This window comes from Salvelinus namaycush, chromosome 4 (assembly GCF_016432855.1).
Source record: "Salvelinus namaycush isolate Seneca chromosome 4, SaNama_1.0, whole genome shotgun sequence".
Lineage (NCBI taxonomy): Eukaryota > Metazoa > Chordata > Actinopteri > Salmoniformes > Salmonidae > Salvelinus > Salvelinus namaycush.
This window is the reverse complement of record NC_052310.1, coordinates 38,831,906-38,976,084: the sequence shown is the minus strand read 5'-3', so window position 1 is coordinate 38,976,084 and position 144,179 is coordinate 38,831,906. Positions and strand designations below refer to the sequence as shown.

General features: G+C 43.2%; 2 protein-coding genes across 2 annotated transcripts; one reads left to right on the top strand and one right to left on the bottom strand.

Moving 5' to 3' along the window:
- The first annotated feature begins 44,933 nt into the window (after nt 1-44,933).
- On the top strand, nt 44,934-83,125 carry LOC120045607 (extracellular tyrosine-protein kinase PKDCC-like). Its single transcript, XM_038990510.1, has 7 exons — nt 44,934-45,917; nt 55,915-56,037; nt 61,242-61,507; nt 70,508-70,587; nt 72,622-72,729; nt 81,052-81,225; nt 82,619-83,125. The coding sequence occupies exons 1-7, from the start codon at nt 45,117-45,119 to the stop codon at nt 82,702-82,704; spliced, it is 1,638 nt and encodes a 545-aa protein (XP_038846438.1). The 5' UTR covers nt 44,934-45,116; the 3' UTR covers nt 82,705-83,125.
- A 48,532-nt stretch (nt 83,126-131,657) lies between these two features.
- Nucleotides 131,658-134,639, bottom strand: LOC120046505 (serum amyloid P-component-like). The gene is made up of 3 exons (XM_038991791.1): nt 134,506-134,639; nt 134,281-134,351; nt 131,658-132,463 (listed from the first exon to the last, which is right to left on the bottom strand). The coding sequence occupies exons 1-3, from the start codon at nt 134,511-134,513 to the stop codon at nt 131,832-131,834; spliced, it is 711 nt and encodes a 236-aa protein (XP_038847719.1). The 5' UTR covers nt 134,514-134,639; the 3' UTR covers nt 131,658-131,831.
- Nucleotides 134,640-144,179: the final 9,540 nt, after the last annotated feature.

Sequence of the window (144,179 nt, the reverse complement as noted above, 5' to 3'; positions counted from 1 at the left end):
CCCTAAATGTGAGCAGTATGATTTTAAAAAATGGACACAATTGACATTTGGGTACAGGACTTGTGTCCTGACATTCTGGTTCTCTCGTAAACAATGTTTCTTTATCTGATAAAGACATTGAAGTAAATGATTAGAATCTAGATGTGACAGATTAGAAAAAGGGGGAGTAAAATCTAATTTCATGTCGTCCCAATCTTTAAATATTTCTGTTCCCAAGAAATTTGAGCTCCTGGTTGTAGATGTGTCCATAAACGTGAAATACACATTTATTTGTTGCTGGGATTTACCGTCCCTCTGCTACCATGGCGGATGCTATTGTTGCTATACCCGAGTGTTTAACACCTTTTATGTCCTCTGAGTTTGTCAGGTTAGGGGATTTGAATCTGGATTGGCTATCGCCGGCCTCAAATCAATTTAAGAGTACATGAATTGGTTTTAATTCTGAATCAATTGATCTCAAAACCACATGGCTAAATGTGAAAAACCCTGTTAACGCCTCATTTACTGATTTAATTCTTACTAATAACCCCCATAAATATTTGTCTTGTGGAGTATTTGCGTATGATCTCAGTGATCATTGTTCCATAGTATGTATTAGAGATACGAAACAACAAAATACTAATCCTTGTTTAATTAAGAAGATACATTTTAAAAAGGTTTCTCCTCAAGGGTTTTTACATGACATGTTCTACTCTGATTTAGCCACTGTCTCCTGTATTCCTGACCCTGAGTTGGTTCTAGAACATTTCTCCTCCATATTTATTCCTCTGGCAGATAAACATGCCGCTTTTAAACAATTCAGAGTCAAATATACAGTTGAAGTCGGATGTTTACATACACTTAGGTTGGAGTCATTAAAACTAGTTTTTCAACCACTCAACAAATGTATTGTTAACAAACTATAGTTTTGGCAAGTCGGTTAGGACATCTACTTTGTGCATGACACATTGTGCATGACACATTGTGCATGGCACAATATTGTAGACCTCTACAAGTCTGGTTCATCCTTGGGAGCAATTTCCAAACGCCTGAAGGTACCACGTTCATCTGTACAAACAATAGTACGCAAGTATAAACACCATGGGACCACGCAGCCGTTATACCGCTCAGGAAGGAGATGCGTTCTGTCTCCTAGAGATGAACGTACTTTGGTGCGAAAAGTGCAAATCAATCCCAGAACAACAGCAAAGGACCTTGTGAAGATGCTGGAGGAAACAGGTACAAAAGTATCTATATCTACAGTAAAATGAGTCCTATATCGACATAACCTGAAAGGCCGCTCAGCAAGGAAGAAGCCACTGCTCCAAAACCGCCATAAAAAAGCCAGACTACGGTATGTAACTGCACATGGGGACAAAGATCGTACTTTTTGGAGAAATGTCCTCTGGTCTGATGCAACAAAAATAGACCTGTTTGGCCATAATGACCATCATTATGTTTGGAGGAAAAAGGGTGAGTCTTGCAAGCCAAAGAACACCATCCCAACTGTGAAGCACGGGGGTGGCAGCATCATGTTGTGGGGGTGCTTTGCTGCAGGAGGGACTGGTGCACTTCACAAAATAGATGGCTCATGAGGAAGAAAAAGTATGTGTATATATTGAAGCAACATCTCAAGACATCAGTCAGGAAGTTAAAGCTTGGTCGCAAATGGGTCTTCCAAATGGACAATGACCTCAAGCGTACTTCCAAAGTTGTGGCAAAATGGCTTAAGGACAACAAAGTCAAGGTATTGGAGTGGCCATCACAAAGCCCTGACCTCAATCCTATAGAACATTTGTGGGCAGAACTGAAAAAGCGGTGCGAGCAAGGAGGCCTACAAACCTGACTCAGTTACACCAGCTCTGTCAGGAGGAATGGGCCAAAATTCACCCAACTTATTGTGGGAAGCTTGGGGATGGCTACCCAAAACGTTTGACCCGAGTTAACTAATTTAAAGGCAATCATACCAAATACTAATTGACTGTATGTAAACTTCTGACTCACTGGGAATGTGATGAACGAAATATAGTGGTGATCCTAACTGACCTTAAACAGGGATTTTTTTACTTGGATTAAAAGTTTTTGGCTAAGGTGTATGTAAACTTTCGACTTCAACTGTAGATCTTACCCTTGGTTTTCATCTGAGCTGTCTGACTCTGTGGTGGACTGGCATTCTTTAAGACAATTGAGAAACAGTACTATCTCGAATTTAGAAAGCTTAATCAAGCTTGGAAAACAGTAAATGCACTGAAGCGAACAAGCGTAAATGCGTAAATGCACTGAAGTGTACCAATTCCTCTTCTTCCCTGCCTAAGAAAGTTCTGTCTGACTCTGGCATCCTAACTGAGAAGAATGGAATAAGTGATGCTTTTAAGGATCATTTTATCTCAGCAGGCTTTTTATTTGAGAGAAATGGTGGTTTATTTGACCCTGGTCTGTCAATCAACTGCTCTTCCCTCTGCCAGCCTCTAGCTGACTCAATGGTTAACCCATCAACTTCTAGTGAATCTTTGTTTTGATTTAAACAATTTAATATCTGTGATGTGCAAGATGCCTTGCTTAAGGTTGACCTAAAGAAAATCCCCTGGGCATGATATGCTAGATCCATTATTGCTGCAGCTCTCTGACCCCCTGATTGCTGAATCATTAACCCATATTTTGAAACTGACGATTATATCTGATACTATCCCCAAGGGTTGGCAGGTGGCCATGTACTCCCCCTTCATAAAGGTGGTGACCCTTGTGAACTAAATGACTATCGCCCCGTAGCACTCCCTTCTGTCATCATGAAGTGCATTGAGAGACTAGTCAAGTATCATATCTCCTGTACCTTACCTGTCACCCTAGACCCACTTCAATTTGCTTACCGCCCCAATAGATCCACAGACGATGCAATCGCCATCACAATGCACACTGCCCTATCCCATCTGGACAAGAGGAATACCTATGGAAGAATGATGTTCATTGACTATAGCTCAGCATGCAACACCATAGTACCCTCCAAGATCATCATTAAGCTCGAAGCCCTGGGTCTGAACACCGCCCCGTGCAACTGGGTCCTAACCTTCCTGATGGGCCGCCCCCAGGTGGTGAAGGTAGGAAACAACACTGCCACTTCGCTGATCCTCAACACTGGGGCCCCACAAGAGTGCGTGCTCAGCCCCCTCCTGTACTCCCTGTTGTGTGACGGCGTGGCCAAGCACGCCTCCAAATCAATCATCAAGTTTACAGACGACACAACAGTAGTAGGCTTGATTACCAACAATGACAAGACAGCTTACAGGAAGGAGGTGAGGGCTCTGGGAGTGTGGTGCCAGGAAAATAGCCTCTCACTCAATGTCAACAAAACAAAGGAGATGATCGTGGACTTCAGGAAATTGCAGAGGGAGCCCCCCCATCCACAACGACAGGACCGCAGTGGAGAAGGTGGAAAGCTTCATGTTCCTCGGCGTACACATCGCTGACAAACTGAAATGGTCCACCCACACAGACAGTGTGGTGAAGAAGGCTCAACAGCGCCTCTTCAACCTCAGGAGGCTGAAGAAATGTGGCTTGGCCCCTGAAACCCTCACAAACTTTTACAGATGCACAATTGAGAGCATCCTGGCAGGCTGTATCGCCTGGTACGGCAACTGCACCGCCCACAACCGCAGGGGTCTACAGAGGGTGGTGCGGTCTGCCCAACTCATCACCGGGGGCCCTCCAGGACACAGCACTGGATGTCACAGTAATGCCAAAAAGATCATCAAGGACATCAACCATCCGAGCCACGGCCTGTTCACCCAGCTATCATCCAGAAGGCGAGGTCAGTACAGGTGCATCAAAGCTGGGACTGAGAGGATGAAAAACAGCTTCTATCTCAAGGCCATCAGACTGTTAAATAGCCATCACTAACCGGCTTCCACCCAGTTACGCAACCCTGCACCTTAGAGGCTGCTGCCCTATATACAAAGACGTGGAATCACTGGGCACTTTAATAATGGAACACTAGTCACTTTAATAATGTTTAAATAATGTTTACATACTGCTTTACTCAACTCATGTGTATATACTGTATTCTATTCTACTGTATTTTAGTCAATGCCACTCCGACATTGCTCAATCTAATATTTATATATTTGTTAATTCCATTCTTTTACATTTAGATGTGTGTATTGTTGTGAATTGTTTTTAGATACTACTGCACTGTTAGACATTACTGCACTGTTGGAGCTAGGAACACAAGTATTTCGCTACACCCGCAATAACATCTGCTAAATAAGTGTATGTGACCAATTAAATTTGGTTTGATTTGCTTAATGTTAATGTCATTATTTGGCAAAAGTTACAACACACCAATCTGATCAAATTAAAGTGAGTATCTTATTGAAAGATGGGAATCTGTAGGATTTCCCATTGAGCATGAATTATGACCACATTTCCACTACCTCATAAATGATCAGAGTAGGTTGACTCCCCGAGCAAGTCTGGAACCCAGGTGACAAACACCCTAACCACTGTCCCAATAAGGGATATTGCTAGGGTATGTGCTTATTGGGCCAGTATAGTTAGGCCCTGTCCAGAAGAAACCCTAACCCTTTCGAAATCAATAATGAGAATAGTCCAATTAACCAATACCTGCAATGGACATGGTGGCATCGCGGGAAGATCAGAGTTCTGTGAACCAAGAGATTGTGAGTTCAAATCCCAGGAGTGGATATGTTGTTAAGTTTATCGACAGGGCTCATGTGTCCCATAAAGCTGCCTATGTGTGTTACTTATAACCACACGGATAGAATTGACTGAAATAGCTAGCCATAAAATGTCTCTTTATCAACAGTTATGATAGCTTGGTAATAATAATTATACAATAAATGAACATGCACAACTTAATTATGTATGTAGTAAAACTGCATAGACCTAATGTCAAGTTAAAGTGTACTGTTAGCTAGCTAACGTTAGCTGGCTGTCTCGCTTGCTAACGTTATGTGTATGCTCTCCACTTTCTGGAGGACCGAGTTTTGAAATCAGTGGAATTAAAGTATGATAGCTAAGGAGATGGAGAAAACACCGGTCTGGATTACATCGTCAAACTAAGGCAACCATGCATGGCATCAGACAGGAGACGCGTCCAACCATGATGTATACTGGTAAGATTTTCAGATATTACACGTTTCTAATTTTGACAGAAAGTGGTTTCATTTCAAGTGTAACGTAAACTCACCCCATTCCGTACAAATGTGCGTAACCGCGGCATTCAAACGAGGCTGCAATGAAAACGAATGGGACTGTAGCGACTGTGTTGGCATCAAAATCCGGGGTGTGAAACTACGTTTCGATTCAGCGTTGATTGACATGGTAATGGGTTAACAGTATTGGAGAAAAGATGAAAAAACGAACCCCTCTGGTGCTGTACGTTACATCGTGACGTGTCACTACGTAACGTACAGCGTGCATTTGCAACTCATTTTGTGCCGTACAGCCTCTTTCCACCAGGGGTAGCCCTTCTGCAGCAGATTAAAATCATGCTTAACCATATACACTTGGAAGAAAACTTTATTATTTTTGTCTAAATTAATATAATTATTGCTAATATTAAACTAATATTTCATGACTAGGGTGCCAATTGCATTTTTTTGCGCGTCATTGCTGTGAGCCATCATGACACTCCGGAACAGCTACAGTTCACTTGTGAGGCTAACGTTAGCGCAGCCCTAAACCCCTCTTCAAATTCGACACAAACCTTCAAACAGGTATGTGATGAGACATTACATAAACTCTTTATGTTTTATTTACATTTTAAAGTTGATTAGTTGGACAAATCAGGTGAAAAAAACTGTTTTCTTCACACAACATATTTCCCCCTTTCAAGATCACTTCGTAGCCTTCGCTCCCCACCCGCCATTTTTAAAAAGACCCGACGGAGCTCATTGCCTTGTTGAATTATGCAGAGATGGGCATCATGAAGGTCTCGTCATTAATTTAGTTGGAAAGGGGAGAAATTGTGCTTTATATTAGTATTGATATTACAGTTGATCTGGAAGTATTACGTTTTTTGAGCGCAAAAATAAGGTAAATTGTACGGACCAAGGCGATGTACAAAAGTGAGTGAGTTTACGTTACTGTTGGCTAGCTAATGTTAGCTGGCTGCGGTCGCTAGCTAACATTATGTGTATGATCTTATTCTTTGTATCTCAGACACATTTGCTTGACTAGTTAGAGCCATAGAACCTGGTTGGTTAGATACCTGCAGATTCATGCAGGGTAGTAACGCCATGAGTTGGGATTATGGTCCATTGTTTATCTAGCTAGCTATCTAGCTACATTTCATAACAAAAGACTCATCTTAGTGTGCCAGAGCGCAGAATAACCGATGCATTTTTGAACGCTCAACACCCCTTGAATATGTCCTGTGTCAGTAAGTGTCAGCGACAAAACGTAATTCAATTGATGCCAGCAGCAGAGTTACAGTCACCAACGCTCTGGATAACATGAAAAAAGCCTAACCAGCTCTGCTAGGGGGAGTAAAATGGTCAGAGTGGGGTGTTCTCTCATTATGTGTCTGGAAGTAGCTAGCCAATGTTAGCCAGTTAGCTTGGGTGCTTGACTCTAGTTGTGAGGTCAGAGCTTTCGGAACAACCCTACTCATTGGCCAGAGCGTCCAGTGTGCGATCTGAACGCGAAACCACAGATAGAGCGAGTAATGTTACCCGACCTTGGGAAATGTTAGGAGTGGATTTGACGGGTCCATTTCACAGGAGCTTTTTATTCTGAGTTTGTGAATGAGACTGCTTTTACGCACGCGCCGATTTATGAATGAACACTGCGAGACTGAGGTCAAATGAGTTCACTTTGATTATTTACCAAGCTGGACAATTTGTTTATGCCCGAGGTAGGGGACTTTTCCTAAGTGAACCTATTTTGTGACTCTAAAATAACTATTTCAATGTGATGCAATTTGTGTTGTGACCTTATTATTTCCGTGATCATTTAATTTGGGGTTATCCAAAAAGGCAAAAGAAAGGAAGTTGTTTTGAAGTTATTTCTATCAAAGGGTTTATGAGAAGTTCTATTTCATGAGTCCTTTGTATTGGTCTAGAGACTATGACTTACAGATGAGACCGACTCACAAACAAAAATAAAAAATACAATTCTGGTAGTCACGACCTGCCTGACACCACCTAACTAAAAGTAAACTCAATAGTCAAGTCAAATGTTGATGTTGGAGTAGTTGTTATATGTCCTGGCAGAGGGAGAGGTGGAAACAGCCTGGGCTGATTGGGCTGACCTGGGCCAGTGTGTTTATAGAGGCCAGCTCAGACTGCCTCACACTGCCTCGCTGTGCTAAACTTCTCTCTTCTCCCTCTCCCGCCCTCTCTCTCATTATCTCTCTATCTCTTTGTCTCTCTTTCTATCTACAGTAGTTGTCTCTCTCTCTGTCTGTGTGTCACACTCTCTTTAGCCTGTCTTCTCGCAAGAGTCTGCCTACGGCATCCTCTCTCAATAGCAAGGCTAAGTCTGGTTTCATTAATGTTGCCGGTCACAGTGGTCAGGTATTCTGCCACTGTGTACTCTCTGTTTAGTGCCAGATAGAATTACAGTTTTCTCTGTTTTTTCCAATGTGTCAAATAATTACGATTTGGTTGGGTCTAATTGTGTTGCTGTCCTGGGGCTCTGTGGGGTTTGTTTGTGTTTGTGAACAGAGACCCATTGCTAGCTTGCTAAGAGGACTCTTCTCTAGGCTCATCTCTCTACGTGATGGTTTTGTCATGGAAGGTTTGGGAATCACATCCTTTTAGGTGGTTGTCAAATGTAATGGCTGATTCTCTCTTACCCTTCTCCCAGGCCATTCACACATTACTAAGTAATCGCATCTCCAGTAGAGTCATAATGGGGAGCGCTGCTTGAGCAGAACCATAGCAAGGAACAACACTGATCTGTACTTCTTAAATCCTGCACTGTAAATCTCACACTGCAAAATAAAAATCCTGCGTTGGAGGAAAGGCGTGAGTGAATGTGTGTGTGTGTGTGTGTGTGTGTGTGTATCATCAGCATGTGTGAGTCATCAGTGAGTCTGGCCCTGCCTCCAGACCATTTAAACCTCCAGTCCAGAGAAAGACAACCATTTAACAAGGTCTACACCAGGCAGAACATCTCTTCCTGATGAACCACCTTCTAAGCACATTACCTTCTAGCTCAAACCCAGTGGCAGTCAGTGGGAACACAGAGAATTCCATACGATAGCGTTTAACCCAAGCGTGAAATCTAATATGGCATTGATTTTTAAGCATGCAAAACCGCTCTGGACTTCTACAGGGATATGGGAGAGAAACTTTTCTCGCATTAAACAGTTTGTTTGAAGAGTAAAACTGATGTCGCTAGTCTAGAGCGTGAAAGGAGAAGCGTATGAGCGAGCATAAGGGGTGTTAACGGTGTGGAGGTAGACCCCCTTGCTGTTTGTGGCTAGAAATAAAAAAAACTAATAGGGAGCAAAAAAAAATATCATTTGGCTTTAATTATAGGCCCATAGCGGTTTTTCTGCCTCTTAGGTGGTTCCTCCCTCTCTCTCTCTCTCTCTCTCTCTCTCTCTCTCTCTCCCCTACTCTATCTCTCTCTCTCTCTCTCTCTCTCTCTCTCTCTCTCTCTCTCTCTCTCTCTCACTCTCACTCTCTCTCTCTCTTACTCTCACTCTCACTCTCTCTCTCACTCTCTCACATATGCAAAAGCACATAGACTCATGCTGCCCATGAAACATACGCTAACGATACAGGCCCAAACCAGCGCTCATAGTGGGAGAAGAGGGCTGCAGATGTGGGTGTGTCCTCGGCAAGGCAGGCTTCACATCTGGCTGGTGGAGGGTTGTGTGTGTGTATTTGGGGGTTAGCCAGATGTGGCCCGGTGTTGACGGAGCCGGTGTCTCCGGTCTTCTTGATCTCTACTGCTGTGCGCCCTCCCCCATCCACTCACCTCCTACCTCCCCCCTAGAATAATCACCCTGCTGACTCCCTGTAGCCCTTTATGTTCCCCCACCCCCCTTTCCTCCCTCTATTCCCCGTCTAATACAAATATACCCCTCTATCTATAATCTGTGCTCTCATATAAGCACTCAACATAGTGGGGTCCGAAATGATTGACACCTTTGATGAAGGGCTCTATTTTATTTTATATATTGCTGTATGAAATAACATTTTGGGGGGGAAGTTATATTCTTTTATACTAATAGATTTTGTAATCATGTTTTTCTAAGAAAGGTAGGGGTAAAAAGGACTCACACCCCTGTTTTCAATACCTTTCAATTCCTCACCTTGTTGGATGATGGCACTGAGCCTTTTTGTAAAAGGTTGTATGAGTTGGAGAACACATTGGGAGGAATCTTAGACCATTCCTCCATACAGAATCCTTCCAGATACTTGTTATCCTTTGTCTGCGCTTATGGACTGCCCCTCTTCAATTCAAACCACAGAGTCTGTGGATTTTGATGTGTAAGTAGCCTCGCACGAGCCTTGGCTTGCGCGAGCCAGAATGGCACATAGGAGCAGGAGCCTCTCTCCTGTTTCTGTAGCCTGAGGCAGCTTGATGTACAAGTACACCCCCTGGACAGGGCGCTAGTCTATCGCAGGGCCTTACCCCATAATCTATATGCCAAGCAGAGATTTGGTCATTTCAATTTGAATTTCTAACCACAAGCTTAATGAGTTGGTTTTGGTGTGTGCTTGGGGTTCTTGTCTTGCTAGAAGACACTCACAGCCAAGTCTCAGCCTCCTGGGAGGGGCAACCAGGTTTTCAGCAAAAATGTCCTGGTAAAGTTCATGACCTTAGCAAGGGCCCCAGGGCCAGTGGAAGTAAAATAGCCCCAAAACATCAAAGATTCACCACCATATTTTACAGTAGTTATGAGGTTATTTTCTGCTCATGCATTCTCATGTCGATGCCAAACCCTCCACTGGTGTGCGTGGCCATAGAGCTCTATTTTCATGTCATCTGAACATAGTACCTGTTCCAACCCAAGTGCCAACGCCGTTTATCAAACTCCAGGCGTTGACATTTGTTGAATGACATGAAAATAGACGTATTTGGCCACGCACACCAGAGAATCCACAATGAAATGGCTAATTGGCCTCAAATCTACATCTCAGTTTCCGGACTTGATACCCATTAAAACCTGTGGTTTGAGTTGAAGAGGGCAGCCCGTAAGCACAGATGAAGGATATCAAGTATCTGGAAGGATTCTGTGTGTAGGAAGGGTCTAAGATCCCTCCTAACGTGTTCTCAAACTCATAAAGCATGTTCTGCCCATTTGAGAAAAACAAAATCGAATAATACTTATTAAACAAAATCTCTTTCTCTGAGCAATTGTATTAATATGAAATAATATAAGTTCCCCATGTTTTTGAGCATACAATATAGCTCTGTATTTGAATTATTTATTTTATACAGCCATTTTTGCTCATCTTTCTCAAGGGTGTCAATAATTTAGAACCCCACTGTATCTCAACAACTCTACACATTGACCCCCTTGTCTTACACCACAACCCCCCAACCCACCAGCTCGTGCACAATCCAGTCATAACTCTCGCATTTACCTCATCACCCTTTTACCCTCATAATGTCTACATACCATTCCTCTCATTATAATATTGATCAGTTTGTACTCTCTGATAGTTCCTCCTGGCAAGTCTTTTTGTTCTATTCGATTAATACATCACAACGTTTGGGCTCTGTATCAGTGCAATGCATATAATGCCGGTGACACTTTGCTTCTCGAATGTCCAATATCTTGAAAACTTGATTGCCGACTATGCAAAACATTTTGTGACTGTATCAACAGTGCACTAATTGATAAAATACCAAAAGAGAGTTTTTGAGTGGAGTTTTCCTTTAAGATGAATGCACTAATTGTAAATCGCACTGGATATGAGCTTCTGCTAAATTACTCAAATGTAAAATGTCTGACCCCTGACCCAGATGGCCACTATCCTCCTCCCTCTCCATCCCTCTCTCCCTCCATCTCTCCATCTCCCTTTCCTTATATCTACAGGCAGGGCCATAGAATCAATGGACCCCTGTCCGCCATAGGAACACAGACTCCTCTCAGTCTGGAATGATCCGACTGACCTGTGGATGGGGTCAAATGTCATGATCAGCCAGGTTGACTGAATCCTGGGGAGGCGTGGTCAGGTTCTTGGGGCCCACTCTGGCGGGGGGGGGGGGGGGGGGGCAGAGTACTGCAGACCTCCCTCTGGTCTGCGGGCCCCTCCACACTGTGGGCCCCTCCATAGGTGGATACCACATAATATAGTGTTTATGAAGCTGTAAAGCAGCGCAGCGTTTGATAATGCCTTGAGCTTTTAATGGCTGTAATTACATTCTCTCGGAGCCTGGGCCCAGCAGGACTGCCAGCCAAGCACAGAGCACCACGATCACGCACACACGACACAAAAAAAAATGCATGCGCGCGCGCGCACACACACACACTGGGCAGCGTTGGTCAAAGGAACATATGGAGGTCAGGTTACAGTGGAACTGGAGAGCAGCGGGTCTACATGGGCTGGCCACTGATCTGGAGAGTGACCCCAGCAGAATGCTGCTTACGGTGAGACCCCACAGGAGAGAGTTGGAAGAAGAAAAGAGAGAGCGAGAGAAAGAGCCCAAGTAATGTAGAGAAAGAAGAGAGTAAGGAGAGCAACAAAGAGGGAGGAAGAGAGGAAGAAGAGAAATGGAAAGATTGACAGATGAGGAGTGTGGAGCAGAGAGAGAGGAAGGGCAAAGTTTTATTTTTCACCGGCTGGAGGAGTGCACCCCCTACGGACCCATGCAATGTTGTCATCAGGTAGTGAACGCTGAACGGCGGAGTCTAAACTTTGGATCATAAAGTGAGCCTAAAATGCCTCTGATGAGAATCATTGGTGACCTTGGCAGTCATGTTGAAAGCACGAGGGTTAAAAAGACCACAAAAGAGGAGCAGAGAAACGCCAGATGACTTCAACAGATGGTGCCGCTGATGCGGGCGGAGACATGATGACTGGGAGGGTGCATGTGTGTGCGTGCGTGTGTGTGTGAAGCTTTAGGGGGAACATATCAAATGACAGTAAATTCTTCATTATCGTATATTATATTAGCACTTCGATATTTTTTCCCCCTATTGCATTTAAGGACTTTCATATTCCTTGGCCTACGAGTTCACAGTATTTCCAGATGATTTAAAGCGCCGCTACTTCAACTAATTCAACTGAAGCAGGAGTTTCATGGAGCCCTAAAAAACAAACACTGTTCCTCCGGGTCAAAGACATGATGTCTATGCCGGGTTTGAACCTACAGCCGGAAGGCATGGAATGTCTATGAGCTAATTCACATATCCCCCTATACACAGTCTTTCTTTCTCCCCTCGAGCTGAGCTGGCGGAGGATGTTAGCAGCAGCAGCAAGCCGGCCCCGGAGTTTGTAGTCGGAGCTTTAGTCATCTGAGGCCGGGACTCAGATTAGCCCGAGGTCTGATGTCCCGCTCACCTCCATGTTAGCAGTGTGGCGTTTAAACATTAGCTGGCTGACCTGGGCGCAGAATGAAAGCATCCGGGCAGATTAGTGGTGTGGAATCAGGCATTAGCAGGGTCACCTCTGGTACGGAGAGCGAGAGGCCCACTCAGGCAGCCGTTACACCTCTTTGCTTAACCTCCAAACACACGTAATCCAATCACAACGTGTTGTCTTTAAAGAGCCCTACAACGAGCACAGCAGCTGACCTGGCCTCTCTACCACACTCCCTCTGCCTCCTATCGATCTATGCCCTCTTTCCTGTTGCCTTTTCAGATCCATATTCTTCTCCCTTTCTTTTTGTCTCTCCAACCTGCCTCGCTTCACAACCATGGCAAATGTCCACTCTGCCCTCCAGACCTCTTCTGGGAGTACACTGACACGATGGAGGAACTAGCCTGGAATTTGAGTGTTAATAGGCTTAAAACAGGATTTGACTTTGTTACAGCAAGTATGGGTGGTACAGTTGCCAGCTACATTGTAGACCAACTTATTATCAAAAACAGATACAGTACATGCGTCATAATCAGAAAGATAGATCAACATGTCTGACATGCTCAATTGACTCCAAGATCATCTGCAATGCATCAGCTCAGCTGTTTTACAATGTCTACCATTGACCTATTGGCCGGATGATCTACTTGGATATCTTCCTGGACAAGGGTGCCTGCCAAGACCAAAATTATGGTAATTGTGCTAGAAAGAATGATAATATTTACTTCGTTGGCACACTCGTTTGAAACAGCCCAGCTTGACAAAGCAACGAATCCCTTTCACCTCTGTGTATTTCTCAAGCTCTCTCTCTTTCTGGTCAGCTCCCTCTTTCCCAGACACATGATTCCAGTTGTTGCCCGAGTGTGGAAACTATTTGTTCATTTGCTGTGAGAAGTAACTACAATTTAAGTGGACAGCTATTAGGGCATCAAGCAACTCAATTATTCTATTAGGAGTAAACCCACTTTTTTAAGGCCTGAGTGCACTTTGCAGAGTTGATTATAATCTTATCGCATGGCCATTTTTATTACTCAGATCACTGTTTCTCTATTGCATTGATTATTACCTTTAGTATCATCATGTTTACACGCATACGTGGAGGGAATAGTCAGTCACAGAGGGCTTGAAACAGAAAGATACTGTAAGTACATTAATAAGTAGGTAATAGCTTGATTTGTTTTTTTCTCGTCCTGGGGAACAGCAGTGTACAGACCGAGATGGAAGGATCCTTTACTTTCCATTATAACAGGCAGTAGTTGGACTTTGACCAATGTGTTAGAGAGTGCATGGGAAGAGTGAGTAAGCAGAGCTGTAAGCAGAGCTGTAAGTGGGAGCAGAGAGGGAACTTCTCAGAGGATCCGACAGTGTGACCTGCACAGAAGGTGTCCTGACTGGTTTCACCGGACGTGCTACCTTGTCCCGGACCTGCTGTTTTGACTCTCTCTCGCTCTCTCTCTGTCACTTGCTCTCTCTCTCTCACCCACCCTCTCTCACCCTGCTGGTCATCTATGAATGTTCCAACGTCTTGAATAACGATCTGGCCTTGATGCTTACTCACTCACTCACTCACTCACTCACTCACTCACTCACTCACTCACTCACTCACTCACTCACTCACTCACTCACTCACTCACTCACTCACTCACTCACCCTCTGTCTCTCACCTCTGTCTCTCACCCTCTGTCTCTCACCCTCTGTCTCTCACCCTCTGTCTCTCACCCTCTGTCTCTCACATTCTGCCTCTCACCCTCTGTCTCTCACATTCTGTCTCTCACCCACCCACTCTCACCCTACCGGTCACCTATGAACATTTGAACCTCTTGAATAACAATCTGGCCTTAACGGTCAAGTACTCTTAAAATCTCCACCAGGCACAGCCAGAGGGGGACTGGCCACCCCTTGGAGCCTTCTTCCTCATTAGGTCTCTTCCTAGGTTCCTGACTTTCTAGGAAGTTTCTCTTAGCCACCGGGCTGCCACATCTGCATCTGGGTTTTAGGCTGGGTATCTGTGTAGCACTTTGTGACATCGGCTGATGGAAAAAGGGCTTTATAAAATGCATTTGATTGATTGATTGATTGATTGACAAGGCTGTAAACCTCTGTTAGGGCTGTGGGTGTGGGCTGTATGACAGCACAGCACACACGCGTTGTAGCAAAACTCTTCATCCTCATCCTGTATATCATTGCCACAGTCCAAGTCGTCATTGCATTTCGGTACATCGTGATCCTATTGACTGAACCAAAGGAGGGCAACAAGTAGGTAATGAATGAATGAGCGTAAAGTGAGCAATGTCCTCCTAACTGTGTCCTGTTGACCTTGGCTGCTCTCTGCGTTGCCAGGGAGGAAGTTGACATGGGCTTCGAAGCAGGGTGAGGTCAACACAGCAGCCCAGGGGTCACCGGGTCAAAAGGTCAAGTAGCACAGTGACAGACAGGAGCCGGCTTTGTTTGTCCAAACATCAGGTCTCCGTGGTAACAGGCATGGCCTCTGATCTCCGTGTCTGCCAGGGTGGTGTATGAGAATACAACATTCAGGTGGGATGGCCACTATGCACATCACATGCCCAGCCACCACACATGGTTTGGTCTGTGGAGAGACAAGATAAACCTTGACAATTGAGGTGGTAGACATAGACATGTGGTGAAATGAGAACCAGAACCAGCGAGCAGGCCAGCAGCACATCTCGACCAGATGATGGGAGCATAAACAAGGCCTTTGTTTCAGATGACATAGAGTGGGCCAGTGGTAAATGCGCTATTGCTGTCAAACCCTTTCTCCATGACTCGGAGCCAGGGAAAGATAAGGTAAGTCCTAAAGACCAGGAAAATCCTAATTTGTTCCTGCCTGTCAGTTCTTTAAGGGCCCGATTCCGACTTAGGAAATTACACCTTTCTTATGCCCGCCTTTCCTACACACTTCTCACTAGTTGGTATTCAGACTGACCTTATGAAGGTGCATAATGGGCTTTTGCAGGCGTGGTTCCCTTGTGCGAGCTGAATAAATGTATGAATCATTTAAAAAAAACTGGGTTGGAGAGCATTTACGCACAAAATATATCAATGAATCAAATATACTGTGGTTTGATTATTTCTGAAAATGTCCATATTCAGATCTTTAACCCATGGTAATGTTGCAAGATTAGTCTACATACAATTACAATAGAGAGAATAGTGTACAATAGTAGGGTATACACGCGTCTATTGCCTGCACTAACCATGGAACTATGTGAAGACACAGCCAATGATTGCGCCATGCGTCAGGTTCAAACTGTTAAGGTTTGGTCTAATAATAATCTGTAGACACACCTCCGCCACACCTTAATGTATTTAATCTCCCCCAAAATGAATAGCAGGTGATTAGCATACTATTATCATAATTAACCCTTGTGTAGTCTTAACATTCTGTATACGCCCCTTGTCCTAAGGGTAAAAAAATGACCCGCCTTCACTAAACCCCTGTCACGCCCTGACCATAGAGCCATTGTTTCTCTATGGTGAAGTGGGTCAGGGTGTGACTGGGGGTGATCTAGTTTATTTATTTCTATGTGGGGTTCTAGTTCATTTTCTATGTTGATGATTTGTATGATTCTCAATTAGAGGCAGCTGTTAATCGTTGTCTCTAATTGGGGATCATATTTAAGTAGCTGATTTTCCCACCTGTGTTTATGGGATATTGTTTTGAGTTAGTGCACGTAGCACCTCTGTAGTCACGGTTCGTTGTTAGTTTATTGTTTATTGTTTTGCTAAGTTTCACTTTCTAATAAATTATGTGGAACTCAACATCCGCTGCGCCTTGGTCCGATAATTATTCCAGCGAATTGTTTTCTTTACTAAAGTATGTTTATTATTATTATTATTGCTAAAGGTACTGCATAGATGTAAACATATATTTCTTAGCAAGAGATAGCACTTGTATAGCCTAAGAAAGTAGCAGAAATGTGCAGAAAGTATTTTTGAATGCATTTTATTGAAGGGAAGCAATAACACTTTTTGGCAACATAGTGATATATTCTTATATACTGTACAATTGTAACGGTATTCATCGTCTGAAGAAGAGGAATCATCGGATCAAAGCGCAGCGTGGTAAGTGTTCATGCTTGTTTTATTAAAACTGAACACTAAAACAAAAAATAAACAAGCGAATAACCGAAACAGTCCTGTAAGGTGAAAACACTAAACAGAAATTAACTACCCACAAAAACCCTGTGGGGAAAAGCTACCTAAGTATGGTTCCCAATCAGAGACAACGATAGACAGCTGTCCCTGATTGAGAACCATACCTGGCCAAAATAAAGAAATACAAAGAACATAGAATGCCCACCCAAATCTTACCCTGACCAAACCAAAATAGAGACATAAAAAGCTCTCTGGTCAGGGCGTGACAACAATGAGGAATTCAACTACAAAATACTAGTATTCTCCCATTTTTTTAACCACTGCCCCCACCCACAAGGTGTATAAACAACAACAAATACATGAGAATAAAATAAGATAATAGATACAAAACAAAAACGTGAAGAACATACATCAATCAACTCTAATTAGCGCATGTAGGACAGTATGCAAGTGTGTGTGCATGGACTTTGCAGATGTATTTCTCACATGTGCAGCACATAGTATTTGTTTTACAGTCCTTCTTTGGGGGGCAGAATTGGCATCTCCTCCTCTTGCCTGCCCCAGCTGCAGCCTCAGGTGGATCAGGACAAGATTCAGCCCCCTGAACAGCTTACACAAGCGCTGCAGAGGCTGCTGTGCGGGGGAGGCGCTCCCTTCTTTGAATGTGTGGTGTTACAAGTGCCTTTCCCAGCTGCTCCAGGAACACCCTCCTCTTGTACCGCTTATCAGGCATCCAGGTAGAGTTGATCTTGTTCCATATCACGAAGGCATTGTATGAGAACACATCAATGATGTTATGGAAGATGACCAGGGGTCAGTGGGCAGTCATTCTCCTGCAGCTGTAAGTTCCAATCACCTTGTCCAGGTTGTCCACGCCTCCTTTGTTGTTGTAGTTCAGGATGATGGCTGGCTTCCTGTCCTCACGGATCACTGATCTCAGCCGTTTTGTGCAGTGTGCTCAGGAGGACCACATTCTTGTTCCTCTTTGGGAGGTAAGAAACTAGAGTGGTGGTGGGGATGAAGGTAAACTTTGATGAGAAGGCCTCTCTCCCCCTTGTTGCGAGGAGTGCAGGGGGGAGCTCAGGCTTGTTCTTTCTAACTGTGCCAACCATGGTGATCTTCCTCTTCAGGATCTGCTGCTGTCACGTGAAGAAATTGTCACACGTGACATTGTGCCCCCTCAGTCCATCTGTCACATCAAGCACAACCCGCATCCCCTGGTTCTTCTCCGGGCCTCCACTGGTCAGCTTCCCTGTGTAGACTTGCATCTTCCAACCGTAGCTTGATTGTGCGTCACAGGCCACCCATATCTTGATGCCATACTTTGCTGGCTTGCTGGGCATATACTGCTGGAAAGGACAGCAACATTTTGTAATTAGTATCAGTGTCACAGAAAACAGTCACATAAATGATATGATATTACAGCACAATGATATTACAGCAATACCTAATAAAATTAACAGTGAAAATACCTTACATTACAGATATGAAAATAAAAATGTACCTCTGAATGGAACCAGTTGCTCATCCACTGTTACTTCAGGCCCAGGGTTGTAGAGGTATGGCTGACGCTCCACCCACTTCTCCCAGACCTCTTTTATGGCCGCCAGTTTGTCTCTCACACGTCTTGCAGGTCTTGACTCACGGTTATGAAATCGTAGCATTATTGAGAAAGTGTGAAAGACTTTCAGTGGCATCGTGGCACAGAAAATCGCCCTTCCTCTCTGCATCCCAGAGACTACATGTAGCCTCACCTCGGGACCTATACAGATTAGCAGCCCTATGTAGGCACACAGGTCACTCTCATCCATTGTTTTCCAGTTGACTCCATATTTACAGAAACCCTACAAATTTGTCATCTCCAGGAGGATTTTTTCGATGGCTGGTGTGATGAACATGTAGAATGTTGAGGCGATGTCCTGGGCATGGGCAACTACATGTCTTGTGGGCCCTGGGGTCATCCTTATGACATTTTGTGCTGCCATCCTGTCCTGGTTGTCATATGGTCAAATGGACCATGTTATTTTGCTGTTCTTTGACAAAAATGTCTCTCTTTCAGCTTGGGGGTTTTCTTGCTCTGGGTTGTATTCTTTCCCATCTTCTTCTTCAGATACCTCCTCTTCTAAATCATTGTTCTCTTGTTCCTCCTGGACATCTGAAAAAATCTGATCTACGACCTGTTGGGCTCTGAAACGTGCACTCATGGCTTCAGCAAAGAGAACTGGGGGGACTGTCACCTGCAGCACCTTTATAGCCTCTAACTGCATTCCCCATTAGTAAACAACGCTTTCAAGAAATGTTTATTTCGTCTGAAATTGTGTTTATTTTGTCAAATGTTGTTTATTTTGTCTGTGAACTTGAGTCATGTGTGGGGTCGTGGAGGGGAGATGCTGCACATGAATCAAGAAAGTTTTATTTTTGTCCACGATCAATCTGTAGCACACACAATTTATTTTTCTCATTGTGTGTGTGTGTGTGTGTGTGTGTGTGTGTGTGTGTGTGTGTGTGTGTGTGTGTGTGTGTGTGTGTGTGTGTGTGTGTGTGTCTGTTTTTTGTGGTGTGTAAAGGATTTTATAACTGCTGGGTCAAAAATGACCCTAAGACAATCTTTCTACCCTGTTGGTGTACAGCTTTCATGGAAATGTGAACAAAAGCGATGTTTCACTTTTTCTAATGTTGGTGTCACTCTAGGAAAAGTCATCAAATTTCAAGTTGAAAAAAGATCATTTAGGGGATTTTCTCTGCTGTTAAACATAGTGGTGGATCATTTTTTACCTTTAAGACAAGGGTTGAGTTCAAGATCAGAATACACATAGAGAGAAAAGTACATAAAAAGGGAATTAACTTCCATTTACGCAGGCTTAACTCGGGTAGGAATTGGGGCCTATGTGAAGAGACCTGCTCAGTGCTGTTAGATGTAGTAATGGAGGATGGGGAGGAGGGGGCGCTGTGTTTTCTGTTCATAAGACTGGAACAGACTGAAAAAATCGAATTCAATAACCCTATGATTAGAGCCCTCACATGCCTGGCTTCTAGTCTCTCCCATAATCCTAGCGGATGCTCACTTTCAACATGATTTAGGACCACCCATAACTGGGAGGAGAGTTTTTTTTCCCTTTCTTTTTTTTTTTTTTACGAGAGAAGTTACTGGAAGATACTGGCGGGTTGCATGTCCCCAAGTGGAGGAGGTGATTCCCATCAAAAACATTACGTTTAGTGCCGATGAGCAAGAGTTGGGAAAGCTGCTCAAGGGGTATATCAGTTTGAAGCAACTAGTGTCACAAGATGCACGGCTGGAAGACAAGACTATAATGTTAAGTGATTTGCATCTGCACATCAGACTGAAGATAACAGCAGTGAAATGATCTGTTTGACTCACAGACACTGAGGCCGTTGAAGTCAATGATATTGATAGAGCCACAGACTATACATGTAAACACACTTAAAACCTGATTTATAGGGTTAAGTTCAAGAAAACCAGCTGGTCATCTTCCCCATGAATGTGATTTATACAGCACCATACATGAAACCCAAGCGTAAATAGAACATTAATATAATTTACGACCATTCCATTTCTTGGACATTATTTTCGAATCAATCCGATGCGCGAGAATAAAGCCTCCTTGTTTAGACCGTGTTTTGGGTTGTAACCATGCAGAGGCTAGCTACCCTTTACAGTCTGACTCAGTGTTGGGCTGCGTGTGGTGCCTCTGCATGCTGCCGTTCCAAAGAGCTGTTGGCTGCTCTGCAGTAACAGAGGGAGCCCAGGCGTGAAACCTTAATCAGAGCACATCCAGAGGGATTCAGCATGGCCAGTGGCTCATCACTCATCGAACATGCCTGCAAGTCTCTGAACACACACATGGCCATACAGTCAGTGCTGAGAGTCAAGTCCAGTCACACTGTATATGGATATCAACAAACTATCTGTTGATAAGCAACTGCTTGCTAAGGTTACAGTTAGGGTTAGGTTTAGAATAAGGGTTAGCGTAAGGGTTAGGATAAGGGTTAGGGCTAGGGTAAGGGCAAGGGTTAAGTTTAGGGTTTGGATAAGGGTTAAGGTTAGAGCTAGAGCTATAGTTAGTAGATAAGTAGATTACATGTTACAGATAGTCTGTAGAGCATCTACATCCAAATCTATATCCAAATATAGTGTTACCTATATAGACCTGCTGACTCCCTCCAGATCCGGCGTGAGAATCAACCTCCGCTAATCCTAGTTCGATGAGATGGGAGTCCAACACGGCTGAATGCATTTTTCAAACGTTCTTTGAACCGGTCCACCTGACATTCCAAAGGAACTATGTCATTGACAAGGACTCTTAGCACGCAGGGGAAAATCTTGATTTGTTTTCGAGAGTTGTGTCTAATGCTGCTCAGTGTTTTGGAGGCATATGTATCACTGCTGTGTTCTCCACATAGAGGCCGGGGTGTCGGGCCCAGACCAGACAGCCTCTAATTCAATAACGGTTTAATATCGGTGGGATTTTAAACAGGAAGGCTGACTCTGAAAAGGAAGAGAGGAGAGACAGAGGAATAACAGAACCAGCCCAGCCACTGACACTGGGAATTGTCTTCACTTAGAAAGCCAACTGAGAGATCCATACAGAAATGGTTTGTTGTGATTGGTGTGGAAGAACTTGACTGGCCTGCACAGAGCCCTGACATCAACCCCATCGAACACCTTTGGGATGAATTGGAACACCGACTGCGAGCCAGTCTTAATCACCCAACATCAGTGCCTGACGTCACTAATTCTCTTGTGGCTGAATGGAAGCAAGTCCCCGCAGCAATGTTCCAACATCTAGTGGAAAGCCTTCTCAGAAGAGTGGAGGCTGTTACAGCAGCAAAGGGGGGACCAACTCCATATTAATGCCCATGATTTTGGAATGAGTTGGTCGACGAGCAGGTGTCCACATACTTTTGGTCATGTAGGATATCTTTCCTGCTTTGTCTCTCTCACACACATAAAACAGACGCACATACGCATGCATGCACACGCACAAGCACACACACACATACAGTCATTTTTTATTTCAGCACCAACCAAAACAACATGGCATCAATTAAGCCACAAACCCAGTGTCCATTTGAACCCAAACAGGCTGATGAACTGTAATAGTGAATCACTGGTTGAAATGGCTATCACTAACACAGATTTTCAATCAAGTCCTTTTTTCTTAGGGTGTGAAAAAATGAATGTTTGGGCAGTCAGAAGAGAAAATAATATTCTGTTACCATTATCACCTCAACAACTGTAGTGATCCACCTCCAGCCGTTGACAGACAGCCATTACTGACAATTATAAACTGTGTGGTTCGAGCCCTGAATGCTGATTGGCTGACAGCCGTGGTATATCAGACCGTATACCACGGGTATGACAAAACATTTATGTGTACTGCTCTAATTAGGCTGGTAACCAGTTTATAATAGCAATAAGGCACCTCATGGGTTTGTACCTCAGAACCCCTTTACGTCGTGCCTAAGAACAGCCCTTAGCCGGGGTATGTTGGCCTAATTGCTTAAATAACCCCCTCCACCTAATGAGTAGCATGCAATTAGAAGGTCTGTTCGGGAGAGAAATGGAGACTGCTGTGTGTGTGTGTGTGTGTGTGTGAATATTTACCTGCGAGAGAGAGAGTGTGTGTAGATATTAATTTCTGAATGTGTTTGTTAAATCAGTGTTTTCTTAATAAGATAAAAGGGTTGTGAAGTCCCAATCAAATACACGGGGATACATACGTTTTAGGGACCCGCAATGACCCCAGTAGACTTTGAAGCTTGGTGCTTTGAAATGAGGAAGAGGCGAAGGGGTTATGAAGGAATATGTGGTTAACCAAATGACTAAAAGAGATTTGTGAAGACTTGTAAGTGTGTGTAAAAAGTACTAAAATAATCAAGGACATCAAGCGAATGTGTTACTGTACGTGTGTGTGTGTGTGCTGGTGACACAAACATTGCTCTGTGATCAAGCTACGCCCGCGTGATTACCCTGACAAGGACGTGAGTGTCGGTGCATCGTTGCGGTTGGGTTGGGGGGGTGGGGTGGTATCGGGTTACCCTCTGTCACTCTCATATTTACAACCGTCCACTTAGCAGGAGGATGCCAGGCCAGCACTGACGCTGATAGCTTTAGCAGGAGTTCCACGAGCCTCCAGACATCTAGTTAAAACGCTCTGCCGGCGAGTTCCACAGGAGCTATACAGTCATTAAAGAGCTGCCTGCCTCGAGAACACCAGGAGCTCCACAGCCCCTTTGCACCAGCCGGGAACGTTCAGGGAACGTAGAGAGAACGTGGTGGGGAACGTTTAGGGAATCAGAGACGCATTGTTCGGGGGAATAGGCTGCGAGTGTTTTTACTCATGTTCCCACTATGTGAGATGTGGAGACCAAACATTGCTAATAGGGTCAGAGTTATGAGCACTGTACGCCACCCATAAGTTCATAACAAGTGATCTCTTTTCAAACCAGACGGGCGTTCATCATTTGACCTGCAGCTCTTACAAACTCAGGCTAAGCAAACTGTAACCTGGTCTCCCCTGCTCCAGCAGAGCTCGGGGGTAAAGGTGACTCTTCCCAGAGGCAAACACCTGAAAGTCCAACATATAAAAAAAAAAAAATGTAGGCATTTTTGTTTTATGAGGCTAACGCAGTACATGTCCACACACTCAGAAACCCATTGACTGGCAATTCTATACACTCTCTTTTGTTCACACACACGCATGCATGCACTCACTCACACACAAAACCCACCACGTACACACACCCCCCAGTTTGTGAGTGTGGCTCTTAGAGCCACAAGGAAAGTAATTCAGTGCTGATAGATGCCTCCGGGTCAGGCCTGTTTGTGCGAGCTGTAAGAGACCCTTGATACCTATCAGTCAGTGCAGGAGGGCCCTTCCTGTTGTGCCAGCCATGACCTATGAACCCTCCAACCCAAACAGACAGCAGGGGACCCAGAGGCCCTGAGAGCCCAGCTTCCTGGAGGGCTGAACTGACCTCAGACTGATCCCCCCCCAGACCTGAACACCCTCCTGGGGGAATGGAGAGAAGGGTATACCCTCCAGACACGCTAAGGTGGGCGGAAAGGACGCTGTGAAAATAAGGCTTTGAGTTTAGACTGGCAGAAAAATGTAAGTTCAACCGTTACAGCTTTTAATAAGTAGTCAAATACAATGAGCAGTTCTACATTCCCAGCCTACTCGCCATATTCCCTTTGTTCACATATTCCTTGTCAGGTTCTTTGGACACAGTCTCATGACACCGACATGAGAGAGAGTGAAATGTGATGCATCCCTCCGAGTTTGTGTGTGTGTGTGTGTCTGATGAGTGTGTGTTGTTACAGACATGCTTGCATAAACACAGACAGGGCCTTGTGTCTGAGCTGCCAGATTGATGTGTGTTTGCTTTGGGTTGTCTTGTCTGTTCGCATGTCACTAGTCTTAGCAGCACTAATAAAAATGATGAACAGTCCGACAAATGCTCCTGGGCAGAAACAATAGAACGGTACAGTTTTTGGGCCATTGTGGAAACACTAACTGCCTGGGAGAATTTGTTTCAATGTAATGCACTTTTCACTATGTATTAATCTCTCGTGGACTGATCTACAGTACATAAACAGAACTGGTACCGAAGAATCTGTCGGGAAGGAATGGGATGTGTGGGATAACGAGCCGCAGTAGTTGGTGTTTGGGTTTTCGTCACTGGTTATTTGGACAAATCACGATTTCATGTGTTAGCATCTTTCGAATTTCGGAAAGGGGAGAAGAGATTCGGCCCATAGACCTGCCCGTAACTTGCAAAGAGAGAGGGTGGAGCACATCGTTCCGCTTCAGCTTCTCGTTCTAGCGTCTCTTAATCCCTTCTCTTAACACGTTTGGGCGCAGAACTCAATCTAGCAGCTGACCAATTATGAAAGACTTTAATTCTGGGCTAACTGAGATTAACTATGCATTGACATTCCAATAACAGACATCTTGGCTTACGACTTAAACTTCATATACTAATGATTCGCTTGTGTGGGAATAAATATCATACCATAATATATTATGTAAATTGGGAAATGTCTATGCTTTCTATGCCAGCTAAACCCTGTTGTATCTGATGGGCCTCTTAGGCACGGAAAGAGACACCTTTTGGCCCCTGGTCCTAGAGCAGCAGTAGACAGTAGAGTGATGGAGGTGGATGGAGATAGCGCAGAGATGAAAATGGGGCCAGAGCAGTGCAGGCAGGGAAGGAGGGAGAATCGCTGTGGTAGTAAATTACAGCAGCCTGCTTAAGTAAAGCACACTGCTCCCACCACCTCTGGAATTCTCCCTCTCAGCTACACACAGGAGCTATGGAAATGCTGTGGAGAATTACTTTGGTTTTTCCACTATTGATCTACCTTTTGCTCTCACATACATACATGCATACACACAGACAGACAGACAGACAGACAGACAGACAGACAGACAGACAGACAGACAGACAGACAGACAGACAGACAGACAGACAGACAGAGCACACAGAGCACACAGACAGACAGAGCACATTATGTTTGTAATTCTTGATTCATACAGTATTTGATGATCTGGTTGATGAGACAAAAGAGATGAGACTGCTTAAGTCAGCAGCTTTTGAAAATATCCAGTCCTTTAGGTATGTCAATAAATCCTCAGGGAATGCAGACTTTTCTCAGTGGTTCAGACATGAAACACAGCAGCTCCTTCATGTTGTGAATCAATTATATCCTGGGTGGTAATGCTTTAATTAAAGACACACATATTGTAAAAGCACTGTAACCACAACAAATGCCAAAGGCCCTCTCACTATGGGACATTAACCCACCTCATTGCAGCCCATTGATCCTTAGCGTGATGTATGTAATACTACATTGCAGGAGAGCCCTAATCAGTGTACCTTATTGACCTTTGACCCAACACATGGCTGACCCCTGTGTACCAGGCTCATTGTGACAGATGATCGAGCCCACTCTAAAACACAACAGGGCCATAACTCAGGACGGAGACTGTCAGACAACCTGTTTATTTAGATTTCTGTGTGTGCATGTGTGTGTTTGCTTGCACACGTGTGTGTGTGTGTGTGTGTGTGTGTGTGTGTGTGTGTGTGTGTGTGTGTGTGTGTGTGTGTGTGTGTGTGTGTGTGTGTGTGTGTGTGTGTGTGTGTCTGTAGCCTTTTTACATGATGAGAAAGAAATCTGAGGAAATTTTAATGGTGGATTTCAGACGGTAGACATTCATCAATATAAATTGATTTACAGCAGACACGTTCTCAATGATACACAGTTGATTAACACTTGTGATTCTTCACTACAAACGCTCATATGTTGTCAACAACCCTGTCAGATGAAGCCCCATACGGATGCCCTCATAGACCAGCATGCTACTCTTACATAAAGCACGTACGCACTCCGCACAGATTGGCTTAGCCACACTAGACACAACATTCTGAAGAGTCCGCATTCAGAAAATCCACCCACCCACAGTGCAAACACACACATGTATCCATGGCCTAAATGCCTAACACACACGCACGAACACACATACACATCCGGCCGCAAGATGTCGTCTTGGGAATGTTTTTGGTCGATGGAAGGCTTCGTGCACAATTCGGATCTTTAGTATAAGATTTTTTTTTGGCGGGGGATTTATCAGGGGGTGCAGCAGTCTTCAGCAACCATACTTCCCGCTGCCGTGCACACACACCCCATTTCCTTGGCCCGGTTTCAACCTGTCACTCTAAAATCCTGGGTAGTCGAAAGGCCTGTTGTTGGCCCTCTTACAGATAATTCATGCATCATTACATCCAAAGCTGTGGATTTAACCAGGGCTGAAAACACCAATCAAAGCTTCAATCCAGCCAGTGCTTTTTCAGGATGGGCAAGAATCCTTTTTCTATTACCTCTGGGAAGCTCTCAGTTTGACTTCACCTCCTGTCAATGTGGAGTCTGTCCCTTTGCATTAGGCTAGTCTGGGAGATAGCTAGGCTTTCATGTGGACCAGCAGCTCATGATTGGCCTGGATTCCTCCATACTAGAATCTGGCTTCAATCCACCACGAGAATGAGTCTACACATGTCCTTTTGTCTCCTATAGACCTACATGTTATGAATTCGTTCAATTTGAAAGAGGACATCTTTTAAATGGCTGAATTTGTCTATAGTGAGACTACAGTGGGTGAATTCGCAATTCACTATAATATCTTAAATTGGGTATGCGCGTACTTATGTATAAACAACATGCACTGTTAGAGAGTACGGGTGTTCGTCGGTGAGCGCCTGCTGCAGTGACCCGGCGGGGTGACTCCCTGTGGGATGTTGGTTATCCACCATGGCCCTCTTTTCCCTGGCAGCCCTGTGCTCAGACAACCCCCCCAGGACCCAGCCCGGAGGCGACAGTCACCCCGGGCCCTCACCCTTCTGCCCCAGCTGTGCCACATGCATCTTTGACCTCCGCACTGCTTCGACCCAAATCTGATTGACAAAGAAGTTGAGAGCCAGGAGAAAAACCTCCGCCTTGTCTGAGTCTGGTGAGGTCATCCTTTCTGATGTGTCACCCTGTCTGCGTACAGTAACAGTAGAGTGCAGTACATCTCTGCTCCTGCCGTGAGTGGTGGCGGTGTTGAGCCTGCAGCTAAGCCTATTTCGTCTCACTGCCCCTGCGCTCCCCAGCCCAGCACATCTAGTAAGGCAGGAGAGAAGAGAAGAGAGGAGGCGTCTCTCTCTGACCTGTAAACTCAGCCCAGCTCTGGCGTTAAGCATTTCAGCCCCTCCGCTGAGGAATGGCGAGATGGAGACAGGCTTCACCGGGCGTAGGGGGGGGGGGGGGGGGGGGGGCTTGGCGTCGCGCTGGGCACCTTGAGAGCTCACACTGCAGTGGCTTAGGCTGATTTGGGTGCCATGTTGTGGCCAGATGTGGAGCCCGCCAGTACTGGCGTCAGACTGGACGCTTGTTCACGCAGACATACAGGGCCTGGTGACTGGAGGTGTCAACCAAATGCAGGGTTTTTGTGGATAAGCTCAGCCATTGTTTTGCAGTGTCTTTAATGACCTGAATGTAGTGACAGTGGTGCAGTGTGGCAGAGATGGGGATGGAGGGAGGAGGAGTTATGGAGGTGAGAGATCAGACTCCCCCTTCAGCACGCCTCAATATTGGCTCTGAGCTAGAAGGGGCCCTCTGCCTGCCCTGATCACGCTCTCTTTCTCCTACTGACTCCCATAGAGACAGACAGACAGACAGACAGACAGACAGACAGACAGATTCATTCTCCTTGTTATCCCTCTTACTGACCAATCATACTTTACAGTATCTCTAACATTCTGTTACCTTCCTTCATGCTTATTCACAGTGTCCATCACAAGTACTCCCTGCGAACCTGTGATCATGCCCCTGCCCTTTCTCCTTCTTTTCTGTCCCATCTCTCTTTCCCCCCTCTCTCTTGGAGTGCCTGTGCGTTGGATGACAATGGCCCCCTCTCTCCCCGGGCCCTGGGCTGGAACATCCTCCCGTTCCCCTCCTGAACAGCTCCATTGTAAGGCATCTGCTCTACAGGCACCTGCAATCACACTCCACACTGGGAAGCATCCCGCCAGATCGGGTTCGCTCACCCTCTTCCCCCCCTCCCCCCCCAGGACCTTTCTGCCCTCCCATCAGCCACTGTCCCAGGAAAACGGGCTCTTGTATTGCCGACATGGCTCAGCGATCAGGGCCATCTGACAGTATAAAGTGCACCACGTCCGTCTCTCAGCACCCGGGCCAGATCACTTTCCACTGGGCCACTCGGGGTGGGGTCTACAGGGAGCTGAATGGGGCTGTCAGGGGGATAGACTAAGGCTAGCTACTGATGATACAGGGCCAGGTGCTAGAGAATCAGTTTAACCCTTTACACTCGTGGGAATTAGTCTATATGTATAGGGCTAAATTGAAATGTTTCTGAGACAAGAGATATGAAAATCATTAGCATAACCATGGTAGCAATTGAAAGGGAACAGTTTGGAGATCATGAGGAAATTATTAGACAAAAGGTGTGTACACAAGTTAACCTGACAAGACTAAATCCAAACATGATATAATGTGGGGGAAACACACATACAGTACATATCTAGTCCTGTAGCCGTACTACGACACAACAGTAGTAGTGGGCTTGATCACCAACAACGACGAGACAGCCTACAGGGAGGAGGTGAGGGCACTCGGAGTGTGGTGTCAGGAAAACAACCTCTCACTCAACGTCAACAAAACAAAGGTGATGATCGCGGACTTCAGGAAACAGTAGAGGGAGCACCCCCCTATCCACATCGACGGGACAGCAGTGGAGAAGGTGGAAAGTTTTAAGATCCTCGGCGTACACGTCACAGACACACTGAAAGGGTCCACCCACACAGACAATGTGGTGAAGAAGGTGTAACAGCGCCTCTTCAACCTCAGGAGGCTGAAGAAATTTGGCTTGTCACCCAAAACCCTGACAAACTTTTACAGATGCACAATTGAGAGCATCCTGTCGGGCTGTATCACAGCAAGGTTCTCCAGAGGGTGGTGCGGTCTGCACAACGAATCACCAGAGGCAAACTACCTGCCCTCCATGACACCTACAGCACCCGATGTCACAGGAAGGCCAAAAAGATCAGCCAGAACAACAACCTCCCGAGCCACTGCCTGTTCACACCGCTTTCATCCAGAAGGCAAGGTCAGTACAGGTACATTAAAGCTGGGACCGAGAGATTGAGAAACAGCTTCTATCTCAAGGCTATCAGACTGCTAAACCGCAATCACTAACTCAGAGAGGCTGCTGCCTACATTGAGACCCAATCACTGGACACTTGAATAAATGGATCACTAGTCACTTTAAACAATGCACTCTAAATAATGCCACTTTAATAATGTTTACATATCTTACATTACTCATATCACATGTATGTATTTTATACTATCTACTGCACCTTGCCTATGCCACTCGGCCATCGCTCATCCATATACTTATATGTACATTTTCTCATTTACCCCTTTAGATTTGTGGTTATTAGGTAGTTGTTGGGGAATTGTTAGATTACTTGTTAGATATTACTGCACTGATGGAACTAGAAGCACAAGCATTTCGCTACACTCGCATTAACATCTGCTAACCACGTGTACGTGACGACAGATACATTTAATTTGATTACTATGCCACCATTTTCTTTCTTTTTTTATACGAGACGTGGGGTCCTCAGGACTAAGCTAAACGTAACACAGGTTCTTTAACATTAAGGAGTGGAGCATTTTAATTTTCCGTGTCACAAGAGCGGCAGTCTCCATAGGCCGACATCATTTCCATATATGATCAGCTCCGTACAGCTGTCCTACAAGACAGACTTCAATAGATAGCAATATCAGATTATTCTAACAAATATCACTAGGTTGATACGTTTCATTCACATACACAAACAGACAAAAATAATGTTTTGCAATACTCATAGAGGGCGTGCCCAGGGAGACGGAAAGCAGGTCTAGGTGGAATATGGGAACCAACGCCTACATTTATAATAATTACTATTTCAAAAAATGTTTTACATTTTTTTAATTGAACCTTTATTTAACTAGGCAAGTCAATTAAGAACAAATTCTTAATTACAATGCCGGCCTAGGAACAGTGGGTTAACTGCCTTGTTCATGGGCAGAACGACAGATTTTTACCTTGTCAGCTCATGGATTTGATCTAGCAACCTATCAGTTACAGGCCCAACACTCTAACCACTAGGCTACCCGCCGCCCAAATAATAGGTTGACGGTTCTACCCCGTTACAGCATTACACTGTTGAGTGTATGTGCATTTGACATTTACTCAAATTTTCACTTCATTTGTTGATGATGAAACCCGAAAATACTCTGGATACATTCAGTAACATCATGAGACTATTCCGGGAAAAGGACAAAGGTTTGAGTGAGAGGACTAACTGGTGTCTCCAAGTGGATACACACCTCTCCAAAGTGTGCACAGTTCCTAAGCAATTTCAATGCACTTTCATGACTCAAAGAAGAGTCTTTTTTTGGAGCTCTCCTAGCTGCGCCATTGAGGAACTAAAGCATTCACAGTTGTAGTTGTTTTGAACACAACCCTGCATGACTGCCGTCGAATAATTACTGTCGTTGTTGACAACAGTAAACAAAAAATGGTCCATTTATAAATCGCAATCTGGGTCAGGTGGGCATGATTTGAAAGCTTGTTCCATTGCCAGCATGACTAGCTAAGTTATGAAATATGATATTAGAGTGTTAGGCTTTCACAGGCAATTCAGAGAAACAGATTGTAATTTTGGTTCTCAGAGAAAGGATTCCTGAGTGCATTCGGGTGCGTGTGCCGCGGCAAATTGTCTTCACAATAAACAAACAGACTCATTCTGTTCAAAAACAACCCAGGGTATGGCGGCGTGATCTTGTAACAGTGCATCAAACATAGTGATCAGAAATGTTGGCACTGTATATGACATGAGTTTTATGATTTGGAGATGTGACGTGTTTGCTTGTATGACGTCAGCGGTATTTATTATAATCCTCAACGTCTCATCTTTCAAAACGCATCAAGTCATCTTAATTTACAGCATTTTCGTCACTCGGACGACAAAGCGTTTGCAAAAGTTGCCCAGGTATGGGCACTTCTTGTCGCGTGTGGTGCTCAAGTTCAGAGCAGTTGTCAGTCAAAACCCATACAGCGCTGTGAAGCGCAGAGCCTGAGCTCTGAACGTCATGTATAGCACGTTATTGTACAGCCACTTAGACAGATAGCCATATCTACCATTTTCAACCCATTAACAAGGTAAAGGGTTAACCCATGGTCTCCTCACACATCAATCTCATCTACTGCTAAGGGCCAGATAACCAGTCAAGCCTTTCAACTCTTACAACCATTTATTAACCCTCCAAACACACGTTACTCACCCACTAATAACCATTTGTCCCGTGCTGTGCCTTTTTATATGCCAGTCAGCAGGACTATCAGTAGATGGCAAACATGGTTCTGTCAACACTGGTTTATAAACCGCGGTCGTGACTGGACCACGTCCCAGTCAGTGCACTAAGGGCCTGTTGGTTGATGTTAATTCCCATGTACTTACTGCTTAATGAAAGTCACATTTTAGAGTTGCTTTATCAGGCTGTTTTTCACAGTCATCAAAAGTGGGTTAAACACTAACTTAGAAACAAGCAGAGCATTGATGCCTAGGAATCAAATGACCCACTGCCACTGTGTATTGAGCAAGAAATGTGGAGGACAGATAGTCTGAGGAGACTAATGACAGGACAGAGACTTCTGAAGAAAGGAACAATAAAATGTGTGTGTAGGGGGGGCATTCATCCAATTTTCTGCCCCACTAGCAGTCTGAAATGATATGGTGTGCAGATACAGTGACCTGGACCGACCTGCGAGCCTTCTTTATTAGACCGCCATGATTGGAAGCAGCTGTGGCCCCGCCCCCACAGTCTGGAACTGACGGAAGAATTTAGACCTGTGGAGAGGAGAAAAGAGGACAGGAGGGGAGGTGAGGTGAGAGGAGAGGAGAAAGTCATTTACAGCTCATGAAATGCGAAGCACTGCTGCAACGTGTTATATTTTACAGCGAAGGTCGCAGCAGAAGCAAACTCCTTATTCAGTTACTCTTTGTCTGCCGCGCCCGTGTGGGCACGATTGGCTGGGGAATGACTGTTGGTTGGTGCCAGAATATTTATATATAATATTGTATAAAATACACATTTACAAATTCACTGTATTTGATTAGAAAGAATAAATAAAACAGGGTTGGGTGAATAACTTGAAACATTTTATCCATAAAACCTACTAATACATTAGAGGGGAAACTTGTTTAAAAATGTCTGAAGGCTCTCATATTGGTTCATTTATGCCCTAAAATAAAGAAGATACTGTACGCAGCGCTGTATCTTCCACAGAAAGTTTGCTCGACAACAGGACGTAAGCCATGCAATGCCACTACTGAAGCTAATGCTAGCTCAGGCCTTTCACTGATCTGATGTGACTGGACTCTAGGCTAATATAAATAAGACTATTCTAACAGGTAATTCAGGTAGATTGCATTCGGGTATAAAAGTAGATAGAATTGATAATTATGTGTATTGTACTTTTTTATTATTCTAAACTTCTTACTTTTGATACACAGAATCAGTGTCAATACCGACTCAAGACATGTGGCCTGCTTGTCTGCCATGTGACTCTGTCCAGGAAGCAGATATTTTGGTCTGAGGAGGAATCTCTAGGAGGAATGTGGTGGTGTGCTAGCAGGCTGATGTCAGAGGGGTGTGAAACACGGGAGGAGTGCAGCATACTAGCGTGTCCACTCCAAGGCATTGCTTGCATGCCGCTGCTCAGCTGCATGGAAAACATACACAGACATACACACACACAAATGTCAGTGCTCTCTCTCTCTCTGTTGGCCCCTGAGATCTCACAGTGGGACGCAGTCCAGGAATGTTGTTTTCTCTTTTGACCTGTATTTCACCTCTCTCAAGCTAATTAACCACATAGCACATTTGGTTCCTTGGAAGGTGTGGGAACATATGATTTTGGTTTCACATTGGTTGTGTGAACAAAAGCCATACGTTTACTGACTGGTAAAACAACACGGTCACTTCTACTGCCGGGCAATGTCAAACCACTGGTGTTGGTGAGTACATTAGCTAAGTATATATCTAGTTAGTAGCTAATTTTGGTTTTACAACATGATTTGATAATGTACCTAGCTATATACATCAAGCTAATGTGTAATGTGATGTATCATGTCAGAGGAAGATGAGCATATCTCACGTTAGTTGTTGTTAGCAAGGTAGCTAACTAACTGTAGCCCATTGGCATCTAGGGTCAATACAGTGCAGGCATTTAGATACTAGCTTGCTAGCTAATCATAGGATGGAGCCAGCTTGCTTTCAATAATGTTTCAACTCTAACTGGCATGTTAGCTAGCTAGCTAGCTAATGTTTGCTACCTACCTAACTCATTTCAACTCGGACAAAGATATGATAACTAACCTGGATTTACAAGTTAGGTAGCTGGCTAGAATTCGGGGGGCTTCGTCTGCTAACCCAAAACAACATGTCTATTCTCATAAATGTTTATTGTGGATTTTCTAGGGCAAAAATAAATGAATGATGGGCCTTGTCTACTACAAGTATAGCTATGGCCCTGGCAGCGGCAGCAAATAGCAAATGTATCAACAAGCATTCAACAACATACACGGTGTCAGCGTCACCGGCCTGAATCTATTTTGTTACAGTCCCTCTATTGGATATAAATTACTTCCAAACTAGAGAGAGTTATTTTTCTCACTATATGTTTATTGAGTGAAGACATTTTATTTCTGGTGGATTTGTTTTTCAGCATCATTGTGGAAGCCCCCTGACTATATCAGGAGGCTGAGGCAGTGGCCAGACACCAGTCCCACTTCAGAGTAATGGAGGACACTTGAATCAGGTTGGTCACATTTGATCTGGTCAATGGTCAAAATACTATCTGTCCTTTGTCTTGTATGTTGTAAGGCCAACCAGTCAGTGCCAAGCTGACACGTACGTGTCCCTTGTGAATTAGCTGTGAATCAGGATCTCTGATGGGCTATGTTCAACCATGTCTTTATTGTTTGCTTCCACGACCGTATGGTCAAAGTCTTTCTCTCTCTATCCCTCCCTCTGTGATATAGGAGCTGGGTCACATACAGTATAGGAGCTGAAGTCGGGCTCCTTCATGACCAGTATCTGTGACGAGAGGGGCCTGGAGCGGATCTACGTTGCCATGCCCAGCAGGCGTTGGCAAACACCTCAGAAGGGTCAAAAGAGTGATTACTAAGACAGTATATCACAAGTGTTTAGTAATATCAGCCTTTCAAGACATGCGCCACTCTTCCTTGTTTTTCTACAGATAGGCAGAAGAGATGCTTTTGAAATGGAATCCTCTGACTGAAAGACAGGTTGATACTGATTTCTGAATTTGGAGAGACCTTGCACTCATCATGGGGAGGGGGGTGGGGAAACCTGTATTTTTCAAACATGTCAGGGAACTCCTGTCTTATGCGGGAAACCATACAGGAAGGTGTAACATTTGCAAATTGTTATCAGAACACTGCCTCTACAGTATTAGGTGAAATATGGTTTAATCTACATTTACACTTAACTGTCACACTTGAAAGTTATCTAAGCACTTTGTCTAGAATATCTACATAAGTTCAGCACTCTTCTCATTCCACTGGGCGCACACTGGATGAACCAACATTGTTTCCACGTCATTTCAATGACATCACGTTGAACCAATGTGGAATAGATGTTGAATTGATGGGCGGGGGGTGGGGGGGGGGGGTGGTCCAAAATAGGGGAGGATTGTCAAACGTTATTTTTGATTCGGATTCCCTCGTTTACATTTGCTCTTCTGCTCGTATTTTATCGTAAAAACATATTGTATAGTGTAATCAATGGCTTGACTTACTTTTGATATTACCCTAATAAAGTTTAGAAACGTTTGTGAAGTTTTGGTATGGTGTGGCTATTATTAAGCTTTAGCTACTGCAGGCCTATGATATGAAGGCAGTGTGCCCTGGCGCTCCAACTGACTCTGACAGTTGAACTTGAGGGGAGGAAGACTGTTTCAGGCCTACCAGAGTTAATCCTATGATCTACAATATAATGCTTATCTTCAAACAAAAAACTTTTATCCAAAATTTACGAATTACCCTCCAGTACATCTTTATCGGTATAGCAGTCGCAGTAGCCATCTGACATAAAGAAATGCATGCTGGTGTCATAGCATGCCACAGCATTTTTCTATCTTGCTGGGGTATGATGAATGAGGACCGCCACAGCAAAGGAAGACCCAGAGTTACCTCTGCTGCAGAAGATAAGTTCATCAGAGTTAACTGCACCTCAGATTGCAGCCCAAATAAATGCTTCACAGAGTTCAAGTAACAGACACATCTCAACATCAACTGTTCAGAAGAGACTGCGTGAATCAGGCCTTCATGGTCGAAATTGCTGCAAAGAAACCACTACTAAAGGACACCAATAAGAAGAAGAGACTTGCTTGGGCCAAGAAACACGAGCAATGGACATTTGACCTGTGGAAATCTGTCCTTTGGTCTGATGAGTCCATATTTGAGATTTTTGGTTCCAACCGCCGTGTCTTTGTGAGACGCAGAGTAGGTGAACGGATGATATCCGCATTTGTGGTTCCCACCATGAAGCATGGAGGAGGAGGTGATTGTGTAGGGGTGCTTTGTTGGTGTCAGTGATTTATTAAGAATTCAAGGCCCACTCAACCAGCATGGCTACCACATCATTCTGCAGTGATACGCCATCCCACCTGGTTGGCGCTTAGTGGGACTATCATTTGTTTTTCAACAGGACAATGACCCAAAACACACCTCCAGGCTGTGTAAGGGCTATTTGACCAAGAAGGAGTGATGGAGTGCTGCATCAGATGATATGGCCTCCACAATCACCCGACCTCAACCCAATTGAGATTGTTTAGGATTAGTTGGACCGCAGAGTGAAGGAAAAGAAGCCAACAAGTGCTCAGTAGCGTTGAGATGTTTGTACAATGTCCACATGTAGCCTACACCTGTTGTAGGGATATTAGTAGTTCTGGGATTTGTCCCCTGGGAAAGATCTAACAGCGGACATAAGGAGAGACGAGACAAGAAATATTATATAAATGCTCATTGAGTAGATTGATGGGTGCCTCTTTTTGCTCAGGACAGCTAGTGTGCTGTGGGAACGTAGCTATTAACTTTTGTACTGCTCAAGAAGTTGTGAGTTGCGGGAATGTAGTGGTGCTTGAATGAATGCCAATCATATTGCTCAAATACAAATAGCACAACCTCTGTGTGTCGTCTTTTCAATGGTTTTCAATGGCAGAGCAGGTAAATGTTGAACTGGAACACAAAAATGCGCTGAGAAGCTTTTACCCCTTCTCCCCAATTGGTAGTTACAGTCTTGTTCCATAGCTGCAACTCCCCTACGGACTCGGGAGAGGCGAAGGTCGAGAGCCATGCGTCCTTGGAAACACGACCCTACCAAGCCGCACTGCTTCTTGACACACTGCTCGCTTAACCTGGAAGCCAGCTGCACCAATGTGTTGGAGGAGACACCGTCCAGCTGGCGACTGGGGTCAGCTTGCAGGCGTACAGCCCGCCACAAGGAGTCGCTAGAGTGCGATGGGACCAGGAAGTCCCAGCCGGCCAAACCCTCCCCTAACCCGGACGACGCTGGGCCAATTGTGCGCCTCCTTTCCCTGACACCCAAAAGTACTTGTTACATCTTGAATCCTTAGCAGTACAGGAAAATGGTCTAATTCACACATTTATCAAGAGAACATCCCTGGTTATCCCTACTGCCTCTGGTCTGGTGGAATCACTAAACACATGCTTCGTTTGTGAATTGTCTGAGTGTTGGAGCTTGCCACTCGCTATCCACAAATTAAAATGAAAAACAAGAAAATGGTGCCATCTGGTTTGCTTAATATAAGGAATTTGAAATGATTTTTACTTTTGATATAGTATATTTTAGCAATTACATTTCATTTTGATACTTAAGTATATTTAAAACCAAATACTTTTAGACGTTTACTCAAGTAGGATTTAACTGGGTGACTTTCACTTTTACTTGAGTCATTTTCTATTAAAGCATCTTTACTTTTACTCAAGTATGACAAATTGGGTACTTTTTCCACCACGGCTGAGAAGTTACGGTGATTGGTGTGTCGAGATTGAAAAGTAGTTGGGCAAATGCTGTCTCGCCACATGTTTTCTGGGGGCTCTGGCTAGACAGGAGAGCCAGCTGCAGCTATAACCAAGATATGCTAGCTAGCTGCTGTCAGCTTGGCCAAACACAGTGCAGGTTTTTGCCCACACTCAGAACTGAATTAGTTGACCATCTTGAGATGTAGAGTCAGTCAGGAGGGGATAAGTCCTCAACTTCAAAACTTTGTTCTCTCCATAGCAAAGCTAGCTTAGCTTACCTCGCTGTACTCACTACTGGTCTTTTTTGTTGGATTGAATGGCAACAACACACCCAAGAAACACCCACATCAAACCCCCAAGACAACCTCCAGTCATGGCCGCTAGCATTTGTTAATGAGCATTGATTAAAACATTTTTTTTTTAAAGGCAAAATCAGGAAGTGCAGTCACCCTTTAAACATTCTGAGAACAGAACTGAAAATGTTGCCTGTTCTGGGAACGTTTATTGTTAGGTTGCAGGGAGGTTCTGAGAATGTTTTAATCTGGTTCTTTGAAAGTTTTCCTGGGAAGTTTTATTAATGCTCTGAGAATGGAAATTATAGGTTTTTTAAAGGTAATAAAATAACATTCTGATAACATTCTCTAAATATTGTGAAAGTTTTATGGTTATTATTGAAACTTTTCTTCATTCCTAACTAGGAAAATGAAAGGTTGTTTGGAGGTTTTTGAATAACTTCCTTAACATTCACTGAATGTTTTAATAAGACTTTTAATAATACCGCTAGCTTATTTTGGGATCATTTAAAAAAAACTCCAAGCAGAGATAGGACACACGGAAATGAATTTGCTTAGACATTCATCACGCAAACGCATTTATTTTCTATTGTGACAGGGCATCAGGGAGATTTTTACCTATGATCTTCTGTTCTCTATCCATGGAATAAGTCCACTGTGCCACCAGGATGGAGCTAGCATGCAATGTTTTTTTACTCATACAAAGCTTTTCATTTTTGTCTATTCAAGCAGACCCCATGTCCAAGGAAACAAGCACTCATTAAGATCAAGTGTGGCCAATTAGTGGGCGCGGCAAACACGGCAGAACACACTTAACAAGATAAAGGACAGAGTTTTCTAGACGCTGAGAACGGAATGTGTATTTTTTTTTTTTAAATAACATTCTTAGAATGTTTTCTGAATGTTACTAGTTTTCTCGTGTTTTTTTCCTTCATGTTCTGAGAACAGAATGTATAGGTCGTTATCAAGAAACTATGTAGCTGCTGGGGAACAAAGAGACCTCCAGCTCTGCTAAAACCATTGACAACTACAGTGTGTGCTGTTTTCAAGGGATTGTTAAATAAATGTTATAATTAGTTGGTTTTAATATCATCACGTTAAAGAGCATAGTTAGAGTTACCCTTTCCCGATTATTCCACATTTAACTCTATCATCATTCCACATGTAGCTCTCTATCATTATACAGCAATCAGTAAACATCAATTGATCATGTATTTACAGATACATGAGGGTAGCCAAATTCATTTGGCATGTAGCTAACTTGCTAGCTAGCTAAAGAAATCGCAACATGTGTCTTTTAGCTTCATCAGAGGCTTTTGGCAAGAGCTTGACATCGTCCTGGTAAAGTTGTCAGTCAGACTAATGTCATCACCACTATAGATGGCAAGCAAATCAAATAATATTTGCATATAGCCATCTAGTTTATCCCCTGAAGGTTAGCTTGTTAACTAGCCATATTGACGTGATATGTTATTAGCTAGCTAGCCAATTTGACTTGGTCCAACACTATGTAGGCCTACGTTGGTTGGAGAAAAAAAGTATATTAGGTCTACTTTATTAACTATACAAAGTTTTTACTGGTAACTTGCAAATTAAACATTATCAGCCAACAGCAACGTTACATCGGCAAATGCGCCCTTCTGCTGCTTGACAGGCAGACCCCACAATAGTTTAGGAAATTAACCTAGAGCACTTGTCAGGTATAGTTCACTTTTATTTTATATCACTCAAATATCCAATTAATGGTGGTCAATATTGAGCGATATCGTGAGGCTACCCTCACGTTTCTGAAATTACCTGATCAATTGTTTACTGATCATGAAAAGTATGCAGTTAGGCCTTTTTGCTGTAGGCCTATAACTCTGATGATAGAGCTAAATGTACGCAATTATTTTGCATGGAATAACCTGAAATTTGTAATTCTGGCTATACTCTTCAAGGTGTGATGATATTACAACCAAGTAGTTCATATTTATTTAACAATCCCTTAAAAATGTCACAGATTTGTCAATGATTTTAACTGAGCTGCGGGCTCTCCATGCCCCCCAGAAAACAAATAGAACACTGTGCACCTTATTGTGATGTTTTATTGATGACAACCTATATGTTTTTAAATAACATTCTTAGAACATTATTAAAGTTGTCTTGTGATTTTACGCAAAGTTTTTGTTCATGTTCTGAGAACAGAATTTAGAGCTTGTTAATGTGTAGAATTTTTTGTTGTTGTTGAAAATTCCCAGAATATTGTCAAGAACTGACATAAAAGAGAACCATACGTTCTCAGAAAATTCTGAGAACATTGCTTAATGTCGCGTTCACGTGCTATCGCATCTCGGAACCTATGAGTTCAAATAAGCGTAAATTATTTGGTTGAGTCTGGTACTTTCAAGTTGGAAACTCGGAGTTCATGTTTTTACAATGACTTTCCAAGTCAGAGATTTCAGAGTTTCCTAATTCTGACTAGCACGTGAACGCAGCATCACTCACACCATTTTTGAGAACGTTCCCAGAATGTAGTACAAATATGACATTAAATAGAACCACATGGGAACTTCTGTGGAAGTACTGAAATTCCCACAGAACAACATTGTTTCTTAACGTTCTTGGAACTATTTGAGAACATTCCCAATGTCAAACCATTTGGATGAAATTAAATGTAACCATATTTGTACTTTCAGTAAATGTTTTGTTAAAGTAATGAAATACCAAGAAAATAACTTTTTTTTGGTCAAGTTCTTTAAATGTGATTTGAATGTTCCAAAAGCAAGCAAATATTCACCATTCCCAGAATGTTGTGGGAAAATAACCATATGCAAAATAACCATAGGACAACCACGCTCTCACCCAGGTCTAAGAAACAAATTGTTCTCAGAACGTTTTGTGCTAGCTGGATAGCATTGTATTGGCCAAATAAAGACAAGTGTCGCATTGTGCTCCAAGCCATGATCCACATTACAACTCATTAGATCTAATAATTTGCAATTAAATAGGAAGATTGGAGCGAAAACTGGAGAGCGCTGCATGCAGCTTTCAGTCAAAGCTAAATGGGATAAATGCAATGAAGTGTATCTGACCCCCATGGCAGGTAGTGGGGTAGCTCCTGTGGAGTAGCTGTGTTTATTAAACACATTCATTTGCACTGTCTTACTGAGATAAGTGTCTGCCATCACCTGCATTGCATTTATCATCTTACTGATACCCAGGGTTGTTGGTAAGGAGGGGCATGCATAAACACACACACACATGCGTGCACACGTACGCACGCCGTGGCCCGGGCTTAATCCACTGACACGTTTCCTAATGGCTCCTACCAAAGCGCATGCTTGTTTCAAGGTCACATTCACACATAGTCTGAGGCTCATAAACTCAGAGTGTGACTGAGTGTTGGTGGGCCGGCAGAGGCCTTCCTCCCGGTCTTTCTCTCTCTCCTCCTTTCTCTCTTTCTCGCCAACTTCCTCATTTCTCCACTAAACAGGACCAGAAGTTAATCTCTAAAAACATAACTCTTACGGAGTAAAGAAAGCTCTCTTGTCTCAGACACTGATATGGGTTTACTCCACTTTTCTACAGCAGCCAGCAAGAGGACAGGAAGAAGAAAACCATTCAAAACTCCTGACTAAAGGTCCAGATGGAAATGGAGTCAGTTTCAACTTAAACTGACCATAAAAAAGCTTGGCACCAAAGTGGGAAATTAAATACATGTACAGTGCATTTCTAAAATCAAAACCATGAATAAGACACACAGCAAATGTAATAGATACAACATCAAGACACTGTTCAGAAATTAATTATATTGACTAAAAACAGCTCCAGTTGACTTGACTCCACTGTACATTGAAGTTCTGATTCAGAAATGTCTCTGGCTAAAAAGGCTTATGCAAGAAACTAGCTCATTTCTTTTTGACCTTTGGGTCCTTTGCAACAAAATGTACAAGTTTACAGCTGATATATTTATACCTCTCACATTTGCAGGTTGCTGATCATTATTTTCGGCTCAAACTTGATTGATTGACACATGCCATTACTTCGGGTGACATATTAGGCCTTCTTAAGCACACAATGAATTTTCAACCTATGCCCCCCATAACCATTTTAATTAATGTGTGGCTTACAGTAACTGACGCATAGGCTATAATTATCACCCTCAGAAAATAGAACGTAAAAGGATTAGCTCAGTCACATGCAGCCGTAGGTTGCGCCAATCACAAAGGGACAGCAAAGGCTAAACATTCCTGCACTGCAGCAGGCTAATCCGTCACCCCCCGAGCCAGCCAACCACCACTCCCTCTGTGAGGATTCTCATGTAAACGGCCGGTTAAATGGAAACCTTAAAAGGTTAGGCCCCGCAGCACAGTGGTTATAAGAATAGTATGTTTGGCTATTGTCCCCAGAAATCCTCAAGAAAATGAAGTTATTTAAGTGGGATTAATGCATGATAGCTCCCCTGAGGGGCACTGGGCCTCCCCACCTGCAGAGCTGTAGGCCTACGCCCCAAACCAGGCCATACAAATAAATGACCTCTCCACCCTTGTAGTAAGGAATCGGAAATACTACAGTAACAACTGCACCACTCATGAGGAAAATACAATTTCCTTACACATCACTCCTGTTCCTCAAAAATCCAGTCAAAGAAAGAATTCTAGACGTTTTGTGTCAGTGCGTTATGGTGATTAGGCTATCTTGCACAAGTCAAAACTTGTTGACAGTTGGGCTGCAAAAATAGGCCTAAATATTAACTAATATGTATTTACTAGGGCACTGCATCTCAGTGCAAGAGGTGTCACTACAGTCTCTGGTTCGAATCCAGGATGTATCACATCCGCCCGTGATTGGGAGTCTCATGGCGGTGCACAATTGGCCCAGCGTCGTCGTCCAGGTCTGGTCGGGGTAGGCCGTCATTGTAAATAAGAATGACTTGCCTAGTTAAATAAAGGTTAAATTAAAAAATATATAATTTACATCACAATATAAGGATGACTTTGCTAAATAGGCCTAGATAAGTGTGACCAATCATTCTCTAATGAGCCATTTATATTACCAGATAACAATGATTGAATGCAATCACTGTGTGTAAAAGTAAAGAAATGCCAAATACACAAATTGTTAATGATTTGATTATTATTATTATTATTATTATAAATCACTATTATTGTCAGAATGTATAATTATCATCCTCCTAAGCAACTCTTCTCTACAGCCATGCCACTTTTGGAAATAAAACAGTCTTAAAGTGACAAGAACTGTTCCATACACTATACAATTTGGTGTGGGATACAGTGGTATAGGTATAGTTACTATAATGAGGTATAGTTACTATAATGAGGTATAGTTACTATAACGAGGTATAGTTACTATAATGAGGTATAGTTACTATAACGCTTCAGCTCCACTGCAGTTCCATCCAAAATTATCCTTACCAATCTGTCCAAAAACAAACAATGGTTCCTAATATATAATATAATGTAGGCTAATATAGTATAACATAATAGTATGTAATATAATAATTTGTACACTACTCTGACCTTTTTAAACCGAGACGAATATATATTAACCCAAGCTATAAGCCCCCTACCCCCTCCTCATGCGGCTGCGCCCCGCTGTCTCCGCTTTGTTTGTTCAGTTTCCAGGTTGATTGTATGTGTTAATTAGTTGCTAACAGCATGGTAATGTGGGTTTGATGGATAGACGTGTCACTAGCATTCAGGTCTACACTATCCGGAGCCCCAGCAGGGTTTAGATTGGTCTCGCCGTGTCATCCTGCTGATTTTTTTTTTTGGCCTAATGAAGCCATAGAGGCCGCTCGGTCTCGCCTCTGCAACACCAGAAATAACTAATTTGTCATTAAAGTAATCCAATAAAAAAACGAGGGCATTATTAATAACATTATTTTAAAGTGCATCATTGTTTACCACAATAGAGAGCGAGACCCCTGCGTGAACTCTCTGTTTGAGCCAACTAAAAATGGGTCGTGGCTCATTTTTTTAACGTCACTGGCACTGCTACAGTGTATTTACAGTAGACAAACATCACGGGATTTATTTAGGAGGACGGGGGTGCTGGCTAACATGAGATTCCATTCGAGGAATGCTTATCTCAGCCGAGTTTAACAAAGCCTCATTGGAGCCTATTATTTGATTATTTATAATGCTTTTTTTGTAATGTCTGCTTTTAATTTATTTTTACTTCTCCGACCCCAGAGACATAATTATACACATTTTTCTTTCCAAGTAACAGAGGGGCTCGCATAACTTCAGCCTGCAAGGAGTCTCAACTTCTCTATCAATTTAAAACCGAGGTTGTAGATTTAAAGCAATCCAAAAGTGTTAGCTAAATGCAATACTTGCTGAAAAGCATTGTGCTCAAATTTTTTGTTGTCTCTTCTAAGGGCAATGCTCATTATTCATTGAAAACATTTCAACTTACCTACTTGTCATGTTGTGTAACAATAGACCATCAGAAGAACATCTACTAGATAGATACCAATTGGCTTAAATTAAGGAGTGACCAGGTAGTCTGGCAGGTAGGAGCGTTGGTCCAGTAATCGAAAGGTTGCTGGATCGAATCCCGGAGTTTACAATGTAAAAACCTGTCGTTTTGCCCTGAGCAAGGCAGTTAACCCACTGTTCCCCGGGCGCCGATGACGTGAATGTCGATTAAGGAAACCCCCCTTTACCTCTCTGATTCAGAGGGTTTAGGTAAAATGCGTTAGACACATTTCAGTTGAATGCATTCAGTTATACAACTGACTAGGCATCCCCTTTTCTATTGCTGAGGCGTAGGCCCCTATTAGAAAGGATTTCGCAAACATTAAATTAAGTCTATATTTAAAACACATATAAGCCTAGCCATTCAAAATTGTGATTTAAAACAAGATTCATCCATCAAGAGCAATACTAGATATTATTATTAATGTCCATCAATCAACTAATGCGCTTTCATCACTCGCTTCAGTGGTCAGCTTTTGCGCGTGCCATTACTCGAAAAGGCATTTCGAAGAACCCTCAAACACCGCCCCACAGCTGCTGGTTTGTTGGAACTCAGTGTCCAGTGTCTGGATTTTTCACATTGCACCATGGGTAGTGTGGTTGTAAGATTTTCTATGTAAGACGTACCCTAATGAAAATGCACTGCCTGGAGAACTACAATGCTCACAGCTGCATGATATACGTATGCTGTCAATCACAGTGGCGTCACGGTTGTTTAGTCGCTCAGGGGGCTTCTAGTAGGCTACGAGAGAGGACCCCTGCCTGATGCGCGCATAGGCTACATAAGTGGTGGGCTTTGCAGTCTGTGAAGGCAAGTGTATCACCATGATCAACCTTATATGGGGAGGATCTTCTACTTGCTTGGCTGCATAAATCATAATCAAGATGAAGACGTGATCATAGCGCATTCGGCATCGTTCGAGGCATCGGTATACCATTAAGTTCTGACGCGCACGATAGAACCGTGGACTCCGGGCACGGCTACAGAGGTGGTAGACTGCTAGGCGGAGGCTGGAGGCGAAAACAGACATATTTTAATGTTATTAATCAAACTGATCACAATGAAGCGCAGAAGGATTGTGGTTGCGGCAGGCTTCTGTCTTGCCTTCTTCCTTGGTACACTGATGAATTTGCTGTATATACCAGGGTTTGAGCACCATCAGAACCACGACCATAGAGTACATCGGTACTACCACGAAAAACAGCAGCGGATTACAGGCGATTCACAGCTTCAAGTCGGCGAGTCAGTCACTGAAGCTGTGGCCGAGTCCAATAGTAAACCTGCCGTAGGAAGCAGGCATCATCAGGACCTTCTGCTGCAGATACGAGAAAGATTCGATGAGGTTGTGCGGTACCGTCAGCGCCAAGCACATGGGTCTGGCACCGGAGACCCAGTCCGCCAGCTGGAGAGACGGAGGCTCATGGATTCAGAGCCAGGGGACAATTGGGACCCTGTCAAAGTAATTGAGCGAACCGATAACCGACAGACGCGTTTTCAAAATCGACCTTCACCTTCCATATACATGCACACAGCATCACGGAAAGATTTCACTATGACTTTGAGCAGCGTTAACGGTACTCGGATGCTTGGCTGCAGCAGCATAGACAACGTGACCAATGTTCAGTACCTCGGCTCAGGCTACACAAAGGCTGTCTACAAGGCGTCTCTCAACAACAGCTTGTCCGTGGCTCTGAAATCGGTGGATTTCGGGGGACACGATATGGAAAATTGCGTAAAGAAATATGGTTCACCTGGAGACTGCTACAGACTGGCGTCATTCAAAATAGTGAAAGAAATGACGCTGATGGAAAGGCTACAGCACCCCAACATTCTAAAGGTAATCTATATCTAGGCTAGCTAACAAATTGATGCCTTACTGATCGGTGTCTTTTAGCCATTTCTGTTGCACAATTATTTATTTAGCCATAGGCCTAGTATCACACACAGACCTATTTAAGATGTACTATATCTTTGTTTCTGTTGCCTATTCCCTAAAGGATTTGATCTGAAATCCATGAATTTCATTATAACTTGTAGCAGTGGCCCTATAAATCATTTAAGTTTGACTTCAAATGTAACCCCATTTGTGCTCTTTACGCAGTATCGAAGTTAGTTAATTGCCGTTTTGTCTTATACCAACAGCCAAACCATGAATCATTCTTTCCCTAATGACTGAATAACCATAGGTGTGAAACTTTACGTTAAGCCTCTCGGCGTGTCAAAAGTGACACATAGGTTGAACACTTTGGACATTGGTGTGTATTCCATTTCCACGAGATTACTTGAGAAATCAGTCCAAGAGTGCAGTGAAAACAAAATGGGCAACATGAAATAAGTGCACGGTTAGCCTATTATTAATAGTGCTATTTGGATGATGTGTTATCCGTTTAGTGGCTGATTTAATAGTTTAGAGTTGAATGAGCGCCATCGCTTCATTGTTACCCTGTCGATTTTAAGCCGTTCAGCGGTTTGCTGGATCTGCATGGTACAAGAGCCGGTGAGCGGTGGGACGCCCGCGGCTTTCCCGCATTCTACCTTGTATTTTATTTGCATTTACACAAGATCTGTGGCGTAGCCTACCGATACGCGGGTAAATCATAATACATTTGTGTAAAAAAAAGTAAGAAGGCCTTTTTATTACGTTATATTAACAGCGCGTCTTTAAGTAGCTTGTCTATAACACCACCAAAATAAGTGCATGCATGCGTAAAGGACGATTTTACAATTCAGACGGAGATAAGTAGCCTAGGCCAAATAGCCTTATCAATATCCACACTAATAAAGCATGTATAATCCATATAGGCCTACAATGTAGGTCTACAAATAGTAATGCCTGTACACGTTCCCCTAGATTTATGCGCAAGAACAGTTGCACGCCTATCCTCACGCATCTCACATTTTCCGATATAGGGCCTATATTTGAAGAATGTTCTTCTAATGTTTCACATGTTAGGCTACTGTTTGAGAAACTATATGGCCTTGAGGTACTGGTTACAGTGGCATTTATAGGCTACAGCATATAGGTCTAAGTCTGTGCTTTACTGTAATATGTACCGCATGAGGCCCAATTAAAATATCCAAACAACAGGAATCCAAACGACGTTGTTGAGGGCCTTTCATGCCTTCATCGCAACTGTTGCTGGATAGATAGATAAGTAGTCATCAAACCAGTGGAAAACGTGCCGTTTTGTTTTTGAAATCAAGTGTAGGCTAGTTATTATAACCCAATCAAAATTAGGTAGGCTAATTTAAGGTAAAACAATAGTTGCACTTTAACCAAGTAAAACGTGGCACGTTTTCAAGATCGACCTATTGTTTTCTAGGATGGTACAACAGAACCAAGACAGTAGCCAAATAGTCTATACAGAACATGTATTAAAATACAATACATGTAATCAATTATGCTCCCTAAAATAATTTTCTGGACAATATTATAAGTTTGTGATCTTTTGATCAGAATTGCTATACATAAGTATTTTGTTAGCACAGTCGGAACTGGAAGTTATCTATTTAAACTAAATGTGTCCTACATATTTTGAGTCACTTCTATCAGACTTTATCTTTTTGTTTGCGTGGTGTATGTAGAAACATTTTAAGAATGATACCCTAGCCTATGATATAAGTGAATATCTGGCCCATAATCAAGTTATTTACCCTGTATGAAGCTTTAGAGGTAGTTTACATTCTTAACAAGATTTAAATTGCAAACAATAAAACAATATCACAACCTTACAAAATGTGTATTATTGTAAAGCACATATTATTGTCAAACAATGTTAAACCCACATTAACCTTGAATTAAAATACAAAATGAATATATAAAACCAATGTAGGTAAAACATTTAAAAAAATGTATTGACATTTTTAGACTTTAGTAAGGCTATGGGGAGTTAGGCCTTTAACACTTTTTGTAACTTATTTAAATCTTTTGACTTATAACTTATAACTAACTGGGTGTCTTTCAATTGATTTGCATTCAATAATTGAGATATTTCACATTATTAACTCATATCAAAACTCTCCTCAAAACTTGATGGCCAAGCTATAACTTTAACTTTAACCAGACATTCTTTTTTGACAACCGCATTGAACAGGGGACTGACTACATGTCACCACAGCATGTTAATACATCTGGCCTGTTTTTAATGTTTTACTTGGTTTATTCATCAATAGGCAGTTATTTTCGTTATAGAAGTTCCGTTGTGGAGTCAGGGGGGAATAGAGCCCAATATAGTAGCTGCCCATCTCTCATCGCTCACTTACGAGTCCATGTTGTGATAGGTACAGACTTACATTAATATTGACTGTAATACAGGAGTGTTTATTTGTGTACATTTAAAAAAATACTTTTTTGTAGTACTGGAGTCTTGGTTTGTGTGTCCACTCAGACTTTTCTGACCATCACAGTGTAATACACACACACCCACACACAACCACACACACACACACACACACACACACACACACACACACACACACACACACACACACACACACACACACACACACACACACACACACACACACACACACACACACACACACACACACACACACACACACACACACACACACACACACTAGCATTTGTGTGACTGGAAAGTGCACTTTGGCTATCCCACTCTATCATCGTTGTCATAAGCGAATAATACCAAGATGATTTATTTCAGGATAAACATAAAAAATAACAAAATTCATTTTCTGGCATGGAAGCTACATTGAGGGATTACAGGAATTGCTTTAGAAAATGTTAACATAAACTGGAAATGGTATGGAATTTCTCTCTCTAATCATAGGGAAAATATTATTTCTTTTTCATTCCTCTATGAACATGAGCACACTGGCCTTAAGGCTAATACATGCACTTTTTTTGTGCACCAGGAAAAATGCCTGAATGACTTCTAGGGTAAAGTTAACTGGCATGCTCCACTAGCCGTAGAAAGAATAAATCACAGGAAAAAATAATATATTAACTTTAAGACTGAATTGGAGCAATATCTCCATTACTAAAACAAATGTTTATTTTAGCTGGCTTAGGTTGATATTAATTTGACTTACTAGAATCATAACTTGAGATCTGTATGTATAACAACATTTTTCACGTAAATCTCCCATTGACATCAATGCATCGTTTACAAAAAAAATGTGTGCAAACGTAACAACTGGTTGATTGCAAGTAAACGTTTTAGTATGTTTAGTATCCCAAAGAGTATTTCATGTCCAGTTCTGCTGATCCAATATATCCTGTTAGAGTAATGAAGTCTGGCTCTGTCTGAGCAAAACAGTCTACAGCACACTGTCTGGTTAGTGTCTGCCTCTGACCAGTCCTCCGTATGAGAGGAACGGCAGAGGCCCATGCTCTCTCACTGGAGAGAGTGGGATCAGAGGTAGAAACCAAAGCAGTTCGTCTCTGTTCTCCTAACTCAGCACACTTTTGGTGTCAATAGCCATGTTGACTGATACTGTTTGTCCGGGATAGATGGGGGACGCCTCCTGTGAAGAGGAGAGGAGTCGTGAGCGACTGACTGGGAGGTCGAGGTGGATTGTGGACACGTGTTTCTTACACCGGCACGCACGGCAGGCGCCGTCCACCTTTCTCTGCCCTCGTCCGTGTTAGAACGAGTGTGAACAATATGAATTTGAGCTGATCAGTGAGGGAGATAACAAGAGGGGCTGCTTGCCTGCCTGGACTGAGGGTGTGTGGGATGGAGGGAATGAGGGGAGGAGGGCCCGTGTGGCTCAGTTGGTAGAGCATGGCGCTTGCAACGCCATAGTTGTGGGTTCGATTCCCATGGTGGACCAGTATGGTAGAAAGAAAAACTATGAAAATGTATGCATTCCCTCTGGATAAGAGTGTCTACGTAATGACATGAATGTAAGGGCTACCTGTCAGTGAAAGTATATGTGGCGGATACAGATGATCTGAGAGTGGTGGGACCTCTGGGCTGCAGGAGGGGTGTTGGCCGGTTTCTGGCTGTGTAGCTGGATTATGTTTACACAAGCGTGTCACTCTGTCAGCCTCTCCCCCAGGGCCTGCTCAGGAGATCTCCTCCATTAGTTGGGGAATCAGTAACCAGGTTGTGTTAATGTGAAAGCTGGTGTCTGTGGGCCTTGGGGTCAGTTTGAGGATGAGTGGACTGGAGACAGAGTTGCAATTAAGCCAGGGTTAACACTTTAACCTCCGACTTCCATGGGAAGGAAGCTGGGGGGAAAAGAGAACGCCAGTGAAATGTTGTCCAGGGCCTGCCCTGCCTCTCTAAGCCCTCAGCCCTGTTTCTGATCAACACTGGGTATGTTGGGGCTCAGCAGCCCTGCAGTCCCCACACTCTACATGGAGAGCAGGGTGCCCTCATGACCCCCAGAACCCCAGACCCTCACCACATAAACATAGGACATTTCTGCTTGCTCTGAAACTTTCAGAGGAATATACAATACATGCACGTCATCACTTCTAAGTAACAGATAAAGAAAGTCAAGGAGAGTACAGTTTTGAAGTTGAATATGGGCTGTTGTGCATGTGCTCAAAGAACATTAAAAAAAAGTCCCCCCAGTTTTAAAAGAGAAATGTGAACAAGTATTTGATCGGATGAAGTTACATTCGTGTGAAACATTACTTGAAATGGCCAGCGAGTCTCCCACATCATTTGCATTAGTTGAAGCTCTGTAACTTCTCCCCTTTATTTAACTCTGAGAACATGCTCAGCTCCTGTTAACTGGTAGTCTGAAGGGCAGGTATTGATTTGACAAACCCTGTGACGTGTTTAAGGAGGAAATAAGAAGATGAATTTCACTCCAGAGTATTGGGAGTAAATTCTTCCTGCAAAACACCTTCAAATCAAATCAAATCAAGTTTATTTTATATAGCCCTTCGTACATCAGCTGATATCTCAAAGTGCTGTACAGAAACCCAGCCTAAAACCCCAAACAGCAAGCAATGCAGGTGTAGAAGCACGGTGGCTAGGAAAAACTCCCTAGAAAGGCCAAAACCTAGGAAGAAACCTAGAGAGGAACCAGGCTATGAGGGGTGGCCAGTCCTCTTCTGGCTGTGCCGGGTGGAGATTATAACAGAACTATGCCAAGATGTTCAAAATGTTCATAAGTGACAAGCATGGTCAAATAATAATCATGAATAATTTTCAGTTGGCTTTTCATAGCCGATCATTAAGAGTTGAAAACAGCAGGTCTGGGACAGGTGGCGGTTCCATAACCGCAGGCAGAACCTTGTGTGCAGCCCTCTCCTACGACACCCCGTTTTGAAATGTTGTTTATTTTTACTGAGCGGTTGGAGAAAACAAGTTGATGAGAGTTCTTACTCAACAAACTTGTTTCTGTTTCCATATGCTTCCTTCCCTATTTCGTTGAGATGGAAGGCACCAAATTCAGCCCAAAAAAATTAATAAATCTATCGATTTTACAGTCATCCAAAAAGTACTAAGTTAACAGTCATACATATTTTCTTCCAGAACGCTCCCAGACTTTGTTTTCAACCCTATGAAGTCATGCAAATTATAGAAGGGGAAAGATGTAATAAACGGAGTGTGTAATCATCGAAACTCAAAACGTTTAAACCCCTTTATGCACCCAAACTTACGGTTTAAACAATTTCACCCTCCTCTATTTAATGCATTATGAGTCTCAAATCCATCTAATGTACTAGGATCAATTCACATGGAAAAGGAAAATGACAGAGGGTTTTCTGCCAGTTGCACTTGGTCCAAGTCTCTGATTAAAACAAGGCATACCGAATCCAACCATTAATGTCATTCGACGCACGCACGCACGCACGCACGCACGCAAACACACACACGCACGCACGCACGCACGCAAACACGCACGCAAACACACACGCAAACACACACGCAAACACACACACACACACACGCAAACACGCACGCAAACACACACGCAAACACACACGCAAACACACACACGCACGCACGCAAACACGCACGCAAACACACACGCAAACACACACGCAAACACACACACGCACGCACGCACGCACGCAAACACGCACGCAAACACACACGCAAACACACACACACACACGCACGCACGCAAACACGCACGCAAACACACACGCAAACACACACGCAAACACACACACACACACACACACACACACACACACACACACACACACACACACACACTCTCTCTCTATCCTTGTGGGGACTAAACAATTGATTCCAATTCAAAATCCTATTTTCCCTAACCCTAACCCCTTAACCTAACCCTAACCCCTTAACCTAACCCTAACCCTAACATGAACCCGAACCTTAACCCTAAACCTAACAATAACCCCTTAACCTAACCCTAACATGAACCCGAACCTGAACCTTAACCCTAAACCTAACCCTAACCTAACCCTAACCTCTTAACCTAACCCTAACATGAACCCGAACCTTAACTCTAAATCCCTAAACTAACCCTAATTTTAACCCTAACCTTAATTGTAACTGTAAACCAAGCCCCTATGCCGAAAATAGCCTTTTTCCTTTTGGGGAACGGTGAAATGTCCCCTTGTTTTACTATCTTTGTGAGTACTTCTGGTCCCCACAAGGATAAAAAACACACGCACACGCACACGCACACACACACACACACACACACGAGCACTAAGTTAAACCCCTACGCTGCACATGGATACACTTCAAACATGCATTTCATACAATTTCATGAATAATAGTTACGTATGTTCCTTATTACCTGATTTGTGAGTGAAATTAAAAGCTCTACTTTTGTTATTGGGCTTACAGTAAGTCCCCACCCAGTCCGTAGCAGAGATCCAGAGAGTTGGTATGATAGAGATGTTCTTGTTTGACTGACACTCAGTCCTGCAGTGACCCTGTCCAACAGAAGAGCAGCAGTGTGCTCTCTGCTCTGGCAGATGCTGGGGATTTCATCTCTGGACAAACATGTCCGCCCCGGGGCCGGTTTGATCGGGGGCCAGGAGGCCTTCGTTAAAGAGCGTGTGGTGACTGGGTTAACTGCCCTGCCGACCCCGGCGTTTATTTACACATTAATAATGTCCCACACAGAAATGCTTTTGTGGAGCTCCGGTGCGTTGGCATATTCTGACGCGCATAGCATATGTTCTCGACTATTTCATCTGCTACTCGAGCAGGGCAACCGTTCAAGCAGCAGCACCCCCTCTTGGCTGCTAGACCCGTCTCACTCTGACCGCTACTCTGGTCACCCGGCCTCACCTCAAGCAGAACCTGCATGGATTCATTCTCTTTGTCCATCTTCAACTCTCAGCATTATTAACCGGTCTCAGTTGAAATGCACATTCCCGCAACCCTACATTTAGTTTAGTAAGAACAGAGAGACCTTCCAACCTTCCTTCAACTCACTTCTTGTGTGTACAGCCAACTGGCCAGTGGGGGTTTGGCCTGTGTGAGTGTGACTGGTCCCTGGGCTGGTGTGTGTTTGTGGCCCTGGCCCCCTCTCTGTTCCTGGTGAGGCCATGCCGTGCTATGGCATGCTGACTCCTGCCTCTGGCCGGGAAAGTGGTGATCTGCCAGGAGATTGGCCTACTAGGCTTGGTTCCTAATGTGCCTGCCTTTTCACACTTACCTCACCTCAGATTTTCTCAGCCTTTTCACTAAGGCCACGCTCTCTCATACTCTATATATATCCATCCAAAGATGCACTTAGATAAACCTCTATGTACAGAAGAAACAGAGACACATCAAGACCTGAACTCACAATAGCAGAATAGATTCTGAACTCAGAACAGCACTCACAACGGAACCGTTCAGAATCCCGTTGCAAAAATATCTAAATACATTTGCACAGATTAATATTTCTCCGAAACACTTCAATGATGTCATACCTTTGTCAGTAAAAATACATTATCAAACGACCAAGGTGAGTGACCTCTGAACCCCAGTCAGACAAAATGGCACCAGATTCAAAGCAAACACAAAACACTGCCCCAGCATGCGTACAGCTGCTATCTCACTCTGGGCAGCCTTAGCTGCCGATGAGTCTAGTCTGACATGGAGGGAAAACACTGCCCTGATGCGGTCGTGTTCGCACAAGAATGCCTCCGCTGCACACAATACCAACAACTTCAGCACTGGCTGCAGACGTGGTGCATACAGTACACACAACCTGGAGATGGCGTGTGCTGATAATAGTCATTACTGTGAATTCAATCTCAGATAACAAAACTTTCCGTACACTCCAACCCCTGGGAAAGCTTCTCTGGCATTGCCAAGGGCAATCTCGCACACGCGAGCGAGCGAGCGCACACACACACACACACACACACACACACACACACACACACACACACACACACACACACACACACACACACACACACACACACACACACTCCAAAAAAAGGTGTTAGTCCTGTATTGATGGCCCTATATATATATAAAAAAACACCATTCTTCTTTTGCTGCAAAAATGCACTTTAGATTCACGTACTCAACAGAACCATTTTTACAGAGAGAAATAAAGAGACTCTACAACACTCGAAAATTTAACCTCAACTGAACTCAATTCATACATGCATTCTGACTGCACAAGGAAAAGGGGCTGATTTAAGCTCTATAAGTGCAGTCTTCTTCATGTGTTTGTCATGCTGCACCCAGTGGTGGGGGGAGGGGGCACTCTGCCAGCCTTGCCCACAGGCCCCTCCTCTCCTCCCACAAGGTTGGCACCCACTGGGCACCTCGCATTTCCCATCACACAGCACCGCTATAAATGTCTCAGCATCGCTCTTCACAGACACACCCAAACTGCTAACAAGCAGTAGTCACCCTCAGAGAGTATGAAGCCTCCACTACTTTACTCTCAGACAATGCTACATTCTCACATCATTCACTTGTAAAAGCCTTTTATTAACCAATAAACAACATGCAATGCCACCTTCTCTGTTTTGCATAGTCAGTGTTTTCCCTGATGGTATGGTTGACAGCCATATTGGTTGTTATGCTTTTAGATTGAATTTCATGCCCACTTATTTTAACCAGTTCTTCTGGCACAAATTATCTTACACAATGTTTATGCAAGCAAAGGGCCGGCATCTCTAGGAGGCACTTACCATAGCAATAAAGAGGAGAGTAAACTACTTCAATCGACCAAAATAAACATTAATGAGTGCCAAAACTCTCGCATGTCTCATTGCGTATTCATTTAAAAACATCAGAATGCATGCAACTGGCATACAGTAATTCAATCTTCTGAATGAGATTGTTTGTCACTGACGGCTCAGATTTACACTGAGTGTACAAAACATTAGGAACACCTATTTTCATGATGACAGACTGATCTGGTGAATCCCGGTGAAAACTATGATCCCGTATTAATGTCACTTGTTAAATTCACTTCAATCAGTGCAGATGAAGGGGAGGAAACAGGTTAAAGGATGTTTAAGCCTTGAGACAATTGAGACATGGATTGTGTATGTGTGCCATTCAGAGGGTGAATGGGCAAGAAAAAAGATTTGTGCTTTTGAACGGGGTATGGTAGTAGGTGCCAGGCGCACCGGTTTGAGTGTGTCAAGAACTGCAACGCTGCTGGGTTCTTCACGCTCAACAGTTTCCCCGTGTGTATCAAGAATAGTCCACCACCCAAAGGACATCCAGCCAACTTGACACAACTGTGGAAAGCATTGGAGTCAACATGGGCCAGCATCCCTGTGGAACGCTTTTGATACCTTGTAGAGTCCATGACCCGACTAACTGAGGCTGTTCTGAAGACAAAAGGGCGTGCAACTCAATAGTAGGAAGGTGTTCCTAATGTTTTGTACGCTCCGTGCATATCGTGTGTGTGTGTATAGATGAAGAACCAGTGTTTCTCTGTGTCCTCTCCAGTTGTACGGCTACTGCTACCAAGACAGCAATGACATCCAGGACACAGTGACAGCCATCACAGAGCTGGGAAGTCCTCTGGAGATGATCCAACTACTGCAGACCTCCTGGGAGGAACGCTTCAGGGTGAGTGTTAGCGGACAACACAAACATTTCACTTTAACACGGACCCTCACTTCAAACAGTGTTTTAATCAAATGCTAAATTGCCATTATCATTATCTTGTCAACGTCGTGTGATTTCCTCTCGCTCACTGAACAGAGTGCAACGTGTATGAGTCAACAGAATAGGCTGAATTCTGGTAGGTGTCACTGAGGGACTGAGGGTAGGTCACATGCGTAAGTAGATACTAAGGCCTGTGACTCAAACCCATTGCAGGCTGACTCAGAATGTAGAGCGAATTGGCTGAAACAGGGGCTTGGTTAACCTGGTTTATAGGGACACTACTGGTATAGCGGATGGTATTTGCAGAGCCAGGGCCCTTCTCCTGCCCAGTTTCCTGCCTCCCTAGCTGGGTACCATGGGCCTGTGTGCCACTGGGCCGCTGGGGCCCCTGGGCCGGGTCTGCCGATCACTATCGCCACAGAGCCGCGCTCTAATTATTTCCTATTGCTTCCTGTGGCCGGGGAGTGTCCACCCGCCTGCCACACAGAGGATGAAAGAGCTTCGGTGCATGAAATCACCAGCAAGTGCTCTCTTCCTCTCTTCTCTCTATCCCCTCCTTTCTTCTCTTCCTTTCTCCCTTTCTTCCTTTCCTCACTGGCAAGACTGGAGGAGATTCACTGAGACAGTCAGCTCTTCTACTGAGAGATCCTTCAACACAAACGTTTTGTGATGATGAATACAGGGTGGGAAAGATTGTTGCCAAATTTCAAATCAACCTATATCTGTAGGCATGGACCAGAAAAGGAATGGATATATATATATATATATATATATATATATATATATATATATATATATATATATATATATATATATATATATATATAAAAATAATGTAGTAATAGCTTCACAATGCCTTCAAGGCTTAAGTGCCTTGAGCTTCCATATCATTTACATCTATACAATCCTTTCAGATTTGTACAAGTGCCTGGGGGGTAGGGCAAGGGGTGGGTTTGGAATTGGGCATGGGGAAGTTAGTTAAAGAGTTCCCAGTGTAACCATTGACACATGCACAGCTCAACACGTCCTTGGATGTGCCGTCACTGTCATTTATAACACTACACACTAAGCCCATCTACATGTCATCACACTAGTCTATGACCTCCTAAAGCATCATTTGTTTTATCCCTAATCAACACTGTATTTGTCATGGAGAGGCGGCCTTTAACCAAAGTCAGAGCTCCCTCACGGAGCTTCATAGTGTAGTTTGCCAAAACAAATACATCAGCCAGTGGAGGCTCATCAGAGGAGAAAGGGGTGGACCATCCGCCTCAGTAAATTTCATAAAAATAAAAATTGTGAAACATTAAAAAAGTTATCCTTTTTAGATAGAACTATACTAAATATATTCACGTCACCAAATAATTGATTAAAACAATCTGTTTCGCAATGAAGGTCTACAGTAGCCTCAACAGCACTCTCTGGGGTAGCACCATGGTATAGCTTGAGGACAGCTAGTTTCCGTCCTCTGGGTACATTGACTACAAAACCTAGGAGGCTCATTGTTCTCACCCACTTCCATAGACTTACACATTAATTATGACAACTGCCGGAGGACGTCCTCCAACCTATCAGAGCTCTTGCAGCATGAACTGACATGTTGTCCACCCAATCAAAGGATCAAATAATGAATCTAGTACTGAAAGCACAAGCTACAGCTAGCTAGTACTGCAGTGCATAACACGTGGTGAGTAGTTGACTCAAAGAGAAAGACAATAGAACAGTTTTGAATGAATGGTTTTCTTCAAAAATGAAGGAGAAGCAAGAGCGAGCTCTATTTTGTGTTTTTACACTTTCAATTTCACTTACTTAGCTAACGAATGCAGCTAGCAAGTTTAGCCTACTCAAACACCCAGCTCAAACAGAGAGGGATGCTATGTTAGCTAGCTGGCTATGGCTACCCAACACTGGAACTCTTCCAAGTCATGGTAAGCTTTTGATTTTATTAATTTGCCACCAGGGCCTTCCGGTGAACTGCTAAACTGCTTGCTGTACACTGTACTGCATGATTGTAGTGGGTTTACGAACACGTTAGTTCTAGTATGTTGACTATGATGTTAGCTAATATGCTGACAACGATGTAGGCTGTGTGTAGCAGTTAGCGGTTATGGTATGAAGATTTGGAAAGTTTTTTTTGCCTGGTCACAGACAGCTTTTGTGTTGTGCACTGAAGTCCACAAGCGAAGGGAAAAGGTGAGATGAGGAGAGCGCGTAGATGCAAGAAGCAATTATTTAACGATCAAAGTGATGATGCTGTTTGGATGTGGTATGAAGCTTTGGTTAAGAAAGGTCTCTTTGAAAGTGAACTGCGTTTGCGGATGATCAAGGGTGTATTCATTCTGCCGAGTCTTTTGAAAAACATTTCTTAAATGGAAGCAAACGGAGCAAAAACAGGGAAAACATAACTGAATTTGTCCAATAGAAACCTTTGTTTGCAACTTTCCAACTAATGATTACACACCCTAGATCAGCTAGATGCAACCAATAGTGTGCAAGGTGGTATTGAATGTGTCACTGTCTTTCACCTTGATTGCTCAAATTTTTCCCTCAACCTCCTAGCTTGTAGCAACCTCATGATGGGTACAGGGAAAATTTGAGTATCATGTAGTAGCCTAAACCAATCGATGTTACATTGAGCTGGGTGAATGGAATATGAATGACAGGTATCCAGTATGCTGTAGCTAATAGAAATAAGTACATACTCATAAAAATACAAAAAATCGTCCTCCCTCATCTTAAATGGCACCGACCGCCACTAACATCAGCCTTCTGGTAAATAAATCAACTGAGATAACTTTCCACTTTGATTTCCTGGGCCTTGAATGATTGCCACACGAGTTTCCAAGCCTGTGAGTACTTCCACAGAGAACAATACCCAGTGCTTAGTGCAGGGTTTCCCAAACTCGTTCCTCAGGACACAGCTGATTCAAATGATCAACTAATCATCAAGCTTTGATAATTTGAATCAGCTGTGTAGTGTTAGGGCAAAAACCAAAACGTGCACCCCTTGGGGTCCCGAGAACCGAGTTTGGGAAACGCTGGCTTAGTGCAAGTCAAATTTAAATAATTCCCACTTTTAAACATCGACCACGCTTTTATTAAAGACTCCTTCCTAGTGCTTGTTCCTTTTTGTAAGTATGATAGAAACAGCATTTAAATCACTTTAAGTTGCACGTAGAAATCAGTTGCTTTTCTATGAGTGGCTCTGTAAATGTCTTTGTGGTTCACTCAGTGGTTCTGAAGCACAGTGAAAAAGGACTTTGTCTAGCTTTGAGAGAAACCATTGCATTTCAAACAGGATGTTTTGTTTTTTGTCTATGTAACTCGATTTTTACCGTAATGCAATAACAGAGCATGAGGTTAGACAAATTCAATGAGATTATTATTTTAATATTTTTATTACCTAAATATAATAATACTATTTCAATGGAGTGTCACCACTTACTATCTCTGGATCTTGTGTGTGCTGTGTGTGTTCATGCAGCATCAGTGTGTGCTGTTTTTTGGTTGCTCCTTTGTTTCCCCACAACATAAGCGTCAGGTCTGCCTCCCTTGTCACCCAAGATCCTTCCCTTGAAATGTGGAGTGCGAAATGAAAGAAAAATATGCTTTTTCTCGGAGCATTTGCAATTCGTATGAGGCATTAATAGACTCTAGGGAGGCGCGCTGTAAACCCACTGAATTTCAAATGCTCCATTTAGGTCTGTAACCATTTCCTGTGAGCGTTGACAAAGGCTTTGATGGCCCTGGCCTGCAGCCCCTGTCAGTGAGACAGACACACCCATATCCCCTTTAACCCCTCCCTCCCTCCTCACTAACCACACCCACCCAGCAGTCTGTCTGTCAACCTTCACGTCAGGCTCATTTACATTTATGGAAATGATAACTTATAGATACATTCTATCCAACCTGTATTGCAGTATTTACAATACGCAGTATGGTCAAATAGAATGACAGAATAGTTAGGGTACTCTAAAACCTATGCCTATCAATCAAATCAATAAAAAAAATGACCCAGTATTTAAAGGGGCAATCAGCAGTTGAAACAACAAGAACGCTAATTCCTCACCACTGTTTCGGTAAAAAGCTGAGGGATGGTGCTGGAGAAATGTAACCACTCCCAAATTCATAGACAGAACTATAGATGAAAGTTCTGACCATCCATGATATCAACATTATAGTTTTTACCGTGTTTTGAGGCTGTACAGTGTTTTTTTTTATATACATATGATTAATGTATGTATGTAGCAACTGCAAATTGCCCATTTAAGCATAGTGTGACATAGTTTTGCATTCCTCCAGCACTACTGTTACTTCACTAGGGTTAGAAAGAGACTCCAGCCCCTAACTTACGCCTCAGTGCTCTGTGTCTCACCTCTCCCACTCACTCTTAATCCACAGTACATTAAAAACAGCTTTTGTCTCGCTTGAAAAGAAATGAGCTGTTCAGCTCCTCCTCCTCTCCTCCTCTTTTCTCTCTGTCTCACTCCCCTCTCTGCTCTTGGGAACGTAGATGTTTGGTTTATAGTCTGTATAATATAGGTGTCTATTCCCCTTTCACGTGTTTCCTTGCCCCTTTCACGCGCTCTCTTGCGCCTTTCAGCCCTTACCCTCGACCCCTGGACACACACAATGGGAGAGGGGCACACACAAACACACAGACTCATGTGGTTCTCTCAGGGATTTATGAGTGTTCACAGAGGAAATGGGGGGGTTGCTCTCAGTCAACCCCAAAGAGAATAATGCAGTGGAAAAGAGAACAATGCAATGGAATAGAATAGAGATGGAATAGAGAGATGGAATCAGGGAAATAATGACAGACTGACTCATCTCCACTGTCATTTCTCTTATCTGCTACAGAAATACACTAAATCCCTTCCAACCTTACAATTTCAGGGCGGATACTCTAACTGGACTGCTTTACGATAAGGGCTCCACATTTGGCACAGAAGTAGATTCATGTACCCTGAACAGATTTAGACATGGAGCCACCATTCTCACTCTCTATCAATTCAACTCAATTCAAAGGGGGCTTTATTGGCATGGGAAACACATGTTTTATATGACCAAAGCAAGTGAAAATAAATAAATAAAACAAAAGTGAATCGTAAATGAACAGTCAACGTTACACTCACAAACTCTTCCTCTCTCGCTCTCTGCTGCAGATTTGTCTGAGTCTAGTGCGTCTGCTCCACTACCTGGCCCACTCCCCTTTGGGCTCTGTCACCCTGCTGGACTTCAGGCCTCGCCAGTTTGTCCTGGTGGCGGGGGAGCTCAAAGTCACAGACCTGGATGACGCCAGCACAGAGGAGGCCCCCTGCTCCCCCTCCGACTGCGTCATGGAGTTTCCCGCCCGCAACTTCACCCTCCCCTGCAGCAGAGGGCGCTGCTTGGGCATCAACGAGAAGCGCAACCTCTACAACGCCTACAGGTGAGGAGGAGCAAGACCTCTGCCATGTTAAATGATAATCGAATTATTTCAGTGGAGGCTGGTGGGGAGGGAGAAATCGGAGGGTGGGTTGGGTTAATTGCATTTCAGCCATGACAATGAGCTCTTCCTCTGATTTAACGGGTCATCAGCATCCACTGAATTAGTTACATCATAGTGTGATTAGAGTGGTTCTGTTGAAATCAATCAAATTCAATCAAATGGATTTTATAAAGCCCTTTTTACATCAGCAGTTGCCAAAAAAAGAGTTATACAGATATACCCATCCTAAAACCCCAAAAGAGCAAGCAATGCAGATGCAGAAGCAGTGGCTAGGAAAACACCTTAGTAATGCAAGAACCTAGAAAGAAACCTAGAGAGGAACCAGGCTCCGAGGGGTTGCCAGTCCTCTTCTGGCTGTGCCAGGTGGAGGTCATAAGAGTACATGGCCATTAAGGCCAGACAGAGACAGACAGAGAGACAGACAGAGAGACAGACAGAGAGACAGACAGAGAGACAGAGAGAGAGACAGAGAGACAGAGAGACAGGTCAGGATTCCATAGCCGGAGGCATAACTGGATCGGCAGCACGACCAGATGCACTGGTACAGGGACAGCCAGGAGTCGTCAGACCAGGAGTCCGGAGGCATGGTCCTAGGGCTCAGGTCCTTCCGGTATTTTATTAGGATCCCCATTAGCTGTTGCAAAAGCAGCAGCTACTATTTCTGGGGTCCACACAAAACATGAACCATGACATAATACAGAACATTAATAGACAAGGACAGATCAAGGCCAGAACTACACCAATATTTATTTGTTATTTTTTACAAAAGGCACATGTAGCCTAGATATCAATACATGCACACAAACTATCTAGGCCAAATAGGGGAGAGGCGTTGTGCCGTGAGGTGTTGCTTTATCTGTTTTTCTTAACCAGGTTTGCAGTTCAGTTGAGCAACATGAGATGGAACGGAGTTCCATGAAATAATGGCTCTATATAATACTGTACACTTTCTTGAATTTGTTCTGGATTTGGGGACTGTGAAAAGACCCCTGGTGGCATTTCTGGTGGGGTAAGTGTGTGTGTAAATTGACTATGCAAACCATTTGGGATTTTCAACACATGAATGTTTCTTATAAAAAGAAGTGATGCAGTCAGTCTCTCCTGAACTCTTAGCCAAGAGAGACTGGCATGCATATTATTTATATCAGCCCTCTGATTACAATGAAGAGCAAGACGTGGTGCTCTGTTCTGGGCCAGCTGCAGCTTAACTAGGTTTTTCCTTGCAGCATTCCACCACATGACTGGACAATAATCAAGATAAGACAAAACTAGAGCCTGCAGGAGTGGAGACATAGAGAGAAAGAGATAGAGGAGCATGCCTAAGATCAGGACATGCCCCAGACAGGACATTAGAATTTGAGATCACACAGTATACCAATAACCTGCCCAGGGACTGAGGTTGAAAATTAGCCGGCTGGCTAAAACCGTCACTTTTACTGAAACGTTGATTAATGTGCATTGTCCCTGTAAAAATAAACTCAAACTCAGATAGGACAGACTGTCCCTAGCCCCCCGACACATACACTATTGCAGCATAGATACTGGGGACTGAGACGGGAGATCAGGGGACACTGTTGCCCTGTCCAAAGTTACCCCCGGAAGGGGCCAACTCGGCAGGATATAACCCCACCCACTTTTCCAAAGCATAGCCCCCACACCAGCAAAGGGATATCAACAGACCTAACTTACTACCCTGAGACAAGGCTGAGTATAGCCCACGAAGATCTCCCCAACCGCATGAGCCCGAGGGGGCGCAAAACCGGACAGGAATATCACATCAGTGACTCAACCCACTCAAGTAGAGGATAGTGAAAAAAGGCTGGCATGACATGATGCACCTTCTAGGGACATGTTAGCCCTCCATCTAGCTGCTTGCTTCGAAAGGAGGCCTGTGCTGGGATGTAGCCAGAAATCTTTAATGTGTGGGTCTGCAGAAATTTGGATGGGCCATGTAGGTATGTAGCAAGGGCTTGAATTCAGCCCTTGTCGTAACGGGGCAGTGCAGTCATGATAATGCCATTTTAGTGGGGGGCAAAAAGCCTGTTCAGGTGGGATGGCATTTTTGGCCCACAGCATGACATCACAATCTGATCTGATTATTCTGACCAATGACCAGTCCTCTTTTATTTGCATATGTATCCTCCTACTTTGAAGGGGTAAGAGGGGTAGGATCTAGAGCAGGGGTAGGCAACTACATTCAGAGGCGGGAGGATTTTTTAAGAGCGGATAGTACACTGCCAATTTACCACAACTAAGCCTCAAAAGAGATTGTATTTGAAAATGTAAATTATTTCATACCTTTATAATTTTATTTATTTATGAAAACATTTGCATGATGACATCTCTTGAGATGCACCATCTCGTTTTCAAATGTCCAAATGAAAAGAACCAAAGCTATACTTAGTAACAATATTATGCCAACTACTGTCTAATAACAATGAAATAGTAATAGTAATTTCAAAAATTACATCAATTTTAACAGCATAAAAACGTTTTGTACTACTACTAATAAAAACTACTAATAAAAACTACTGTTACAACTACTAATACAACTAAAGCAAATTAGTTATAATACTGTACATATATACAGTGCATTCGGGAAAGTATTCAGGCACCTTGATTTATTGTAAAGTGGATTTTAAAAAATCCTCATCAATCAACACACAATACCCATAATGACAAACCGAAAGCATGATTTTAGAAATGTTTGCACATTTATTGAAAATAAAAAAAACAGAAATAACTTATTTACGTAGGTATTCAGACCCTTTGCTACGAGACTCGAAATTGAGCTCAGGTGCATCGTGTTTCCATTGATCATCCTTGAGATGTTCCATGGAATCAATACATCAAATATCTTCCCAACTATTTAGCATTCTATATGGCACAACTGTACATGTTTTGGTGCTTAAATGAAATTGGTATACCTTTTTATTCATCAAGTTTTCTTTAACCAATTTTGGTCTTTAATGCAGGGCCGACAGACAAGTTCCTTACTTTCTCCCCCTTCCACTTGCCTCTTCCATTTTTGCAGTAATGCTGCAATTAGTTCATTCTTTGCTGTGTACCATACATCATGATATAGGACTTTGTTTGATTTAAAACCAAATTATTTGCTAGAAACCATTTTTAGAAAGTGTTAAAATCTACTTGGAGAGTTGCTTGTGTCTACAAAATATTTGAACCTGATGTTTAGAGCATTGTATCATCAGCGTACAAGTGAACATGTGTATTCTGACACATTGGAGGCAATTTATTTATGAATATAGAGAAAAGAAGGGGAACCAATACTGAACTTCTGAGTCCAAGAAGATGCGATTTGTGTCCTTGTATGAAACAAATGTTTTTCTATTGCTAAGATATGCATGGATTTCAGTTTGGGGATCTATTAGTGAAACCAATGTTTTGAAGTTTTCCTAGTAAAATAGAATGATCAACTAAGTCAAATGCTTTTGATAAATCAATAAAGATGGTAAAATCTTTGACAAAATTAGAGTATACCCACTTATCCAGGCACCACTACACCACTGAATAGGGCCGATGGAAAGACAGCAGTCACACAGCATGATGTTAAAGGATAAGCAGTCCATAAACTCAGACATAATAAGCCAGTAGGTCCCAATCATAAGAATACAAAAACACAAACATTAAGCATTTCCCAATCGATATGTACAACTATTACTTCCCATTGCAAAAAACATTTCACGTTTAGCACACAAAGTAACCAGTGACCTAAAGTTGAACCTCTAAAGGATCCGCCCCTTTTCCCCAATTTTGGCCACTAGATGGCAGCAGTATATGTGCAACGTTTTAGACTGATCCTATGAACCATTGCATTTCTGTTCAACATTTTGTATCAAGACTACCCAAATGTGCCTAATTTGTTTATAATAACTTTTCATGTTCAAAACTGTGCACTTTCCTCCAGCAATAGCATGGTATTCTTTCACTAATAGCTACTGTAAATTGGACAGTGCAATTAGATTAACATGTATTTAAGCTTTCTGCCAATATCAGATATGTCTATGTCCTGGGAAATGTTCTTGTTACTTACAACCTCATGCTAATCGCATTAGCCTACGTTAGCTCAACCGTCCTGTGGATGGGACACCGATCCCAAAGAAGTTTAAAAGTGGAACTGACAGCGTTTTATCTACTTTGCAGATATGAAACAATCATAATATCAGTAAAAAATATCAAATTCCCAATTTATGCTACAAAACCAACTTCATAAAAGGCTTTAAAAATAGGTTATATTTGACTCAACGTTCCATGACGTACTTTAAGGCATTGTTGGCAGAATAGATGTATGCAGTCTAATGCATAATTAATATAATTCACCAATACATTTCTTGGTAGTCCCAAAAATATTGCCTTCAGGTTGTAAATCACAGCTGGCCTGGTACATTGTTTGGCTGCCCCCATTCGGGAGGCACTATTTGGGTTTCAATGACTCAATATTCTGGACAAAAATGGGTGAATGTAACTAAGGCTGGGAATGTCCATCAATCAATACAATCAATCTAGCAAGGGCAATGATCACAAGTTAGTCCAAACATGGCTAATATGCTAGCGTATCTATTTATGTAGCAAGCCTAAAACATTGAGTCTAACGTTAGCTAGGAGGATGTTATGTCATGCCATTGGAGGAGTGGGTGAGTGACTGACTTTTTCCCTTCATATTGTTTTTCGGTGGCTATACACAGCTAGAGATGCAGGTGTTATTTGGTTAGCTAGCAAGAAATTAAACAACTGTTATCCAGTTAGCATATATCTTGCGTTCGCAAATTCACTCTGGCTATCCACTCCGATTTCAGAGCACTCTCTTCTGAGTGTGCCAGAGCGCAGAACAACTGATGAATTTACAAACGTGCAACACCCGCTGAATTCGACCAGTGTCAGTAAACGTAGGCAAAAAAAAGTACTGGTTAGTCAAGAATGCTCTAGATAACATGTAAACTGCCTAACCAGCCTAAACAGCCGTACGGGGAGTAAAATGGTCAGAGTGAGGTGTTCTCTCATTTGTGTTGAGAAGTAACTAGCTAGCCAACTTTAGCCAGTTAGCTTGGATGCTTGGTTGGGACAAGCATACATTGGCAGGCAAGCTGCAGAAGTCAAGGAGGCTACAATTCCTTGCCGTTTATCAGTGCAATTTTGATGGCCAACTACCTGAAAAAGTTTGAGAAGGTTTATCTAATGTTCCATCATTAGATTTTAGCTCATCTTGCTCTGGCTAGCATTAGTTGTTGACCTTGTTGTTAATGTGCATAACTAAGGGAGAGCAAGCCTACCTTTTCATAGTGGTTTGATCAATAAGACTGTAAAGTTCCCAAATGTAAGAGGACTCCTGTGGTGTTTACATATTTGCAGAAATCCATTCAGGTGTATTTTTACGCTTTTGGCGAATGCGTTCTAATGATCTAAAGTCGCGCTGTTGCTACTGCCTGTGAACACACAGTCCAGTTCAAAGTGAATGATGGCAGGCCCGTGTGTCAAATGGCTTGTTTGTGTAAAGGCCTACTGTAGCTCTGATTGGGAAAAGGGGATACCTAGTCAGTTGTACAACTGAATGCATTCAAATGAAATGTGTCTTCGGCATTTAACTCAACCCCCCTGAATCGGAGAGTTGCAGGGGCTGCCATAATCGACATCCACGTCTTCAGCGCCCGGGGAACAGCGGGTTAACTGCCTTGCTCGGGGGCAGAGTGACAGATTTTTACTATGTCAGCTCAGGGATTTGATCCAACAACCTTTTGGTTACTGGCCCAATGCTCTAACCACTAGGCTACCTGACTATAGCACACCAACCTGTTTTCATTCAGTTTTATTTATTGCAGTGTCTATTAATTGTCCAAACGCACGGCTGCTTTCCCACTCTATATTGCTATAGCATTTTCACAAATGCCTTAGTATAAATAATTCCTTAACATTCTAGGAATTTATGAGAACGTGAAAATTACCATATCTAAGTGGTCGGTTGTCAGAAATGTTTTAAAAAGTGTCATATTCTTCCTGGGGGTGTATATGAACAGAGATGAATAAGATTTCATGTTGCTAAAATACTTTCACTTCCACTTTAAATGCAACAACATTTCACACACACGTTATTTTCAAAGAGATGGCTAACAACAGCAAGCACAGTGCAATAAAAAACACAGTTCCACTCACCAGATGATGATGATTTGAAACGTAATAACTTCTTGTTGAACGTTATTCTTGAAAAGGGAGAGGCTAACAAATTAGCAATAACATCCTCTTTGACAACACCTGATATAGCCACTGCAAACTAGCCAACAACAAAAGCTAGCTAGCTAGACCATGGGAAAACTACTGCTAGCTATTGCACAGTGACCTGTTGGCCTTCAAGAAGGCAGAGTTTCCATAAGTTTGGTAATAATGGTCCCACCCATTAAGTGAAAATGTGATTAGTGGATTCCACTGTCACTCCCAAATGTTGCCCTAATACAGTTGAATGACAGATGCCTTTATCTAGCTTCTAATGGCCTAGCCAATGGCTGATTTAGCAAGCTAGATTTATCTGTGTGACTCTGTGTTGTTGTCTGTTCACACTGCTATGCTTTATCTTGGCCAGGTCGCAGTTGTAAATGAGAACTTGTTCTCAACTAGCCTACCTGGTTAAGTAAAGGTGAAATAAAATAAAAATAAAAAATCTCACCAGAGACCAGCAAAGAAAAATCCTGATTGGATCTTTTTTTCTATTCACTGTTAACCCTTTCCTTTCCAACAAAAACTGAAGAGATTAAATCAGAACATCATTGAAAATAATAATATTATTATTATATTATTATAATTATTATTTTAGAAATTCTTAGCACTTCTCTGAAGGTGTAGAAGGTCCTTTGGTCCCCACTTTGTTTGGGTTAGTAATCATTTGTAATTTCCTCAGCATGCATTTTTTTCCACTATTCTGAATATCTAAAGAATCCATATGTTCTGAAATTTGAACACAGAAATACTGGACATTTTGAACTTTTATTACGGTGGTGATTTGGCAAAATTACAATCATAGTCTTGAATTGTACTCGCATTTTTCTGGTCTTGGTCTTGACTCGGTCTCGGAACCCTTGTCCCCCTCCCGGTCTCGGTTTTTGATTCGGTTTTGCCCACCCCCCCGATCTTGGTCTTGACTCAGACCCGATTTGCTCCGGTCTTAGTCTTGAATTGGTCTTGACTATCACTGGAGTCACAAGCTTCATGTAGTTATTGCATGCTATGAATATGGGACCAAATACTTACATTTGTACTACTTTAATACACAAGTGAATTTGTCCCAATACCTTTGTTCCGCTAAAATGGGGGGGAGGGACTATGTACAAAAAGTACTGTAATTTCATTCAAATGAAAGCTGACAGTCTGCACTTTAACCTCATAGTCATTGTTTGATTTCAAATCCAAAGTTTTGAAGTATAGAGCCAAAAGAAGAACAAATGCTTTACTGTCCCAATAATTACTGAGGGCACTGTATGTCTCTTTTTTTATTCGTGGGAATACTTGGTAAACAGATTTAAATTAAATACATTTTTAGCTGAATTCCAGGTGATTTTAGTATTTTATTTACAAAAACTTTAGAGGGCCCCAATAAACAACGGCCTGTTGCCGTCCCCTGCTCTAGAGTCTGGATGATCCTATCTGCCAATCAGGGCTGTGTCTGTAAATATATTAACATTTGTATCAACACGCACATGATTAGACCAAGCATTTCAATGTCAAAAAGAGGCTCAGGGAAGTAAATGATAACCTTTTACGGCAGTGGGCTAAACCAGGGTCACACAGTGTGTTACTTGGTCGTCTTAAAGAAATCTACTTTGAAACAAAAGTATACACCTCACACACATGGTTATGGGCTTTAAAAAATAAGACACCTGCACCATGTCAGATATAGAGTTGAAATGTATTCAATTTTGAGATTGCATCCCAATATTACACTACCACAGAAGACTGAAATATAATAAAACCCTTTGACATAGAAACACTGACTTTTTTTTAATGTTTATGAATTTTGAAATTATGAAAGATTTTGATATCATTACACCCATGCCACTAGGTCATTTGACTGAAAGAAAGGGCTATAAGTATATTTGGAGTTACAGTATTATCACGAAATAAACACACACAGTGATTTATTAGACATACAGTGATGATTAAAACATTTCATTAAAACAACTGCATGTGGGCTTTAACAGGGAGCCAGTGGCTAGCACTGTAATAATAAAAAATAAAAATAAACATGTGAGTTATAGTCTAAATTCTAGCAGACATATTTTGCACTAGCTGAAGTTTATTTTGTGCCTTATCCAGGTAGCCAGAGAGTAAGGCATTGCAGTAGTCTAATCTTAAAGTGACAAAAGAATGGAATAGCTTTTCTGCATAATTTTGACAAAAAGTTTCAGATTTTTGCAATGTTACAAAGACAGAAAAAAGCTGAAAATTAAAATATTTTTGATATGTTCATCGAAAGATAGACCAAGGTCCTTCACAGATTTATTTGAGACAACTACACAACGTTGGAGATTCATTGTCAGATCCGACAACAGATCTCTTTATTTCTTGGAACCTAAAACTAGCATCTCTGTTTTGTCTGAGTTTAAAAGTAGAAAATTGTCCGCCGTCCACCAGGGTAGGCAATTTTGAGGCTTCACCATGTTTCATCGAAATGTACAGCTGTATATCACCCGCATAGCAGTCAAAGTTGACATTGTGTTTCCAAATGACATAAGAGGTAGCATATATAGTGAAAACATTAGTGGTCCTAGAATGAAACCTTGAACACCGAAACTTACCTAGGATTTGTCGGAGGACAAACTATACACAAAAACAAACCAATATCTTTATGACTGATAAGATCTAAACCAGGCAAGAACTGAAGTCAAATAATACAGCTATTGTGTTTGAAACTGAGGTGTTGATTTTAATTTCCAGGTTCTTCTTTACATACTTGCTGCCTCACAGTGCCCCACCCACTCTAAGACCCCTACTGGACAAGATAGTCAACTCCACAGGTGAGTGCCCACTGGGGACAGACGTCAGTTCAACATCACATATTTTTTTATATAAACTAACGTTCAAAAGTTTGGGGTCACTTAGGAATGTCCTTGTTTTTTTTTAAAAAGCACATTTTTTGTCAATTAAAATAATATCAAAATGATCATAAATACAGTGTAGACATTGTTAATGTTATTGTTAATGTTATGTAAATGACTATTGCACCTGGAAATGGCAGATTTATTAAATTGAATATCTACATAGGCGTACAGAGGCTCATTATCAGCAACCATTGCCAAGAAACTGAAGATCTCGTACAACGCTGTGTACTACTTCCTTCACAGAACAGTGCAAACTGTCTCTAACCAGAATAGAAAGAGGAGTGGGAGGCCCCAGTGCACAACTGAGCAAGAGAACAAGTACATCAGAGTGTCTAGTCTGAGAAAAAGACGCCTCACAAGTTCTCAACTGGCAGCTTCATTAAATAGTACCCGCAAAACACCAGTCTTAACGTCAACAGTGAAGAGGCAACTCCGGGATGCTGGCCTTCTAGGCAGAGTTGCAAAGAAAAAGCCATATCTCAGACAGGCCAATAAAAATAAAAGATTAAGATGGGCAAAAGAACACAGACACTGGATAGAGGAACTCTGCCTAGAAGGCCAGCATTTCTCAGAGCAAGAATAGACTGACGAGTTTCAGAAGAATGTCCTTTATTCCTGGCCATTTTGAGCCTGTAATCGAACCCACAAATGCTGATGCTCCAGATACTCAACTAGTCTAAAGAAGGCCAGTTTTATTTCTTCTATAATTAGCACAACAGTTTTCAGCTGTGCTAACATAATTGCAAAAGGATTTTCTAATGATCAATTAGCCATTTAAAAGATAAACTTGGATTAGCTAACACAGTGTGCTATTGGAACACAGGAGTGATGGTTACTGATAATGGGCCTCTGTACGCCTATGTAGATATTCCATTAAAAAATCTGCCGTTTCCAGCTACAATAGTCATTTACAACATTAACAATGTCTACACTGTATTTATGATCAATTTGATGTTATTTTAATGGACAAAAATGAGTTTTTATTCAAAAAACAAGGACATTCCTAAGTGACCCCAAACCTTTGAACGGAATTCGAAGTGAATCAACAAAACTTTCAACCATGTCACTGGATTTAGGTTAAAAGTTGGGTGAAAAAGAGACAAGAAATCCTGAAATGTCTGTATGGTGATGACTTTTTGCAAATCCAATCAGTTTTCCACATTGATTCAATGTCATAACATTTTGTTGTTGTTGAAATGATGTTGAAACAACGTTGATTCAACCAGGTTGTGGGTGTGGGTGCCCTCTCTCGGCTTCTCACTAGTTACTGTTTTGCTAAGATATGAAGCTACCACTATACATAGACTGGCTCAGTGCTATCCATGTTAAATGCCTGAGATGGATCTCTCTCTCTCTCTCTCTCTCTCTCTCTCATATATCTCTCTCTCATATATCTCTCTCTCATATATCTCTCTCATCTATCTCTCTCTTCCCCTTTGCTCTCTCTTTCCTTTTCCTCACTCCTCTCCCTCCTATCAGGCTTCTCATCAGAGTGCTGGTATGTCAGCCGGGTGTTTGAGATCTGTTTTACTGGGACACAACAGGCCGTGAAGATGCAAGCCACGTGGGCGGGCTGTGTGTGTATGAGTGTATGTGCATCAGTGCACGTCTGTGTGTGTTTGTGCGTGTGTGTACGAACTGGGGGATGGGTCAGGTGATCCTATCTCTCGTAGTCAGACAGAGAGCTTAACGACCTCCGATCAGTGTCTACTATAAGGGAAGCAAACACAGACACTGCCCCATGTCCCTTGATCCGTGTTCAAAGACTGAGCTGGGCCTCTTTTGTCTGTGCTATTGTACGCCATTTTTGTTCCTCACAGATTTGGTTGAATGGTATGCTTTAATGTCGCTATAATAATAGGTCATAACCTTTGTTCTGTGGAATTTTGTTTGACGTGTAGAGTTTAAACTGTGTTGCACTATCTGAATGTTACTTCCTGTTGGTTTCAGGAGAGCTGATATGGGGGATAGATGAGACGCTGCTTCAGTTGGAGAAAGTGTTGCACCTGTACAGAAATGGATTTTACCTGCAGAACAGCACACAGACACACATAAGAGGTAAATATGCACACACACACACACACACACACACAGGTTCAGGTTAGATTAGATTATGGGTTAGGGTTAGGGGTTAGGGAAAATTGGATTTTGAATGGGAATCAAATGTTTGGTCCCCACAAGGATAGTTAAACAGATGTGTGTGTGTGTGTGTGTGTGTGTGTGTGTGTGTGTGTGTGTGTGTGTGTGTGTGTGTGTGTGTGTGTGTGCGTGTGCCCAGGGGATTGAGGTGGGGAGAGAGAGAGCTATGATCAGATATACTCCGGACAAATAATAGTAATGAGATTAAAAATATGAAAATGTATATAACGTGAGTGAACTCAATGGGGGATGGGAGAGACTGACATGTCTTCTAATCGCATGGTGCATTGGGAGGAGAGAGGTGAGTGTGAGCTCTCTCTCTCTCCCGCTCAGTCCGTCTCCTTCTCGTCTTTGCTCGACAGCTTTCCTTCTCTATCCTTTCACCTTTTTCCATTCCATTCCGGAGGATTCTGTTTTCACTGTCTTACATTCACTTGGTGCCCCTTGCTCGTCGTCTTTTACTTTCACATGTTCTTTCTCTCTCCCTTCCTGGCCTCCTTCAGTGTCTCCTCGCCTCGCTCCGTTGGCAGTGTAAAGTAAACCCAGACAGTTGTTGACCGACGAGTGCTCACAGCCCAAGGGGCCGAACACAGTGTCTGCTTAACCTTTACAAAGACACTGCTGCTCCAGTAGGCCTCTCACTCGCCAGTCTCCAACCTGAGCTCCTCTCTCACTGACACAGAACAGCACGATCACACAGGAACACTGGTAGGGTCACTCTCAGTGGCTAGTGTTCGCCCGTGCAGGGCTTCCTTGTGGAATGTGGCCTTGCGTCATGTGCTTTTTTTCCCGCGATTACACTCCTGTGCATGCTTCCCTTCAGCCCTCCTCCTCCTCCCCTGCTCTCCTTGTTTTCTATCCCCATCATGTCATTTCTAGGCGCTGTTAAGTCCTGCATTTAGAGAAAGCGAGCGCTCCATAAAGCATTAATGACAGCCATAAAGCGTCTAATAGCAGTAGTTATTTACTACCCGGAGCACTGCTGTCTGTTGCCACGCATGCAGGGGGGCCGGCGCGCGGGTGTGTGAGTGCGTACATGCGTGTGTGTGTGTGTACTTCCACACAGTAAATCTTGAAGAGGTCGTACACGGAGACATTCTGTCCTGCTCCCCTCCTGCCATCTTTCTTCCTCTTCAAGCAGGTGTGTAAACCCTCCCTGTAAATCACCAGGACTTCTCCTGGCCCAGCCAGGCATGACACTGATATATATCTATATCTATACAGTATAGAGAGAGAGGGTGGAAGGATAGAGATTGAGGGGGAGAGAGACAGTGACAGAGAAAGAGAGAGAGAGCAGTGTTGTGATGTCTATTCCTTATTCCAACACCAAAAAGAGTAGTCTGGAAATTTTAAAAGTATTAGATTCCAAGACGACCAAAGAGAATAAGTAACAGAGAAAGAGAAAAACCGACTCAATGATTCACGGGCTGGGAGGCTTTTAAAGGGGGGTGGGGACTTGCTTTGAAGCTGCCCTCCTCTTCTCATCTGGCCCATTGTCACAGTCCTGTGAAGCTTAGTTAAACCCACAGACCATAGGACAACTGGATCCTGATTGTGTAGGATAAGTACAGATGATTACACCGCTTAATGTACATGGTATATGTGTCTGTCTCAGTTAAAAACACAACCTACGGGCTACTGAAACATCTATTTCTTTGTTGATTCATGGGTCACATACTAACCAGTACACACATGTGACTCACCACCTGGATTCGGTCTTATGTAGCAAAATGTGAAACGGTGTTTTTTACATTGGTTAAATGTAGAGACTCAGAGCTACAGAATGGTATATCATACACTGCATTTGAGGAACAATGGGAAAGTCATTCTGCTTTGAAAGTTGATCAACTTGTAAACTCACTTTTGAGAAAATCGCCTTTGAATGTTTTGGTATCTAGTGAAGAGCTCTTCTTTGTCTACACCCATTCGGCATCGTTCACACCCTCTTAAGCTTTAGCCCCACCCGTCTTGTTTCGCTCTCGGAGCGCACATGACGCACTGGCCGATTATTTATTTACCTCTGGATAACAAGAAAACAGCCTAACCAGCTCTGTTGGCAGCAATTTCATTGTGCTTTTTTTGCAGACGTTTACTGACACTGGCCATATTCAACAGGTGTTGTACACACGTCACGTAATGTTAGCTAACGAGCCAGCCAGCTAACGTTAGCTAGTTAAACAACAATGAACAAAGTGCCAACACTGCCTAACATTAGGCTCTAACTAGAAAAGCAAACAGCTCTGGGAAATGAATAATAATGTCTGCTAGGGAGCCAGCCAGCTAACGTTAGCTAGCTAGCTTACAGTACACTTTAGCTTAAAACATATAGCTAGCTAACTAGGTAAACAATGAACCACAGCAACACTTATTACCCACACAGACTGACGAGCTCAATTAGACAGACGCCTTCAATATGGCAGACCAATCCCGAACTTCTTTCTCTGCATGTCCAGCCCACTCATTCTCAGCCAATCATGGCTAGTTGGAAGGTTGCTGTCTTTTTCTTTGGCTTAACCAACAAGGCTCATAATTTAACAATTTTATTCATATTTACAGATGGCTTATAAGTTTGTTATTAAGGCACATGAAAGTTCACATGTTCGAGAAGGCATTTCTGCAAAAAAACACATTTGTACTTTCAAACGGCTCTCCTGTGAAGTCGTGACTTGCGACATACGCCTAGTTTCCTAAATCGGGACACAAATGCTCATTATCATGCAAATACAGTACTAGTCAAAAGTTTGGAAACACCTACTCAAGGGTTTTTCTTTATTTTTACTATGTTCTACATTGTAGAATAATAGTGAAGACATAAAATCTATTAAATAACACATATGGAATCATGTAGTAACTAAAAAAGTGTTAAACAAATCAAAATATATTTTATATTTGAGATTCTTCAAAGTAGCCACCCTTTGCCTTGATGACACACTTGGCATTCTCTCAACCAGCTTCATGAGGTAGTCACCTGGAATGCATTTCAATGAACAGGTGTGCATTGTTCAAAGTTAATTTGTGGAATTTCTTTCCTTCTTAATGCATTTGAGCCAATCAGTTGTGTTATGATAAGGTAGGGGTGGTATACAGAAGATAGCCCTATTTGGTAAAAGACCAAGTCCATATTTTGGCAAGAACTGCTCAAATAAGCAAAGAGAAACGACAGTCTATCACACTTTAAGACATGAAGGTCAGTCAATCCGGAAAATTCCAAGAACTTTGAAAGTTTCTTCAAGTGCAGTCGCCAAAACCATCAAGCGCTATGATGAAACTGGCTCTCATGAGGACCGCCACAGCAATGGAAGACCCAGAGTTACCTCTGCTGCAGAGGATAAGTTCATTAGAGTTACCAGCCTCAGATTGCAGCCCAAATAAATCCTTCACAGAGTTCAAGTAAGAGACACGTCTCAACATCAACTGTTCAGAGGAGACTGCGTGAATCAGGTCTTCATGGTCGAATTGCTACAAAGAAACCACTACTAAAGGACACCAATAATAGGAAGAGACTTGCTTGGGCCAAGAAACATGAGCAATATTCATTAGACTGTTGGAAGTCCGTCCTTTGGTCTAATGAGTCCAAATTAAAAAAAATTGCTTTCAACCTCCTTGTCTTTGTGAGACGCAGAGTAGGTGAACGGATGATCTCCGCATGTGTGGTTCCCACCGTGAAGCATGGAGGAGTGATGGTGTGGGGGTGTTTTGCTGGTGACACTGTCTGTGATTTATTTAAAATTCAAGGCACACTTAACCAGCATGGCTACCACAGCATTCTGCAGCAATACTCCATCCCATCTGGTTTGTGTTTAGTGGGACTATCATTTGTTTTTCAACAGGATAAGGACCCAAAACACACCTCCAAGCTGTGTAAAAGGGCTAGTTGACCAAGCAGGAGAGTGATGGAGTGCTGCATCAGATGACCTGGCATCAACAATCCCCCGACCTCAACCCAATTGAGATGGTTTGGGATGAGTTGGACCACAGAGTAAAGTAAAAGCATCCAACAAGTGCTCGGCATATGTGACTGACCGGCTCGATTCAGTCTTATAAAGCAACATTTGAAATTTTGTTTTTTACATTGGATAAAAGTATAGACTCAGAGTTAGAAAATGGTATATCATACACTACAGGTGAGGAACAATGGGAAAGTAATTCTGCTTTGAAAGTTGTAAACTTGTAACCTCACTTTTGAGAAAATGGCCTTTGAATGTGTTGGTACACCTACTGGAGAGTTCTTCTTTGTCTACATCCATTCAGCATCGTTCACACCCTCTTAAGCTTTAGCCCACCCATCTCTATAAGGGTTGATCCTAGCGTTCTGTCATAACAACAGCAGTCAAGTACCCAAGCTAACTGGCTAGCGTTGGCTAGCTACTTCCAGAGACAAATGAGAGAACAGCTCACTGACCAATTTACTCGCCCTAGCAGAGCTGGTTAGGCTGTTTTTATGTTATCCAGAGCGTTGGTGACTGCAACTGTGCTGTTGGTAACAATTTACACTTTTTTGACAACGTTTACTGACACCGGCCATATTCAATGGGTGTTGAGCATTCATAAATGTGTCAGATATTCTGCACTCTGGCACACTCAGACGTGTAGATAGCCAGAGCGAATTTAGCAGCTACATCTATCAACAGCTGTCGCAGTGACATCATGAACATTCTATTGAAATGGATACTTGCATAATAGAGTCTTTTGTAAAGACATGTAGCTAGCTAGCTAAACAATGAACCATAATCCCAACTCATGACGTTACTACCCTACATGAATCAGCAGGTAGATAACCAACCAGGTTCAATGTTAGCTAGCTAACATTAGGCTACAACTAGCAAAGCAAATGGCTCTGATATACAAATAATATTACTACACAGATCATACACGTAACGTTAGCTAATGAGCCAGTCAGCTAATGTTAGCTAGCTAGCTAACAGTACATTTTAACTTGAAATGAAAACTATTTTGACAAAATTAGAAATGTTTAATATCTGAAAATGTAGCACGCTAGATGTACGCTTCTCGCTCTCTGTCACGGATGCTATGGTTGCCCTTAGTTTGAAGACGTAATCCAGAGAAGTGTTTTCTCCATCTCCTTATCTATCGTAGTCTAATTCCACTGATTTTTAAAACTCGGTCCTACAGAAAGTGGAGTGCAACAGTTATGCAGTTTTACTACGCTTAAATAGACAGAAGCCTGCTACATGGCAGACCAATCCGAACTCATCTCTCGGCATGTCCAGCCCACTCATTATTTCAGCCAATCATGTTGCTGTCTTTTTCTGTGGATAAACCAGCTAGGCTCGTAATTTAACAATTGTATTAATATTTACAGGTGGCATACAAGTTTGTTATTAAGGCACATGAAAGCCATTTCGAGAAGGCAATTCTGTTCAAATGGCTCTCCTGTGAAGTAGTGACGCGCGACATATGCCTAGTTTCCTGAAACGAGTCACATGTGAGAACTGTTGGAAAAGCACTCCTCATGAAGCTGGTTGAGAGAATGCCAAGAGTGTGCAAAGCTGTCATCAAGGCAAAGGGTGGCTACTTTGAAGAATCTCATATAAAATATATTTTGATTTGTTTAACACTTTTTTTAGGTTACTACATGATTCCATATGTGTTATTTCGTAGTTTTGATGTCTTCACTATTATTTTACAATGTAGAAAATAGTAAAAATAAAGAAAAACCATTGAATGAGTAGGTGTGGTACTGTACAAGTAAGCACATTTGGGATGAAAGACACACACACACACACAGAGCCATCTTGCTGACTGGACCTTGTAGAGTGTAGTTTCTAGTCATCAGAACCACAGCGTAATCACAGCCATTTGCGATGAAACCGTGGAAGCCTCACTATTAGCATACAAAGATCAGCATTACAATAGCCAGTAATTGTAATCATAGTCAGTAATGTTTCTTACCTCTAGAGAAAGTAGCATAGAACAAATCTGAACAAAAATATAAATGCAACATGTAAAGTGTTGGTCCCATTTTTCATGGGCTGAAATAAAATATATCAGAAATGTTCCATAAGCACAAAACGTTTATTTCTCTCAAATGTTGTCTACAAATGTATTTACATCCCTGTTAGTGAGCATTTCTCCTTTGCCAAGATAAACCATCCACCTGACAGGTGTGGCATATCAAGAAGCTGATTTAACAGTATGATCATTACACAGGTGCACCTTGTTTTAGGCTACTCTAAAATGTGCAGTTTTGTCACACAACACAATGCCACAGATGTCTCAAGTTTTGAGGAAGTGTGCAATTGGCATGCTGACTGCAGGAATGCCCACCAGAGTTGCTTCCAGATAATTGAATGTTCATTTCTCTACCATAAACCGCCTCCAATGTCATTTTAGAGAATTTGGCAGAATCTCCAACCGGCCTCACAACAGCAGACAATGTGTATGGTGTTGTGTGGGCGAGCGGTTTGCCCCATTCTGGTAGTGTGGTTATGATATGGGCAGGCAAGGATCTGTACACAATGGAAGCTGAAAATGTCCCAGTTCTTCCATGGCCTGTATACTCACCTGACATGTCACCCATTGAGCATGTTTGGAATGCTCTGGATCGTGTTCCAGTTCCCCTCAATATCCAGCAACTTCGCACATCCATTGAAGAGGAGTGGGACAACATTCCACAGGCCACAATTAACAGCCTGATCAACACTATGCAAAGGAGATGTGTCGCGCAGCATGAGGCAGATGGTGGTCACACCAGATACTGACTGGTTTTGTGATCCAGGCCTCTACCTTTTTTTTAAGGTATCTGTGACCAACAGATGCATATCTGTATTCCCAATCATGTGAAATCCATAGTTTTAGTGGCTAATTCATTTATTTAAATTGACTGATTTCCTTATATGAACTGTAACTCAGTAAAATCTTTGAAAATGTTGCATGTTGAGTTTATATTTTTGTTAATTATACATGAAAATGACAATTGCCACACATCAATCATGCTACTCACCAACCAAAACCCCACATGACCCTAGCCCACTTAAATCAAGAGCATGACTGTGTTATATACATGATACTGCACATTATCATATACATTGTTGAAATTCAAAAGTCTGACCATTCAAACGACTTATTGATACTTGTATATGGTTAGTTGCAACTAAGTTGGGTAGCCATGCACTCAAGATTCTATTTTCCACATCAGATCCAGCTAACCATGTCTGGTCAGGCTTAATCAGTAACGTACTGTGGTTGTACAGTATATCTATGGAGTTATTGTTCCACTTGAGAACACTCTGAGAAATAAGGCTTGCTCTACTGAGCATAAAACCCGGGACACAAAACAGACTATTCTATTCTACAACATGTATCTATTGGCTAGAAGCAGTATTTTGATATGAGCCTTGGCAAAGCGAATTTATTTAATTTTATTTATTTTGTATTTTTCTATTTCGGTTTTGCTTTTATTAAATGTCCGTCGAACACACTCATTATGTTAGTGGATCCTTAGGGGAACCCTGAATCTGGTTAAAACAATGTTGAGCATTTTGTCATTCACTCTGTAATTTGATATAATAATTATTGGCATGGTAAATGTACATTTAAATTGCAACTGCTTACACTCAAATGCAATCTATTTTTTTTATGAATCACCTTTTATTTCAAAGTATAAAAATTGTTGGAGGGAGAAGTTTGGGGGGGGTCCCATTTAAGATTTAGGAGTGATAGGTACAGTATTCTCTGATTCTGTCACGGTCGTTTGTAGAATAAACGGACCAAGGCGCAGCGTGCTCTGAGTTCCACATCTTTTATTTTGTGAAACTTAAAAAACAAAACAAGGAACCAACAACGACCGTGCAGTACTGGAGGTGCCACATGCACTGACTCAAAACAAGATCCCACAAAAAAACAGTGGGGAAATGGCTGCCTATATATGATCCCCAATCAGAGACAAGGATAAACAGCTGCCTCTGATTGGGAACCCATACCAGGCCAACATAGACATAAAACAACCTAGATAACCCACCCTAGTCATAGGGTTAAATGCAGAAGACACATTTCAATTGAAGGCATTCAGTTGTACAACTGACTAGATATTTCCCTTTCCCTCACACAATGAGCTACCTCATTACATGTGTGCAGGACCCTCAGTGCATCTCCCCCAGCCAGTGACAAATATGCACGCACGCACACACACACACGCACACATGCATGCTCGCACACACACACACAAACACACACACCCTTCCTTGCTGACTAAATTACTTCTCTCCTTGTCTTCTCCAGACTATAAGCATGTGGTGGATGCCTCTATTCATGAGGAGAACTACCGCTGCTGGCCATCCTATCAGCACGATGGATGTCTGCTATCAGTCTTCAGCATCACAGAGGCTATTGGTGTGTGTGAGAGCCACGCCCAGTGCCAAGCATTTGTACTGACCAATCAGACCACCTGGACAGGTAAGAGTTAAATTTACATTTCAGTCATTTAGCAGACACTCTTATCCAGAGCGACTTAAATTTAGTGCATTCATCTTAAGATAGCTAGGTGGGACAACCACAGGAATAGAAAGTACATTTTTCCTTAATAACATAGCTATCAGTAGAGTCAGAGCTAGAAGGGATAATTATTATTATTATATATATATTTATATTTTTTTTGGGGGGGGGGGGGGGGGTAAGAAGGAGGAAGGGGAGGAGGATTTCGGAAGATGTGCAGGGACTCTGTCCTTGCTTCAGGTGGAAGCTGGTTCCACCATTGGGGTGCCAGGACAGAGAAGAGCTGGGACTGGGCTGAGCGGGAGCTGCCCTCCTGTAGGGGTGGGAGGGCCAAGAGACCTGAGGTGGCAGAACAGAGTTTTTGGGTTGGGGTGTAGGATGTAGGGTTAGCCTGAAGGTAGGGAGGGCAGTTCCTCTTGCTGCTCCTTAGGTTTAGCACCATGGTCTTGTAGTGGATGCGAGCTTCGACTGGAAGCCAATGGAGTGTTCGGAGGAGCGGGTTGACATGAGAGAACTTGGGAAAGTTAAAAACCAGACGGGCTGCAGAGTTCTGGATTAGTTGCAGGGGTTTGATGGCACAAGCGGGGAGCCCAGCCAACAGCAAGTGAATATTTGTTCACGCTACAGTGTTATCGTTGTATGGTTGAAGACAATGTGTGGGTTGCATTCGTGTGGCTGCCTGTGTGTATCTGTGTCTGTTTGTTTTGTCCATAAAGTACCCTGTGTGTGTGTGTGTGTTTTTGTGTGCATGTGGGAGGTAAAGTACCCAGCGTTGTCAGACGTCTCTCTGATCAAACAGAGGCAGGGCCTTCAGTAGTGTCGTCTCTCATCACTAACCCCTCCTTTCTAGTAGGTGGCACACACACACACTTCATTAGAGCTTAGTCTGAGGGGAGCACATCAGCATGGCAATCACTATTTATTGAACCAGGCACGTCTAGACCCACAGCACTTTCATATTCCTTCTCTTCCCTCTTCGTCCCCCTCTCCCCCATCATACAGTATCTCTCTCTGTCTCTACCTCCTCTACACACCGCAGTTCTTTCTTTTCAGTCTCTTTCCAAAAATAATTGCCATTTCTGGCATTGTACGATTGTCATGGCATTCATGCAATTAACATTGTAGAAGGTACGCATTTGCTAGGGTACATTCAGCTCATTTAACTTCTACACCTGCATTGCTTGCTGTTTGGGGTTTTAGGCTGGGTTTCTGTACAGCACTTTGAGATATCAGCTGATGTACGAAGGGCTATATAAATAAATTTGATTTGATTTAACACAATGTCTTCCTCTTACGGTCTCTCCTACTTTTCCACTTTTTCTTCACATTTTTTTTTCTTCTTCTTTGTCCCCAGGTCACCAGCTTGTATTCTTCAAGACGGGCACTGCCAGTCTGAGCTCTGCCAAGGGACGGGTCACCTACGTCAGAGTGGGCAGCTGAATCAATGGAGGGGGAGGAGACTTAACTGCCAAACCTCGCTCTGATTGGCTAACCTGCTCATGGGGCTTGCCCTCACGGCTTAGTGAGTCACCCCATTGGATGGGTCGGACAGAGGGAGTTGAAGATGGATCCTAGACAACGCCCTCCACGGGGCATAGAGAAGCCCACACCAGCTCACGCTGAAGTGCAATAATATCACTTGGAGAACAATTTTACAATATTGCTCTTCATATGTGTTCTCCGAAGGAAAATGCTGGGTTGTGCAAGGCTATAGCTCAGGGTATAGTGGGGTTACCTTCCTAGCTAAGAAGGGTGACAGTGAACGCCTGAGATTTCCCTCCTGTGCCCCCGAAACAAAAGTATGTGGACACCTGCTCATCAAAATCATGGGTATTAATATGGAGTTGGTCCCCCTTTGCTGCTACAACAGCCTCCACTCTTCTGGGAAGGCTTCCCACTAGATGTTGGAACATTGCTGCGGAGACTTGCTTCCATTCAGCCACAAGAGTATTAGTGAGGTCGGGCACTGATGTTAGGCGATTAGTCCTGGCTCGCAGTTGGCGTTCCAATTCATCCCAAAGGTGTTCGATGGGGTTGAGGTCAGGGCTCTGTGCAGGCCAATCAAGTTCTTCCACACCAATCTCGACAAACAATTTCTGTATGGACCACGCTTTGTGCACAGGGACATTGTCAATGCTGAAACAGTCCCCAAACTTTTGCCACAAAGTTAGAAGCACAGAATCGTCTCGAATGTCATTGTATGCTGTAGCGTTACGATTTCCAATCACTGGAACTAAAGCCGGGTGTACACTACACGGCTTTCAAAATCCTGACATCGCTAAACCTCTCACATTAAACAAACATCTTTCCTGTAATTTTCTTTTTGTCTTGCCAACGTAGTGGTGCGCACACAAAATGATGTGGCACAGATGTGGGTCACACACTGTAAGATTCTTCACTTGGTCTTGAGGATTATTGATACCACATTGTCTCGCGAAAACAATGATGTGATGATGAGATTAGATTTAATGTAGCTACAACGAGCTGTGGCCCAAAGCAGCATCAAATCTTTTCACGCTCGCCATACAGAGTTGAAATATCTAGCCAACATTTTGAATTCAATAGCATTGCTTTAGAACTTCAGAGCTGTAACGATTTGACACTTTGATTAAAGGCAAGTACAAACCCATACTAGTAGTATTCATCACACCTTCTCGAGAGTCTACACATTATGGGTGACGCTAAACAACGTCATCATCTCACTGGCTTCTTCTGTTGGGAGCTCTCGTCGGTTATTGCTCGTCACCGTTCTCAAAACATTTCATTGCACATCTCACACAACAAGAGCATTTCAGATTGTGTGCCAATAAAATGAAACATGTTTGAGAATATGGGGACGTCTGGGACTGCTCAAAGACGAGATCAGTAGCCCTCAAATTGCATCTCTGACCCATTCACATTAAACGAGCATCGGTGACTGCCGCACGCCCCTTTGTAGGGATGAGGATTTTGTCTCCGATCTCAACAACTTGTCTGGGACAGCTACATCTGTGTACATCCGGCTTATGGGGCCAAGCCCGGACCATGAAAAACAACCCCAGACCATTATTCCTCATCCACCAAACTTTACAGTTGGCACTATGCATTCGGGCAGGTAGCGTTCTCCTGGCATCCACCAAACTCAGATTCATCCATCGGACTGCCAGATGGTGTAGCGTGATTCATCACTCCAGAATGTGTTTCCACTGCTCTGAGTCCAATGACGGCGAGCTTTACACCACTCCAGCCGACGATCTTAGGCATGCGTGCTGCTGCTCAGCCATGGAAACCCATTTCATGAAGCTCCCAATGAGCAGTTCCTGTGCTGATGTTGCTTCCAGAGGCAGTTTGGAACTCGGTAGTGAGTGTTGCCACCGAGGACACTATTTTTATGCGCTATGCGTACGCTCTTCAGCACTCGACGTTCCCGCTCTGTGAGCTTGTGTGGCCTACCACTTCGCGGCTGAGTTGTTGGTGCTCCTAGACGTTTCTACTTCACAATAAAAGCACTTATAGTAATCCAGGGCAGTTCTAGCAGGACAGAAATTTGATAAACTGACTTGATGGAAAGATGGCATCCTATGACGGTGCCACGTTGAAAGTCACTGAACTCTTCAGTACAGGCCATTCTACTGTGAATGTTTGTCTATGGAGATTGCATGGCTGTGTGCTCGATTTTATACACCTGTCGGCAACGGGTGTGGCTGAAATAGCCGAATACACTCATTTGAAGGCTGTCCACATACTTTTGTACCTTCACATGGAGTCTGGTCAAAAGGATCTCCTTATGGTACTGTAGCATGTTTTATCATTGTCTGTGAAGGTTTCAAGCCAGCCTCTATACAAACCTTCAGCCAACCATCGAACGCGAGGAAAGGTACTCACCGGGACAAACATTTTCCAAAAATAAGGGGTTTACCTCAAGAAACATGTTTAAATAGTACGTCTTCATACAATGTTCAGGCTTTTTTCCAGATGGAAACAAAGGTATTGGCAAAGGACTGATGTTTCAGCCTGAGCCCTTATTTTTAGATGATCTAATGCTGAGTGTTACTCAGACCTTCTCCCTCCTCCCTTATCCCCTCACTTGTCTCTCTTTCTCTGTTTCCTTTCCCTTGTATTAGACTCACAGCACTTTCTCTTTTCAAACAGGGTTTCTCTATGCTTTCAATAAGCATCTCAGTAAGTGTGATTGATTCCAAATCTTAGTGAACGAAGAATCTGCGCTTATAACACAGATGTTTGTTATATCTGAGTTATCAGATAAAATATTATTTTTCAATTCAATGTTGATGGAGATGAAGAAATTGTTCTCATATCGACAAATCAAGGACTAATTTGGAATATTGTGTCATTGTTGATTTTGCATGTTGACCAAATGTAGTGTAGAGACCTCCTTGGGAGGGTACATTTTTATGGTGTATTTTATGGTGTATTTATTGAGAGTGTGTGCCACTCCTGGGTCGTATTCATTAGGTACCAAACGGTAGACAATTGACTAAAACAGGGAGGACCTACCCAAACTTGTCCAATAAAAACTCATTTTTGTTTTACATTGCAGAAACTTTGCTACGGTTTGCTCTAATGAATATGACCCTGGGTTTAGAGCGACCAAAGCAGGAAGTAAGCTTGCTCTATTCTCATTTCCTAAGGAAATGTGACATTAACCTTCAACAGACAGTATCAAAGAGACATCGCTTTCAGTGAAAGCACTCCTTGTGAAAAGAATGAATCAAAAGTGAATTCTACAAAAGCATTATCACTTTGTATCCATTGTTCATTGTTACTTTTTGATGATAACGATGATGGCTATTTTTATATGAAAAAATAAAAACCTTGTGGCAAGTGAGACATCTGTGTGTGTGTTTATTTGAGTTACAGTAAAATGTTTTTATTTTGGTTGCCATGATGCTGCAAATACAGCATATGTTGAGAGCTCCTGTAAATATTGTACATATTTACTTGATTTTAGTTTATTTGTTTTGTTATTTGAAATCTTTTTTTTAAATTATTGCTAATTCAACATTTTGATCCAAAATGTCTACTTGTCTTGCTCATGCGAGTTGCAGAAATGATTGGATACGATTGATTTGTTTGGTTTGCTTAACCAGATTTGTTATTTAGCTTGTTAGCTAGCCAGCTGCCTGTTTGCATTCAAAAGACACATTCTTGACACAGCTTCTTGTTTCACCATCCAAAGTGTGAGGACTGCAGTGTGGAGACGGAAGAGGGCTCCCTTATTGGATTACTTTATACATTGGACGTATGTGTGGTGAACTTTAAGCTCCAGAAGAGGCAGCAGAAGAAGCATCACCCAAGTGGGTACTACACGTCGCTGGGGGAGGAGTCGTCCAGTAGCTACAGAGAGCTGAGGACTGATGAAAACAACGTCTGAGGACAACTTCAGTGAGCCAACTACATCACCACCACCATTATCATCACCAACCTTGTCCCTACCATACAACTTGGTTACCATCGAAGTAGACTGCTAGCAGAATACTGGTAGATGCCTTCACCAAACGCTTTCACCCTCTGAAGATATAGACTTGATGCTTGTTTGTTTTACATTTAAGCAATGTAATATTATTTTTGTTTTGGTTTACCTCTGTACTGCAATTCAGCTTTTAGCTGCCAAGTATGGCCTAAATGTAAATAAACTACTATTACTATATTAAGTGCAGCAGGTTGAGACGTAACTTGAGTATTGGCTTCAGCGACATCGCACCAATCATATTGTACAAAGACTTTTGTGGTGACTTTACTTTCATTAATCTGATGACAGTTAGTGGATTAAATATATAATGTTTAATTGTTACTCAAATTAATCATGTAACAATTAACTCATTAGGATTTGGGGCACCACGGAAGAAGTTGTTTAACGAGTTGCCATCTCCCGAATTAAACTAGATATATAAGTTATATATCGATAACAGTCAGTTATTAATCATTATCTCATATCAGTCTCATAATCTGAATGGTCGCAACCTTCTTGGATCCGCAAAAACCCCAGCCTTGAGCATTATTCAGTACTACACAAATTGGTTTAATTATTTATTTACTAGCTAACTAAATAATAACACAGAATACACACAAACTTACATGAGACAAATGTCCCTAATAGACTGACAAGATAGGACGGCTTGTTACACATATGGAGAGGGGGTGGAGAAAAGAAAGGGACATTTATAGTGGATACATTATTGGACTGTCCTCACATTAATCATATAACTTGCACACGAACCGCCGCCCGTTTGGAATAAGAAGCAATGAACGGAACGAGCCCTCCTTCGGAAGAATGTTGGTTTGGTGAGCCTTTCCTGTGGGCTACTTGTATATGCTTTGATTGTCCACCAGAGATCACAATGTCCTTCTTTTTAGTTGTCCAGTCTCCAATGGGCTGTTTCCTAAGAACAGCTACTTAGCCGTACCAGTGATTGTCTGAGAGGGGAGTTTTCTCCTCCTCTTCCTCGGGTAGATAGTCAAAGTTCCAAACCAATTTAGCTGCAGACTGGCAATATCCTGGTCTGGTAAGGTCATTTTCTTCACCTTGTGTTGAGGTTGAGAGTTTCAACCAATTCAAACGTGTGGACCACGGTTTAACATCTTTCTGGTCTGATATGTTAATTCTTAGCCAGTCATTTTAAGCACTCTGGTAGAAAAGAGCGGTTCCATCACACTGACACACTTTTCTGACCTCACTCAGGGTGTGGCTAGTTACTGTGAACGGATATAATTATCTCGTATGACTTCTAAAATCACATTCCTATCTTAACACAAATATATTCATCATTTTCCATATCCTATGCACAACGTATTGGATGCAAACTTGACATATAAAGGGGGTATCCATTCCAAGTTACAGTATTTCGTCCAAATAATGTCTGAGGTACAGGAAAACAAACACTCACTTAGTAGGGCTGACTGACCCCTGTTCTTACTTCCTGGTGAGGCCTGATCACCCTCACTAGAAAGACAGCAGACATGGTTTTGTTTTTTTATGTGCTATGTAAAAACAAATAATTAAGAAGAAGTTTATAATGTGTGATCGGACCACGAGAACGACAGAGAGCGAGAGAGCTGTCCTTAGTATATTTTACCATTCCATTATGGGATACAATTATTTCCTTATGGAGTTATCAAGAGATAATTTGATTTGTTGTTCTAATGTTTATTTTTGATTTAACAGGCGGTGAATGTGTTTTTTTTATATGCATGTATCACGAAGTGAGTCATGTGTCCAAAGGGGGAATTACCAGTCCCCTGGGGCACTTTGGTGAATATGCAAATGTGTTTTCTTCACATGCCTGCCTGTAAAAGGAGAAAAGAGATGTTGGTAATGGATGACTGCTACTCCAAATTAATTCAAGTTTTTCCCACCTCGAGTGATATATGTGTATTTCTGTTGTTGTTTTGTTTTGTTTTCTTTGTTTTTGTCTTGCTTCAAAAACAAATCTCACCGGATTGGGTCTGCTGGATGGTCGGGATTTCTCCCTAAGGATTAGCCCTCTGACTCTCTGACCTGTAACTCTGCAGTGAGATCACCAAGATGATAGGGGAGTATAAGCCAATATGGGGGGGGTAAAAAATGGTTTCAACTGTGTGTTGTTATTCTAAACTAAACTGTTGTTCTGGTCTGTCCTCTCTTGAAGTTATGGTGAAGGTGACCACAGATGGTATCTAGACGCATGGAAGACAATTCGACCAAGAACAGTGTGAACCTCAACACCCCCTCTAACCGGCTGAAAATGGCTAAAATGGCCTTCAATATGGTACTTCACCACTTCTACCGTGAGACCTGGGTCCAAGCCAGCAACCTGTACACAGCATCCAGAAGCTATCAACTGCCTTGTCTCTCATGCGTTTTCTCTCAGGAGTGTGACATGGGTCCATGTGGAGTGAGCATGGAGAGAGATCCTGTCCAAAATGGACAAAGACTTAACTTCTTTGGGGTAGGGGGCAGTATGTCCACGTCCGGATGAAAAGCATGTCCAGAGTAAACGGCCTGCTACAAAGCCATAAAAGCTAGAATATGCATATTATTAGTAGATAGTTTTAGAAACTTCATAGTGTTTTCTATCCAATAGTAATAATAATATGCATATATTAGCAACTGGGACTGAGTAGCAGGCAGTTCAATTTGGGCACGCTATTCATCCAAAGTGAAAATGCTGCCCCCTATCCCTAAAAAGTTAATAGGAGTATATCATTTTTTTGGTACGGAAGCTCAAATCTAAATGCTTACATTAAAATGTAATTATTATCACACAAGTGATACAAGGATGGAATGTAATGGAATTTCAATGTTTGTGCTTTTCTTATAACAAATGTATGTGTTCTATTTATGTGCTGTTCTATAAGCCAATTTCAGTGTTCATGCAAGTGGCTGACTGAATAAATCCTCACTATCATTTCCTGCAAGTTGGTAGTACGCCCAGACCTTGTTTTGAGAACGAACAAAAGATATCTCAGTTTCAAAGTCTCAGTTTAGAGAGAAGAAGCCTCATGAGGTATTTGTGAGGACAGCTGCTGGGAGACGAGAAGCAAGTACATGGAGTGAATATTTAATAAATAACGGACATGAAACAAAACAAGGACAGCTGTCTGGACAAGGGGAACAAAACAACATTAATGCAAACACGGGGAAGAAACTGAGGAAGTGACAGATATATGGGAGGTAATCAATAAGGTAAAAGAGTCCAGGTGAGTCCCATGAAGCGCTGATGTGCGTAATGATGGTGACGGTGTGCGTAATGATGCCCTTGAGCGGCAAATAATCTCTTGATAACTCCATAAGGAAATAATTGTAAGCAGGCGTGACAGTATTGGTCTGTCACAAGCTATGAACCAGTATTGGTCGGTCACATGAATGAAACAAAACGGTAATGATTCATTAATTATGCTAAATCATGCAAATATAACTTGTCTGTGTATAGCCGTATGTAAGACAACTGCTGGGACTGCTCAGGCAGAGCTCCTGATTGGCATGTTTACTATGGTTCAATAAGTTGGTTGGAAGTGTGCTCAAAAATAAACAATGATTCATTTAAGATTGACTTCGAGTGTCCCGGTGTAAGAATTTCCACGACAACATCAAAACTATGAAATTACACATATGGAATCATCTAGTAACCAAAAAAGTGTTAAACAAATCAAAATATATTTTATATTTGAGATTCTTCAAAGTAGCCACCCTCTGCCTTGATGACAGCTTTGCACACACTTGGCATTCTCTCAACCAGAATCATGACGTAGTCACCTGAAATGCATTTCAATTAACAGGTGTGCCTAGTTAAAAGTTCAGTTGTAGAATTTCTTTCCTTCTTAATGCGTTTGAGGCAATCAGTTGTGTTGTGACAAGGTAGGGGTGTTATACAGAAGATAGTCCTATTTGGTAAAAGACCAAGTTCATATTATGGCAAGAACAGCTCAAATAAGCAAAGAAAAACGACAGTCCATCATTACTTTAAGACATGAAGGTCAGTCAATCCGGAAAATTCCAAGAACTTTGAAATTTTCTTCAAGTGCAGTTGCAAACACCATCAAGCGCTATGATGAAACTGGCTTTCATGAGGACCGGCACAGGAAAGGAAGACCCAGAGTTACCTCTGCTGCAGAGGATAAGTTCATTAGAGTTAACTGCACCTCAGATTGCAGCCCAAATAAATGCTTCAAAGAGTTCAAGTAACAGACACTTCTCAACATCAACTGTTCAGAGGACACTGTGTGAATCAGGCCTTCATGGTCGAATATCTGCAAATAAACCACAACTAAAGGACACCAATAATAATAAGAAACTTGCTTGAGACAAGAAACACGAGCAATGGACATTAGACTGGTGGAAATCTGTCCTTTGGTCTGATGAGTCCAAATTTGAGATTTTGGGTTCCAACCACCGTGTCTTTGTGAGACACAGAGTAGGTGAACGGATGATCTCTTCATGTGTAGTTCCCACCGTGAAGCACGGAGGAGGGGGAGGTGTGATGGTGTGGGGGTGTGGGGGTGCTTTGCTGGTGACACTGTCTGTGATTTATTTAGAATTCAAGTAACACTTAACCAGCATGGCTACCAAAGCATTCTGCAGCGTTACGCCATCCCATCTGGTTTGCGCTTTGTGGGACTATTATTTGTTTTTCAACAGAACAGTGACCCAACACACCTCCAGGCTGTGTAAAGGCTATTTTACTAAGAAGTGGAGTGATGGAGTGCTGCATCAGATGACCTGGCCTCTACAATCACCCGAACTCAACCCAATTGAGATGGTTAGGGATGAGTTGGACCGTAGAGTGAAGGAAAATCAGCCAACAAGTGCTCAGCATATGTGGGAACTCATTCAAGACTGTTGGAAAAGCATTCCAGGTGAAGCTGGTTGAGAGAATGCCAAGAGTGTGCAAAGCTGTCATCAAGGCAAATGTTGGCTACTTTGAAGAATCTAAAATCTAAATATATTTTTTACATTTTAGAAATATGTTCGTAGATTGATGAGGATTTTTTATTTCATTCATTTTAGAATGAGGCTGTAACGTAACAAAATTTGGAGTAAGGAAAATGGTCTGAATACTTTACGAATGCACTGTATCTACAAAAGTATGTGGACACCCCTTCAAATGACTGGATTCGGCTATTTCAGCCACACCCATTCCTGACAGGTGTATAAAATCGATGCACACTCTGGTGGTGAGCTACCAAGAAGGAACAGTGCCTAACGCCACGATAATGTTTTGCATGTACTGTAATCTTTTCTAATAAGTGGTTAAACGAATATGTGGCATTTCGTGTCTGAAATGCACTATGTAGAGAATGGTAAGCATGACAGGTTAGTCCAGTAAGGGTACATACTGTACAGCCAGTGATGGTGATGACTGGCCTAGTCGAAGTCCATCCCATCTGACTATAGTTCCACTGTATCTGTCATCTAATGAAAAGATTGAGGGCACATTTCTCAGGGATCAGCCCAGAGTGCTGGCCCATGTATCAGAATACCAAAACATGCAAAAACACACAGAAACACATGGAGCTGTGTTTCTGATTCTTCACTTCCAGAGGGGAAAATGCAAGCCAAAGGAAAAAGGAGCAAAAAAAGGAGAGAGCGAGTGTTTTGAGAACAAACGCAACTTTACAATCATGGAACTATTTGGACGGAGTGTGAGTCAAAGAGGCCCTTGGAGCTGGCATGGGCCTGCAGCCCATCTGGACCGGTCCTGGGTCACTGGCTCAAACAGCTGCACAGAGCCAGGGGGGCTGGGGGAGTGGGGGGCCAAGTCAGCCAGGGGGCCCGGCCGGGGGGCTAGGGGCCCCAATGGAAAGCCTCAAGGGGCCCCTCAAGCACCCAGGAAAGAAAACAACGTATTAATGAAGAGAACACAGTCTTTTTGGTTTACTCCCCCCAGCTCTTAATGAAGTGTGCCTGCATATGGAGGTCAGGAGGGCCTGTATGTACGCACGCAACTTTGTGTGTTTGGGTGTTGGTGTGTGAGTGAGGTTCTTTGTCTGACTGCTCCAGCGGAAATTAGTCTGTGTGACCCTTGGACCCTGACCTTTTGACCCCAGACTGGGCAGGACAAAGGGAAAAGCTGTTAAACAGTGGGAGAGGGAGGCCATGTGACTCAGTGAGCATCCTATAGAGGGGAATCCTTTTTTCCCATTGGGTGTTCAAAGCAGGCTGCTTGTGTCAACACACACATACTCTCTACAACTTAATCAGTGGGGATTTTGGTCACAAGGAAACTGGGGTAGAAATACCGGAAGTGACAAACATAATATGGACATTCTCGCGCATCCAAGCGCACACACATCCAAGCGCACACACATCCAAGCGCACACGTGCACATGCGCAATACACACACACACACACGCACACACACACACAAACACAGGGCCGTGCAAAGACCTTTCAGGAGGTAGGTGCTCATAATAACAAACAGGAACATGGTAGCTAAGGGCAGTTGGACATTGGGAAATGACATTGTTGCAGATCAGCATGTGAATCGCACTTCAATGCAGAACATCCGTCAGAATGTGTGTTATGTGTGTGTGTGTGTGCTGGTGTGTGTGGATGTGCGCATGCGTGTGCGTGCATGCGCGTGTGTGTCTTGTTTTGAAAATAAATACATGACTTTCATAATTCATATCTCAAAATTCATAACATACCAAATAGCTCTGCAACAACACTCACTCATCACAAATTGTAAGCAATTTTGGGGCCTCCTGAGTGGGGCAGTGGTCTAAGGCACTGCATCACAGTGCTGGCTGTGCCACTAGAGATTCTGGGTTCGAGTCCAGGCTCTGGCGCAGCCGGCCGTGACCGTAAGACCCTTGGGGCGGCGCACAATAGGCCCATCTTCGTTAAGGGAGGGTTTGGCCGGCAGGGATGTCCTTATCCCGTTGCGAAATAGTGACTCCTGTGGTGGGCCAGGTGCAGTGCATGCTGACATGGTCACCAGGTGTACGGTGTTTCCACTGACACATTGGTGCTTCTGCGTTAAGTGTCAAGAAGCAGTGCGGTTTGGTTGGGTTGTGTTTTGGAAGACGCACGGCTCTCGACCTTTGCTTCTCCCGAGTCCGCACGGAAGGTTGCAGCGATGAGACAAGACTGTAACTACCAATTGGATACCACGAAAAAGGGGTAAAAAAAATTGTAAGCAATTTTTAAATTTAAACTAGGTAACTAGCTACACACACTCATCTCTCAAGCCATGCATGTTTGGAGCCCGCAATCTCTGTACAGGGCAGACTGGGAAACAGGCACAACCGGGCGCGGGAGCTCCTTACAGGGAAGTACAACAGGTGAACTTGAGGACATCACAACGATTTACGGGCAGTGGGTTCCGAACAACAATGACAAAACGGGGAAGTTATACCACCACCCAAAAGGGCACTTTGGAGACTGGAAGGGCAAAAGGGCATGTGGTCTGCACAGGTAGAGCCCTAACTCACACTCACATTTCACACTACAGGCCCTCAGACGATCTGGAAGGTCAACACAATAAAGTGATTCTTATTAACATGAGTAGATTTGCACACTCACAGACCTACACACCAATCTACCACTTTGATTCATACAAACTTTCCTTACACCAAAAAATGCCTAACTAATCTACAAGATCAGAGTATTTTTTAAATCTACCAATTGGTGCTGAAACGGAGACGAAGATGCAGTAGACGGCGTTACTATTTTCTGAATTCGTTCGCTCAATGTATTCTACTCTGTTGGGCTCCTGAGTGGCGCAGCGGTCTAATGTACTGCATTTCAGTGCAAGAGGTGTCACTACATTCCCTGGTTTGAAACTAGGCTGTATCACATCTGGCCGTGATTGGGAGTCCCATAGGGCAGCGCACAACTGGTCCAGCATCGTCTGGGTTTGGCTGTCATTGTAAATAAGAATTTGCTTTTCACTGACTTGCCTAGTCAAATAATCAAATTTTATTTGTCACATACACATGGTTAGCAGATGTTAATGCAAGTGTAGCGAAATGCTTCAATTTAAAAAAAAAAATGTTTTGGGGTGTAGACAAAATTCAAATTTAAGGTACACCGTATATAAAGGGATGGCTTAAGATAAATGTACTGGAAACCCTATTGAATGAAAACTCAAAGAGGGAACCACGCCTGCAAAGCCCATTACGCACCTTTAAGGTAAGGTAAGTCTGAATAACAACAACTGAGAAGTGCATAGGAAAGGTGTGCGTAAGAAAGGCCTAATTTCCTAAATTGGATTCGGGCCCCAGCTGACAGCCAGCCTGTTATAACACTGTGTTCATGGAGGCCAGCTAACTGCCAGTAGACCAGGGCCATTCATCCACAAAAACCACCGCTCCAAAACAAACCAACTGGCAAAATTCGTCACGTTATGGGTCTGTGTAAAGACTTTGTGTCTGTACATGTCTGTGTGTGCGTGTGTGGGCGTGCCTGCGTCATGCGTGCGTGTGTGTGTGGTGATCCTAACTATTTGTTTAGAGTATGTTTGTCTGTCTAAGGATGTACTGTATGTGTTAGCTTGTATGTGGCTGTTGATGCATGAATGTGCGTAATTGCTGTGTATATAAACTAGACCGCTTTCTTGCTTCTGTGTCAAAACAAACAAGAGACCTGCCATGTGCTTCATATCAAGAGAGACAGGTCTGAAATAGCTTGTTTTCATGTCAGAGGGAAAACTTTTTAGCTTTGGCGCCAGTTAAAATGGGAGAGGAGAGGAGAGGAGAAGAGAGCAGAGGAGGAGAAGGAGAATGAGAAGGACAGAGTGAGAGATACACAGAGAGAGAGGAGGAGAGTGGGGGGAGGGGGGAAGAGAGAGAGAGAGGAAAAGAGATATGGTAAAAGAGAGAGAAAGAGAGACTAACCTCCTGCTAGCCTAGCGTCATTCATGTGAGGGACAGGAAGAGCGAGGGAGTGTCTCCAGAGAGAGGGGCAGCATCTGTGTTTTATTGGCCTGGGGGATTAGGGCATTTCCTGGGGTAGAGCCTGGGGGCCAGGGGGTACTAGATGGGGGCTGTGGGGGGCAGGGGTAGAGAGGACCAAAGCGCCTACTCAGGGCTAAAGGCTGCTAATGAGAGACAGACAGCTGAGTCAGAGACAAACAGGAACAGGGTACAGTTGCAGGTGTGGAGGTAGATGGCAGTTGGACATTGGGAAATTACATTGTTGCCAGATCAGCATATGAATCGCGCTTCAATGAAGAACACCCGTCGGGGTGTGTGTTACGTGTGTGTGTGTGTGTGTGTATGTGCGCGGGTGTGTGTGTGTGTGTGTGCATGCGTGTGTGTGTCTTGATTTGCACCTCACGGTGGCTGCTGGCTGCACTTGCCCCGTAGGCCCCACCCACAACAGTAGCAGCATTGTCTTCTGTCACAGGAGCTCTCAAAACCAGCCTCGAGCATCTGGGCATCAAGTGGGCTGGAAGTGGGGGAGGACGGAGGGATATAGAGGAAAGTGGTATTACCTGCACTCTCTCTTTTTCTCTTCCTCTTTTGGTCTTTCACTCGCGGCCTTTTGTCCGCTGTCACACACACACACACACAAGCACCCCCCTCCCCTCCGCTTGCCTGACGACTCAAACGGACTTCTTCTTCTGCTCTATGCTCGCTACGTTCAGTCTGAGACTGTATGTAGCATGTAGCCGCTTGTGGTGACGTCAAAATGAGGGGTGTCCTCAGCGATTGAATCACCTCTAAGCAATCAGAGTATCAAAGCCATTGGTGAATTTTCAAAATTGGTTAGAATGTGTTTGCATTCTAGAAAATCGGGAGCTATTCAGGTCCAGACTCATTGCAAAGAAGCAACTAACGTCTGTGGGTGTGGCGTAGCGTTTGGCCGGAGCAAGGAGTTTGGGTAGTCAGGCAACCCTCACACACATTTCCCAAAACCAGTAACACTTGCTTTTCTCAGCTCACACTTGGGCAAGGCTAATTATCTGGATTGCTACTTCGGATGGAGGTTCTTAGAATCTCTGATGGGAGCACAGAAACACAGAACCAGAAGCTGGCATGAATTGTCCTGTGGTCTGCTGCAAATCAAATCAAATGTTCTTTGTCACATGTGCCGAATACAACAGGTGTAGGTAGACCTTACAGTGAAATGCATACTTACAAGCCCTTAACCAACAAAGCCTTAAGAAGTTAAGATTTAAAAAAAAAAGTAAGTATAAAAAATAGATAAGTACATTTTTTTAAATAATAATAAAAGTAACAAATAATTAAACAGCAGCATTAAAATAACAAACGAGGCTATATACAGGGGGTACCGGTATACAGTCAATGTGCAGGGGCACCGGTTAGTTGAGGTAGTTGAGGTAATATGTACATGTAGGTAGAGTTAAAGTGACTATGCATAGATTATAAACAGAGAGTAGCAGCAGCGTAAAAGAGTGGTCTGGGTAGCCCATTGAATAGCTGCTCAGGAGTCACCACCTGATATAGAGGTCAGCTGACCAGCTCCCGAGTTCTACTGTGTGTTTTTAGCACTTTAATGACTGTTTATATTCCAAGAAATGTCTCCTCGCAAAGAGTCCACCTGATTACACAACTACCAAACCATTACACACATTCACTTCAACCAGTAGCTTTAAAGTGATTTAGAAGTCTGTAAAAACGGTAAAAACCTAAGAGACATATAGACACTGGATGTGGTGTTCTCAGGCAGAGAGAAGCCAAGGTTATACCTACTCATCACCAACTAGAAAACCCACACCTGTCATTATATATATATATATATATATATGGAATATGATGCAATCTAAACAAGACCGACTATCCAATGGGAGAACAAGACATATATTAACTCACAACTAATGTAAACATACATTGACTGCGTAAGACATGGAGCCAGTGACCTAACGGGTCTAGCTCAGCTGGCTGTGTGGCAAGCCAGCATAGCCTGGCAGAGAGAAAGAGAATGTGAGAGAATGAGAGATGTGTTACCAGGAACCCCGCTGAGTACTGTGTTAACAGACTGTCAACACCTTGTGAGGGGAGAGAGCAAGTGTGTCCCCAGAGACAGAGCCCTGACTATGGAGCAGATAGAGAGCAAGCAGCTGACAGGCAGGGAAATGTTGGTTTCACTGAGGATGGAGCGACAGGATTATCTAGTGACAGTCAGAGCCATCACCTAAATCACACTTATGTCCGTCCCATCATTATGTCCATTTACTGTCTGATGGTGTTTTGCCTTTCCATGGATCCATTATGTACTGCATTTGTGTGTGTGTGGGTGTGTCAATGGAGGATGCTGAGGGGAGGACGGCTCATAATAATGGCTGGAACAGAGCAAATGGAATGGCGTCAAACCATCTGTTTGATGTATTTGATAACGTTCCACCTATTCTGCTTAAACCATTACCACGAGCCCGTCCTCCCCAATTAAGGTGCCACCAACCTCCTGTGGTGTGTGTGTGTATGTGCAGGGTTGGGGAGTAATGGATTACATTTTTTTTTAACTGTAATCCGTTACATTACCAGCAAAAAAAATGTAATCAGATTACAGATGCTTTTGAAAAACTAGATTTTGAGGATTACTTTTAAATTCAGAAAGGAGCATTACGAAAAGAAATCTTTGACACTTCTCTTTTTTCTCAATGACATTCATATCAGCATTGAAAAAAGGAGCAAGTTTAAGTTTGCTCCACCTGAGGGAGTCTGACCACAAGTCAGAGACCACTATGATGACGCAACAAATGGGTTTGATGGATCGCGGGCAAAGAGCAGGAACAGGCTTTTGTAGGCCACAGTCCAAGCTATGTCTTCCAATGGTACGACTTCTGTCGGCATTCCAAAGATTATCCAACTTGAATAGTTGAGGTAAGGATGACAGCAGTGGTGTAGTCTACGGCGATACGGATATCACTTATTATTGTTATCGACATAGCGAATTGATGTGAATCACACTGTTGCTCTCTCATTTAGCCAGTTGCGCCTTACGGATTGTGGTTGTTGTGGATGGCTGTTCATAAATCTAAATGTGTATTTGAACCCAATAATGATTGAATTCAAGAAGTTTAAGTTGCCTATCAATCATTGTTTTTGAAACCAGTGGACAGCCAGTGAAAAATGCGCTCTTGCAACAGCTGCATAGTGCAGATCCCAGCCTATGGAATTAAAGTGGGGCTTTTATTGCTCAATCTAATTCATGCTGATAAAAACATTTAATCCATAGGCCTAATGGACACATGTTCAAACTCGCACACTTTTGATAGACTTAAAGGGGCAATCTGTAGTTGCTACATCCATGTTTAGATTATATATCTCCATTGATTCTTGAAGAATATAACTTATAAATGCCTCATGAGCTTAGTTCAACTGTCACACTCCATGAGAACCCAAAATATAATCTTTTTGTAAACGTTGTAAATGTAAAAAAACACTATATAGCCTAATAACATGGTTAAAACAATACTTTTGATATCATGGATGGTCAGTCCTTGCATCCATAGCTCTGTCTATTAATCTGAGAGTGGTTACATTTCTCCAGGCCCATCTCTCAGTTTTTTACCAAAACAGAGGCGGGAATTTTTTTTATTTTTTATTGTTAAATCTGTGGATGATCAAGATATTAAAGTGTCACCAATAAAAAGTTTAACAATAGGCCTATAGCAAATGCTGAATATGCAGTTTTTCACATGTAAATAGCACTTTTCAGTAGTGCTCAAAGCATGCCAATCCTTGAGCGCAGTATTTCTTTTTCAACTTGAATCAATGAGCCCAATCAGTCCTCCATGACAACAAAGAAATGTAACATCCATCTATGTAAACTTGAACATAGATTTATCCTGCAATAGATGTGGTTCAATTGGTAACATACATTTGTCTTCTTCTAATGCCTCTGAAGGGGAAAGTAATCTAAAAGTAACGGAATGTAATCAGATTACATTACTGAATTTGGGTAATCCAAAAGTTACATGATTGATAACAGTTTTTGACAAGTAACTAGTAAGTTTAACGGATTACATTTAGAACGTAACCTACCCAACCCTGTGTATGTGTGAGTGTGTGCGTTTGCGCATGCGCGCTTGAGTGTGTGTGTGTGTGTGTGTGTGAAAGAGCGAGGGAGAGATTGGGTGAATGTGGCAGTGGTTTCTAGGACACGGGGTAGGGGATTGAGGGGGGAAAACCCACATCCAAGTATCTCTGAAAGCCAATGGGAAGTGGTGCCAGACCAAAAGAGAGAGAGAGAGAGAGAGCGAGAGATACATACCGACAAACATGGGATTGAGGGAATGTGAGAGAGACACACAAACTCAAGGGAGTCAGGGTGGCGGCCCTTGCCCTTTCATCCCTAATGCCCTAATATCCGTGCTCAGAAGGCGCCAGGCTTACAAGGCTGCAACAAGTGTGTGCCACAGAAAAGGTGACAAGAGAGAGGGGGAGTAGAATGGAAGCTCTGAATTGCCTCTCTCTCTCCCTCTCTCTTTCTTACTCACTCTGTCTGTCTCTCTGTCTGATGAAGTCAGGGGTCATTTCAGGGTCGTCTGGCAGTCACCCAGGTTCTCATGACTCCCCCCTTTCCTCAGCTCTCTATACAGCCCTGCATTGTACACTCACACACACAGATACTACAGACTAAGGGAGAGGGACACACACGCACACACTCACATTCAGACAGACAGACAGTTTCAAGTTTCAAGTTATTAGACACACACACACACACACACACAGACAGACAGACAGACAGACAGACAGACAGACAGACAGACAGACAGACAGACAGACAGACAGACAGACAGACAGACAGACAGACAGACAGACAGAGACAGACAGACAGACAGACAGACAGACAGAGAGAGACAGACAGACAGACAGACAGACAGACAGACAGACAGACAGACAGACAGACAGACAGACAGACAGACAGACAGACAGACAGACAGACAGACAGACAGACAGACAGACAGACAGACAGACAGACAGACAGACAGACAGAGAAAGGGCTTGGGTAAGGGTGAGTTGGAAAGAAAAAATATAAACTTCAAACTGTACCTTAGATTCAAATTTATGATCAGCTGTCTGGACAAATTTGTTTAGTTTTACAGAATTTTTAAACTCTTTCCTATAATTTATTAGGTCCTTGAGAATGTTTTGTGGTTTGAATTTCCAGTGACACATTGGACATTTAAAGAAATAGCCATGTGATACATTACAATATGATGTCAGGGGTGGGGAAGTGGTTGAGGGGAGCGAGAAATTGGACTTCATCTTTCCCGAAGCTGTGTCATATATAGAGAAATGAGCTGTGTATCGTTACTTACAGTAAATATCATGTTGTTTTAGTCACACTGTGCGTGTGTGTGCGTGTGTGTGTGTGGAGGCTAAACCCCAGACATAAGCGATATAAGTCGCTAGGAGGCACTCAACCATATACAATATATATATATATTTCCTATAGTTAGACCCTTCCCGGTACACGCTCTAGTTAGTCGACCATTTGGGTCCAGGCTAATCAAGGAGGCCACCATCTCCTTGGCCATGGTTATGCAGGGGAATCATGAGGAGAGAATCAGTCTCTTTCTCATTGACTCTCCTGCATTTCCTGTGGTACTAGGCCTTCCTTGGTTGGCTCTGCATAACCCCACTATTTACTGGCAACAGAGGGCTCTCACGGGGTGGTCGCGAGAGTGCTCAGGGAGGTGTGTAGGGGTTTCCGTTGGTGCTACCACGGTGGAAAGTCCAGACCAGGTCTCCACCGTGCACATCCCCCCAGAATATGCCGATTTGGCTCTCGCTTTCTGTAAAAAGAAGGCGACTCAATTACCACCTCATCGACTGGGGGATTGTGCGATAAATCTCCTGGCAGACGCTGCGCTTCCCAGGAGTCACGTGTATCCCCTGTCGCAAGCGGAGACGGTGGCTATGGATACATATGTCTCTGAATCCCTGCGTCAGGGGTACATTCGGCCCTCTACTTCACCCGCCTCCTCGAGTTTCTTTTTTGTGAAGAAGAAGGATGGAGGTTTACGCCTGTGCATTGACAATAGAGGTCTCAATCAAATCACGGTGAGGTACAGTTACCCGCTACCTCTTATCTCCACGGCGATTGAGTCAATGCATGGGGCATGCTTCTTCACGAAACTGAATCTCAGGAGTGTGTATAACCTGGTGTCTCCTGGAGGGAGACAAGTGGAAGACAGCGTTCAGTACCACCGCAGGGCATTATGAGTACCTCGTCATGCCATACGGGTTGATGAATGCTCCATCAGTTTTCTAATCCTTTGTAGACGATATTTTCAGGGACATGCAGGGTGTAGTGTTGTATATCGATGACATTCTGATTTACTCCGCTACACGCGCCGAGCATGTGTCCTTGGTGCGCAAGGTACTTGGACGACTGTTGGAGCATGACCTGTACGTCAAGGCTGAGAAATGCCTGTTCTTTCAGCAGGCCATCTCCTTCCTAGGGTATTGCATTTCCACATCAGGGGTGGAGATGGAGAGTGACCGCATTGCAGCTGTCATGACGTTGTCCTGGGGGTAGGTTTATGACAGTCATAAATACCTCTTCCCCCCTTTTTCCTCTCTCTACTCTACTGATGTGACATTAGAAAACCCTTGGTTAACATAGAGATTCTGGGAACATCAGAAGTTGGGGGGAAATGAACTATATTCTGGTAATCCGACCAACTGAACATATGCGGTGGTACTTAAGGTATATTATGTCAGTTCGGTTGTCATCTGGCACATTCTCATCAATGATAGAATGACATAAACTCTACTGTAGAAAGTCTACACCTCAGAGGTATCGGATTCACGTGGAATTGTTGTTTAATTCAAATGTTTGAATATTAAATTATTTGTGAAGAGATGAAATGTAATTTTAGCTTCCAAATGAGAGATTTGGGTTTTCATAAGTTTAGGGCTTTGCTCAACCAGTGGCCCGCCCCTGTGAAGAGACATGGGTTATAAACTTTTCAGACACACCCTTCTCCCTCCACTATATAAGCCATTGACGAAAATTTAACTTCCTGTTCCGAGGATGTGAGGACGACGGTCCTATGTCAGAATGGTTCAGATAATAACTACAGAACTAAGCCAACATCAGCATGAGCTTTGGTTGTGAAAATGGTATGAACTTTGAACTCGTATTCACTATAGAAGTGATACCTCCTAGACGTTGTTAACAACAGCAGCTGCAAACGTAAATTAGGTCAGACAGAGTACCACTCAGCAGCAGCAGCAGAGACATTCTTCAAAGGACAAAGGACCCGGTTGGGCAACACGGCCTTCCATCTACCACCAACCTACCGAAGCACAGCTCAGAGTAAATATTTATTGCATTTTCCTTTTCCAAATGGGCGGTAATTTAGAATGCATAAGATATTGTAATTACGATAGCACAGCTTCGCCCTTTATTCATCAGTCTTCCCGCTCTTTCACTCAAACCCAGCCCCTTTTCTTTTGTGTAACAAGCTGTCATATCTGTTCCGCCCGCCAGGGACGTTTTCTTTTATGATGTAATTTGTAATCAAAGTATGATTTATTCTGTGTATATGTAATTCTGTGTGATTTAGTTAGGTATTTAGTGAATAAATAATTGAACCCAATTTTGTATTGCTGATTCAACTTGTTAGCCAGGGTTCGTGAAGATGACCAAGAATTTACAACTTTCAGATGAGACTGAAATAAGGTGACGATTAATATTGACTGCTATTGATGTTGCTAGCTGACAACTTTTTGACTTTGCTAGCTGACAACTTTACGGTTTTTTTTTTCTTTTTAATTACCGTTTATATTTTTAGTTTTTCCATCACAACTTTTTTCCCTCATTCAACTTTTTCACTCCGGACGCTTTATCTGGACATGGTTCGTCAGCACTTTCAACAGCCGAAGCTAAGTAGTAACATTAACATGATGTCTTCTAATTGCAGTCGCTGTACTCATATTATACAGGAGAACGATCGCCTTACGGCGAGGATAGCTGTGCTGCAAGCCCAGCTTCAGACGCAATCGTTAGGCAAGGGTAATTTCAGTGTAGGAAAGGATGAAACAGCGTCTGTGCCACTAGTAAGTACAGATAGTAGTATAAACCCCCCCGCACAGTCCCCACAGCCGGACAACTTTCTCATTGCTTCTGGAGGGAAATGCTGTAGGAATGCTCAACTGGTGTCGCTCATTCAGCCGACAGAAACTTTCAACCGGTTTTCCCCATTGAGTAGCGAGTCGGAGTCTGAGGCCGAGTCTTCTCTTGTCTCTACTCCTCCCGTTACGGGGTCTGAGACGCCGAAGGCTCCCACCATTAGCTCTGACAAATTGAAAACCCTAGTCATTGGCGACTCCATTACCCGCAGTATTAGACTTAAAACGAATCACCCAGCGATCATACACCTTTTACCAGGGGGCAGGGCTACCAACGTTAAGGCTAATCTGAAGATGGTGCTGGCTAAAGCTAAAACTGGCGAGTGTAGAGAGTATAGAGATATTGTTATTGTCAAAAAAAATTGAAAAAGCTGTTGCGCAGCAACTCACTGCCTTCCTGAAGACAAACAATGTATACGAAATGCTTCAGTCTGGTTTTAGACCCCATCATAGCACTGAGACTGCACTTGTGAAGGTGGTAAATTACCTTTTAATGGCGTCAGACCGAGGCTCTGCATCTGTCCTTGTGCTACTAGACCTTAGTGCTGCCTTTGACACCATCGATCACCACATTCTTTTGGAGAGATTGGAAACCCAAATTGGTCTACACGGACAAGTTCTGGCCTGGTTTAGATCTTATCTGGCGGAAACATATCAGTTTGTCTCTGTGAATGGTTTGTCCTCTGACAAATCAACTGTACATTTCGGTGTTCCTCAAGGTTCCGTTTTAGGACCACGATTGTTTTCACTATATATTTTACCTCTTGGGGATGTCATTCGAAAACATAATGTTAACTTTCACTGCTATGCGGATGACACACAGCTGTACATTTCAATGAAACATGGTGAAGCCCCAAAATTGCCCTCGTTAGAAGCCTGTGTTTCAGACATAAGGAAGTGGATGGCTGAAAACGTTCTACTTTTAAACTCGGACAAAACAGAGACGCAGGCCTCCTAATTGTCCCTAGAATTTCTAAGCAAACAGCTGGAGGCAGGGCTTTCTCCTATAGATCTCAATTTTTATGGAATGGTCTGCCTACCCATGTGAGAGACGCAGACTCGGTCTCAACCTTTAAGTCTTTACTGAAGACTTATCTCTTCAGTAGGTCATATGATTGAGTGTAGTCTGGCCCAGGAGTGTGAAGGTGAACGGAAAGGCTCTGGAGCAACGAACCACCCTTGCTGTCTCTGCCTGGCCGGTTCCCCTCTCTCCACTGGGATTCTCTGCCTCTAACCCTATTACAGGGGCTGAGTCACTGGCTTACTGGTGCTCTTTCCTTCCCTAGGAGGGGTGTGTCACTTGAGTGGGTTGAGTTACTGACGTGATCTTCCTGTCTGGGTTGGCGCCCCCCCCTTGGTTTGTGCTGTGGTGGAGATCTTTGTGGGCTATACTCGGTCTTGTCTCAGGATTGTAAGTTGGTGGTTGATGGGGCCACAGTGTCTCCTGACCCCTCCTGTCTCAGCCTCCAGTATTTATGCTGCAGTAGTTTGTGTCGGGGGGCTAGGGTCAGTTTGTTATATCTGGAGTACTTCTCCTTTCTTATCCAGTGTCCTGTGTGAATTTAAGTATGCTCTCTCTAATTCTCTCCTTCTCTCTTTCTTTCTCTCTCTCTCGGAGGACCTGAGCCCTAGGACCATACGTCAGGACTACCGGGCATGATGACTCCTTGCTGTCCCCAGTCCACCTGGCCTTGCTGCTGTTCCAGTTTCAACTGTTCTGCCTGCGGTTATGGAACCCCTACCTGTCCCAGACCTGCTGTTTTCAACTCTTAATGATCGGCTATGAAAAGCCAACTGACATTTATTCCTGATTATTATTTGACCATGCTTGTCATTTATGAACATTTTGAACATCTTGGCCATGTTCTGTTATAATCTCCACCCGGCACAGCCAGAAGAGGACTGGCCACCCCTCATAGCCTGGTTCCTCTCTAGGTTTCTTCCTAGGTTTTGGCCTTTCTAGGGAGTTTTTCCTAGCCACCGTGCTTCTACACCTGCATTGCTTGCTGTTTGGGGTTTTAGGGTGGGTTTCTGTACAGCACTTCGAGATATTAGCTGATGTACGAAGGGCTATATAAAATAAACTTGATTTGATGTAAAATATGATTAGGTCTTTAAGAGTTTATTCGGAAGATAACAGCTCTATAAATATTATTTCGTGGTGCCCCTCTTCTCTAGTTAATTACATTTACATGATACGTTCAATCGGGTAATATTAATTACGGAGAAAGTATTTTATTGAATAGCATGTCATAACACTTAATCCGGCATAGCCAAAGACACGACACAGCCGTGCGTAATTGGCCGACTCCCACCACGGTAAAGGAGGTGCAGCGATTTTTAGGGTTTGCCAATTACTACCGGAGATTTATCCGGGGTTTTGGCCAGGTTCCTGCGCCCATTACCTCACTGCTGAAGGGTGGTCCTGTAAGGTTGCGGTGGACGGCTGAGGCGGACAGGGCTTTTGGGCAACTAAGAGCTCTGTTTACTTCGGTTCCAGTGCTGGCCCATCCGGATCCCTCTTTGGCATTCATAGTGAAGATGGATGCGTCCGAGGCTGGGATAGGAGCCATGCTCTCACAGCACCCGGGCACGCCACCAAAACTCCTCCCCTGTGCTTTCTTCTCGAAGAAGCTCAGCCCAGCGGAGCGTAACTATGATGTGGGGGACAGGGAGTTGTTGGCTGTGGTTAAAGTGTTGAAAGCGTGGAGACATTGGCTTGAGGGGGCTAAACACCCTTTTCTCATCTGGACTGACCACCGCAACCTGGAGTACATCCTGGCAGCGAGGAGACTGAATCCTCGTCAGGCAAGGTGGGCCATGTTCTTTACCCGTTTTACCCTATCCTACAGACCAGGTTCCCAGAATAGGAAGGCAGGCGCACTGTCCCGGCTGTATGACACAGAGGAGCGGCCCATGGATCAAACTCCCATACTCCCGGCCTCCTGCCTGGTAGTGCCGGTCATGTGGGATCTGGATGCGGACATTGAGCAGGCGTTGCGTACAGAGGGAGTGGGCAGCGTTTGTGCCCTGGGCCGAGATGGCACAGAACTCGCTTCGCCACTCCTCCACTAACCTCTCCCCCTTTCAGTGCGTATTGGGGTACCAGCCAGTTCTGGCACCGTGGCATCAGGTTCAGACCGAGACTCCTGCGGTAGACGACTGATTTAGCGCATCGCCAGAAAGCCAGAGCGGACCTTCACCGCAGTGAGACCGGGTCTGGCTCTCGACCCGTACCCTGCCCCTCCGCCTGCCCTGCTGGAAGCTGGGTCCGCGGTTTGTGGGGCCATTTAAAGTCCTGAGGAGGGTGAACGAGGTATGTTATAGATTACAGCTTCCCTCTGATTATCGTATTAACCCCTCGTTCCATGTGTCTCTCCTCGGGCCGGTGGTGGGTAGTCCGCTCCAGGAATCTGAGGTGCGGGAGGTCCCTCAGCCCCCTTTGGACATCGAGGGAGCCCCGGCGTACATCGTTCGTTCCATCCTGGATTCGAGGCGTCGGGTGGTGGACCTTCAGTACCTCGTGGAGTGGGAGGGGTACGGACCGGAGGAGAGGTGCTGGGTTCCGGTTGCAGATGTTTTGGATCCTGAACTGCTGCGGGAGTTTCACCGTCGCCGGCCGGATCATCCTGCGCCTCGTCCTCCGGGGCGTCCTCGAGGCCGGTGTCGGCGCGCCAAGAGGGGGGTACTGTCACGACTTCCACCGAAGTCGGCTCCTCTCCTTGTTCGGGCGGCGTTCGGCGATCGACGTCACCGGCTTTCTAGCCATCACCGCTCCATTTTTCATATATCCATTTGTCTTGTCTTGTTTAAAAACACACCTGGTTTTCATTTCCCCAATCAATCTACTTGTATTTAACCCTATGTTTCCAATCATGTTTTGTGTGTAATTGTTTCATGTTATGTGGTGTTAGTTTACACGCTTTACTTTTATGTTCCGTTTTTTGAGCGCGTTTGATTTATGTAGAGCTCTCGTTTTTGGAACTTTAATAAAAGTGCACCTGTTCATTATACTCTGCTCTCCTGCACCTGACTTCGCCTTCAATACACCATTGACAACATTGTTTGGTTTCAGCCATATTCTAAAATTGATTAAATCGTTTTTTTCCCTCATCAATCTACACACAACGCCCCAAAATGACAAATCAATAACATTTTTTTTATTTTTATATCACATTTACGTAAGTATTCAGACCCTTCACGCAGTACTTTGTTGAAGCACCTTTGGCAGCGATTACACCATCAAGTCTTCTTGGGTATGACGCTACAAGCTTGGCACACCTGTATTTGGGTAGTTTCTCCCATTCTTCTCTGCAGATCCTCTCAAGCTCTGTCAGGTTGGATGGGGAGCAGGGCTGCACAGCTATTTTCAGGTCTCTTCAGAGATGTTAAATTGGGTTCAAGTCCGGGCTCTGCCTAGGACTCGCAAGGACATTCAGAGACTTGCGTTGTCTTGGCTGTGTGCTTAGGGTTGTTGTCCTGTTGGAAGGTGAACCATCACCCCAGTCTGAGATCCCGAGCGCTCTGGAGCAGGTTTTCATCAAGGATCGCTCTGTACTTTGCTCTGTTCATATTTGCCTCAATGGTGACTAGTCTCCCAGTTACTTCCGCTGGAAAAACATCCCCACAGCATGATGCTGCCACCACCATGCTTCACCTTATGGAAAGGTGCCCGGCTTCCTCCAGACGTGATGCTTGGCATTCAAGCCAAAGAGTTCAATCTTGGTTTCATCATGGTCTGAGAGTCTTTACGTGCCTTTTGGCAAACTCCAAGCAGGCTGTCATGTTCCTTTAACTGAGGAGTGGCTTCCGTCTGGCTACTCTACCATAAAGACCTGATTGGTGGAGTACTGCAGAGATGGTTGATCTTCTAGAAGTTTCTCCCATCTCCACAGAGGAACTCTAGAGCTCTGTCAGAATGACCATTGGGTTCTTGGTCACCTCCCCGACCAAGGCCCTTCTCCACTAAGTGCTCAGTTGGGCCGGGCAGCCAGCTCTAGGAAGAGTCTTGGTGGTTCTAAACTTCTTCCATTTAAGAATGATGGAGGCCACTGTGTTCTTGGGGATCTTCAATGCTGCAGACATTTTTTGGTACCCTTCCCCAGATCTGTGCCTCGACACAATCGGAGCTCTATGGACAATTCCTTCGACCTCATGGCTTGATTTTTGCTCTGACATGCACTGTCAACTATGGGACCTTAGGTGTGTACCTTTTCAAATAACCTCCAATCAATTGAATTCATCACAGGTGGAATCCAATCAAGTTGTAGAAACATCTCAAGGATGGTCAATGGAAACAGGATGCACCTGAGCTAAATTTCGAGTCTCATAGCAAAGGGTGAATACATTCTATAATACCAGTGAATACATCAAAACTATGAAATAACACATATAGTATGGAATCAGGAAGTAACCAAAAAAGTGTTAAAGAAATCAACATTTATTTTATATTTGAGATTCTTCAAAGTATTTATGACAGCTTTGATCACTCTTGGCATTCTCTGAACCAGCTTCATGAGGTAGTCACCTGGAATGCATTTCAATTAACAGGTGTGCCTTGTAAAAAGTGAATTTGTGGAATTTCTTTCCTTCTTAATACCAATCAAGTTGTGTTGTGACAAGGTAGGGTTTTGCAGGCACAAAAACACATCAAGAGCTGTGATGAAACTGGCTCTTAATTGAACCGCCCCAGGAAAGGAAGACCCAGAGTTACCTCTGTTGCAGAGGATGTGTAACCTTTATTTAACTAGGCAAGTCAGTTAAGAGCAAATTCTTATTTACAGTGACGGCCTAGGAACAGTGGGTTAACTGCCTTGTTCAGGGGCAGAACGACCAATTTTTACCTTGTCAGCTTAGAGATTCAATCTAGAAACCTTTGGGTTACTGGACCACGCTCTAACCACTAGGGTACCTGCCACCCCAAAAGGATAAGTTAATTAGAGTTACCCGCCTCAGAAATTGCAGCCCAAATAAATGCTTCACAGTGTTCAAGTAACAGACACATCTCAACATCAACTGTTCATAGGAGACTTAGTGAATCAGGCCTTCATGGTCGGATTGCTGCAAAGAAACCACTACTAAAGGACACCGATGATAAGAAGAGACTTGCTTTGGCCAGGAAACACAAGCAATGGACATTAGACTGGTAGAAATCTGTCCTTTGGTCTGATGAGTCCAAATTAGAAATTTTGGGTTCCAACTACCGTGTCTTTGTGAGATGCAGAGTAGGTGAACGGATGATCCTAGCATGTGTGGTTCCCACCATGAAGCATGGAGGGGGAGGTGTGGAGGGTGCTTTGCTGGTGACACTGTCTGTGATTTATTTAGAATTCAAGTATCACTTAACCAGCATGGCTACCACAGCATTCTGCAGCGATACGTCATCCCACCTGGTTTGCGCTTGGTAGGAATATAATTTGTTTTTCAATAGGACAATGACCCAACACACCTCCAGGCTGTGTAAAGGCAAGTTGACCAAGAGAGTGATGGAGTGTTGCATCAGATGACCTGGCCTCCTCAATCACCCGACCTAAACCCAATTGAGATGGTTTGGGATGAGTTGGACTGCAGATTGAAGGAGAAGCAGCCAACAAGTGCTCAGCATATGTGGGAATTCCTTCAAGGCTGTTGGAAAATAATTCCAGGTGAAGCTGGTTGAGAGAATGCCAAGAGTATGCAAAGCTGTCATCAAGGCAAAGGGTGGCCACTTTGAAGACTCTAAAACATAAAATACACTTTTTTGGTTACTACATGATTTCATGTGTTTTTTCATAGTTTTGATATCTTCACTATTATTCTACAATGTAGAAAAACCCTTGAATGAGCAGGTGTACACGTTTTGTGCTCTTGTAGGAAGCAATCACTCCCCTATTGCTGTTTTTTCTTTGTTTTTTATGCATTGTTTGTAATTTATTTTTTTACTTATTTTGTACATAATGTTACTGCTACCGTCTCTTATGACCTAGAATAACTTCAGGACATCAGAACAGCGATTACTCACCATGTCACGGCCGTTGAAAGAAGTGGACCAAAGTGCAGCGTGGTGAGCGTACATCCTTTTATTTAAAAGATCGCCAACAAAACAACAAACGAAGAAACAACCGTGAAGCTTAGAGGGCTATAGTGCCACTAACAAAAGTCAACTAACCACACTGAAAGGAGGGAAAAAGGGCTACCTAAGTATGATTCCCAATCAGAGACAACGATAGACAGCTGTTCCTTATTGAGAACCATACCCGGCCAAAACATAGAAATAAAGAAACATAGAAAACAAAGCACAGGATGCCCACCCCAAATCACACCCTAACCAAACCAAATAGAGACATAAAAAGGCTCTCTAAGGTCAGGGCGTGACACACCACAAACTGGCAGAAGCTTTTATTCCTTCAACGAGTCCGACGCGAAGGACATACTGCTTTCCCGGGAAGAGGCCCAAATCCCCGTCATTTGCATGAAAAGAAGACAGAGAAAAAGAGGGCAGAGGTCAGGCTGCCTTCTGAGAATTCGTAAGCGATCTAATAATCCCCCACTGCCTTCCGTTCTACGAGCTAACGTGCAATTATTGGAAAATAAAATCGCCGACTTACGAGGAAGATTAAACTACCAACGAGACATTAAAAACTGTAATATCTTATGTTTCACGGAGTCGTGGCTGGACGACGACATTATCAACATACAGCTGGCTGGTATACGCTGTATCGGCAGGATAGAACAGCGGCATCTCGTAAGACAAGGGGTGGCAGACTGTATATTTGTAAACAACAGCTGATGCACGATATCTAAGGAAGTCTCGAGGTTTTGCTCGCCTGAGGTAGAGCATCTCATGATAAGCTGTAGACCACACTATCTACCTAGAGAGTTTACCGATGCTGGCAGTAAGATTGCACTCAATGAGCTGTATTCCGCCATAAGCAAACAGGAAAACACTCATCCAGAGGCGGAGCTCATAGTGGCCAGGGACTTTAATGCAGGGAAACTTAAATCTGTTTTACCATACTTCTATCAGCATGTTAAATGTCCAACCAGAGGGAAAAACTCTAGACCACCTTTACTCCACACACAGAGACGCGTACAAAGCTCTCCCTCGCCCTCCATTTGGCAAATCTGACCATAGTTCTATCCTCCTGATTTATGCTTACAAGCTAAAATTAAGGCAGGAAGCACCAGTGACTCGGTCAATAATAAAGTGGTCAGATGAAAAAGATGCTAAGCTACAGGACTGTTTTGCTAGCACAGACTGGAATATGTTCCGGGATCCTTCCAATGGCATGGAGGAGTACACCACATCAGTCATTGGCTTCATCAACAAGTGCATCGATGACGTCGTCCCCACGGTGACTGTACGTACATACCCCAACCAGAAGCCATGGATTACATGCAACATCCACACTGAGCTAAAGGCTAGAGCTGCCGCTTTCAAGGAGCAGGACTCTAACCCGGAAGCTTATAATAAATCCCGCTATGCCTTCCGACGAACCATCAAACAGGCAAAGCATCAATACAGGACTAAGATTGAATCGTACTACACCGGCTCCGACGCTCGTCGGATGTGGCAGGGCTTGCAAACCAATACAAACTACAAAGGGAAGCACAGCTGAGAGTTGCCCAGTGACACGAGCCTACCAGACAAGCAAAACTACTTTTATGCTCGCTTTGAGGCAAATAACACTGAAACATGCATGAGAGCGCCAGCTGTTCCGGACGACTGCGTGATCACGCTCTCCGCAGCCGATGTGAGTAAGACCTTTAACTTCTTTGGGCTGCAAGCCCGAAGCCGGGCACAATATGACAACAGCCACTTCAAGTGCAGGGCGCGAAATTCAAAATATATTTTTTAGAAATATTTAACTTTCACACATTAACAAGTCCAATACAGCATATGAAAGATAAACATCTTGTGAATCCGATTTTTAAAATGTTTTACAGCGAAAACACCACGTATATTTATGTTAGCTCACCACCAAATACAAAAAAGGACAGACATTTTTCACAGCACAGGTAGCATGCACAAAACCAACCTAACTAACCAAGAACCAACCAAACTAACCAAGAAACAACTTCATCAGATGACAGTCTTATAACATGTTATTCAATAAATCTATGTTTTGTTCGAAAAATGTGCATATTTGAGCTATAAATCAGTTTTACATTGCAGCTACCATCACAGCTACCGTCAGAAATAGCACCGAAGCAGCCAGAGTAATTACAGACACCAACGTCAAATACCTAAATACTCATCATAAAACATTTCTGAAAAATACATGGTGTACAGCAAATGAAAGACAGGCATCTTGTGATTCCAGCCAATATTTCCGATTTCTTAAGTGATAAGCTTAATTAACCTTGATAAGCTTCATCAGATGACAGTCCTATAACATCAGGTTATACATACACTTATGTTTTGTTCGAAAATGTGCATATTTAGAGCTGAAATCAGTGGTTATACATTGTGCATCTTTTTCCCACAACGTCCGGATATTTTTCTGACACTCACATATTCTGACCAAATAACTATTCATAAACATTACTAAAAAATACATGTTGTATAGGAAATGATAGATACACTAGTTCTTAATGCAATCGCCGTGTTAGATTTCTAAAAATAACTTCATTACGACATGCAGTTTACGTTATGGCGAGAGCGTGCCCAAAATCTGGGCGCAAACTACTAGTTCACATGTTCGACAGATATATGAAATAGCATCATAAAATGGGTCCTACTTTTGATGATCTTCCATCAGAATGTTGGACAAGGGGTCCTTTGTCCAGAACAATCGTTGTTTGGATTTAGAATGTCCTCTTCTCCAGTCAATTAGCACGGAAAGCTAGCAAAGTGGCGCGAAGCTCTCCTTCCTGAACATACGCAGACAAAGCAACATGCCTAACGTCCCGAAAAAATTTCAATAATCTAATAAAACTATATTGAAAAAACATACTTTACGATGATATTGTCACATGTATCAAATAAAATCAAAGCCGGAGATATTAGTCGTCTATAACGACAGCTTTACAGAAGGCAATACCAGGTCACTTCTCGTGCGTTCCAGAAAACAGGAAATTGGGGTCACGTCATGCCAAGAGCTTTTATTCGACCTCAGATCATGTTATACACTCCATTTCTTCTCTCACTGCCTGTTGACATCTAGTGGAAGGCGTATGAAGTGCATGTATACTAATAAATATCAAGCACATTTATAGGCAGGCCCTAGAACAGAGCATCGATTTCAGATTTTCCACTTCCTGTCAGGAAGTTTGCTGCAAAATGAGTTCTGTTTTACTCACAGATATAATTCAAACGGGTTTAGAAACTAGAGAGTGTTTTCTATCCAATAGTAATAATAATATTCATATTGTACGAGCAAGAATTGAGTACGAGGCCGTTTGAAATGGGCACCTTTATCCAATGTCACGCTCTTTCTAAAGTCGAACCCAGAAGCAGACCAGGACAAGGAGAGTAAGACGAAGGTGAGTATTTATTTACAAGTTTAAATGTGGTGATAGAAAAATCCAAGTGGCGGAGTGGGCAGCGGAGGTGAGTTGATGGGATTGAATAGGCAGATCCAAGGAAGGAACTGAAGTCACCGACGACCAGGTAGGGATGGGATGAGTGTTCCGGGTGAATGACTGTAGACAGAAAAAACGGAGGTGAGTTCAAGGCAAGCAAGACGTACAAAACAACAAAACAAACTCTATCAAACAGGAGGCTGATACGCTGGCACAACATACTGTTCATGGCTAACGATCCGGCAGGGAATGGATGTCAGGTCAGAGCTTATGAAGTGGAGGGATGATGATCAGGACCAGGTGTGCAGATAGCTGATGGGATACAGGTGCGGGTAATCAGAGATCTCCCAACTAGCTACGTCGTCCGGCAACCAGACAGGGTGCGTTCCAGGACACCGGAAAAACCCTCCAGGACAGAACACAGGCAAAAACAGACTCAGGAAACGGGATTCGTGACATCCAAGTTACTCAATACTGCCCCTGCAGCCATAAGAAGTTAAACAGGTCAACATTCACAATGCCGCAGGGCCAGACGGATTACCAGGACGTATACTGCAAGCATGCGCTGACCAACTGGAAAGTGTCTTCACTGACATTTAAAGCAGAGCAACATAGTCCCTGTCCCCAAGAACACTGTAACCACAAGTAACCTGCCTAAATGACTACAGACCCATAGCACTCATGTCTGTAGCCATGAAGTGCTTTGAAAGGCTGTTCATGGCTCACATCAACACCATTATCCCAGAAACCCTAGACCCACTACAATTTACATACCGCCCCAACAGATCCACAGATGATGCAATCTCTATTGCACTCCACACTGCCCCTTCCGACCTGGAAAAAAGGAACACCTATGTAGAATGCTATTCATTGACTACAGCTCAGCGTTCAACACCATAGTGCCCTCAAAGCTCATCAATAAGCTAAGGACCCTGGGACTAAACACCTTCCTCTGCAACTGGATCCTGGACTTCCTGATGGGACGCCCCCAGGTGGTGAGGGTAGGTAACAACACATCCACCATGCTGATCCTCAACACAGGGGCCGCTCAGGGGTGTGTGCTCAGTCCCCTCCTGTACTCCCTGTTCACTCATGACTGCATGGCCAGGCACGACTCCAACACCATCATTAAGTTTGCCGATGACACAACAGTGGTAGGCCTTATCACTGACAACGATGAGACAGACTATAGGGAGGAGGTCAGAGACCTGGCCGTGTGGTGCCAGGACAACAACCTCTCCCTCAATGTGAGCAAGACAAAGGAGTTGATTGTGGACTACAGGAAAAGGAGGACCGAGCATGCCCCCATTCTCGTCGACAGGATTGTAGTGGAGCAGGTTGAGAACTTCAAATTCCTTGGTGTCCACATCACTAACAAACTAACATGGTCCAAGCACACCAAGACAGCCGTGAATAGGGCACGACAAAACCTATTCCCCCTCAGGAGACTGAAAAGATTTAGCATGGGTCCTCAGAACACAGCAACATCAGAGGGGAGTTGAGACCCCTCCTCTCTGATAACACTGTGTCTGATGAAGCATTGCTGAGGCATGTAATCAAAATAACAAGCGATGAAAGTGAGAGACGCTTAGATTGGGCCAAATTTCCCGTCACAAGACGGCACACGCCCATAGCGCCCAGCTTGAAGCTGATGCAGTCAAAGTTGAGCAAAATACTGAGCTAAAGAGCAAAAACAAAACTATCCAGCAACTGAGAGCTCAAGTTGGGGCCCTATCAAATGTTATTGAATCCTTGAAGCAGCCCCAAACACAAGAACACTCGTGTCAATGTACTTCCAGTAAGCCAGCGTTCCAAAGAAGAGAGAGACCATACGGCTGTTCAAGATGTGTAGAGAGGCACAATGGACTGCCACCATTACTTTGCATGTGGAGATGAGGTACACCGAGCCATGGATTGTTTGAAAAAGATGCTATCCCTTTCGATGGCTGCGTTGAGGTGAGGATGGACCTCCCGGGAAATGGTGATCCAGATCTGTCAATACAGATACCATTTCCGGTTAGTCAAATGACACTAGAGAGACCCCTCCTTGGGTTCAATGTCATCCAAGAGCTGATAAAGGGACATAATAGCGGCTTACAATAAGCAGCCTGCTCGGTGCAGCTCTGCAGATCCAGGGAGAACAAGCTAATGAAATAATAATTTTCATACAGACTCAAAACACTGATGATGAACACGCTGAGGTGAAATTAGGGTTCCAGGATCTTGCCAGCCGCCCAGGCCAAATTGCTCATGTCAAGTGTAAAAAAAAATGTTTACGTTGAAGTTCCTATGGGAAACCACAGAAAGCATGACGTTACTCCGCCTTGGAAAACCGCCATCGTCATCATCCATCCCATAGCAAAAATTGTTGAAACAGACCAACAAAGACCACCAGAGGAAACCAGGCGTGGGAGTCAACAGTGTGGCCTCTACAGGAAACCCAAAAAGTTACGGAGGTGATGCAGCAGCTTTGTGGCACCCCCAGTTGATTTCAGCCACCTCGAGGAGGAACAACAGAACATGGTGAGACAGATGGTCTATGAGGAATGTGCTGCGTTCACCCGTGATGATGACGACATTGGATGTATCCCGAGCATGATGACCATCAACCTTAAGGATGACATCCATGTCCAGAGAACATACACCTCTGTCCCGAAGTCACTCTACAAGGATGTGAAAAAATACATCCAAGACCTGCTGGCTAAACGGTGGATCGTCAAGTCCAAGTCACCTTACGCTGCACCGGTCGTATGCGTCCGCAAGAAAGATTGGACACTCAGAGTAGAGGTTCATGGCTGAGATGAATGTTGCATTCCTTACCTGGACAATGTCCTCTGCTACTCCAAGTCGTTTGAAGAGCACGTGGAAGGACTCCGAAGAGTACTGAAAGCCCTTCAACGCCACAGAGTGAAGCTGAGACCAACTAAGTGTGAACTGTTCCGGAGAGAAGTCAGGTACGTGGGACGTCTGGTCTCTGGAGATGGAGTTTGAATCAAACCTAAGGACCTGGAAGCCATATTTGTCTTTAGAGACAAAAAGCCTGGTACTGTTGGGGATGTTCAAAAACTACTCTGATTCATAATAAGTTACTACCACACTAACATACAGGACTAAGCCAATCTGCGAACTACTCTAAGTGAAAAACGGGACAGCCGTAGTGCCATTAGGGAAACCGCGGAAAGGTGCCCAGTTGGCGTCCAGGACTCCAGTGGAATGGACCGAGGCACACCAAAGCACCCTTGGGAGACTGATCGGCATGTTAGCCAGTCCGCCTGTCTTAACCTACCCCTACTTTGACTTGTAAATCACACTCCACACTGATGCCTCCGAACAAGGGCTTGGAGCCGGTCTTTACCAACGTAAAATGGGAAGCTGAGGGTCGTTGAGTATGGATCAAGAATCCTCTCACCAGCCGAGAATAATTACAACCTTCACTCTGGCAAACTTGAGTTTCTTGCCTTGAAGTGGGCAAGTCTTTTCCGCCCCTTACTTTACCATCTACACGGATAACAATCCCCTGACATACATCATGAGCACAGCCAAGCTAAATGCAGCAGGCCACAGAAGGGTTGGGGAACTGTCAGACTTTAGGTTCGACATCAAGTACAGACCAGGCAAAGTCTGTACAGACGCAGACACGCTATCCTGTTTGCCCCTTGACATAGACCAGTATGTAGCTCAGTGTACAGAAGAGTTGTCAGGTGAAGCTGTTTGTGCAACATGGCAAGGGAGTCAGGGAGGACAGGAAAAATATGTAGCATGGGTCGCAGCCTTGCACCTGTCACAAGACCATGTCGAGGAACAGTACATTCTTAGACCCCTGACAACTATCGAACATGGCATACTAGAAAAAGCCCAAATAGACGATCAAGTTTTTGGAAAACGAATGAGACAAAAAAAAAGTAAGTAAGTGCCACTACCAAGAAACTGATGCATGAATGCGCCTCGTGGCGCTGGTGACGGATCTTTTGAAGTGGAAGATGGCTGCTCATTGTTACTCAGGGAGGTTTTGTGAGTTTCTAGCTATGCATGCTAGTTAAATCAACAGTTTTAAGCTGTGGATAGGCAAGTGTGCATTTGTGTGTGTGAATGGTCTTGCACTGGGTAATGAATGAGTGGCAAAATGTGTAGAATCGCAGGATGAATGAACTTTAAAATAAAATGCTTTATCTCCGCTGTCAAGAGGGGTCAACTAAAATGTTTTGCTGGAAGGTGGGGCCCACCCAACCAAATCTCACTTGCACAGGCATGTGTGTGAGTGCGTATGAGTGTGCAAGCCAGGACATAAGATCATATTTTAGCTCTCTGTACCGGGCCGATGCATTCCCTGGCAAACAACTCTATTTTCCTAACTCCCTCACAGGCCTGGAAACAACATTGATTTACACTCATCTCGACCTCTGTGTAATAAGTCACATCTAACTGTCAGAGACCACTGGCTGCATTTTCTTTGTCTTCATGAATCTATCTCCCCTGGACTGTTCCAGTGAAACTGTCCATTTCTAATGTTGCACAATGAATGAATCATCAAGGAGGCTCTCTGGGTATGTTTGTGAGATCAGCGTGTGGGAGTATGGGGAGGACCAGAATGTTTGTTTGTGTCTCAGGGAGTGTGTGTGTCTCTGAATGCATTTGTGAATCTGTGTGTGTGTGTGTGTGTGTGTGTGTGTGTGTGTGTGTGTGTGTGTGTGTGTGTGTGTGTGTGTGTGTGTGTGTGTGTGTGTGTGTGTGTGTGTGTGTGTGTGTGTGTGTGTCTATCAGTGGAGGCTGGTGAATTGAAAAATACATTTATGAGGATGGGAGACCCACGGTATAGGCACAGACAGAGGCACGCACAGAGACACAAAGCAAGTTTAAAAAATCGTCAAAGACATACATAATTTTGACCTAGAACATTTTATATAGTAAAATATTAAGGGGAATGGGGGGGCTACTTACACCGTGTTGGGAAGGGATCACAGCAGTGATTGAATGAGGGTATGAGGCATGAGTTGATGTGTTCAGAGGCTTGACTTCAGTGCAGGACAGGGGTTGTGATGTTCACAGACCTCAGGGCAGGACATGCTCATCATGGATGGATGGTGTTGGAGAAGAGCTCAACACTCCGACTGAGTACAGGACAGGATTTTACTGGGAAGACAAAAAACAATAACACAACACAGTTAGACAAAAGAGTTAAGAATGAGTAAGTCCAAGCAAGGAGTAAAATAATTGATGTGTAATAATTAGATTGTGTTAATTGCTGGTCTACTATGGTATTTATCCAAACATGAGAGGGCTACATTTTCTATAGTAAAATATTATGGTGAATGGGGATGAGAGGGTTACTTACAAAGGGTTGTGAAGGAATCACAGCAGTGATTGAATGAGGGTATGAGGCATGAGTTGAGGCAAGGGTCTAACTTTGTGTCAGATATTGGGGGTCAGGGTCATTGGGTTCCAGTGTCAACACCCTTCTAGGGGGTCCGGGGTACATGGAATGGTTGTTTCTGGTGAATTTGTAAGGGAAAATACACCCAAAAATGTCCTGATTGGTCAATACACCCCAATCCCAAACTGAAATAGCAAAATTTTTCTATATTACTTTAAACTTTTTTCCGACTCTTAACATGTTCAGAAAGTCACCACCACGCCCCTTCTTTAACTACATTTAAATATAAACATCTAAAATGTATATTTCTGTAACCTTCACCACACTTGGCTAGTACATGGTCATGAATTACTCATTTCTTATATCCAATTAACATATAAGGAGTCGAGACAATCTGGAAACTTTTTTTGCAGTATTAACTCATAAAAGAATTCAACAATAGAACTCAAAATAACCCAATCGGTGTGGCATCATGCTCAATCAATATTCAAAATAAAACAAACCAATCAGTATGGCGTAATGCTCAATCAGAAGACTTCAAAATAAACCAGTCAGTCTGGTGTCATGCTCAAGCAATAGACTTAAAAAATACATAGCAACAACTCATTGTCATTGACCATCAAGTAAAAAACATACACATACAATAACAGGCAATAACCGGTTGCAACCTTATACAAAGTTGGGCATATAGTGGTAGAGAGAGGGGTCAGATCTTCAGTTTCAATTCACGTACCAAATGCACCAAATACCTGTTGACCCATGACACTGCCAGAAAAGAATATTTGGGCATATTGTTTTCCTATCAATGGTATCCAGCTTCTCCTGGTGGATATGACAAACGGCAACATTGTTCAATCTGCTTTGTGGCATTGTTGAGCGCAGCCCCGTTTTCAACCTCCTTGACATCCAAATGAAATCCAAATTTAGGCAACAGCATTTGTTATACTGTAACACTTGGGCTACAGTCAGCAAAGATGAGGAGTTGAACCGATTGTCCCAATCTGTATGCAATGTGAATTGCTGTGCAACGTGCTTTACCACACTGCCTTATAACTCAAATTCCAAATTCTCAACTGATGACCTGTTCGTAATCTCCTTGTGCCTCAACGTGGGCGGTGCTCTCCCTCTCTTTACTGACTGTCTTTGATCCCTGCCATGACAACCTTATCAAATCAGAATGCAGGCAACCACTGTTTTGTTATAGCACTTGGGCTCCACTCAGCAAAGATGAGGAGTTGAACTGATAGTGCCTTTCACTGTAACTCAAATTCTCACCTGATGACCTGTTCGCTCTCTCCCTGCCTCAACATGGGCGGTGCTCTCTCTCTCTCACTCTCTCGATTGCTTGTCACTGAACCCTGCCATAATCATACGACCAAATACCATTATAATTGTACAAAAATTGTTGGCCTAAACAATGATGGGGTTAGCTTATAAACACAAATTAGATTCTAATTTAGCGAAATCCTTTATTTCCTGTCTGGCAATAGGTGTAGCTAGCTAGCTGACTACATAGTACCAGTCTATTATGAATTACAGTGTTAGCTAGTTAGCTATGTAGCCATTCATTCAATTACAGTTGAAATCGGAAGTTTACATACTCTTAGGTTGTTTTTCAACCAGTCCACAAATTTCTTGTTAACAAACTATAGTTTTGGCAAGTCGGTTAGGACATCTACTTTGTGCACGACACAAGTCATTTTTCCAACAATTGTTTACAGACAGATTATTTCACTTATAATTCACTGTATCACAATTCCAGTGGGTCAGAAGTTTACATACACTAAGTTGACTGTGCCTTTAAACAGCTTGGAAAATTCCAGAAAATGATGTCATGGCTTTAGAAGCTTCTGATAGGCTAATTGACCTCATTTGAGTCAATTGGAGGTGTACCTGTGGATGTATTTCAAGGCCTACCTTCAAACTCAATGCCCTTTTGCACTAAGAAAAGGAAATCAGCCAAGACCTCAGAAAAAAAATTGTAGACCTCCACAAGTCTGGTTCATCCTTGGGAGCAATTTCCAAATGCCTGAAGGTACCAGGTTCATCTGTACAAACAATAGTACGCAAGTATAAACACCATGGGACCACGTAGCCTTCATACCGCTCAGGAAGGAGACGCGTTCTGTCTCCTAGAGATGATCGTACTTTGGTGCGAAAAAGTGCAAATCAATCCCAGAACAACAGCAAAGAACCTTGTGAAGATGATGGAGGAAACAGGTACAAAAGTATCTATATCCACAGTAAAACAAGCCCTATATCGACATAACCTGAGAGGCCGCTCAGCAAGGAAGAAGCCACTGCTCCAAAACCGCCATAAAAACGGCAGACTACGGTTTCCAACTGCACATGGGGACAAAGATTGTACTTTTTGGAGAAATGTCCTCTGGTCTGATGAAGCAAAAATAGAACTGTTTGGCCATAATGACCATTGTTATGTTTGGAGGAAAAAGGGGGAGTCTTACAAGCCGAAAAACACTATCCCAACTGTGAAGCACGGGGGTGGCAGCATCATGTTGTGGGGGTGCTTTGCTGCAGGAGGGACTGGTGCACTTCACAAAATAGATGGCATCACGAGGCAGGAAAATTATGTGGATATATTGAATCAACATCTCAAGACATCAGTCAGGAAGTTAAAGCTTGGTCGCAAATGTGTCTTCCAAATGAACAATGACCTCAAGCATACTTCCAAAGTTGTGGCAAAATGGCTTAAGGACAACAAAGTCAAGGTATTGGAGTGGCCATCACAAAGCCCTGACTTCAATCCCATAGAAAATGTGTGGGCAGAACTGAAAAAGCATGTGCAAGCAAGGAGGCCTACAAACCTGACTCAGTTACACCAGCTCTGTCAGGAGGAATGGGCCAAAATTCACCCAACTTATTGTGGGAAGCTTGTGGAAGGCTACCCGAAATGTTTGACCCAAGTGAAACAATTTAAAGGCAATCCTATCAAATACTAAATGAGTGTATATAAACTTCTGACCCACTGAGAATGTGATGAAATAAATAATAGCTGAAATAAATAATTCTCTCTACTGGTATTCTGACATTTCACATTCTTAAAACGAAGTGGTGACCCTAACTGACCTAAGACAGTTTTTTTTTCTAGGATTAAATGTCAGGAATTGTGAAAAACTGAGTTTAAATGTATTTGGCTGTGTACTGTATGTAAATTTCCAACTTCAACTGTATATGCAGATGATACAGTCATATATTAATGTGCTCCTTCTCTGGTTCAGGCTGTTGAAGAGTTCCAGACTTCTTTTCATTCACTGCAGGCCTCCCTTTATGGTCTCAAACTGCTCTTGAATGTACACAAAAACGAATTCATGACCTTTACCAGAGTTCAAACTCTTCCAGAGAAGGTTAGCATTGTCACATCTGGTGGCTTATCCGTTGAAAAAGTGTCATCCTACAAATACCTAGGTACAGTATATGGTTGGATGAGAAGTTGTCCTTAAAAGTTCATATGGATAATCTTGTGAGGAAGCTTAAATTGAAATGTGGTTTTTATTTTTGTAATAAGGCTTGCTTCCTGCTTATAGCTAGAAAGAAGCTTGTTCAGGCCACTTTTCTCTCTGTAATTGATTATGGTGACTTGTTGTATATGCATGCAACCTCCTCTGTCTTACAGAGACTGGACTCTGTTAATCATGCATCCTTGCGCTTTATTACAAACGCCAAGTCACTCACCCACCATTGCACCTTGTGCCAAATGGTAGGTTGGACCTCACTTTATATGCGCAGAAAGCTACATGTGTATGTGTTCATCTACAAAGCCCTTTTGGGTAAACTCCCTCTTTACCTCTGTACTCTGGTCTCCTTCACCACCAGCAGTTACCATACCCGGTCTGCTAGGTGGTTGATACTTAAAGTCCCCAGGACATTCACAGTATTAGGCAAGACTGCCTTCTCTTCTTGTGCACCAGACACATGGAATAATCTACAATCCATGCTTTATCTAGATATGTTAGTGCCACTGAATGAATTTAAAATATTGATGGGAGACTGTTACAGAGGAGTGTAAATGTTTTTTTTTAGGCTGGATCATGTTGTATTGTTGTGTGTTTTAATTCTGTAATGTATTGATTGTTGCTGCCTTGGCTAGGTATCCCTTGAAGAAGAGACTCTGGGTCTCAATGGGCTTTTCCTGGTTAAATAAATCTTAAATAAAATATTTTATTGACATATTTTTGTATTTATTTCATGTAATATTTTATGTTCTTGTCTATTATTGTTCTGTACTATCTCATGTATTTGTAATTTGTATGTGGACTCCAGGAAGAGCAGCTGCTTCGTGTGCATTAGTTAATGGAGATCCTAATAAACTAAACTTAACCATGTAGGTCTATGGAAGTGGGTGAGGAGCATGAGCCTCCTAGGTTTTGTATTGAAGTCAATGTAGCCAAAGGAGGACAGAAAATAGCTGTCCTCTGACTACACCATGGTGCTACCCTAGAGGGTGCTGTTGAGACTTCTGTAGACTATTGCAAAACAGCTTGTTCTAGTTTGTTTGACGTGACTATATTTAGTATAGTTCTATCTAAAAAAAAAGACATTTTAGTAGGATGTGGAGGCTCCTCTGTGGAGGCTCCTCTGGTGTGTGTGTGTGTGTGTGTGATATAATTATTGTCAACCTAAAATATTGTCATATAATCATAAATACAGTTTATGGGTTTTATACAAATTGTCTGTATAAATAGCCTCTAAAATCAGATCAGCACTCCTTCTCTGAGACACTGTGGATACGGACCCAGATCAGTTTACCCTCACTGAGACACTAATGGAATGTCACTTCTTGGTGTGAGATGGCCACATACACAAAACTAACTTGGTATAGTGGGACCACATCTTCCAAACACCAATAAATGATCAACTTGGATTATTTAGGTTTAGATGGCCATGTTCCCATGCCGTGAGTCCTGACCTACAAAAACAAAGGTGGTCAATCTGTGTGCAGCCTTTTGTTCCTGTCACGTACACAGGCTTTAAGTGCGTGGCCTCCAGATAGAGGGCCTGACAAAAAGTAGGGCAACACAATTGACTAGGTACTGCTTTGTTTTAGCTGTAGTGGGCAGCCTAGCTGTTTGGAGAAGGAGATGCGTTCTGTACCCCTGAGTGCCATGTGTACAGGGACCTTTGAAATGTTTGGATCCTTTTATAATGTAAATTTGATTGGTGGATTCAATAAAGTATTTAAATGTGTGTGTGTGTGTGTGTGTGTGTGTGTGTGTGTGTGTGTGTGTGTGTGTGTGTGTGTGTGTGTGTGTGTGTGTGTGTGTGTGTGTGTGTGTGTGTGTATGCTTTCATGTGAGCGAGACACTAATTAATCCAGGACTCTTACCTCCAGTATCTTCCTCACTATCACTGGAAGCACGAACACTGAAACCTTACATGTGTCGTTTGGAGCCGGGGACAACCAGAACACTGTGTCTTATCAGTGTGTAGTGACAGGTCTGATAATTCTGCCTCCAGGGCAGCCTGTCTGAAAGCTGAGATGGATACTGTCCTCCCTCTTAAACTCATCTCTTCCTCTCCCCTCTCTCACCCACTCCATCTCTATTCCTCTTCAGCAGACTCCATCTATCTTCCTCTCTCATCTCTCACCCACTCAGTCTCTCATTCTCCCCTCTCCACTCTACCCCCTTTTCCCTTTTCCCTCTTCCACCCCTACCTCACCTCTACCTCTCTACACACACATCCCCCTTCTCTCACCCCTTCCATCTTCCCTCTCCACCCCTCTGGATACAACCCCCCCCCCCCTCCCTCCCTCTTTCTTCCCCCCCTCCCCTCTCTTTATCTTCCCGTCGTATCAGGGGAATGTGGTCGGGGAGGTCAGGGCAGCTGGTCAGGGTCAGAGGTCAAGCAGTGGAGCGACCAGTCGCTCAATCTCTCAGGCTTTAATTAACCCCTTCAGACCTGGTTTATCTGGCTCTGGGGTCTGGGGCAGAGGTGTACCGCAGTTTCGCCGGTCCCCCACAACGTCTTAGCACCGGTTATGAAGTTTATGATATGCATATCACCCTCCTGTTTTTATTGCAGTTTTATTATACTCTCCCATCTTTCAGGAACAGCTTCTCCCTGACTGGGGATCAGCCAGCATTTCTTCATCAAGCCTGTAGCAGTATTAGACATTTGTCCAGGACGCCAGGATGTGGACAGGGCTCGCGGCTTGCTAAGGAGTTGTGGGTGAGGATAAAGGAAGGGCTTAAACTGCGGGCTACGGCTCAGAGGATTCAAAACCCAGTGTGGATCCTAGTGAAAACCCAGTGCAAGACAGTTTTTTTTAAATTCTTCTGTTTTAACCCTTTAGCAAAAAATTGACCCTTGGAATTAATGCCTAAACTTAACCGTTAAACTTTGAATTGCAGGTTGATTTATCCAGACAGGATCCACTGCGTGCATTGTCGCATGTAAGTGGACTGGCCATGGGCTTGTCCGATCTAGAAAGCATAGCAGTATCAGTCACACACTAGTGATATCCATGCACGCACATGTAACAGTATAGCTTCCGTCTCCCCTACCTGGGCTCGATCCAGGGACCCTCTGCACACAGACACCCTCGAAGCATCGTTACCCATCGCTCCACAAAAGCCGCGTCCCTTGCAGAGCAAGGGGAACAACTACTTCAAGGCCTCAGAGCGAGTGACGTCACCGATTGAAATGCTATTAGCGCGCACCACCGCTAAGTAGCTAGCCATTTCACATCGGTTACACACACAAGCACGCAGGGAGGCACCCGCACAAACACACGCACGTGCACACCCACAGAGTGTAAACAGACAGTCACTGAGAACAAGCAATCCAGTAAGATGAGTGAAGTATGGAGTAGTATTGTTTTTAATACTCAAATATGGATAAATGCACATCTCGAATGGCTTATTTTGATCAATCTCTTTATTTACTGACATGGACACACTTTGATCAACTTCTATAGATAGAATGATTCAGTTAGTATGATGAAATGTTAAAATCCTTGAAATTGCTCAATGATTTCAACATTATCAGATTGCATTGCTGACCAGCAAATATTGCTCAAATGTCCTAACCCTCATTTGGTGTTTGTTTGGGTTTGGTATATGTCCCTGAAAACACAAATCCACCCCCCCCCCCCACAGATTTTTGAACAAGAAAATAAGATCTATAACACCAAATAGGTGAAAATTGTGTTGTGTTATATGATGCAAGAAAGCATCATATTTTTTTGTCAAATGTTATTACCATACAGAGAATCAGACAAAGATGTATGTTCAAGTTTTGTACACTTGTCGGATGCAATCCTCCTTTGCTGATCCTGGGGTAGTAACTGGCAAACTAGCAAAGAATATCAACAAACAAGCACACACGGCTACACTCTGCGCTAGAAGGCTACTCCGATTTACTCCTCAGCCTAAAGCAAAATCACACACTCAATCTTGCAAATTTACATTTGGTTTGGTTTGTTGCGTTGAAAGGGACTGATATTATGTTGATCTGATTAACAATTTCCAGAAATTACCCTTCGATAAGCCCCGCCCCAGAGTTTTGGGCAAACGAATTGCAGAGCTAAAATGAATAGAAACTGTCATCGCGTCCGACACCTTGGACAAGCTCTCATTTCAAACGGCAATGGCAAAAACTGGGAGTTTTAAATGGTTAAATCATTGAACAGTGCACCAGGGCAACTTGCTACTGTGATTCCTGAAATACAGAGCCTATTGATGGAGTCATTTAAAAAATCTGAAATAATACTTGTGTTACATTGTTTGCTTGCTCAGCTGGTTATTCATTTCTCAGTCTCATTGACAAAACATGTTCCTAACACTAGGTACACAACGTGACCAAAAGTATGCGGACACCTACTCGTCGAACATCTCATTCCAAAATCATGGATGTTAATATGGAGTTGGTCCCCCCTTTGCTGCTATAACAGCCTCAATTCTTCTGGGGAGGCTTTCCATTAGACGTTGGAACATTGCTGCGGGGACCTTTCAGCCACAAGAGCATTAGTGAGGTCGGGCACTGATGTTGGGCGATTAGGCCTGGCTCACAGACGCTGTTCCAATTCATCCCAAAGTTGTTCGATGGGGTTGAGGTTAGGGCTCTGTGCAGGCCAGTCAAGTTCTTCCACAAACAATCTCGACAAACCATTTCTGTATGGACCTCACTTTGAGCTGAAACAGTAAAAGCCCTTCCCCAAACTCTTGCCACAAAATTGGAAGCACAGAATCGTCAAGAATGTCATTGTATGCTGTAGCGTTAAGATTTCCCTTCACTGGAACTAAGTGGCCTAGCCCAAACTATTATATTTTAAAATGTATTTAACCTATATTTACATAGCCAAGTCAGTTAAGAACAAATTGTTATCTTACAATGACGGCCTACCCTGGCCAAACACTCCCCTAACCCATACAATGCTGGACCAATTCTGCGCCGCCCTATGGGACTCCCGATCATGGCCGGTTATGATACAGCCCGGGATCGAACCAAGGTCTGTAGTGATGCCTCTAACACTGAGATACAGTGCCTTAGACTGCTGCACCACTCGGGAGCCATTAAAAACAGCCCCAGACCATTACTCCTCCTCCACCATCTTTACAGTTGACACTATGCATTGGGGCAGGTAGCCTTCTCCTGGCATCCGCCAAACCCAGATTAATCAGTTGGACTGCCAGATGGTGAAGCGTGATCCATCAATCCAGCGAACGCTTTTCCACTGCTCCAGAGTCCAATGGCGGCGAACTTTACACAACTCCAGCCGACGCTTGGCATTGAGCATGGTGATCTTAGGCCTGTGTGCAGCTGCTCTGCCATGGAAACCCATTTCATGAAGCTATTACTAAGCTATTCAAAATCAACTACAAATTCATTATAACTGTAGGCTAACTCTGTAAGCCGCCCTGCACAATCAATGAACCAACAGCATCGCCTAGGGCTATACTTTCTCTCCCAAACTCATGGATAGAAGTATATAATACAGTCCACACTCAAAGGTGATTCATTTTAGAGTATAGGCTAGACAAATTATGTACCAAAGACATCTTAAATCTGTATATTGTTTATGTTTTTCTGCCATGCGTAACATCCAGTAGGCTATTAGTGTTACGCTCGTTGATCGAAGTAGACCAAGGTGCAGCGTGGTAGGCAAACATCTTACTTTTATTTAAAATGAACACCAAAAAAACACCAAAAAACAAAAACGAACGTAAAGTTCTGCAGGCTATACAGCAACTAACAAAATCAAGATCCCACAAACTAAGGTGGAAAACAGGCTGCCTAAGTATGATCCCCAATCAGAGACAACGATAGACAGCTGCCTCTGATTGGGAACCATACCCGGCCAACAAAGAAATAGAACACATAGATTGCCCACCCTTGTCACACCCTGACCTAACCAAAATAGAGAATAAAAAGGATCTCTAAGGTCAGGGCGTGACAATTAGACTGTGTATTGTTTAACGGCACAATCATTATTTTAATTCAAAAAAAAATTTGTGCTCATATATAGGCCTATGCTTATGCATAACCTTTAATATGTGTATGGGTGTTCTACGTTGCAATGTCTTAAATGCTTTGAATTAGTCATCACCTTAGAAAGCACTGTCCATTTTGTTGTGTTTGGCTTTGAAACAACACCCACAACAACCATGTTTTCCGCTCAGTTTCAACCTGATGTTGAACTTCTGTCTTCAAATTGATCATCACAGTGAGGTCAAAAAATGGAGCCAAACGGTGAGGTATAAAAGCAGGACACTGTTTTGATGATGAGTGTTGGATGTGATTTTTTGATTGCATTTGCAGTGATGTCAGAGTGGTTAGAGGAACAATAGAACACGGATTCCCAGGCCATTAGCCGGTCGTTAGCGAGTTGGGTATTACCAACGCATGTCCAGAGTGCATAATAGGAGATTACCGTGACTCAACGGTCACGTGGAATTTGACTGCGGTCATGACTCATGACTGCCGGCGTGGCGGTAATACGATCACCACCACAGCCCTAGGTAACGCACACGTTATTGGTTAAGTTGTATTGTTCGTGTGATCATTGCATTTTTTGTTGTTGTATTGTTTGTATATTGTTGTATTTAAAATTTGTGTGACTTCTCTTGTCTAACAGTGGATCTGTGTTTCGTTGCTTTTTTTTATGGACCCTAGGAAGAATAGCTGCTACCTCTGAAAAGATCATGGGAATCCAAATAAACAAATACTTAAATGGCATTACCGCTCAAAGGTCAGCTTCACTGTCAAGTTCAAGGGAAAGCTTTCCCAACCCTTGTTCTTTGATTGTGCAGTTATAGGCCACCAAGCATATCGTGGCCAGTTAAATAAGACATTGTCATTTGAATGTCTGACCCACCCTTAACATACCAGTCTGGTATGATAAAGACTTCAATAGATAGATGTAACAGATCCAAGTGAAATCATATTGAAAAAAAGGGAGGAGCATCGGGACTAGTTGCATTAGGGGTGGGCGATGAGGAAATGTTGGACAGGCAAGGAGGTATGGCTGAGTCAAATAGGAATCCTGACTTAAAGGACACATCACTGCAACGCTGTACTACTCTGTAAACTGGTCATCTCTGTATACCCATCGCAAAACCAACTGGTTGATGCTTATTTATTGATGCTTATTTATAAAACCCTGTTTGGCCTCACTCCCCTCCAAGGGAGTAGTACACCGCATTGTACGAGATCTTCAGTTTCTTGGCAATTTCTCACATGGATTAGTAGTATTCAGTATTCAGACCCTTTATTCAATACTTTGTTGAAGCACCTTTGGCAGCGGTTGGTTGGAGTCTGTTTGATTGAGTGTGTGTAGATGTGTCTTTTATACAGGTAACGAGTTCAAACAGGTGCAGTTAATACAGGTAATGAGTGGAGAACAGCAGGGCATCTTAAAGAAAAATTAAAGGTTTGTGAGAGCCGGAATTATTACTGGTTGGTAGGTGATCAAATACTTATGTCATGCAATAAAATGCAAATGAATTACTTAAAAATCATACAATGTGATTTTCTGGATTTTTGTTTTAGATTCCGCCTCTCACAGTTGAAGTGTACCTATGATAAAAATTACAGACCTCTACATGCTTTGTAAGTAGAAAAACCTGCAAAATTGGCAGTGTATCAAATACTTGTTCTCCCCACTGTTTATGTATAAATAAATGTGCAAAAAAAATCAGAAAACCTGTTTACACTATGTCATTACGGGGTATTTTGTGTAGGTTGCTGATGTTTATTTATTTAGTACATTTCAGAATAACTGGTCTGAATTATTTCCGAAGGCTCTGTATATTTTTTGATATTTTCCTTTATTATTTAGAGAGAGCTAGGATTTCTGGTAAACCTGGGAATTTTGGGAGCATTACCAGAACTTTGCAACCCTAACCGACCAGTGCAAGATCATCTCCTTGCTCAGTATCGAAGGGAAGGTCTTCTTCAGCACTGTAGCTAGGCGGCTGGCAAACTTCCTCTCCGACAACAGCTACAACGATACTGATGAGATGAGAGCGATGCAAGACTTGGCTCTCACACAGTCACATGTAGGGCGCGTTCCTCTGTCCAGGCGTTGCTGACGCATGCCACATCTTAAAACGCCTGGATAGGTATTTTACATCAAATGTTACAGCAATCTGGTGCCCGATGACACAGTCAATTACGTGGCACGAAACTATTGGTTGATGCACGCAACGTCTGAGCAGGGGAAGCGACCTACAATGTGGTAGCTACAGGACCAAAGCAACAGAGAAGTTTAGCCTCACTTCATGCGTTTCTGAGTCAACCTTTAGGTCTTTAAAGCTAGAATCCTTTTAACACTAACAAAGCGGTCACCCCACCTCTGATTTGGTTAAAAGCTGATGCGCCTGGAGAACTGTAACCACTCTCAAATTCATAGACAGAACTATGAATGCAGAGCTATGCATGTAAGGACTGACGATCCATGATATCAGCGTTTATAGTTTTTGTTTATTTATATTTTATGTCACTAATGAGTCATGAGCAGAGAAAATCTAAAATCAAGGATTTATTGATTTGATTCACGACATAAACAACAGTATGACACAGCAGAACAACAAACATGCATCTTATGTTACATTTTCTACTTGTAAATGTGTGTTCAGTAAATTTTCAGGAACCAAGAAAATATGTAAGAATGCTGATCACATCTGAGCAATTTCTTTTGCTAAAAGTTATAACATTCACTTCTAAATTCACTTTTCTCTATGAACACTTTTCCCTCAATAGTGAACTGCAATTCTTTCCAGTTGAGAATATTTCCTGGAGTAAATCTATTCAACTCCATATACAATTGTATTTCACAGGGAGAGATGACACTGTCCCAGAAGTGGACGTCGGTAACATCCCCCACAAAGGATTGTGAGGCATCAAAACCTCCGCCATAACTATCTTGCTCTTGAACTAACATTATACTTGGTGTGCCAGTTACAGATGTATCAGGTTTAAGAATCCTCCGTGCACTTCGCTTCCCATTAACCCACAGCTGGGTCAGTCCAGTTTTAGAGTCCCAGGTCCAACAGATGGAGATCCATTCATTTTTTAAATCTGGCAAACTGAAGAAATCCAGTGAATCTCCCTTGATATGCACTCGGTACACACCCATGGAGCGTTTGTACAACAACAAATCATTGCTTTGAGACTGGGTTGCCAGAGAAAAAAGGGACTGGCCTCGTTCTAGCTCAGAGTTGAACCTCTGACACATGGTCATAGCAGAAATGGGCTTTGAGACGTTGGCATGGAGCTTTACATGTGAGGTGCTTGTCGCCATTGGGATTACGAACACTTTACCTGAGAGATCTGTAGGACATGTAGAGAGTCAAACTCACCATTAAATAATGTTAAAACAAACCTGCAAGTCAATCCAATGCGAGTTAATAGTCACAATATTAAAAATGTTAAGGCTTTACGTCCAAATCATCTAACATGTATTGTGTAGGTCGATGAAGTTACTTATAGGTTATTTGGACATGAAGGGCAAACATTTTAATATCGGGTCTATTGATTTGCATCGGATGTGTGCCATAAATGCAAAAAAGTTAGCATTTGGTAACTGCAGACCTGGGCAGAAAATAGTTGTATTTTGTAGTTTATTTGTAAATACAAACTTTTCAAATACTTGAGGTAAAAAAAAATACAGGTCTCAGAAAATAATTTTTGAATACCTCTCATAAAACCAAATAATATTCGAAGGTATTTGAATATGTGCCAGTTATATGAAAACAAAATAAAACATGATTTAATGGCTGCCAAATATTTGATGAAGAACCAAAAAACTACAACAGTTAGTTGAACTAGTCTAAATATATGATCATAAGCACATGGGTTGGAGAGCTTTTAGATATGCATCTTAAAATGACTAATAATTATATTTTCATAAAGAGGTAATAAGGTAATACAGTATCACTTGACATCAAGTTCCAATACATGTGTAGTAACTTTATGATTGTTACAATAGCAACAGTGTTGTTACATAGGACATTGGAAATTGCTTTAGAAATGCATAATGGAATTATTACATAAGTGGAATAAGGAACAGTCACTATTTCTCATAGTTACAAAGATTCTCAGCTCATTGCTATGCAATTACCAAAGTATTACGTATCAACATGCTAATATAAAAGGTTGCTCCAAAAGTAGTTCCAGTTTTATTACACAGGCACAAGAACAGTTTCATGTTATTGAGAATGCTCACAGTAACAAAATATGTCTATTACGTGTCGAAAGGAAACTAAATATCCCAAAACTGTCTTCTTGAATCGACTACAGCCAAGGTAGGTGGAAAATCCTGTTAGTTTGTCTTCTGAATAAACTATCCCTTTAAAGTTGGTATAGTGTGTGTTTGAAACAAGAACACACCCTCAGATGACAAAGGGGTTCAAAGTTGCTTTTGCTAAGCTTCCAACTTGCTGTTTGCAAATGGCTTTGAATTGAACATTTAACCTTTCAGTGGCATGTTGAAAGAGTCATACAGTACAGTAGTTGACTATAACAACTAATTTATACTTACTGTATCTGTACAAAACATCATTTGTTAATTGGTTTGATTTGATTATGTACACCTGAGGCAATGGACATTCAGGAGAATGACATTTACAAAATGTTCAGATAGAAATGTATTGTGTAGATCAAATATGACTGTCAGATTGAAGATTGGAATAGTATAGGAGATTGTGTGTGCTCTATTTATTCTATTTCTATCTTCAACATGCAGTTCCAGATACAGCCCTGCCATTAGTTGAAGGCAGCCAATCCAATAGTTTTAGAAAAGTGGTCACTTCCTGAGATCTGTATTCAAATACCTGTTTTAAGTAGTTGCTTTCTCAGATCTCTATCCAAATAGTTAAAAAACATAGTTACTTCCTGAGATCTGTATTAAACTAGTTTTGAAAGGTAGTCACTTTCTGAGATCTGTATTCAAATAGTTGTAGTCGTCTCCAAAGTAACTATTTGTTCCCCCTGAAAGATAGTAGCATTCACAAAACATAGTTTAAACGTTAATCCAGGTCTAAGAAACAGTGTCCAAGTAAACTAAACCAAAGCATGGATTTCTGTCAAACCTTGCCCATAGACTGTTAGCAGGGTAAGAATAAAATCTCTCTCAAAGAAACTCTCACCTTGATGTTCACCATAACAGCCATAGATCAGGGCCAGCAAAAACGCCAGCTTCGCCGTTAGAATGAGTGCACTGTAGAAAGAGAACAACAAAACACTGAAAGTATCACACCTACTATTATTAAATCAGCCATCAAGAACCCTTCTGAGTTCTTTGCAATTGAAAAAAAATAAATGATGCTGAATTGACTGTGGAGTTCACAAAAGTCATTGGGATTGAAAATTACCTCTCCATATTTTTGGGAATCCTGACGAAGGGAAGCAAACCAGTTTAACCTGAAACCTCCTCTGTTTTCCTCTTTTTAAATCAACGGTTGGCAGGGGTGTAATGATTACTGACCAATGGGGAAGAATACATACAACTCCCACTCGGGACATCAGTGTCATTTCAGGGGAATTTGAATGGGGTTGTTCATGTTTATCAGTCAGATTCAATCAAACCTGCAAGGTTATTCATCTCTGTTTACACATCAACCTGTGCAGACACACACTGGGAAAAAGTCAATAAAGACATCATGCTTTTTCTTTCATTCTCCTCTGAAAATAACAAACTTTGCACTTTGCACAGAGTTCATCTGAATACACATTCTAAAATAAAGACAGAAAGTTGGAATGAGATAGTATTGCACTATTATTTTCAGAGCTTCTTATGTTTTCTTTCTGGCCTCAAACATATTCACTTAATTCACCGGAATACTGATTTGTACAATGACTTTTAGAGTGAAAGGTGCCATGTACATGAAATTATGACTATTGTCATTGTAATTTATAAAACACAACATTATCAATACCTGGTGAATGATTCTTGCTTTTGTTTTGCTAGCAGCTAATTAACTTATCTCCTTGAACACTTTTTCACCAGGAGTGAACTCCAATGCTTACCAGTTGAGAATACTTGTAATTAACACTGTAACAAGTATTGTAATAACTCATAGTTATACTGCCATAACAACATGTAACTGGTGGTAATTGCAAACTGTAATTACAGAGGTTTAACAATGAATAAGAAGCTAAAACAGCTTCTATCCACTGGCCATAAGGCTTTTAAATTGCAACTAGTGCTCTCCTTCACACCTACGCTGCCGCTAAAATTATTATTGATTAGATGTGTCACTAACACTACGCTGATGTTCATTGATTATTGATTGCCATTATGATTAGTATCTATATATGTAACCTGCTACTGGTCACCATTACTCCTGTTTACATGTACATATTACCATTAGTATATTACTATAAGTATTTAAATGTTCCTGCTACCAGTCAGTTTTCAGCCCTGTTTACAAGTATATCCACCAATCACGCTTACACTGACTGTCACGTTCTGACCTTTATTTTCCCTTGTTTTGTCTTTATTTAGTATGGTCAGGGCGTGAGTTGGGGTGGGCAGTCTATGTTATTTGTTTCTATGTTTACGTTTGTTCATTTAGCCTGATATGGTTCTCAATCAGAGTCAGGTGTTTTGCATTGTCTCTGATTGGGAGCCATATTTAGGTTGCCTGTTTTCACTGTTGGTTTGTGGGTGTTTGTCTTCCGTGTCAGTGTTTGTCGCCACACGGTACTGTTTCGGTTCTTTCACATTTGTTATTTTGTTATTTGTGTAGTGTTCAGTTTATATTATTAAAACATGAACACTTACCACTCTGCGTATTGGTCCTCCGATCCTTCTCGCCTCTCCTCGTCAGATGAGGAGGAAGAGATAGACAGCCGTTACACTGACACTATTGCACACACACAAACACACACACAGAGACACACACAGAGACACACACAGAGACACTCACAGAGACACTCACAGAGACACTCACAGAGACACTCACTCACTCACACCCACTTACACTTACACTACCTTTCAAAAGTTTGGGGTCACTTAGAAATGTCCTTGTCCATTATAATAACATCAAATTGATCAGAAATACAGTGTAGACATTGTTAACGTTGTAAATGACTATTGTAGCTGGAAACGGCTGAGTTTTAACTTCTTATGGCTGCAAGGGGCAGTATTGAGTAGCCAGTTAAATCGTGCCCATTTCAAACGGCCTCGTACTCAATTCTTGCTCGTACAATATGCATATTATTATTACTATTGGATAGAAAACACTCTTTAGTTTCTAAAACCGTTTGAATTATTTCTCTGAGTGAAACAGAACTCATTCTGCAGCACATTTCCTGACCAGGAAGTGGAATGTCAGAAATCGATGCTCTGTTCAACTTCCTGCCTATACATGGGCATGATACGTAAGAGTCTACGTACACTTCATACACCTTCCCCTGGTTGTCAAGAGGCAGTGAGAGAAGAAATTTCGTGTTTATCTTGGTCTGAGGTGGAATTAAAGCTCTTTGTATGACGTGACCGTCCATTTCCTGTTTCTGGAGCGCGCGAAAGGGGAGATGGATTTGCCTTCTGTTTAGCTGTCGTTATGGACGACTAACATCTCCGGTTTAGATTTTATTTGATACATGTGACCATATCATCGTAAAGTATGTTTTTTCAATATAGTTTAATCAGATTATTGAAATTTTTTCGGGAGTTTTGCCGTGTTCCGTTCTCTGACTTTGTTGACGTTGGAGAGATCCGTGCCACTTGGCAAGTGCCCATGCTAAATCAAGAGGGAAATTTGCCGTTCCAGATCCAAACAACGACTGTTCTGGACAAAGGACACCTTGTCCAACATTCTGACGGAAGATCACCAAAAGTAAGAAACATTTTATGAAGCTATTTCTAATATCTGTCGTGCATGTGAACTGGTCGTCGGCGCCCAAGTGTTTCTGGCTATTGTGGCTACGCTAATATAACGCTATATTGTGTTTTCGCTGTAAAACACTTGATAAATCGGAAATATTGTCTGGAATCACAAGATGCCTGTCTTTCAATTGCTGTACACTATGTATTTTTCAGAAATGTTTTATGATGAGTAATTAGGTATTTGACGTTGGTGTCTGTAAATATTATGGCTGCTTTCGGTGCAATTTCTGATTGTAGCTGAAATGTAAACTATGATTTATACCTGAAATATGCAAATTTTTCGAACAAAACATATGCTATACAATAAATATGTTATCAGACTGTCATCTGATGAAGTTGTTTCTTGGTTAGTGGCTATTTATATCTTTATTTGGTCGAATTTGTGATAGCTACTGATGGAGTAAAAAACTGATGGAGTAAGAAAAGTGGTGTCTTTTGCTAACGTGGTTAGCTAATAGATTTACATATTGTGTCTTCCCTGTAAAACATTTTAAAAATCGGACATGTTGGCTGGATTCACAAGATGTGTACCTTTCATATGCTGTATTGGACTTGTTAATGTGTGAAAGTTAAATATTTAAAAAAAATATCTTTTGAATTTCGCGCCCTGCACTTGAGCTGGATGTTGTCATAAGTGTACCGGTGTCGGGCTGCACCCCAAACAGGTTAATGGAATATCTACATAGGCGTACAGATTCCCATTATCAGCAACCATCACTCCTGTGTTCCAATGGCACGTTGTGTTAGCTAATACAAGTTTATAATTTTAAAAGGATAATTGATCATTAGAAAACCCTTTTACAATTATGTTAGCACAGCTGAAAACTGTTGTCCTGATTAAAGATGCAATAAAACGGGCCTTCTTTTGACAAGTTGAGTATCTGGAGCATCAGCATTTGTGGGTTCGATTACAGCTTGATCGCTCCCTTTAAAAAAATGACGCACTGTGGCTGCCTTCCAAGCAATGAGAATTTTCCCAGAGAGGAGAGACAGGTTAAAAAGGTCAGAGATAGGCTTGGTGATGATAGGGGCAGCAACCTTAATTACGGCTAGACGTTCCGCTAGCGGAACCCCTCGACAACATCCGGTGAAATGGCAGAGCGCCAAATTCAAATTAAATTACTATAAATATTAAACTTTCATGAAATCACACATGCAATACACCAAATTAAAGCTACACTTGTTGTTAATCCAGCCAAAGTGTCAGATTTCAAAAAGACTTTACAGCGAAAGCAAACCATGTGATTATCTGAGGATAGCACCCCACCAAACAAACACATGACATTCATATTTCAACCCGCCAGGCGCGACACAAATCTCAGAAATAACGATATAATTCATGCCTTACCTTTGAAGATCTTCTTTTGTTGGCACTCCAAAATGTCCCATAAACATAAAAAACGGTCCTTTTGTTCAATAAATTCCATCGTTATATCTCCAAAATGTCAATTTATTTGGCGCGTTTGATCCAGAAAAACACCATTTCCAACTCACGCAACATGTCTACAAAATATCTAATAAGTTACCTGTAAACTTGTTCCAAAAATTTCAAACAACTTTCCTAATACAAATTTAGGTATTTTTTAACGTAAATAATAGATAAAATTTAAGACGAGAAACTGTGTTCAATACCGGACGAAAACAAAGTGGAGCGAGCTCACCCCTAACAAACAGTACACTACACTCGACCCTTGTTCTGAACTGCCCTACTTCTTCATTTCTCAAAGGAAAAACATCAACCAATTTCTGAAGACTGTTTACATCTAGTGGAAGCGATAGGAACTGCAAGCAAGTGCCTTAGAAATCTAGATCCCCATAGAAACCCCATGGAAAACACTGTTACCTCCCCCAAAAATATTCTTGGATGGATTTTTCTCAGGTTTTTGCCTGCTATATCAGTTCTATTATACTCACAGACATTATTTTAACAGTTTTAGAAACTTTAGAGTGTATTCTATCTAAATGTACCAATTCTATGCATATCCTCGCTTCTGGGCCTGAGTAGCAGGCAGTTTAATTTGGGCACGCTTTTCATCCGGACGTGAAAATACTGCCCCCTAGCCCAAAGAGTTTAAAGAAGAAAGGGTCTAAACCATCTGACCTAGATGTTTTTTGAGGGTCAAGTTTAAGGAGCTCCTTTAGCACCTTGGACTCAGTGAAAAGGGAGGAGCATCGGTGCTAGTTGCATTAGAAGGGGTGGGAGATGAGGAAATGTTGGACGGGCATAGAGGCATGGCTGAGTCAAATAGGAATCCTGACTTAATTCTACTTGCACACAATCCCGGATCCGGGAGCACCCCCATCAGTAAAAAAGCTGACTAGCATAGCCTAGCATAGCGTCACAAGTAAATACTAGCATCTAAATATCATTAAATCACAAGTCCAAGACACCAGATGAAAGATACACATCTTGTGAATCCAGCCATCATTTCTGATTTTTAAAATGTTTTACAGGGAAGACACAATATGTAAATCTATTAGCTAACCACGATAGCAAAAGACACAACTTTTTTTTCCCACCATTTTTTTCCTGCATAGGTAGCTATCACAATTTCGACCAAATAAAGATATAAATAGCCACTAACCAAGAAACAACTTCATCAGATGACAGTCTGATAACATATTTATTGTATAGCATATGTTTTGTTAGAAAAATGTGCATATTTCAGGTATAAATCATAGTTTACCATTGCAGCCACCATCACAACTCTCACCAAAGCAACTAGAATAACTACAGAGACCAATGTGAATTACCTAAATACACATCATAAAACATTTCTGAAAAATACACAGCGTACAGCAAATGAAAGACAAAGATCTTGTGAATCCAGCCAATATTTCAGATTTTTTAAGTGTTTTACAGCGAAAACACAATATAGCATTATATTAGCTTACTACAATAGCCAACCACACAACAGCATTGATTCAGGCCAACAATAGCGATAACGAATAAACCAGCAAAAGATATTAATTTTTTCACTAACCTTCTCAAACTTCTTCAGATGACAGTCCTATAACATCATATTACACAATACATATAGAGTTTGTTCGAAAATGTGCATATTTAGCGGCACAAATCGTGGTTATACAATGAGAATAGTAGCCAAGCTGCCAACAATATGTCGGGAGAAATCTTGGGAGAGGCACCTAATCTAATCAGTAACTAATCCTAAACTTGACTAAAAAATACAGGTTGGACAGTAAATGAAAGATACATTAGTTCTTAATGCAATCGCTGTGTTAGATTTTTAAAATTAACGTTACTACGACATACAGCATGCGTTAAAGCGAGACCGCACCGAAATTAATGGCGGAATATGAGTTTAACATTTTTCAACAGAACAACGAATTAACATCATAAATAGTTCTTACTTTTTGATGAGCTCCCATCAGAATCTTGGGCAAGTTGTCTTTTTTCCAAAAGAATCGTTGCTCGGTTGTAGATTGTCGCCTTCAACGTTGGAATTAGCAGTAAACATTAGCCATGTGGGCCAGACGTGCCCAAGTCCCTAGAACGCAGCACAAATAAATACCCGAAAATCGCAATATACTGATATAAACTGATATAACTCGGTTTAAAATAACAACATTATGATGTCTTTAACACCTATATCGAATAAAAACAGAGCCAGATATATCTAAGGGCTATAACGGGAGCTTTCTAGAACGACATCCTGAGGTCCTTTTTGCGTCATGGCGAAGAGAAGAAAGGGAGAACCCCACGTTGCCAGCCCATTTATAAGGCCTCTGATCTGCCCAGCAACTCCATTTCAATTCTCACTATTCGCTGACATCCAGGGGAAGGCGTATGCAGTGCATCTCAACCAATAGAAGACAGGCAAATTAATAAACCGACCTCAGAACTGCCTGCAGAATTCAGCATTCTCACATCCTCATAGGAAAATTGCTCCAACTCGAGTTCTGTTTTACTCACAGATATAATTCAAACGGTTTTAGAAACTAGAGAGTGTTTTCTATCCAATAGTAATAATAATATGCATATTGTACGAGCAAGAATTGAGTACGAGGCAGTTTAATTTGGGAACGAAATTATTACAAAGTGCAAACAGCACCCCCTATTGAGAAAAGGTTAAAGGACACATCACTACATCACTGCCTGATCGCTCAGGAAGGAGACACGTTCTGTCTCCTAGAGATGAACGTACTGAAGTGGATTTAACAAGTAGCACAATGGCAGACGGAAGGGAGGGTGGTGCGGCAGGTGCCGCTTCTCCTACGAAAGCTGTTATTTTATCTAAAACATCAGGTGTACACCAACCCCAGCTAAGTAACTCATGCAAAGATTTGAAGAGCAATGATGTGTTTTATCTCCAGTACATTGCCATGATTGTTAGTTATGTAGCTCCTCTACTGATAATCTCAGTGCGTCCTTTCTGGGATGACACAATCAATCTACTGCCGGAGAATATCAACACCAAACACATTGGTTCACCGTTCCACGGGAGCGGACAGTACACAGCATACCATAATTGTCACACCCTGGCCTTTGTTATATTTATTTTCTTTATTAGTTTAGTTAGGTCAGGGTGTGACATGGGGGATGTTTGTGTGTTTTGTCGAGTTTAGGGTGTGTGTATTGTTTAGGGGGTTTTGTAGTATGTATGGGGTTGTGTTCAGTGTAGGTGTTTAGGAAAGTCTATGGTTGCCTGGTTTGGGTCTCAATCAGAGACAGCTGTTTATTGTTGTCTCTGATTGGGAGCCATATTTAAGGCAGCCATAGGCTTTAGGTGTTTGTGGGTAATTGTCTATGTTTAACGTTTGTAGCTTGTGTATGCACTAACGTTTGTAGCTTCACGGTCGTTTGTTGTTTTGTTAGTTTGTCATAGTGTTTCGTTTCTTGTTTCATCTTCACTAATAAAAAGATGTATTCGTATCACGCTGTGCCTTGGTCCACTCTTCCTCATCAAGACGAACGTGACAGAATTACCCACCAACCCAGGACCAAGCAGCGTGATAAGCAGCAACAGGAGCAGCGCATACAGGATTCTTGGACTTGGGAGGAGATACTGGATGGTAAGGGACCTTGGGCACAACCAGGAGAATATCGCCTCCCTCGTGAAGAGCTGGAGGCAGCTAAAGCCGAGAGGAGGCGATATGAGGAGGCAGCACGGAAGCAAGGCTGGAAGCCCGCGAGTAAAACCCAAAAATTTCTTGGGGGGGGCTACAAGGGAGTGTGGCCAAGTCAGGTAGGAGACCTGCGCCAACTCCCTATGCTTACCATGGAGGGCGAGAGTACGGGCAGACACCGTGTTATGCGGTAGAGCGCATGGTGTCTCCTGTACGTGTGCATAGCCCAGTGCAGGTTATTCCACCTCCCCGCACTGGCAGGGCTAGATTGGGCATTGAGCCAGGTGCCATGAAGCCGGCTCAACGCGTCTGGTCTCCAGTGCGTCTCCTCGGGCCGGCATACATGCCACCAGCCTTACTCATGGTGTCCCCGGTTCGCCTACAGAGCCCAGTGCGGGTTATTCCACCTCCCCGCATTGGTCGGGCGACGGGGAGCATACAACCAGGTAAGGTTGGGCAGGCTCAGTGCTCAAGGGAGCCAGTACGCCTGCATGGTCCGGTATATCCGGCGCCACCTCCCCGCCCCAGCCCAGTACCACCAGTGCCAACACCACGCACCAGGCTTCCAGTGTGTCTCTAGAGCCCGGTTCCTCCTCCACGCACTCGCCCTATGGTGCGTGTCTCCAGCCCAGTACCTCCAGTTCCGGTACCACGCACCAAGCCTCCTGTGCGCCTCCAGAGTCCTGTGCGTCCTGTTGCTGCTCCCCGCACTAGCCTTGAGGTGCGTGTCCCCAGCCCGGTACCACCAGTTCCGGCACCACGCACCAGGCCTACTGTGCGCCTCAGCCGGCCAGAGTCTGCCGTCTGCCCAGTGCCGCCTGCACTGTCCGTCTGCCCAGAGCCGTCAGAGCTGCCCGTCTGCCCAGAGCCGTCAGAGCTGCCCGTCTGTCCCGAGCCGTCAGAGCTGCCCGTCTGTCCCGAGCCGTCAGAGCTGCCCGTCTGTCCCGAGCCGTCAGAGCTGCCCGTCTGTCCCGAGCCGTCAGAGCTGCCCGTCTGTCCCGAGCCGTCAGAGCTGCCCGTCTGTCCCGAGCCGTCAGAGCTGCCCGTCTGTCCCGAGCCGCTAGAGCCGTCCGCCAGACAGGATCAGCCAGAGCCGTCCGCCAGACAGGATCAGCCAGAGCCGTCCGCCAGACAGGATCAGCCAGAGCCGTCCGCCAGACAGGATCAGCCAGAGCCGTCCGCCAGACAGGATCAGCCAGAGCCGTCCGCCAGACAGGATCAGCCAGAGCCGTCCGCCAGACATGATCAGCCAAAGCCGTCCGCCAGACAGGATCAGCCAGAGCCGTCCGCCAGACAGGATCAGCCAGAGCCATCCGCCAGACAGGATCAGCCAGAGCCGTCCACCAGACAGGATCAGCCAGAGCCGTCCGCCAGCCATGACCAGCCAGAGCCATCCGCCAGCCATGACCAGCCAGAACCGTCAGCCAGCCATGACCAGCCAGAGCCGTCAGCCAGCCATGACCAGCCAGAGCCGTCAGCCAGCCATGACCAGCCAGAGCCGTCAGCCAGCCATGACCAGCCAGAGCCGTCAGCCAGCCATGACCAGCCAGAGCCGTCAGCCAGCCATGACCAGCCAGAGCCGTCAGCCAGCCATGACCAGCCAGAGCCGTCCGCCAGACAGGATCAGCCAGAGCCGTCCGCCAGACAGGATCAGCCAAAGTCGTCCGCCAGACAGGATCAGCCAGAGCCGTCCGCCAGACAGGATCAGCCAGAGCCGTCCGCCAGACAGAATCAGCCAGAGCCGTCCGCCAGACAGGATCAGCCAGAGCCGTCAGCCAGCCATGACCAGCCAGAGCCATCCGCCAGCCATGACCAGCCAGAGCCGTCAGCCAGCCATGACCAGCCAGAGCCGTCAGCCAGCCATGACCAGCCAGAGCCGTCAGCCAGCCATGACCAGCCAGAGCCGTCAGCCAGCCATGACCAGCCAGAGCCGTCAGCCAGCCATGACCAGCCAGAGCCGTCAGCCAGCCATGACCAGCCAGAGCCGTCCGCCAGACAGGATCAGCCAGAGCCGTCCGCCAGACAGGATCAGCCAAAGCCGTCCGCCAGACAGGATCAGCCAGAGCC

Bases quoted from the DNA above. Each gene is read 5' to 3' on its own strand.
- LOC120046505 (XM_038991791.1), bottom strand. The intron at 132,464-134,280 runs GTGAGAGTTTCT...CATGTCCTACAG, and splicing joins CTGTTATGGTGAACATCAAG to ATCTCTCAGGTAAAGTGTTC.
- LOC120045607 (XM_038990510.1), top strand. From the start codon at position 45,117: ATGTTATTAATCAAACTGATCACAATGAAGCGCAGAAGGATTGTGGTT. The intron at 45,918-55,914 runs GTAATCTATATC...TGTCCTCTCCAG, and splicing joins AGCACCCCAACATTCTAAAG to TTGTACGGCTACTGCTACCA. The intron at 81,226-82,618 runs GTAAGAGTTAAA...CTTTGTCCCCAG, and splicing joins CAATCAGACCACCTGGACAG to GTCACCAGCTTGTATTCTTC.